The sequence below is a fragment of the Chenopodium album genome, chromosome 6 (genome assembly GCF_948465745.1).
Source record: "Chenopodium album chromosome 6, dcCheAlbu1.1, whole genome shotgun sequence".
NCBI classification, from domain to species: domain Eukaryota; kingdom Viridiplantae; phylum Streptophyta; class Magnoliopsida; order Caryophyllales; family Amaranthaceae; genus Chenopodium; species Chenopodium album.
Window position 1 is genome coordinate 13,691,511 of NC_137839.1, and position 144,179 is coordinate 13,835,689.

Here is a 144,179-nt window from a genome sequence, read left to right on the forward strand (position 1 = left end):
GGCTCGTCCGCCTCGACACATGTTCCACGAGGCGTTGCTAAGCGATCGGGCGAGTGGATCATCTCGGGGTAATCCCTGGTGGTCCTATGTCTATTTGGAGCAGAGCTACGAGGAGGACTTGTTGCCTCTGCTGGCGCCGGCTCCTGTCCTGTCAGACGAGGCAGCGGTATGCTTCACTTTATTTCTTTTTATTTTTCACTAGGTAGCCCCTAAGTGAATTCTAATCATTCGGATCTATTCTTATTAGGCTGGGCCTAGGGAGTTTGTCCCCCCGAGGATGTTCATTCGTTACCAAGGCATGTACGGGCCGATCAAGGAGATGATTCTTCCAGCTGCTGAGGAGGTGCGTTTCGTGGAGCGCTCTATTCCTCGTCACCAGACTCGGGTGAGCATATTCATATTTTTGCTTTTGTATTCGTCTTTGTACCATTACTGACTTTGTTCCTTTGACAGTTTTCTCGCGAGGTGGTGACAGCTATGGCGAGGTGCATAGACGCTTTTCGCAGCCAGCTCGTGAGGTTGCGGAACCGAGCTACCTGTCGTAGCAACGATGTTGAGGAGGTATTTCTTTTGTATTTCTTTTGTATTTCTTTTCGTTATACCCTTTACTTGATATTTGACTTGATTTATTTTTGCAGGCACGGCCTATTCCTTCTCCACGCACTCGGTCGAGGCCCGAGCCTAGGAGAGAGACGACTAGGTCCGACTCGAGGCGTCGCCACACTTCTTCTAGCGGTCGGGGTGGCCGATCTGAGGCTGCTCCTACGGAGGACTCAGCTTCCTCTCCCGAGGAGGTTCTTGCCGGGCCGACTGACCGAGGAGGGACGGCAGCGGCTCCTTCGATGGGTGGTGGGACGTACGAGGTGGCTCATCGTCGCAGCAGCCTTTGCAGCTCCAACCGTTGTCGATTGGGTATCAGGGTGAGTCGGGTTGGACTGGCCCTAAGCTGAGGTTTCCGTCGACTGACGGGTCAGGAGGTGGTGAGGGGCACACTCCCCGGACTACGGCGTTCTTCGATATGATGGGCGTACCTTCTCATCTACGACCTCCAGCACCATAGCTTGTACCTGTACTTATTTATTATTTTTTACTTTGTAGGACTTTGTCCATTTGTATTATATGACTCATGTATTAGACACTTTGTATATATGCAAACTTTTATTATTATGCTCATTTTATTCTTGCATTTTATTTTTTATTTTACGTGCATGTGAGTGTGTGCAAAAAAATTTGTGACTTAATTTTTGCGCAAAAATTTCCGTCATTTTTATTAAAAATGGAGGGTTTCCGACTTTCTCCCCAAAAGAAAAAAAATGAAAAATAATTTCGACTAAAAATAAGCCTAAAATTAATTAAGCTCAATTTAATCAAAGGGAAATGCAAAAATGAAATATAGCGGGGTTTGATATGCAAAATCAAAGTCGAATCGGAGTTAGAAAAACGCGGTTTATGTTGCGCGTGGCTATCGCTGGCTAAAACGCGTTGTCGCCACGCGTTTTCTTTGTCGCCACGCGACAAGCTTGTCGTCTGGCGACAAACTTAATTTTCCGAATTCTTTCAGGATTCGAATTCTGGCGAAAATTTGTTTATAAATAGCCCCCGAATCTGGCGTTTTCTGTATAATTCGAACAGATTAAAAATTAATCAAATTAACAATTAATCATGTCTTTAGTTAAGAAAAGCTTTTGTGATTTCACACGTGAGTGGTAGGGATGGCAATGGGTCGGGTCTAGGTCGGGTCCACTAAGACCTAGACCCAGACCCGGAATTTTGGAGGTGGACCTAGATCCGACCCAGATCCACTAGGTCTAAAAAAACCAGACCCAGACCCAGATCCATCGGGTCTAGCGGGTCTTGGGTCTAAAATGGGTCCAAAACGGGTCTAACTATGATTTTTATTAATTTTTTTTATAATCTTGTATATATATTTTAAATTTATAATTATACTACTACTTCAAAATAATAAAAGACGCATCAAAAAAATGTATTCATATTTTTGACACATAAATAATTTATTCATTAAAAAGTAAAGACAATGCAAGAAAAAAAAAATCATACTATGCAAAAACTTAATTTCTTGGTTGCTTGATGTTTTATTTGCTCACTTTCACTAAAATCTATCTTCTCAACCTCTAATTACGTAGTAAGATAAGTGATTTTTTTAATAATATTATAACTAATATATATTTATTATTTATAAAAAAAAAAATTAAAAATGGGTCCATGGGTCGGATCTAGGTCGGGTCTGGGTCTACAAATTTTGGACCCAGACCCAGACCCGACCCATTAAAATTAGACCCAGATCAGACCCAAACCCATCGGGTCTAAAATTTAAGGACCCAAACCCTAAAATATGGGTCGGGTCCAACCGGGTCTGGGTCGGGTCCAGGACCCATTGCCATCTCTAGTGAGTGGTGTCGTTCTTTAACTGCTAAAGAGAGAAAAGAACTTGACTTCTTTCATATGGGGGGTATTTATGGCATAAAGGGGGTAGATCTTGACGTAGACTTTATTCATACCGCCTTAGAATATTGGGATTCTAATACTCATTGTTTTAGATTAGGCCATGATGAAATATGTCCTTTACCGGAAGAATTTGGTGCCATTCTAGGCTTCCCTTCCTTAAATCTTGCGGTAATGCCTAGGGTGAGTGAGTATTATTATAAAGATTATGAGCGTTTTCTTGATCTTAGGGGTAAAGATCTAAAAAACATAGTGCATGGTAATAATATTGACTTAAAAGAATTTGCACGTTTTTACTTTGATAGACCACGCTCCAAATCTTTTCATGTTTGTAGGAGAAGAGCTTTCCTCTTTTGCATGCTTAGCCAATACCTCCTTACTAGTGGTAAAAATAATGAGGGCCAAGCACTTATAATATCCATATTAGAACAAATTGAATCAGGGAGAAATCCAATGACATTAATTGTTGGAGAGACTATGCTAAGTCTTGAAGAATTGAAAAGGAATCCAAAAGCACCCCTTCGAGGCTCTCCAATTTTATTACAGGTAGAAAAATAATATTCTTATTTACAGAAATTAAATAATTATTTTTGTATAGCAATACTAATTATGTGCATTGAATTTGTTTACAGATATGGCTCATGGAGAGACTAGAATTTATTAGTCCTCCTGATAATATTGACAAGTATACTCCCAATTGTTTTGTTCGGCGAAAGAAGAGTTTCTCCTTGAAGATGGGTCGCCGTGAGTGGGGTAAAGTGTTTGTCTCTAGTGACTACTCCATTAAGTGGGTCGTTCCTTGGTGGAAGCTTGAAAAGATGATTGGTTGTAATACTCAACCATTTTGTCGTCTTCCTAGCTTGTCAAGATTGACCTTTTATTATCCCTGTAGAGTAAAGAGACAATATGAAATTGCACAAACCATTCGTACAGGAGATCTTCGTCGTCCTTATGAATTTCCTGTTTCACAAGAAGTTGAACGCTTTGACAAGTATTGGTGTGCTAGACCTTTATGGGAGGTGATTACCCATAAGGTTCCACCTTCTTTGTCCAATAATGTGAAGCAATGGTTAGATGGCAGATCTCAAAAGGACCAAACCAAAGTAGAGAAGACCAATGTGAAGACTCGCCTAGGAGACAAGAAAGTTCCTGCTAAGGAACGCCTAGGTGAAAAAATTGAGTTTAAGACTCCTGTCATGCCTAAGAAGAAGAGCTCTAATAAGGACAAAGGAAAAAGAAAACTGGACTCTACAGAAAAGAAAATTTGGGTAGAGAAGAAACATGGAGTTTTGGCTAAGGGAGAGACCATCTACACTAAAATAAAATGTAGATATTCCAATGGATGTCTCTTAGCAAAGGTAATGGATGAAGAGGAGGACGCAGACAAGAATAGGAAAAGAATCAAGAAAGAAAAGGAAGATTAGAGCATTACTTTCCTTATGGTTTATTAGACATTTGTTAATTTAAATTGTTAAGTTAATTTAAATTTCTTTAAGCTTTATTTCATCAATAATGTAATTTCTTATTTATTAATGCAATTTCAGCTTTTAATTAAATTAACTTTACATTTTATTTATTTAAAGCACTGAAAACAACTTAAAAATATTTTTTCCGAAAAATTTCTTCGAGTACGGAAGTCGAAAAATTTTCAGAATGCACCAAACTTGCCCAGATGCTTGCAGAAAATTGGCGCTGCTCGTTCGAGTCTGTCGCCTGGCGACAAAATTGTCGTCTGGCGACAGAGTCTGTTTTATGGAGACCGACTTGCTTTCTCATGCTTATGCTTTTGTCGATGCTGGAACGCGAAAATTTTAAAATTTAAAGTGGTCGCACCCTTTAAAAGGTTGCCTACGTATCGTTTCCTAAGGAATCAGGCCAAACGCAGCTCTCTTGAGTGTCCTACTCAAGTAATTATGGGTAGTACTTCTTAAGTCGGTCAAGGTTTGTCATATTTGAAAATTTATTGCCATCCATGTCAGTTAATTTAGCCGCGCCTCCTGACAAAATTGTTTTGACAATGTATGGTCCGGACCAATTGGGCCTAAACTTGCCTCTTGGGTCCCAAACATTTTTCCTTAGTGCTTTTAATACCAAGTCTCCAACCTTGATATTTCTAGTCTTGACCTTTTTGTTGAAGTGTCTAGCCATACGAGTTTGATTGCATTGGGTATGATGTAGAGCTTCTAGTCGCTTTTCGTCAAGTACAATTAGCTCTTCATACCGTGCTCTAGTCCATTCAACTTCATCGAGTTTACTTTCTAACGCAATGCGTAGATAAGGTATCTCTAATTCCACAGGTTGTACGACATCCATTCCATAAACTAAGGCGAATGGCGTATTTCCTGTTGATGTTCGAATTGACGTGCGATAACCCTAGAGCGCAAAATGGAGTTTGTCAGGCCAATCCTTGTAATTTTCTGTCATTTTCTCGATGATAGTCTTTAGATTTTGATTAGCTGCCTCAACTGCTCCATTTGCTTGAGGCCTATAAGGGGAGGAATGATGATGTTGAATACCATACTTTTGTAGCAATTCTTCACATTCAGCTTGAAAGTGAGTTCCATTGTCACTTATCACCTCATGTGGGACTCCATATCGACAAATTATGTTCCTTTTGATTAAGAGTGCTACAGGTTTTGCAGTGAGTTTAGCATATGATTGTGCTTCAACCCACTTTGTGAAGTAATCGATTGCAACCAAAATGTATTCGTGACCTCCTGTTCCAGGAGGTGTGATTTTTCCAATTATATCGATTCCCCATGTTAAGAATGGCCATGGTGATGTGTATGTGTAGAGGAGGGACGGAGGAATATGCTGCAAATTTGCATAAATTTGGCATTTAGGGCATCTTTTTACATATTGATGACAGTCCCTGTTCATGGTAGTCCAATAGTATCCTTCTCGCATTATCTTTTGGACTAGCATTTTGCCGTTAACATGTGTTCCACATATTCCTTCATGGACTATTCTCATAGCCCTTTGAGCGTCCTTTTTGCCTACACATAATAGAGCTCGACCTTTAGGTACCCGTTTGTGTAACTCATGTCCTATGAGCACGTATTGGGAAGCCAAAAGTCTCAAGGCTCGTTTTGCTCTTTTGTCAGCCTAAGGAGGGTATTCTCCTTTGGTGACATAATTGAGTATATCGGTATACCACGGTTCTTCTTCTTCTTCTTATTCCTCTTGGACCGCTTCATCGTCTTCTATGGCATGGATATATGCCGGTTTATGCCTTTTCTCTATAGTTAGAGGCATTTGTTCAATTTCCTTAGGAATTCTAACCATTGAGGCTAGTCTTGCCAAGGCGTCGGCAAATTGATTTTCTTCTCTAGGTAGATAGGTGTATTCTACCTTTTCCAGTTGATCGGTGAGAGTTTCCAAGTATGTTTGGTAAGGAGCTAAGCTTTCGCTCCTGACTTTCCATCTTTTGGAGATTCGGTTGATGATCAAAGAGGAATCTCCGAAAATTTGAAGTTTCTCTACATCTAATGCTAGATCCGTTTCGAGGCCTACCACGCATGCTTCATATTCTGCAGCGTTGTTGGTAACGTCGAAGTCTAGCTTTATTGAGATGGGAACGTGTTCCTTTTTAGGTGATACTAATAGGACTCCTACGCCACATCCCTTTTGGTTTGAGGCTCCGTCGAAGTATAGAGTCCAGGTATCATCTTCCGTGACCATCAAGTCTTCATCTGGAAATTCATTATCATGTATTGGTGTCGAATCTTCTATTGGGAAGTCCGCTAGGAAGTCCGAGACCACAGATCCTTTAGCGGCCTTTTGAAGCATGAATCTTATATCAAACTGGGCTAGATTAACTATCCACCTTTAAATGCGTCCATTAAGCGTAGATTTCTCGAATAAGTACTTGAGAGGATCCATTCGTGACACTACAAAGACCGTGTGAACGAGCATGTAGTGTCATAACTTAGTTGTGGCCCACACCAATGCGAGGCACAATTTCTCAAGTGGTGTATAGCGTGTCTCATTTTCGAGCATCTTTTTGCTTAGATAGTAGATGGCGTTTTCCTTTTCTTCTACTTCTTGTGCGAGCATTGCTCCCATTGTTTCTTTGGTGACTGTTAAGTACAACCTTAGAGGGATTCCTGGGAGTGCTGGAGCTAATACGGGAGGATTGGCGAGATAGGCTTTGATCTTCTCAAAGGCTTTTTGACACTCATCGTCCCATATTACTGGCTCATTTTTCTTGAGCTTCTTGAATATTGGTTCACATATTGTGGTTAACTTGGATATGAACCTACTTATGTATTGCAACCGGCCAATAAATCCCCGAATTTGCTTTTCGGTTTTGGGCGGTGGCATTGACATGATTGCTTTGATCTTGGTTGGGTCTATCTCTATCCCTCTAGAGCTTATGACATATCCCAAGAGTTTTTCTGAGGTTACTCCAAAAGCACATTTGGATGGGTTTAACCTCATGTTGTATTTCCTTAGCCTTTCGAAGAATTTTCTTAAGGCCACTTAATGTCCTGGACGGTCTTTGGATTTCACAATCATGTCGTCCACATATACTTCAACTTCCTTGGGCACCATGTCATGGAGTAGGGCAGTCGGTGCTCTTTGGTAAGTAGAACTCGCGTTTTTCAACCTGAATGGCATTACCATGTAACAGTAAGTACCCCAAGGTGTTATGAATGTTGTCTTCTCCATGTCTTCTTCGGTCATGAGAATTTGGTTGTACCCTGCGTATCTATCCATAAATGAGAGAAGTGCGTGATTTGCTGTATTATCTACTAAAATATCGATGTGTGGTAAAGGGAAGTCGTCCTTTGGACTTGCCTTATTTAGATCTCGATAGTCGACACATATTCGAACTCTACCATCCTTTTTCGGAACTGGGACTACATTTGCGACCTAATCGGGGTATTTGGATACCCTGATAAAACCTGCAGTTATTTGTTTTTGTACTTCTTCTTTTATTTTAAGAGCTACATCGGGTTTCATTCGACGTAACTTTTGTTTTACAGGTTTCATTCCTGGGATTAGTGGTATAGTGTGTTGAGCTATTTCTCTATTAATGCCTAGCATATCTTCATATGACCAAGCGAATACATCGATAAATTCTTTAAGTAGATTAATTAAATCGGTTCTTTCATCTTTGTTTAGCTTGAGTCCGATTTTAACTTCTCTTTTAGTGGTTTAGATCTTTTGAGATGTCAACCGTTTCAGTATCCTCAATTATTAGTGTCTTATTTTCAAGTGATTCCATTGCTTTAATAATTTCTTTGTCATTTTCATCATTAGTTAAGCAATGCTCGTCATCTTGAGTTAAAGAAAAACACGAAGAGTTAGGGGAAGAAGACATATTATTGAATTCTGAAATCATTACATCAAATAAAGAGATGTCCGTTGGGACTTGAATACTAACTATCCTAGGAATAGATGTGGAAATAGAAGAATTAGAGGGAGGTGCTACAACTAAAGACTTAGAGGACTCGATAGGGGAAGACTCTAACTCGGACTCTGACTCTGACGATTCTTCAAACATTGGCCCTTGTCCTGTAGTTATAGAGATCTTCTTTCCATTTACAGTAGTCACATTTACTGTCTTGCGCCATCCTCGCACTAAATATTCCACTAGAGTGATGAGCTTTGAAGGATCAAAGTTCTCACTTTGTAGGACCGTTTGAATGAGTGAAGAGTTATCTTCTACATATCTTGGCTCATTCTTTTCTCGCCCAAAGAGGAGTCCCATGACATTAAAGTCAAAGCAAGGGGGTGCTTTCTCCTTATAGCTAAGAGTTGGGATCTCATCTAAAAAGCAACAATCCAAAAATATTTCGAACCCAGGTTGTCTTATGCCATTCACAACGAAAGGTTCCGGAAATTCATAACATGGATAATCCTCTTCCTCTCTTATAAAATTTCCATTCAAGGTAAGAGGGTATTGATCCATTGGCATTACTTTCTTTTGTGTGCGAGCATTCCTACGCGCCTTTGATTTTTCCTGGGCTTGCTTAAGATCTTCGAGAGTTGGTTCGAAACGAAGTCCGAAAGTGTCTAACTTAGGGAGGCCAGGTAGTCCCATATGTTTGGCTATCTCTTTCTTCTTTCCTAGAGTCATTCCAGGGAAGTGTCCTTGTTTTCTCAAGATACCATTGGTTACCATGTTTGAGTGGAGGTCATAGTGAAGAGGGGTCCTTTCATCTTCCTCTATCAAGGAGACCTCTTCATTAAATCCCCACAAATCTTCATCATTCTCATCATGTTCCACATTAATTAATGGATTTTCTATTGTTTTAATTCTCATAGGTGAAGCATCGATTGTAATCGGTATTCCTCCAACTATGGCTTTTACTTGTTGATGGGGAGATGAAGGGACGGCCTTTAGGTCATGAAGCCAAGGGCATCCCAATAGTAGATTGAACGATCCCTTGATGTCTACCCCTTGGAACGTAGAAGCATGTTCGATTGCTCCCGCCGTTATATTCATGGTAATTGTACCTAATGCTTGGCGACGTGAGTTATCGTAGGCTCTTATTCCTTGTGTTGATGGGGATAAATCCTCATCTCTTATTCCTAACATCCTGGCAGTTCTAAGTGGGCAAACATTAATTGTCGATCCATTATCTACAAGAGTCATAGGGACGTTCATTCTCTTGAGATTACTGTGAGGTTAAGAGCTTTGTTATGCTTGTCACCTTCCGGCCGTAGATCCTTGTCAGAAAAAGCGATTAAATTGATGGGACTTGGGAGATCACTCGTAAGGAAGTTAGCCAACCCCTAAGGAGTGGTGTCCGAATCTATCCCTACTTTAGCTAAAGCATCCATGATTGCAACTCTATGCTCTTGGGATGTAGCTAGAAGTTTCCATACGTTCACTTCGACCTTAGTCTTTTTTAATTGTTTGACAACATCGTTGTCCTCTATAATAGGTATGGGAACTTGTTGAATAGTATGTATGGGTTGTGTTGTGATGGGAGGCTGCATTCTCCCGGACCTTAAGAGGACATCTATAGGTGAATCCTCTTCGTCCCAAATGTCACCTACTGGATATATTGCCGAAAGTGGAGTTTCTTCTACATCTTTGAGGTAGATATCCTCATCATCACTGTCCCACACTCCGTTAATTCTAGCTTCGCGCGGGAGTTGGACTAGTTTATTGTCATTAATCAGTCGTTGGACCAATTCTTTAAACTTGAAACAATTTTCTATTGTATATCCTCCTAACTGATGATATGAACAGTAAAACCTATCTCTCCTTTTAAGTGACTCAAATGGTCTCGGTTGAATTTTACCGCAGAGGTGCCTTTCTTTTCTTCCCGGCTGCTGGTGGGACAGGCGCTGGGTCGGCATCCTTGACATTGTCAAGGTCTATTGGTTCCTGGCCGTCTGGGGCCACAGTGTCTCTGACGGCTGAGATATAGCACTCTCGCGCCGTCTTCTGACTCCCATTCAGGGAACCAACAGTGCCGTCATCCCTCTCATACTTGATGAGCATGAGGGACGGGATGATTACTGCTTTGGCTACGTTGAGGGTTGGCCGGCCAAGGATAATGTTGTAGGCGGTCAACTCCTCAACGACCAAGAATCTAACGACAATATGTCGTCCTTGGCCCTTCTCTCCCAGCCGGATGGGTAAGTCAATTCTTCCGGATGGGTAGAACATCCCACCCCCAAAACCAACCAAGGGGTGGGTGACCGGATGCATGCTGCTGACGTTGTATTTAAGCTTTTGCAAGCACCGGAGGCTGATGATGTCTGATGAGCTGCCGGTGTCAATAAGGATTCTTCCAACCAGTTGGTTGGCAACCTTACATTCAATAACAACCGGGTCATCATGCGGACGGCGGATGCTGCCCCTATCCTTCTCAGTGATCAAGACGTCTGGGAAGGAGGTGCTTGCAAACGCCAACTCGTCATCATCCTTGTCCATCTTTCAAAGATGGCTCTTGGTGCCCCGGATGGTAGGGCCACCACAGGAGAACCCGCCTGCTATTGTGTAGACCGGCTCCTTGTCGGTATCCGAGCTACTAGCAGGCTGGGGGTAGTCTTGGAGGACTGACCCTTGTTTTTCTTTTTTTCCCCGGCTGGGGACTTAGAAATGTAGGACTTCAACAGCCCTTTGTCAACCAGACGGTCCAACGCCCGCTGAAGACTGAAGCAGTCGTTGGTATCATGGCCGACCTCCTCATGGAACTGACAGAATTTATTTTTGTTCCGTGACTGGACATAACTCTTCATAGGATTTGGCTTCTCAATGGACAGCCGGTCCTTTACCACCATGAGGATGGAGTTGCAGTCTTTATTAAACTCGTACTTGGGGACGTACGGTTTAAACTCTTTCTTTTTCTTCTGGGACGGCTGGTCAGAATCATTAACCGCCCAAATTTCTTTTCTTTTCTTGCTCTCTTCTTTATTTTTGGCCGGCTGAGCAGACCGGCTGTCTTTCTGTTTGTCGGACTTCTTGGAGTCCGACTGGTTACCAGGCGAGCAGAGGTCGGTAGCTTAAATGTAGCTTTCCGCCTTCCTCAAGGCCGCCTGTAAGGTGAAAGCCTCTTTTCTGACTAGGTCGAACTTAAAGGTCGACCCGTCTCTCAGCCCTTGAAAAAGTCTGTAAAAGCTACCTCATCAGACAGTTCCTGAATCTGAATTCTAATCAGATTGAACCGCCTGACATATGAGCGCAGCCCTTCTCTCTCTCCCGGCTTAACAGTGCTCAAATCAAGGCTTGTTTTCTTCGTAGGGATGTTCATTGAGAAGTTGGAAGCAAACAGGAAGGCGAGCTTCCTGAAACTATCGATGGACCCGGCTGGCAGATTACCAAACCATTGTTGGGCAATGCCCTTCAATGTAGCCGGGAAGCACCGACACCAAGTGGCATCATCCAACCCCTGCAGATACATGAGGTTGGTGTAAGCCATGAGGTGGTCTTCCGGATTGGTGGTACCATCATAGGTACCAACCAATACATTCTTAACCTTGGTCGGCTGGGCCGCCTCGGTTATCTCCCGGGTGAACGCAGAAGGCTGTTCACCCAGGCGCAGCAGACGAAGCTGCCAGTCCAATGGCTGGACATTTGGATATGCCGCCTGACCTCCAAAGAGGGCCGGTTGCATGAAGTGAGGGGGATACTGTCCGTAATCCTGAGTAGGCACATACGGTACAGCTCCAATCATGTGAGGGCCAGAATGGACGCTATTACCGCCTGTTTGGCTCTCATGCAAGGAGGGTGCACTCCCTGTAGAAATGTTGTTGAAGCTGTCTGGAAAGTTCGAAGTTGAAGCCAACTCAGACAGCGATAGGTTTCTCTTCCGGTTGATGATCTCCCGGGCATCAAGAGTTGATTTTTTGCTTCCCACCGGCTGCTGAGTCCGGCGGGTGTTGTTGTTGTTCCTTTTAGGAAGGAGAATTTTTTACCAATCAATGGTCCCGGCTGCCTTCTCCTTTTGATGAGGAGTGGGCTGCCGGTTTCTGACTGACTTCCCTTTCTCTGGAGGAGTCTTCTTCGCCGACTGACCTTTACTTGGGCCAGCCCGGCTTCGGGTGATCAGTTCTTTAATTTCACCCTTGAAACTTGTCATGAATCTCATGAGTTCGTCTCGGGTGACAGGGGCTGATCCAGCGGCCGTTTGGGTTTCCCTTTCCGGCTGCCCAGAGGGTCGGCTTGGACCCGCCTGGGAGGCACCCCGCTCCAGAGTGTCTCTGGGCCGGATGTGCTTGATTCTGAGAAAGTCGTCTTCGGCTGTAAAGGTTTCGACCTGAGGATCTTCATCCTCATGGTCTGTAAAGACTTCTGGGTCTTCGCCCAGACGGTTAGGGGTGGTACAGACTCTTGAACCATCTTCGAGGTACTCTCCCCATAGACGGCGCCAAATGTTTTGGGTGTTTTTGTCCCTCGGGAGAGTTACAACACGAAGTATGATCCGGCCGAGCTGTACCTGCAAAATAACGGAGACTCCGGGTGATTGGAGCTCCGCCTCCGACGGTCAAGTTAGTAACTTGAAAAGGAATAAAGAGGACAGAAATTTAGGTGGGTATCTGCTCGGATTCCAAGCCCAGGTGTTTCTCTGATGTGAAAGAATGAAAGTGTAACAAATGGTAAAACGTGCCCTCAAAAAGAGGGACATCTCCCTATTTATAGGGTCTTTGGGAATTGTGCCCCTGATTAGGTCACTGAACCCTAATCATTGGTGGGCTGCGCCGTTTTGCGGCTTTCTCGGGATTTGGGCCTGAAGGCCGCCTTTTTTCCTTAATTTCTGGAGTGACACGTGTCAAGCAGGGATTGGTCCACTTTGGGCCATCCTGAGGCTGACACGTGTCATCCTCTGATTGGACCACGTGGCGGGGTAAAATTACCCTAAACAGCTTCCAAATTAGAAGATTGCTTCGCCTGAAACGATCCTCCTCCGCTATGATAGTATTCCACGTCCAAAGGAATACTATCGAAGATTGCTTCTCTTGAAACAATCCTCAGTTGTTTATGACAACTCTCTCCACAATCTAGGGAACGCCACCTTGCTGTTTCGATGTTCACTCATCTCTGAACAAAGAGCTTCCTTTTGATATGTTCACGCCTCTCTGAACAAAGAGCTTCTTTTTTAAATGACTCCAATTTCCGCTGTGATAGTCTTCAAAAAGATCACTGCTTTTATCCTTAATGCTCCTATGCCAGTACGTCGGCGCTTTGCTTCTTGTGAACCAGTATGTCGACAATCCTCTTGTATTTGGGAATAGTTGCCAACACAACTCTTGTATGATGTATGACAATCCGATTTAGGGAAAGTTGTCAATGCTTCGTAACAATCTTTCATAAGAACTTTGCTACGATCGACAATCCACATGTTGGAATATAACTCTTGAAAGCAATCCACCTTGGAAATTTGCCAACGCTATGCGACAACCCTTTTGGGAAAATATTGCCACTATTGACAATCCGTGTCTTGGAACATTTGCAAGAAAGAGTCGACCGACAATCCACTTCGGGAAAATTTGCCACTTACTGAAATGAATGACAATCCACGCTTGGAACCTACAACAATCCTTTGGGAAATTTTTCCATAGGGAACTGGGTGTATGACAATCCAATCTCGGAAAACTTGCCAACGAGCCGATGAATGTATGACAATCCGAACTTGGAAAAAACTTGCCAATAAAGAAGGAGCACGACAATCCACGCTTGGAAACTTTGCCAGGGATGACAATCCAATCTTAGAAAAATTGTCGTTGAAGAAGATGCGCGACAATCCATATTTGGAAATATTGTCGTTTAAGAAGAATGTGGGATAATCCATATTTGGAAATATTGTCATTTAAGAAGAATGCGCGACAATCCATATTTGGAAATATTGTCGTTGTTTTTAAACCGATCGTAATGAGCCAGTGTTTTAGGCGCTTAAGCTAAGTGAGACGATCTTTCGTCAGGTCGATCACTTAGACTGTAATCAAACCGACTACTTAATCATGTCAAATCGCTTATAGGGGCTAACTGGCGTACCAAGGAACCCGAAATTGCTGTATGAAGTCGAAATCACCTTTTTGAGAGGCTTCGAGCTCTGTCGTTGCTAAAATATCTCTGCCTATTCTGCTGCACCTGTATTTATTTTGACTATAGAACTTTTCCAATTTCTTCATTTATCTTAGGGTTGACCTAAGGTTTAGCATTGCTTGACTCATCGACTTGACACGACTCAAGGCATAAACTTGACTCACTGTGATTGACTCGAGGTTGACTCAACTCAAAGTGTTTGACACATATGTGTTAGACTCAAATCAAAGTGATATGACACGACATGACTCAATGTGTACATGACTCGTGTGTGCATTGTAATGTGATCGCGCAACTCGAAAATGCAAAAAAGCAAAAAAATTTCGTCATTTTTGTGGAGGGTACCGACTTTCTCCCGAAAAAGAAAGACGCGAAAAAAAAGAATCGAAGTTTTTGAAGGTGCATGTTGAATGAGCTTAGTCAAATATTGTTTGATACTATCTCTCAAGGTGCAAGGATTAATCCACCCTAGGCTATCTCAACTGTTAACTCAATGATGAAAGCATTTGGGTAACTTAGGCACGGAGGCTAAGCATTTCATACTTCGTGATGCAATGATAATTATGATTGATTTTGACGAAGCATGCTTCAGCGTTAAGATGTCATGACAAAGGGTTCCTAAGGAAAATATATTTGGTCATGTATCTGTGCAGTGTGTGAAAGTGACACTTAAGTTAGGCCGCAAGAGCTTAGTGTGTGGAAAGAATATTATTTCAAGAAGAGTCAAATGATGGTGACTCTTAGGCTAGGTAAGCTAATGATATAAGGATGAAGCCCCCAAGTCTAGCTCTAAATGAATAGGGATGAGCATTGGAGATCCCTTGATATGATCATGGTGTAAGTGTGTGAATGTGAATATAAATGCATGTTTATTTCGGCCGCACCTCGATGTGAGGTTGCCTACGTATCCGTTAGGAATCAGGTCGAACGTAGCTCTAGCCGAACCTCGCACAAGTGTGTATACCTCAAAAAGGTCTTTTTAAGGGTTGTAACGTGGTTAAGCTAAAGGTTTAAAGAAGGGGATAAAGGCTCAAGACCCTAGATAAGCCCCTAAGGTGTGCAACTTCGCTTTTGAATCTTTATATTTTTATGCTTGAGTTTTAGCTCCTTTTTAGCTCTCTTTTATCTTTTGCTTTAGCATCTATTTTATTTTTATAAGTGTGGGAAATCCCAATCATGCGGTCTATCACTCACTTGGCATTCATGTTTCTCAGGCACGGTACCGAGCACTCGATAAGAGACGCAATCTGAGACGTGTTCTTATCGAAGATATTTTCATATCAAAGACATTGGAACACTTGCCCTTTTGCACACTTTTATTTATTTTTTTGCTTTTGCTTATTTTTGCTATTTTAATTTTTTTGAATTTGCCCAAGCCCTTTTTTTAGAATTGCATAAGTTGCACACCATCCCATCCCAAGGTTAGGTAGATGTAGGTTGAAAAAAAGAAAGGTCTATCGTTAGACGAGGCTCAAAGTGGTTTACCAAAAAAAAGATGTATAATTGAAGGGTGAAAGGTAATATAATGTGGCTACAAGGGGTGCCTTAAATCATTGGTATACCTTGTGCTTAATTCGACATGGAGTTTTTTTATTTTTTTTTTATTTTTTAATGCAATGAAATGATCACATATAAGAAAAAAAATGCTCATTTTTATTAAAAGAATTATATAATGATCCTACAAAATAAATCTAAGGAGAATAAAAAGGTGCCTATGCTAGACTTATTGGGGAAAATAAAAAAAAAGAAATAGAAAAAAGAGGTCACGAAATCTTGTCGTTGAAGCTCGCCTCTTGTCTCGCGTTGTTTCCTTTATCATCACTCGCTCTTCTTATTATCTGGAGGCATGGGAAGCTTGTTATTATCAATCAAACGTTGGATATCCTCCTTTTGCTTCCAACAGCTCTCAGTAGCATGACCCCTACCTTGGTGGTACTTGCAGTGTTCGTTTGGGATTCCAACTAGGCAATCTCTTCTTAAGTGGGGGATCTTGAATAGGTCCAATGGGAGTAATGAGTCCTTTGGCATGGAGTCGATCGAAGGCAGTATCGTAGCTCATCCCAATGGGGGTGAAGTCTCTCCTTAGTTGCTTCTTAGATCCTTGGTTATCCATGGCTAAAACTTCACTGAGATCAAAGGTACTAACATTGTTACTAGAGTGCGCGTTTTCGAAAGAAGAAGGATTGTCGTTCTTCTTTCCTTTCCAGCCACCGTGGTTACTATTGTTAGTAGCTTTTTGCTTTGCGAGGTCATCTTCGATTTCAATTCCGACGTCATAAACGGCCTTGAAAGTATTCAAGTTGTGTTGATATTTTAAATGCTTCGAATACTTCTCTTGGAGATTCTTGATAAACATCCTCACAGTCTCCTTTTCGGTGGGGACCTCAATCATCTTGGCAGAAGTTTCCCTCCACTTATTAAAGAAAGAAGTAAAGCCTTCATTCTCTTTTTGTCTTAGCATCTCAAGTTGTCTATGATCGGTTTCAACTTGAATATTGCACTTGTATCTATCAATGAAAGCGTTTACTATCGATTCCCAGGTAGAGGTTTTCTCTTTGTCAAGGGAGAAGTACCATTGTTGGCAAACGGTTTCAAGAGATAGTGAGAACAGAGAGGGGAAAACCTTCTTATCAATACCCTTAATACTCATTATGGTTTCAAAAGCTCTTAGATGAAAGTAAGGATTATCCGTTGCCTTGAATTTAGGGATGTCAGTGGCGTTGAAATTATGTGGAAGAAGTTCCTTGTCCAGCGAGACCCCTTGTGAACTCATGCCCTGAAATTTGTAGTCACTAGATAGCTTGCTCAAGCTTTCTTGCATGAGGTTCATTTGTTGTAGGTTCATTTGTTGTTGCTTCACGGGATCATCGATCTTGAGTGTGAGTAGCTTCAGTGTCTCAGTCACGGTAACCAATTGGTTCCTAAGCTCATTGACTTCTTCTTGACTTGCCATTATCCTTTTAGCCTTCCTCTTTTGACGAATCGGTTTATCAAAAAGAGGTTGTCCTTGATTAATCGCCCCTCTCTCCTCGACCAAGTATTGTGGAAAAGGAATTTGGGGATACTTATTGCTAATTATTTGACTCAAGCTTTATTCGACATGCAATGGATGGAGGAAGTGAAGAATAATGGAATAGAATGTGAAGAATAATGATGGAGGTGGAGGAATATGAAGAATTACAAATGGAATGTACCCCCCAACTCAAATGACGGAAAAAGACCGACTCATGCATGAACCTAAGACATGGTCATGGTGACATATACTCAAAGTGTATGCTAATACTAGTGAGTGTAGATGGTACGTTAAGACTCGTGTCATGACCATGTGGCTAGACTATATGACTAGACTCAAGCAAAGACTAAGTTAAGACTTCACGTACATGCATTAAACTGGACAGACTGTGGTATTTTAGTCATAACTTTTTATCTGTGACTCTGATTTGGATGAAACCAACGCCAAATTAAAGATAAAACTCGGGGCTACAGATCCATAGGTTTTACGACTCGTAACTCTTCCTAGAACTCCGGCTATGACCAAAATAAGTTGACGCTTGTGCAGTATACGGGAATAAAAATCCGGGTTGACTTAAAGGGACTATGACTCGATTTTAAGTTTTTTTTTTAGCTCAAATTAATTAATTAATTAATTAAACAAAGTCCTTTAGTCATTAATTAGTTTATTAAGACTTATTTACAAACACAAGTCAAGCCAAACGATTAATTTAGTCACATAATAAGTATGCACAAGTAGGATATGCACAAGTAGTCAAGTAGTCACAACATGATGCAATGAGTTTGCAACCTAACCATGGCTCTAGTTCTCTAAAGTTCGGGATATGGTTTAATCAATAGAGGGTCCATGGTTAATTGTCCGAATGCACCGCGCGGAAGCCTAACCGTGAAGGGTTGGCGCAAGTGGATGGGACACCGCGAGTTTTAGAAAAAACTCGCTTCCATGGTTTGGTGAATTCGACATCTCGGATGTACCCTTTGTTGCACGGAGCGTTCAATCGGGTAGATGGAGCATGAATTCCCAGAGGGTTATGTCCATATGTAGAACACATATGGGTTTCAGAAAAGTGAGAAAAATTTCAATCAGGAAGTAGGATCAAGCAAACAATACGAAAAACAGGTCGAAATTAGAACACATATTTCTGGCTCGGTATTGGGGGAAATTGGCGCCAGCAAACAGAGACTGGCGCCAGCTTTTAACTGTAGCGCCTGGCGCCAATACTGGCGTCTGGCGCTACAGTTAAAATGCTGGCGCCAATGCTCTGGCCCCTGACGCTACTTCCCACATGCCTCAGCAGCTTTCTGTGCTCGATAAAATTTTCCAGTTTCGCGCGGTGTTATTTCAGTCCTAGTTGTGAAAGATATTTCTCAAATTTCCTACGTGTAAAATCCTATGTTTTTAACTCATTACAGATGGTCTTTCCAATGAGATCTTTTTTATGCATATGACAATAATGTTAATCAAAATTACGCACATGAAATACTTAGAACGTTTCGAGTCTCATCCACTCATTCTAAATCATTACCGAAACAAATTCAGGAATTAAAATAGAAATCCTCCCCAGTGGAGTCGCCAAAAACTGTAGGGAATAATTTTCAAGCGTTAAACCCCTAGCTTGAACCCCACTGTGATCATACACTAAAGTACGGTGGCATCCAAAGGGAAAGAAGATAGAGCAAAAGAGTCGCCAACAAGTTTTTTTAGGAACTTGTAAGAACTTGTAAACCGTTCACGAGGTGAAGGTTACACCCCTTAACGATCCAAGAGATCGTCAACTCCATAAGGTCTAGAACCAAATAAGGGTTCGGGTATGAAGGTACAAATCCAACCTAAAAGAGATTGAACCTGCCCTAATAATAGGCTTCTACTTTATTCTGATCGTATTCATGTACGCTTTCTAACTAACGTGCAATCAATAGGATTAACCCTAAACCTGTTTATCTATGTTGGTCGAATATTAATGCACAAACAAATCTATTATTGGCGATCACTTGAATTATAATCACATTAACCCTAAGCAAGATTATTAATTATCTTATTAAGCGTGATTACAAGTACCAATTTCCTTTAAACATGCATTAAAAGGTGTGATCAAGCAATAAAAAATAAATATCAAGCAACATAATAATAAATCATTATAATAATAATTATAATCATAAAAATAATAATAATCATCATTATAAAATTATAATCATAATCAAAACAATAATAATCATAAATAAAATAATCATCATCAAAATAATAATAATAATAATAATATTCATAATCATCATTATAACAATTATAAATTATAATCATATTCATGTTAATATTAAAGCATAATAAAAATAGCAAGATCCTAGGCATGATACTAACAAGATTAATAGCAAACCCTAGCATGTCACTAAGCAATAAAAATCAAATCTTTAACCCTAACATGATACTAACAATCACAAATATTAGGAAGAACATAGGAAGCATATTAACAATCATATTTAATATTAAAATTACCCTAGACATGATACTAGGAATATCATAACAACAATATAAACATGATGTCTACATCATAATATCAATTAAAACCATTAAAGCACTTACTTTGATACCTCGTATCTCTTTCTAATTACAAAATACACACGTTAGTAACTTCAAGGAAAATAATAAACAAACAATTAAATTAAATAATTGAAAGAGAGATTTGGGACCAAACCCTCATAAATTAAACCTTTCACGTCTAGGGCGAAGGCAACTTCGAATATGGCTAGGTGTTTCTAGATCTTGCGAGTGCGGAATTTTGTATGTAAAAGCAAGTTTTGAGAAAGAAGGAGAGAGATATGAAATAATCAAGAGAGAATTAGGGAATTAATGATTACGAATGAAAACTAATTGTTGATCAAAATTGGTGAGAATTGGTGAATGAAAACGGAGTTTTTAATACGTTATTTATAGAGAAATCAGCCAAAAAGATAAAATATCAAAACAGAGCACTTGGCGCACGCAAAACGAGGTTGGCGCACGCAAAGCAGAGCTGGCGCCAGCACCAGCTAATTGGCGCCAGGCGCCAGGCCTGGTTCCAGGCGCCAATGCCTGGAGTCAGGCGCCAGGCTTGTTTTTGACGCGTTTTCGAAAATCAGATAAGTTTGCCGTACTGGAGGATAAAATCGTATCTTTTCCTCGAAAATGCTTTTTGATTTTAATTAAAACTCTGAAAAGTCAACAAAAGTCAATTTATCAATGCTAATTGAATTAGGAATGAAAAGAACCTTCTAGAAGAATCTAGAAGACTAAAACCATTCCTAATTGCATTAGGAATGATAAATCATATTAGGCCCTCCCCAAGATCATTGGGCCGCATATTAAGCTCAAACCGGGCCCAGTTTAGTAAATTGGCCATAACTTCCTCAATATTCATCGGAATTGGGCTTATAATATATCGTTGGAAAGCTCTTGGCAAGCCCCATCCAACTACACTACTATTGAACCCATATCATGGACAAACCAAACTGGATTGGCTGTTTTCTTAAAATAAGTTTTCAAAAACAGAGAGAATAGAAAAGAAATTAAAACTATCCGCAACACTAAACTTTCCACACTTTCACTTCATTCGATTATGATTCGACGTGAAAGGTACTCATCACTGGGTTTGGTTTTGGGGAGACACATTTGGGTGTCTACATAGAACCAGATCTACAAAAGGCAAAAATTATCAGCAAGTGCTAATCAAATCTTAGAGCTAAACTTTAAAGGGAGATAAAGTATACCTCTACGACCCTCCAAAAGCCGGATAGAGCGACGCTCCCCGTGAAGGACCGGTGTCGACACGAGTCTCACAACGCTCGAATGAAGTCAGCATAGGCCAAGCTGACCCAGTCATAAATCCCGATCAAATGTAGATCAAGGACTGCAAGTAGGTAGTAAAGCAGCAATCTACTACCCTTGTCAGGGGAGAACGTCCCTGGCAGTAAGATGAGCACAAAGATGTGCACCCGCTGCTCTCGGGTGGTCGCATCGTCATCAAAAGCCGATGCTAGAGTCGAACGGCGAATCCCCTTCACGCTGAACTGAGTCGACTCCACCTCAGCACGAGCCCGAACAGCAATTGGACCCAACAGATCCTCGACCTTAGGGAAATAGACGCTGATCTCGTTGTCAAACGACAGCGCAACAAAGCTAAACTCCAGTCCCGTAATAAGACTGAAGTCGGTCGGGGTGACCATCATCTCACCCCAAGGAAAGTGGAAAGTATTGGTGGTGTCCCAAAAGAACTCCACCAGAGCACGAACCACGTGATGACCCCCGCTAGAGGCAATCATGGACTCTGAGGTCCCAAAAAGCGCAGTCAGCCCGCAAGACTCCTTGAGAAGTCTCACCTCTCTATCATTGCCGATATACATCTTGTACAGGTCGCCCAAAGTGTCGCAACCTGAACCATGGCAGCACGTCCTACCGACCGTGATCCCACGTCGCACCCTCTCAAAAATGTGGTGGACGGGGGAGAAGTACAGAGTCCGCTCATCCCACTCTGGGAGAGGGCCGAGAGAAGTGGACGGGTCGGCGTCGTCCTCTATGGGCTCGTGCTCCCGTCGAACGTCTCAAGACCGTAAACCCGAACCTCGCTGTCTAGCCATGCTACATTGTGCAAAATTATCATAAATTAAGGTTCTATATTATCTAAGGTTCGCCTAGCCGCATGATACTATGTTCGCAAAAAATAGAGTACGTAGTACTAAAACGGAGCACAAATTCGGATTGAGCAAATACGGCATTTTTCGACCATTCAAACAATTTCTTGCAATACTATAATAATTATTGTGACAAATTGGACAAGAATTGCTAACAAAAACATTAAGAACAAGCCACATTGTCTTCCCGACCTTAAGAGGTTCAACAATGGTAATTTGTTCGTTTCTTCACCAAATTGAGTCAAACAAGTCTCAAATTACTCCCAAGGCAACATATAAACATAATCAAGCAATTTCATGGCGTAAAATTTGACAAACAAAGTGAATTAAGCAAATCAAGTTTCGAATTTTCAAGAAATTCGTGAATAAACATATGCGAAATTCATGGAAACCGGAATGAGTTTGAAGAAAACTTACATAGATCGGGAAAATGGATGGAATAAGCTTTGATTTGCAACAAATTTGAGCGAATTCGGTTGAGAAACGAGCAAGAACGAGTGAATTGAAGTTCTAAGCAAATCCTCGAGCAAAAAAACGAGCAGCAGCAGTGGAAATGAAGAAGAAAGGGGTATTTATGGAAAAACTGACTCTAGCGCCAAGCGACAGGCCTTGGCGCCAGACGTTAAAGCTTAGCTCCTGGCGCTAGTCCTAGCGTCTGGCGCTAGAGCCATATATGCGGCGCTAGCATTATATCAGCGGCGACAGACTGTCCAGCCACTCGGTGCGGTTGTTCCAACTTCTTGCAATATATTTTGGATTCCTTGGTACGCCAGTTAGCCCCTCAAAGAAATTTGACATGATTTAGTAATCGGCTCGATTACAATTACATAAAGTGATCGACCTAATGAATGATCGTCTCACTTAGCTTAAAGCGCCTAAGCATTGGCTCATCGCAAGGCACCAACATACTGTTTCATTCAGCAAAAGGCACCGACATACAGGTTCAAAAAGCAGCAAAGTCACCGACATAAAGGTTCAAAAGCAGCAAAAGCGCCGACGTACAGGCATAGAGGAAGCAAAGTTCAAGCGAGCTTTTCAAGATCGAAAAGCGTGGGTCTTCGGTAATTTTCCTCGGAATATTATCGTAACAAATGAAGATAGCTTCAAGCGAGGATATCTTCGGCAGCGTTCCCTAGCTTGCGAAGAGTTGTCACAAACAACTGAAGGTGATTTCAAGCGAAGTTGTCTTCGATCGTGTTCCCTAGCTTGCGGAAGATGGTCACAAAGTTCTAGAAGGTGGTTTCATGCGAAGCAATCTTCGATGGGTTTTCTCTAGCTTGCAGAAGTCTATCATGGCGGAATTGGAGGCCGTTACAAGCGTAGCAGTCTTCAGGCGGCATTCTCTAGCTTGTAGAAGGTCGTCAAAAATACAGAAATACAGCAATGCAGCAGCAAAACGGTTACCTTCAGAGAAGTGTGCTCGACGGTGCAAGATACACGTTTCTTAACTCTTTTATCTATTTGACTAATGCTAGTTTCCAGGTATTGGCGTTACAAGAGTGATATAGAATTGCAGAATGTTCTGAATCATTCTCCGTCCCTATCGATACTTTGACTTTTGTTTTCAAAACTTGCGTTTCTCCAAACTCGATCAAAGTGGGGGATTCTGTAGACACCCATTTGTGTCTCCCCAAAACCAAACCCAGTGATGAGTACCTTTCACGTCGAATCATAATCGAATGAAGTGAAAGTGTGGAAAGTCTAGTGTTGCGGATAGTTTTAATTTCTTTTCTCTTTGTTTTTGAAAAATTATTTTAAGAAAACAGCCAATCCAGTTTGGTTGGTCCATAGTATGGGTCCAATAATGGTGTAGTTGGATCGCGCCTGAAAAAAGCTTTCCAACGATATATTATAAGCCCAATTCCGATGAGTAATGAGGAAGTTATGGCCAAATTACTAAACTGGGCACGGTTTGAGCCTTATATGCGGCCCAATGATCTAGAGGAGGGCCTAATATGGATTTATCATTCCTAATGCAATTAGGAATGGTTTTAGTTTTCTAGATTCTTCTAGAAGGTTCTTTTCATTCCTAATTCAATTAGCATTGATAAAATTGACTTTTGTTGACTTTTTGGAGTTTTAATCAAAATAAAAGAATGTTTTTAAGGAAAATACGATTTTGCCCTTCTGTACGGCTAAATTCTATCTGAATTTAGAAAACGCGTGAAGAAATTAATTAGCGCCTAACGCCAGACATTAGCGCCTAGCGCTAACTTGTTTTTTCCTCGTCGAAACTCTGATTTGTTTTTTATCTTTGGCTGATTTTCTCTATAAATAGCCTCCTAAAAACTCCGTTTTTCATCACCAATTCTCAAGAATTCTCTAATTCTCTTCTCTCTCTAAGCTAAAGTTCTTTTCTCTCTAATTTTATACACAAAATTCCACATTCACAAGACCGAGAAACACCTAGCCAAGTTCGAAGTTGCCTTCGCCCTAGACGTGAAAGGTTTAAATTTCTTAGGGTTTGGTCCCTAATCTCTATTTCAATTATTTAATTTAATATTTTGTTTTATATTTTCCTTGAAGTTACTAACGCGTGTATTTTGTTATTAGAAAGAGGTACGAGGCATCTAAGTGTGATTTAATGGTTTTTATTGATATTATGATATAGAAATCATGCTTAGGTTGTTATTATGATTCCTAGCGTCATGTTAGGGTATTTTGATCTTCCTAGTATCATGTTTAGGGTAACAACTAAAAAATCATAATATAAAGTATGATTAAAAGTATAATGCCTTTTATGTTCTTTCCTAATATCCATGTTTGTTAGTATCATGTAAGGGCTATATATTTGATCTTTATTGTTTAGTGACATACTAGGGTTTGTTATTAATCTAGTTAGTATCATGCTTAGGATCTTGCTATTAATATTATTATGCTTTAACATGATGATTTTAATTATTATGATTGTTATTTCAATTATGATTATAATTTTATTATCATGATTATGTTGCTTGATGTTTATATATTGTTATTGCTTGATCGCGCCTTTTATGCATGTTTAAAGGGAATTGGTACTTGTAATCACGCTTAATAAGATAATTAATAATCTTGTTTAGGGTTAATTTGATTATAATTCAAGTGATCGCCAATAATAGATTTATTTGTGCATTAATATTTAACCAACATAGATAAACAGGTTTAATTAGGGTAAACCTATTGATTGCATGTTAGTCAGAAAGCGCACATGAATACGATCAGAATAAAGTAGAGGCATAATATTAGGGCAGGTTCAATCTCTTTTAGGTTGGATTTGTACCTTCATGCCCGAACTACCAGTCATGGTTCCATACCTATTGGAGTTGACAATCTCTTGGATCGTTAAGGGGTGTAACCTTCACCTCGTGAACGGTTTACAAGTTCCTAAAACTTGTTGGCGACTCTTTTGCTCTATATTTTTTCCCTTGTACTTTAGTGTATGATCACAGTGGGGTTCAAGTTTGGCGTAATGCTTGAAATATTCCCTACAGCTATCCATTTTGGATACTTGGATACTTTGATGAAACCTGCAGCCAATTGCTTTCTGATTTCTTCCTTGATTTTGAGAGCCACATCCGGTTTCATATGGCGCGGCTTTTGTTTGACTGGCTTCATACCTGGAATGAGTGGTATTGTATGATAAGCTATATCCCTGTCAATTCCTGGCATATCTTGGTATGACCAAGAAAATACATTAACAAATTCATTAAGCAAGTTAATTAGCTCTTTGTGTTCGTCTTGACTTAGTGTTAATCCAATTTTTACTTCTTTGATAGTCGTATCATTGGAAATATTAACTGTTTCTGTATCTTCAATGATTGTTGTTTTATTTTCGTGTTATTCCATTGCTTTTATTATTTCTTTGTCAGTTTTATCATTAGCAAAGCAATATTGATCAAGGTTAGGGGAATGACACGCATCGTAAGCAAAGGTACTCATCTCATTAAATTCATTGGTCATTACACCAAGGAGGGCAAGGCCAGCTGCGAACTCGCCAGAATTATTTGGGATAGAAAGAGGAGACTCAACAAGATACTCATCATTAGACTCTATAGCAGAAAGGGGGTCGGCCTCAGATCCTAAAGACTCGTCTACAGACTTAGACTCATACTCGAACTCGGACCCAGACGACTCAGATTCGTCAAACATAGGACCTTCGCCAGCGGTCACTTCCAACTTCTCTCCACTTGGCGTAGTGATCTTCACCGTCTTGCGCCATCCTTTTGACACATTATCAGCCAGTACGATTAATTCATAGGGGTCAAAATCTTTGCTTGATATGACAGCTTGAATGAGTTCAGAATCATCATTGCAGACAGGCTTGGATTCATTCTTTTCTAGTCCAAAAATAAGATTAATGTTCATATCATCAGAGCTTGGACTAGCTGGTTTCTCAGTTGTGAAGAACTCATCGCCTTCATTGACAAAGTCACAATCAAGGAACATCTTGAAACCTGGCTCACGCTTCCCATGTGGACGAAAGGCTCAGGGAATTCATAGCATGGGAAGTTCCCTTCTTTGATGTACTGGCCATTGAGAGTGAAGGGATATGGGTCCATGGCCATTTCCTTCTTCATGGTTCGAGCATTATTGCGAGCCTTCATTTTCATGAGAGCTTGTTTCACATCTTCTTTTGTTGGCTTGAATCCCAAGCCAAAGGTATCCTTCTTAAGTGCACCAGGATGGCCCTAAAGTTCAGCCATTTTCTTTTTGAGTCTGAGGGTCATTCTAGGGAAATGCCCTTGCTTCTTCATAATGGCATTTACATTGGTGTTTGAATAAGGATCAAAGTCAAGGCGACACTTCTCCTCTTCTTCGATCATGAGAACATCATCCAACAAAAATCCCCAGAGATCTTCATCTTCCTCGTCATGTTCGACATGGACCATGGGAGTATCGATAACTTGAATGCGTATGGGGGAGGCATCAATGGTAATTGGAACCCCTCCAACTATATCTTTCACCTTTTGGTGCAACGAAAATGGGATCACCTTTAGTTCATGAAGCCAAGGACGACCTAACAGAAGATTGAAAGAAGCCTTAATGTCCACCACCTGAAACTTGGTGCGACGTTCAATGGCTCCAGTAGTTATGTTTAGCATGATAGTACCCACGACTTGACGGCGAGTATTATCGTAAGCACGAATCCCTTGAGTAGAGGGAGTCAATTCTTCATTTTTTATGCCCAACTTCTTTGCAGTGCGGAGTGGGCATACATTGATTGCAGAACCATTATTAACCAGGCTCATAGGGACGTTCATCTGTCTTCACACCACAGTGAGGTGTAAGGCCTTGTTATGTTGGTCCCCTTCCAGGGGCAGATCCTTGTCAGAGAAAGAAATCAGATTGCTGGTACTTGGCAATTCAGTATGAGAAAGTTGACCAATCCTTGAGGAGTCATATCATTATCAACTCTTATTCTCACCAGAGCATTCATCACAGCCTTTCGATGCTCGTGAGATGTGGCCAAAAGCTTCCATACATTCATTTCTACCTTGGTCATTTGTAATTGTTTGACCACATTGTTGTTCACAAGGTCGATGGGATCAACTATTGGTTGTGATTGCGATGGAGGTGTAGGTGGACTAGGTTGTTGCAACTGTCCACTTCTAGTGAGAAATTTGACCTCAAGGTCTCCCTAAACATCTTCACTTGTGCCAAGAGACAAACAGGCTATATCTTTGAGATAGACATCTTCATTGTCACTATCCCAAATTCCATTTACTTCTTCATAGTTTGAGACAAATACAACTTCCTACAGAGGTTCATTCATAGGTTGAATGAGTATTGACGGATCAAAGGAGACTTCATCTCCCATGATAGCCAAAGCATCAGAAAGAGGACCTGTTTGAATATTAGGCTTCTTTCCCCCTGGAGGGACAGGAAGTTGATTAGCACCAATCAGGTCTTGGATCGCATCCTTCAACTCCAACACTTCTCAGTAGTATGACCCTTGCCTTGATGAAACTTGCAATGAGCATTGGGGTCATAGCTAGCAGTTCTGTTCTCTGGCCGAGGTTCTGGAAAAGGTCCAATTGGCATAATTAGTCCTTGACTATGAAAGCGGTCAAAAGCAGCATCATAAGTCATTCCCAAAGGCGTGTAAACCCTCCTTTGCCTTTGGAATCTTTGAGGGGAAGCATTAAGAGCTAGCACATCATTGACATTGACATTTTTGTTAGCATTATTGGGCTTGGAAGACGAAGAAGGAGTGTCGTTCTTCTTGTTTTTCCAAGTGTTGTTATTATTGTTTCTACCAGCAGTCTTCATCGGTTCATCTTCGATATTGATTCCAATATCGTACACAGCTTCGAAGGTATTTAAAGGCAGAAACTTCAAGTGTTGCTTATACTTATGAGTTAGATTTGCAATAAACAGGCGAACCATCTCTTTCTCCTTGGGAGGATCCACCAAGAACGCAGCTATTTCTCTCCACCTGCTTAGGTAAGTAGTAAAGCCTTCATTCTCCTTCTGTTTGAGAATAGAGAGTTCACGTTCAGAAGTCTTGGCTTGGATTTTACACTTGTAATGGTTCATAAAGCTTTCAGTAACATCCTCCTAGGTCGCAACATGTTTGGATTCATGAGAGTAGAACCACTGTTGACAGGAATGCTCCAAGGAAAAAGGGAACACAGTAGGGAAGAGTGTCACATCTAATCCCTTAAGAGCCATGGTCGCAGAAAAGGCCTTCAAGTGAAACAGCGGATTATTAGTAAGCTTGAACTTGGGAATGTCAGCAGTGGAAAACTTCTCAGGAAGTTTGTCCCTTAGGGACGAAGAGGTGACAGGTTGCTCCACATAAGTGAATTCTTTAGAGATCTTACTCATTTGTTCTTTGATCTTGTCCATTGCAGCGGCAGTGACATTGTTTTGATTGTCTTGCTCTACCGTGTTGACTCTAGTGGTGAGTGTTTGCATCATGTTGGACAACATCTCAATGGTCTTGTTGATGCTCTCGATATCCTCCTTAGTAGCCATTGGTTGAAAGTAAACCGAAGACGGACTTTGTGGAGATGATTGTGGCGATTTCCTTGTACGCCTCTTTAGTATAAGAGGTTGTTGAGTTATTGACTCGAACCGTAACAATCTACCCCTGCTTCTCGACCAAGTGCTGTGACACCGAAACAAACACACCTTTAATGACCAAAATTAACCTTGACCCATCCAGAAATAAAATTTTTTTGTTTTTTTGAAATTTGCTTTATTTTTTTTATTATTTTTTTTAAAAAAAAAAGGTATGGGAGGATATCATCCGACTTACTCCGAAAAAAAAAATGACAAAAAAAAGACACAAGACCACCCTAAAGTACGGTCATAAAATGGTGCACGACTAATAGAAAAGTGTGTGAACACGACATGTGAGTGATTAAGTGAAGGTTATGGACACGTGTTATGACCGTACAACTAGACAGGACATCAAACCAGACACACGAACCACATAAGCATGCACAAAGACCAAAATAAACTAACTGGACAATTCTTCTGGGCACCGTGTCACGGTGCTGACTGTCGTGACACGATACAGTGCACCGTTAGACGGAACAATGCACCATGTCACGGCATTGCACACCGTGGCGCGGCAGACCTGCCGTGACACGATGCGCAATTCCAGGCCTAAATTTGCATAATTTCCACGTTTTAATCAATTTTAAGTCCGTACTAATTACTATGTGGAAATAAAAACCCTCGGTCATACGTTAAACAAAAAGAGCAAACACATGCGGGTTAGCACCAAATAAACCACATAGCATTTAGTCACGATGATGTAAAAAGAGTTCGCAACCTAAGGTCAAGATCTATGTTCAAATATTGGTCAAGCTTTGTGATATGTCTAGTTTATATAGTGTTTTATCCCCGTCCCTTGGTCGTTATTAGTAGTGTTTTTGGCTCTTTCGGGCCACTGTTATTACTAATTTGTGTGTTCTAGTGTTTTCGTAGTTTTAGTTGTATTTTACAGGAAATTACACTCTTGGAGCATTTTCCCGGGCTTATTGGATCGACTACGGAAGCTAGAAGGACACGACCACTTTTGGAGCCCAGGATTGATGAGAGCAGCTGATTAAGGGCTCGGTAATTGGGATCACGAGGCATTTGGACCAAGTATTCGAGACCCGAGAGGAAATCCGGATTGGGCCGAGAAATCTAGCCCAATCGAAGTCCAAGCCTCGAAGAAGAAGACCGGGCCCGATCGGGCAAGCATATGCCCGATCGGGCGGATGCGCGCAAAGGCACCCTTAAGGAAGAAGCGCGCCCGATCGGGTGAGCGTAGGCTCGATCGGGCGCGGCATGCCAGCAGTGGGCGTTGTAAAAAGGCGGGCCCGATCGGGCGGCCCTTCGCCCGACCAGGCGCGTGTTTTCTTAGTAGCTGATTAGTTTAGTTCTAATTCTTGTTTTTAGGAGAGGTTTAAATACGTTTTGTACGGAATTATTAGTTACCTTCTTTCTTAGACTTTCTCTCTCTACTTCGTATTCTTCTCTCTCTAAAATTCTCTCTGAACTTTTGTTCTAAATACTTCCTTTAATTCCAGATTTATTTTTGGTACAATTTCTTCCCTTTTTAATTTCAGCTATTTTAATTGTTTTCTTGATTATGCTTTTAATTATTTACTTGATTAATTTAGTTATGATGATTAGTGAGTAGTTCCATTCTAGGGTTTATGGGGATCCATAATTAATATGAAGGGATAGTTTGTTATTATTGATTATTGATATTGCATGATAATTTCCTATTGAATTGTTTTAATTCTTTGCAATTAGATTATGAATCGAGCAGATGTAATTTGATTGTGAATGTTTAGCAATATTGAATTGATGAATCGAGCAGATGTTGATTTAATATTAAAGGCTAATTTTAATAGGAACTTAGGTCTAGTAATTGCGAGAGCCTGTTAGATCTATGTTGATTAATAAATTGCGAGAGCCTGTTAATCATGTTATCTGTGCATTGTTAATTATTAATTACTTCGTTCTATCCCGGAATATTAATTATTGGTGAACCTGTGACCCTAGGTTTCCTTATTATTGATTCTTTTCTCCCTAAACTTATTCTTCGTAGTATAGATTTCATACCTAAAAATATTGGTTACTTAGACAATTTAGATTATAATAATTAATTAGAATTAAAAAGACTTGTTTCCATGTGGAGTTCGACCCTACTTCCCTATCTACTGTAGTTAGTGATTTAGGTAATTATTTTTTATTAGGGGATACGACTTTACCCTGTCAAAATTTGGCGCCGTTGCCGGGGAAACGGTTTTATTTTTATTTTCTGATTATATTTTTGTAGTCTAGATTATCCCCCCTTTTGCCTCAGAGAACATTAGTTCTTTGAGGCAAATCTCATATTTGTCTTTAGTTCTTTGTTTATGCCCAGGTGTTCCAGATCAGGTGACATCCCTTTTGATCCTGAGATCGAGCGTTCTTTTCATAGGCAAAGGAGACTCTATAGACAAATTCTGGCGGGTTCTGAGGAGGACAACGATCGAAGAGATCCTCCCCCTGATTCTAGTGACACAGATATTCCTTCAGATTCAGAATCAGAGATGACGGCCCAGAAGAAACTCAGTGATTATTCGCAACCGAAGCTCGCAGATTTCCCGCACCTTACTCCCACTCCGGCTCTAGATGGAGTTCAATTTGAGATCAAGCCCCAATTTATCACTATGATAGAGAGGAAGCAGTTCAATGGAGCTAAGGGTGAAGATCCCAATCTTCACATCGCAGATTTCTGCCAATATTGTAACACCATTAGACAAGCCGGGGTCACGCAAGACCAAATCAGGGAGATTATTTTTCCCTTTTCATTATGTGGCAAAGCAAAATTATGGTTTAATGGTTTGAATAGAACTGCACTTGGTATTACTGACTGGGAAACTCTTGCTTTGAATTTCTATAATAAATATTATCCTGCAAAGAGAACAGCGGTGCTAAGGAGTGCTATTCAGAACTTCGCTCAAGAGGCCGACGAAACATTATATGAGGCTTGGGAGAGGTTCAATGATCTACAGAGAGAGTGCCCCCACCACAATCTAGCACAATGGCAATTGATCCAAGCATTTTATAATGGACTTGGAAATTCTTCTAGATCGGTACTAGATTCGGCAGCTAGTGGGAGGTTTATGAATTTAAATGTGGATGATGCAGGACAGGTTATCGAAGACATGGCAATACACAATTCCCAATATGGGAATCCGAGAGGGTTTGCAAATAAAGGAAAACATAATGTCGATTCTGTATCCTTTCTGCAAGCTCAATTAACATCTATTTGTCAAAACTTAGATAATCTTACTGCTGATCCTAACTCTGTAGCTAATGTTTCTGCTGTTGCTAACCATGAAGCTTTTTGTGAAAATTGTGGAATCGTAGGTCATTGGGAGCAATATTATAGGAGCTCTATGGAACAAGTTAATGCCTTTCAAACCTATAGGAAAAATAACCCCTATTCCAATTCCTACAATGCCGGTTATAAAAATCATCCTTATCTTTCATACCGGAGTACCAATGTACAAAATCCTCCACCTCCACAACAACCACAACAGCAAACACCACCACAGCAAAAATATTATCATCCTAATGCCGGCCAGAAAAGCCAAGCATCACCCTCATCAACTTCCGACCCTGCCATGACGGAAATTAGAGCAATGCTTGCCAATATGCAAAAGCATATGGAGAGTAGGGATGCGCAAATTGATTCTATTCTAGCCCATAATAAAATCATGGACAATCAAATTGCACAACTTTCATCTACCCTACAATCCCGTCAGCAGGGAGCTCTACCATCACAACCTATCCATCCTACAGATCATGCTAATGCAATCACTCTAAGGAGTGGTTCACATTATGATGGACCTCCTATGCCAAAGGAAGATAGACCAGTTCCTGATCTAGATTCCTCTATACCAAACGGTAATCCTGCTAGCCCTGTAGGGCTACAAATAGATACTAACCCTACTAATGTTTCTGTGCAGGGTAAATCGCAGGATAAGGGAAGAGATGTGCAGAGCCCAGTTATCAAGCTTCCATTCCCTAATAGACAACTGAAGAGTAAGCTTGATAAACAATTCGGTAAGTTTTTAGAGGTTGTGAAAAACCTGCAGGTAACAGTTCCTTTCACTGATTTAATCACTCAAGTACCTGCTTATGCTAAATTCATGAAAGACATTCTGACTAGGAAAAGGGCCTTTAATGAAGTAGAAACTGTAGCTTTCACAGAGGAGTGTAGCGCTTATTTGCAAAATAAATCCCCTCCTAAATTAAAGGATCCCGGTAGTTTTTCTATCCCTTGTCACATTGGGAATGTTTTTATTGATAAAGCTCTGTGTGATTTGGGTGCTAGTGTCAGTGTCATGCCATCATCTATCTGCGCTAAATTAAATATGGGAGAATTAAAAATTACTAATATAACTTTGCAAATGGCAGATCGTTCGGTAAAATACCCCTTAGGTATTTTAGAGGACGTACCTGTCAGAGTTGGTAAATTTTTTATTCCTGTTGATTTTGTTGTTTTAGACATGGTAGAGGACACACAAATACCCATTATATTAGGTAGGCCTTTCCTCCATACTGCAGGAGCGATTATTGATGTAAAAAATGGTAAACTAACCCTTTCTGTAGGTGACGATAATGTTACCTTTAATTTAGGGAAGGTTTTGAAAGGGCCTATGTTAGAGGAAAATTGTTGCTACATTGATACAATTGATATAATGGACGATATTTGTGATGATAGCTTGCCTTAGGTTCTTGCGAAGGATCCCTTAGAGGAATTTCTCTACGGGAATTTATCTAGCGACAATGCAAGCGTTTGGGGTAATGAGGTACAGGATATTGAAAAGGCTCTTTCCTTAGAAGAGTTAAGCCCCAAGGAGACAATGAAGGTAGTAAATTTAGTTCAGGAATCAAAACCTGCAGAGGTCAAGAAACCTGAGCTAAAACCTCTCCCTTCTCATTTAAAATATGTTTTTCTTGATGAATAGGAACTACACCCCGTGATCATCAATACTGCACTCACTGGCCTACAATATTCCCAACTTCTAGGGGTCCTCAAAACCCATAAGAAGGCTATAGGGTACAGCATTGATGATCTCAAGGGTATTAGCCCTGATTTTTGCATGCACAGGATTCATCTAGAGGAAAATTACAAGCCCTGCATTCAACCCCAACGAAGATTAAATCCTAACATGCAGGAAGTAGTCAAAAAGGAGGTGATGAAATTACTTGATGCAGGTATTATCTATCTTATTTCTGACTCCAAGTGGGTAAGTCCTGTGCAGGTAGTACCGAAGAAGGGTGGGATGACTGTGATAACAAATGAAAAAAAAGAATTAATTCCCACTAGAACTGTAACAGGGTGGCGTATGTGCATAGACTATCGTAGATTAAATATTGCCACTAAAAAGGATCACTTCCCTCTTCCCTATATAGATCAAATTCTTGAGAGGTTATCCAATCACAAATTCTTTTGCTATTTGGACGGGTATTCGGGATTTTTCCAAATTCCGATTCACCCTGAAGATCAGGAAAAGACTACCTTTACATGCCCTTATGGCACTTTTGCATATCGTAGAATGCCCTTTGGTTTATGTAATGCACCCGCTACCTTTCAACGTTGCATGATGAGTATTTTTTCTGATTTCATAGAGTCTATTATGGAGGTCTTTATGGATGATTTTAGCGTATATGGTTCTTCATTTGATTCATACTTAATTATTCTCGCTAAAATTTTGAAAAGATGTGAAGAGTGCAACTTGGTCCTTAATTGGGAAAAATGTAACTTTATGGTGACAGAGGGAGTAGTCCTTGGCCATATTGTATCTGATAAGGGCATACAAGTAGACAGGGCTAAAATATCAGTGATTGAGCAATTACCTCCCCCAGTCAATGTAAAGGGAGTTAGAAGCTTCTTGGGTCATGCGGGGTTTTATCGCCGCTTTATCAAAGATTTTTCTAAAATTGCTAAACCACTGACACAGCTTTTGCTCAAGGATGTCCCATTTATTTTTACTGACGAGTGTCTTGAGGCTTTTAACAGGATTAAGCAGGCTTTGATATCGGCACCCATCATATGTGCTCCCGATTGGAACCTCCCTTTCGAGATCATGTGTGATGCAAGTGACTTTGCACTAGGAGCCGTGCTCGGACAGAGGAAGGACAAGGTTTTGCATGCTATTTATTATGCTAGAAAAACCTTGGATGAAGCCCAAGTCAACTATGCCACCACAGAAAAGGAGTTTCTTGCTGTTATTTATGCTTTAGAAAAATTTAGATCATATCTAGTTGGTTCTAAAGTTATTGTTTTTACTGATCATGCAGCACTAAAATATTTGATAGCCAAGGCGGAATCAAAGCCAAGGCTACTCCGGTGGGTTCTCTTGCTCCAAGATTTCAACATAGAAATAAAAGATAAAAAGGGAGCAGAGAACGTAGTGGCAGACCACTTGTCACGTATCAGGTATGATGAGGGTAAGGATTCTTTACCTATAGATGATTCTTTCCCTGATGACAACCTGTATGCAGTTGTAGAGCATCACCCTTGGTATGCTGATTTTGCTAATTATATAGTGGGTGGTACTCTACCTCCTGACGTGTCCTACCAACAGAAAAAGAAATTCCTTTATGATGTTAAACATTATTTTTGGGATGATCCTTTTTTGTTTCGTGAGTGTGCAGATGGATTATTTCGCAGGTGTGTTCCTGAATGGGAGGTTCACGGCGTCCTTACCAGTTATCATATTTCACCCTATGGTGGACATCATGGCCCCGCTGAAACGGTGGCTAAGATTAATGAGTCAGGCTTCTTTTGGCCTACTATGTTTAAAGATGCTAACACTTTTGTGCAGGCTTGTGACTCTTGCCAGAGGACTGGCAACATTTCGCGGAGGCATGAGATGCCCCAAACTGGGATTCTCAAAGTTGAAATATTCGATGTTTGCGGTATCGATTATATGGGGTCGTTCCTATCTTCCAATGGGAATTGTTACATACTTGTAGCCGTCGATTATGTGTCCAAGTGGGTAGAAGCCATAGCTTCACCAACAAACGATTCTAAGGTAGTCATCAAGCTCTTCAAGAAGATCATATTTCCCAGGTTTGGTGTTCCACGAGCTATCATTAGTGATGGGGGTACCCACTTCCATGAAAAACAATTGGATAACCTCCTTAAGAAGTATGGCGTATATCACAGAACAGGGCTTAGTTACCACCCTCAAACTAGTGGTCAAGTTGAGGTCTCTAATAGGGAAATCAAGGCGATCCTAGAAAAGGTAGTAGCCAAGTCAAGGAAAGATTGGAGCATGAAGCTTGATGACACACTTTGGGCATACCGAACAGCATTTAAGACACCGATTGGTACTTCACCTTATAGATTGGTTTATGGTAAGGCATGTCATCTTCCCGTAGAATTGGAGTACAAAGCCTTTTGGGCGATCAAAGAGCTTAATATGGATTCTAAGGCCGCGGGTAAGAAGAGACTTCTTCAACTCAATGAGTTGGATGAGTTTAGATTTTCGGCATATGATAGGGCGCGGATCTACAAGGAGAAGACCAAGAAGTTGCATGACAAGAGGATCTTACCAAGAGAGTTTGCACCAGGTGATAAGGTTCTTCTCTTTAATTCTATATTGAAGATTTTCCCATGAAAGTTGAAGTCTAGGTGGTCCGGTCCCTTCACTGTCACAAAGGTGAACAAATTTGGTTCGGTGGAGTTGGTGAATGACAAAGGTGAAGAGTTCAAGGTAAATGGCCAAAGGTTGAAAGTGTATCATGAAGGTGCTACCATTAGAGATGTGGAGGAGACTCTCCTAACTCCACTTCCAACATGAGCTTCAAGGTGGTAAGAAGGTCGTGCGGGACCTAGATAAACCAGCGCTTTGTGGGAGGCAACCCGTATTTCATGCTTTCTAGGCTAGTTTTCCTTTTCCTTATTTTTGTTTTTTTTTTTTAGAGAGGCGAGGAGAGTGATATTTCACCAGTTTTAAGTGTTGTTGTACAGGTATGAATTTAACAGGTATAAAGACTTAGAAAAATTTGACGAAGAAAAGAAATCGGAGAAAAAGGGTCGCTCGGGCCCGATCGGGCGAGGCTCGCCCGATCGGGCGCGCAAGCAACCCAGATTTCAGCCGCAAATTCGCCAGATCTGGCGACGTAGCCCGATCGGGCGCGCAAGCAAGCTTGAAATCAGACCTATTTTCGCCCGATCGAGCGAAGCAGCCCGATCGGGCGCGCAAGAAGGGTTGAATTCAGAGGCATTTTCGCCCGATCGGGCGCTTTTTGTGGAAAATCGAGTGAGAAGGAAAAGATATGTCGAGCGAAACTCGCCCGATCGGGCGACCAAAGGGAGAAAATTCTCTTCGCATTCGCGCCCGATCGGGCGCGCAACTTGAGTTCTGGAAATTCCACCCTTCGCCCGATCGGGCGCGCTATCAGCCCGTCCCCCTTTACCTTCTTTTCTCTTCTTTCTTTCCTCACTTTCTCTTTATTTCATCTTCTTCATTTCACTTTTTCTCTCTAAAACCTCCATTTTCAAACCTTCAACCTACACTTCAATCCAAGATCTCCTCCAATTCTTCCATCCAAACTAAAAAATTCTTACATATTCCATCTCCCCTCATCCTCCTCTACAATCTACACTAATTTTCCCCTATTTTCTCTCAAATTTTCTCAAACCCTAAGAGAGAGAAACCTACAATTTGCCACTATTTTACAAAGAAGATGGCCTCAAAGCGTTCAAGGAACCAAAGGGGTGAAAGTTCGAGGACACCACAACCAACAATCAACCCGGATCTTTAAATTCCGGGATGGGAGGAGGTTGTCATTACCTCGGAGGAGCAACGGGTTAGGATGGTCAACCTCATCGATCGTCAGGTACTCTCTACCTGTTTTATTCATCATCCCACATTAGTTAGGTTAGGCCTAGATAAATATGTGGAAAAATTGTTCAAAGGTATAGGCATGAGTGGTTTTTTTCAAATGTGCCATGATACATATGATTACTTAACATTGGAATTTATCTCAAGTTTTAATGTTATTAAAATGAATGCACTAATTACTCATGTACAATTCCGATTATTAAACAACGATGTGAGACTAACTCTTAAAGAATTTGGAAAGTTGTTTGATTTAAAATCGGATAAACCTATTGAACCCTCTCAAGACCACACCGCCGTGGTCTATAAGAGGATAACTGGGGAGGATTTAGTGAACCTCCAGCATGCCAAAGGGACGTGGATTCAACATCCCGTCCCAAAACTTTGGCAAAGACTTGCCGGCCTCACTATTTTTGGGAGGCATGAACCAGCAAATGTTAGGAGAGATGAATTGGAACTATTGGAATCCTATATAGTTCCTACTGCTGAAAAATTGAACATACCCCATAGGATAGCCAATCACTTCCAAAGGGCGGCCAATGCGGCCGAGGCTAGTAGGTCTAGGGCACCTATTTACTTTGGGGGGTTAGTGACCCACATTGCTAGGAAACACCTAGGTTGGAACCCGGATGGGCATAGGAAAGTTGTGGGATCGAACCTCATGGACCTACCCTATTTAGGGGGTTTGAACTGGGTGCAACCTGTGGGGAGTGATACTTGGTGGATAGTCCACCGACAATCGGGTAGGAGAGACCAAGCCTTTACCTTACCCAACCCCGCCTTGATCAAATTTGAGAGGGGGAAGCCCTCTTATACTTTCGAGATAAATGGTCAAGGTGTGGTTCAACCACCTCACCCCTCACCACAACCCCACCATTCCCCCATTCACCACTCACCACACTACCAACCACCTCCACCCTTCACCTATGGCATGCCCACTTCCTCGGTCGATTACAACGTCGACCCCAATGCCCCATATGACTTTTCGGCTTTTAGGAGCCAATTAGACCGCATCGAGACGGGGCAAGGGAGAGTTGAGGGTATGATGCAAAACCTAGACTCTAGGTTAAGCACCTTAGATGGGCGGGTTGGTCATATAGAGAGGAACCTAGGGAGGGGCCTTTATCCCATGTACGATGATTACGCCCATCGGGGGGCTATTCCTCCCGATTCACTTACTCCCGATTGGTTCCAATACCCCCAAGGAGGGTATTCCCACCCCGGTGCGTATGGTACTTACGTGGACTACTCTTCGGTCCACGGATATGGGGGTGATGCTCCTTTTGGGGGTATGGGTGGGAATGTGGACCCTAACTACTATGCAGGTGGTTCGGGGTATGGAGGTGGTGGCTCTAGCCATGGAGGAGCCGGTTCTAGCCACGGCGGGGGCTTTTCGAGGATGGATGAGGATGAGGAGTAGGCTACACTCCCAAGTCAATGAGGGCATTGTTTGATTTGGCTGGGGGGGTGTTCTTTCCCTTGGTAATTCTCTTCCTTTTCTCTCTTTATTTGCTTTCTAGTATAGTTTTTATTTGCTTTCCTAGTGTAGTTTTTATTGCTTTCTTATATATGAAAAATACAAAAAAATTGAAAAAATAAAAAATTCAAAAATACGTTCCAATGAATTATGAATCATACTTCCCTGTGCCCCATACTTGAGAAAAATTTGTTTTGATTCTTGGTATTTGATGATGAACATTGTGGATTTGTTGGTCATGATTTGAAGTTTGATTGCTTGGATTCCTAAACATGAGTCAATTTTGTCCAACTATTTGTGAATATAGTACTTGACTAGTTGATTTGGTTAGGAAATGTGTGATAGTTCCATAATTCCTGGTATGTCAATGAATTTGAGTATTGATTTGCAACTATGAGTAGTGTTTCATGACTTATTATTATGCACATGAGGAGGACGAAGGCGTTCATTCTTTTAGGTAGCCTTCAGAGTATTAGATACATTTGTTCCCTTCTTGTTACCCATGTTGTTGCTTGTGCCCTTTTATTGTTTATTTAGCCACATTACAAGCCTATATGAGCCCCATTGGTTACTAGTCCCAAGCTTGGCTTGGGGGAGCTAATAGATGGTGAGGTGAGGTGAGGGAGTTGCGGTGTGCATATTACTTGCACAATGTGGGAATAAAAGAAGGTTCTTTGATTTTTGATTGGAAAATATTGATATTGTGTTTCAAAGTTGAATTTTCCAATATGAGTTAAAAAGAAAAAAAAGAGCAAAAGAAAAAATTTATTAATGCTCAAATGTTCTATTTGAAGGTTGTTCAAGGAAAAAGAAAAAAAAAAAGAATGAGTTCAAAGTTTGTTTCAATTCACTCTATTCCATATTATTATATTCTTATGAGTGAAATTGTAAGTGTTGGGATTGTTTATATTGTTTGGAGTATATTTGGTGGATTGTTGTTTGGAGTTGGTTATGTTGGAGATGTGTATGATCATTATTTTTTACCATGGGTTTATTAGGATTTGGCTCCCTTTTTGCATAGCTTTTCTCTCACATAATCCCAAATTTATCCTACCTTTACTCTAGCCTTACATTACAAGCTTAAAAGACCTTCCGACCTTGTGCATAGAAGTTATGTAAATATGAAAGTGTTGTTTATCAATGCAAGTTATGACTTGGCATATTTCGAGTCGACTAGTAGGATGAGCATTCAATGTTTTTATACACACGAGAGTGTGAGTTGGAGGGCATTGTTCACATTAAAGGGATTGGTTGGAGAGCGATCGAGTACATTCTTTATTCGCCACATAAATGAGAGTTGAGTGTGTGAGCACTAGTCTTGAATTTTATATGCTCTTGTGGTTTGCTCTACTTGACAATTGTTGGGGAGGAAGGGTGATTAGATGAATAAGATTGGTTGATGTTGAAGCGTGTTCACTAGATTTGCCTTGAATCGTTGGTTTTTGATTTGATTATTGGGGTGAAGTATGTTTTATGTGTTCATTGATGAGCTCTTTGCTTAGGGACAAGCAAAGGTTTGGCTTGGGGGAGTTTGATATGTCTAGTTTATATAGTGTTTTATCCCCGTCCCTTGGTCGTTATTAGTAGTGTTTTTGGCTCTTTTGGGCCACTTTTATTACTAATTTGTGTGTTCTAGTGTTTTCGTAGTTTTAGTTTTATTTTACAGGAAATTGCACTCTTGGAGCATTAACCCGGGCTTATTGGATCGACTACGGAAGCTAGAAGGACACGACCACTTTTGGAGCCCATAATCGGTGAGAGCCGGTGATTAAGGGCTCGGTAATTGGGATCACGAGGCATTTGGACCAAGTATTCGAGACCCGAGAGGAAATCCGGATTGGGCCGAGAAATCTAGTCCAATCGAAGTCCAAGCCTCGAAGAAGAAGACCGGGCCCGATCGGGTAAGCATATGCCCGATCGGGCGGATGCGCGCAAAGGCACCCTTAAGGAAGAAGCGCGCCCGATCGGGTGAGCGTAGGCTCGATCGGGCGCGACATGCCAGCAGTGGGCGTTGTAAAAAGGCGGGCCCGATCGGGCGGCCCTTCGCCCGATCGGGTGCGTGTTTTCTTAGTAGCTGATTAGTTTAGTTTAGTTCTAATTCTTGTTTTTAGGAGAGGTTTAAATACGTTTTGTACGGAATTATTAGTTACCTTCTTTCTTAGACTTTCTCTCTCTACTTAGTATTTTTCTCTCTCTAAAATTCTCTCTGAACTTTTGTTCTAAATACTTCCTTTAATTCCAGATTTATTTTTGGTACAATTTCTTCCCTTTTTAATTTCAGCTATTTTAATTGTTTTCTTGATTATGCTTTTAATTATTTACTTGATTAATTTAGTTATGATGATTAGTGAGTAGTTCCATTCTAGGGTTTATGGGGATCCATAATTAATATGAAGGGATAGTTTGTTATTATTGATTATTGATATTGCATGATAATTTCCTATTGAATTGTTTTAATTCTTTGCAATTAGATTATGAATCGAGCAGATGTAATTTGATTGTGAATGTTTAGCAATATTGAATTGATGAATCGAGCAGATGTTGATTTAATATTAAAGGCTAATTTTAATAGGAACTTAGGTCTAGTAAATTGCGAGAGCCTGTTAGATCTATGTTGATTAATAAATTGCGATAGCCTGTTAATCATGTTATCTGTGCATTGTTAATTATTAATTACTTCGTTCTATCCCGGAATATTAATTATTGGTGAACCTGTGACCCTAGGTTTCCTTATTATTGATTCTTTTCTCCCTAAACTTATTCTTCGTAGTATAGATTTCATACCTAAAAATATTGGTTACTTAGACAATTTAGATTATAATAATTAATTAGAATTAAAAAGACTTGTTTCCCTGTGGAGTTTGACCCTACTTCCCTATCTACTGTAGTTAGTGATATAGGTAATTATTTTTGATTAGGGGATACGACTTTACCCTGTCACTTTGGGTATCAAAAAGGGTACCATGGTTAAGAGTTTGGACGCGTTAGCAAGGCAGCCTCCCTTTAGGGTGTATGCCAACGGGCGGCTCCGCGAGTTCGTGATGAAATCAAACTCGACTCCATGGTTTGAGTGGATTTAATCACTCGGATGAACCCTTATTTCCATGAGCGTTTTTGGGTTGATAGAGCTTAAATCCCCCGGGGCTAAGACGCATGTAGAACACACAAGTTTTTTCAGAAAAACTGAAGGAAGTTGACTGTAAGAGAGAAAATAAGCCACCGGACTGATTTAAGGCCTGCCATGATACGACAGAGATCACCGTGTCATGATGTTGCACACCGTCAAACGGTTTACTGCACCCTGACACGGCAGATTCTGCCGTGGCGCGGCACTCAGAAAATCCGACTAGTGCCCTGTTTTCCTTCGTACGCAATCAAGTTATTCAATTTTTCCTACGGGATAGACCTAAATGCGACGTTAAAACGTCTATGCTTATGAAAAAATGCCAAATAATCACAGGAATATTTTTCAAGAATCTTTCAAGTCTCATCCACTCATCTTAATTAAATACCGATCACTCAAATCGATAAATAACCAAGAATCCTCCCCAGTGGAGTCGCCAAATTGTAGGCGTCGTTTGAAGTGCGCCTACGTTAAGCATGTTGTGAATATTCTTGGCACTCATAGGAAGTGGGAATTGACATACGATAAGGGACAAGGAAAGTAGGGAGCCGCCAACAAGTTTTTAAGGAACTTGTAAACCGTTCACGGATCATTTAAGGCAACCATGATAAAGGGACAACGATAGGCAACAACGATTGACCCGTGAAGGTTACACCCTATTCATAATCCATGAGATTACTAACTCCATATGGTTCGGAACCACGAAAGGAGGATCGGGGATGATGGTACGAAGTGAGTCATGGAGTCACATTCGCCCGTATTGGACTCTACTCAATTCTTATAGTAAAAAGCATTCCTGTTCTCAAAGGCATACAAACAAAGATTCAATTCGCTCCAAACTATTATTAAGCTAAATTGGTTGAATATTAATGCAACATATAATTCTAAAATATTGTGATCACTTTAATTAATAACAAGATTAAAAAGGAACCTAAACCAGTCATCCAAATTATCTTATTAGGCGTGATTTTCAATTACATATTCCCTTTAAACATGCAATATGGTGATCAATAAAAAATAACAGAATCAACATTAATATTAGAAGCAATTTAACAATAAATCCAACAATATAAAATCGTTAGAAAAATAATAGAAATAAAAGGAACATAATTCTTACTTTGATTCTGTTTGCTTGCAACTATAAAATAATAAACAAGTTAGTAACTTCAAGGAAAATATAATAAAACAATAATCAACTTAAATTAAATTAAATTAAATAGAATTTATTTGGGGCCAAACCCTCAAACAGTTCTACCTTTCACGCCTTGGATTAAGGACAGAACCACGAGTAAAGTATGGAATTCTTGGAGTGCTTGAAGAGGGAATTTTAAAAGAAGAAAGGTAGGCTAGTGTTTAGGCTAGAGCATAGAAGAGAGAAAAGAGAGAATTAATTTATGCCCCGTACATCAGAAATTAAATGAGGGGGTATTTATAGAAAAAAAGAGCTGAGGGAACACACGGAACCCTAAAAAGATAAAAACCCTAAAAAGATAAAAACCCTAAAAAATTGCACCATGACACGGCAGAGGGCACCGTCAGACGGGGCAAATTCCCGTGACACGGTGGACAACTGTGTGACGCGGGAAATATTTAGGGTACGGGGAATAAAACAATACGTGAAAGGTTTACGCGGAAAGGACACGGAATTGCCCCGTGTCACAGCAGAGGCATCGTGTCACGGGGAATCCCACCGTGGCGCGGCACTGTTTCCCGTGACACGGTGGACAACTGCCATGACGCGGGAGCCTACAGTCCGTTTTTCCGTCTAAATTCATTTTTAACCCTAATTTCGTTTAACATTTTTTAGTGCCAATTGATAATTTCGGGCCATTTCTGATTTATTATTATTATTAATTGGGCTAAAATAAATAAATAAATAAATAAATAATAAAATAAAATAAAAGGTTTGGTCCAAAATAATAAAATAAAATAAAAAGGTTTGGGCTGAAATTAAAAATGAACTATGCTTTGACTAAACATCAAGATTGATCTATGGACTATTCAAAAATTGAATTTAATTAAACACGATTTTTTAAGCACTCTCGGGATTAAAAACTTAACCCAACCAATAATGGCGGTGAAAGGTTGTTCATCATCGGGTTTGGTTTTGGGGAGACATTTTTAGGTGTCTACAATAGGTCCCTGTAGTATACATTTTTTTGACTAATTAAAATTAGATGTCAAAATCCTACGTAAGTCAATAATTTGACTAAAAAAAATTAGAGTCGCCACTCTATTTTTGCACGAATAGAGACGGTCTTTTTGTTTATGATCGTTTTCAAATAGAAAACGACATTAATTCCATTAGGTGAGGCACTATATAAGTATGGTCTTAGGAAAATTAGAGATCTAGGTACGGGGTATAAGTTAGGAAGATCGAACATTTGGAACTCCAGTATAACGGTCAGATTTTAGCATATGATAGATCTTTGGAAATATTTACAAGTCTTCTATAACATATCAAAAATTTGGATTCATCCAACGGTTGAATTAAAAGATAATGAATTTTTTTAAATCACTCCAGTTTAGAACGTTCATAGGGAATTGGGTGATAATGGTCAAAATACTTCTAAATTGGCATTCTCCTTTTAATGGTATGTTAAGGACAAACATATAGATGCTCTGTAGAAAATTCACCATTTTTAGGAGTCATTTGATATGTTAAATAAAAAAAAGTATTTTTGGTTGGAAAAAACAGCCTCAAGTCAGTTTAACATTTTAATACCTTGCTTTGTAAAAATCATAAAAAATAGAGTATTCATCCTATGAGAATGTGTGACCCCAATTTACAAAGCTTAAGGAATTTACTTTTTTTTTTGACACAAGGAATCTACTTTCTAGGTAGTCAATTCAAATTTTATTATTAAAAAAGAATGTTAGTCGAAATTAGAGAATGGACAGACCTGTAATAAGAAATTTATGGTATTACTAAGCCTTAATGTATGATTTTTTGTGGGTTGGTTAAAATATATTTTTATAAAATTCCAAGTCTCATACACTCCTAAATACATAATATTACTGTGGAAATTTTATTTCTTAATTTTATTATGAAAAACGATTTTTTTACCTATAAAAAAATGGTCGATTGTGGTATTTTGCTAGAATTCCTTCGTTTATTCTTTAAAGCTTCCTTATGCATTTTGTAAAATTATCATTGCTTCCATTTCATAATGATGATACATACAAGAAAAAAAATCAAACAAACCATGTATACTCACTCTCAAACTTGCTCGCGATCGGTCAAATTCTACTTGGTTTCCAAATTAGAAAACCGACACGCATAATGCCCTAGGAGGTTATGGAACACACAAAAGTAAAAAAAAAGTTAGTAAATGTATGTAAAAATTAATATGAAATCACAAATAAAAAGAAAAAAAATATTACCTTTGACTTTGAGTAGCTATCTTGAGGAGTTAGTAAAAGTAGTGTAAAAAAATGATCGATTTAAATTTTAGGCCAAGTCTTTCTACAATTATTTTTTATATATTTTTTTTTACTGAAAATAAAAATTTTGATTACTTTTTTTTTATATCTAATTATAGTGCTGAAATAATTTAGACTTCTTTTATGAGTTTTTTTTTTAGCTGCTTTCTTCGATTTTTTTTTTCGTCCTTCTTCTCGTGAAGAGTGGGAGGTATATATATAGGAGCAAATGGAAAATAAAATACAAAATACAAAGAATATACTCTTCTACGAAATAAATACGTACGAATACGAGAGTTAGGTAGAATTTGTACCCAAATTTCGTCTTAATGAGGTAAAGGACAAATAGAACTGGCCTACTACTTCATGCAAAACTTAATTACTAATTTAACTGAACAAATGACAATATTATTAATGACTAAAAATAATTAAAAGTACTAATATAATTTTTATACAATTGTTAATTAGTACTACCTTCTTTCGAAGAGTGTATTTACTCTTCGTATTTCAAACTTACCATAGTTAAACAAGACTATTACAAAACCCACTTATCAGAAAAATAACAAGGAGAAAAATGTTGTTTGCCAATGATTGTGGATGGTCATATCACCTTACCGTTTAGGAAGAAACACAGCTCAGTGATACAACGTATTGTCATATCACACTATTTTCTGATTTTCGTTGCTAAATTACAACCATGACTTACCATTTTATTTTTCTGTAGGGATTTGACATATCAAATGAGTGGTAATAGCAGAGGTATCTTTGCTTAGAGCCACTCTTTCATTGTCAAATGTTGTCTTCATTGCAATAACCCGAAAGAGAAATAACATGCATGCTTACACTTGTTATTTCTGAGTGTATGAAACAGAGAAAAGAAGTGAGTCATGACATTATAGCTATAATGGTGTTTTGGTGAGGAAGGAAGAAGATGAAAAATGGAATAGTAGTACGTTATTAACAAAGTAAAATGGTGGGATTTTAACAAGTTGAATTAAAGAAGTTAAACAAAGACAAAAAAAAAAAAAAAAAAAAAAAAAAAAAAAAAAAAAAGAAAAGAAAAGAAAAGAAAAGAAAAGAAATATACAAATTGGGGGAAGTAGCCGTGACTTTTGCATTGGTATTAGATTAGTCTGCATGCATTACATGCATGCTTTGATGTTAATGCATGTTTTTGCATTATCAAAGTGTGCCCATTTGTCTTTGGTGATTTGTTTTTTTTTTTTTTTTTAAGATGATTGAAAATATTAGAATAATAATAATAACAATAGGATACATAAAATCAATATTACTAAACTTTTATCCGGGGTTAGAAAGTGATACTATAGAAACGGTGACGGTTTTAAAATTGTACAGATTAAAGGGTCAATATTTGATACTCTCGACCAGGATATGTCAAACGGAATAATTGTTACATATGTTAGTGGTAACAACATTGTTTTTATTTCATTTTATTTTTAAAAGATACACTTACTACTATTATTAGACTAAACGATTACACGATTGAGATATGATAAAAATGCGGATAAGATTTATCCCCTATAAAAGGGAGATTTCCCTTATCCGAAATCACCCTTTACTCAAAAAAACACAACCCTTGCCTTTTCCTCTTCGGTTTCCATGGCTCCCGGCAACCAAAACCGTCAAGCTCCATCTCCTTTCGACGAGCATTTTCGAGTGCTAAATTTATATCTAGCTTTGATTATGGCGTTAGTGGTACTACTAATGGCGTTAATGATTTTCTTAATCATGAATAAATGACGACTTGAAGTTTCCGGCACGGAGTGTACAAGGTTCGAATTGTGCTACAAATTAACCTCGTGTTTTGTTCGTAAATTAGGGGTACAAATTGTAAGGGTTTTGTATACTCCAAAATTATAAATAAACACTACTTGAATTTGTCTCTTATGTCCAATTTATTGCGGTTGTTGTTTAGTAAAATTAAAGTTGTTATTATAATTGTAGGGAATAATTTCAAGCCTTTAAATCCCACTAGCTTGAACCCCACTGTGATCATACACTAAAGTATGGTGGCGTCCAAAAGGGAAGAAGATAGAGCAAAAGAGTCGCCAACAAGTTTTTTTAGGAACTTGTAAACCGTTCACGAGGTGAAGGTTACACCCCTTAACGATCCAAGAGATCGTCAACTCCATAAGGTCTTGAACCAAATAAGGGTTCGGGGATGAAGGTACAAATCCAGCCTAAAAGAGATTGAACCTGCCCTAATAATAGGCCTCTACTTTATTCTGATCGTATTCATGTGCGCTTTCTAATTAACATGCAATCAATAGGTTAACCCTAAACCTGTTTATCTATGTTGGTTGAATATAATGAACAAATAAATCTATTATTGACGATCACTTGAATTATAATCATATTAACCCTAACAAGATTATTGAATATTTTATTAAGCGTGATTACAAGTACCAAATTCCCTTTAAACATGCATAAAGGCGCGATCAAGCAATAACAATAAAAATCAAACAACATAATAAATAATATCATGAATAAAATAATCATCATCATCATAATAATAATAATAATAATAATAATAATATTCATAATCATCATAAATTATAACAATTATAATCATAATCATGTTCATGTTAATATTAAAGCATAATAATAGCAAGATCCTAGGCATGATACTAACAAGATTAATAACAAACTCTAGCATGTCACTAAGCAATAAAAATCAAATCTTTAACCCTAACATGATACTAACAATCATAAATATTAGGAAGAGCATAAAAGGCATCGCAGGAATCATAATAAGCATATTTGATATTAAAATTACCCTAGACATGATACTAGGAATATCATAATAACAATATAAACATGATTTCTACATCATAACATCAATAAAAACCATTAAAGTACTTACTTTGATGCCTCGTACCTCTTTCTAATAACAAAATACACACGTTAGTAACTTCAAGGAAAATAATAAACAAAACAATTAAATCAAATAATTGAAATAGAGATTAAGAAAGTTTAGACTAGATTTGGGACCAAACCCTCAGAAATTAAAACCTTTCACGTCTAGGGCGAAGGCAACTTCGAATATGGCTAGGTGTTTCTAGATCTTGCGAATGCGGAATTTTGTATGTGAAAACAAGGTTTAGAGAAAGAGAGAGAATCAGAAAATTGAAAGAATTAATGAATGCTAATTAAAACTGATTGTAGATGAATGTAGATGAATGAGGATAATTCGTGAATGTAGATGAATGAGGAGAATTGGTGAATGAAAACGGAGTTTTTAATACGTTATTTATAGAGAAAATCATCCAAAAAGATAAAATAAACAAAACAGAGTCCGACGCACAAAAAACAGAGTTAGCGCAAACCCTGGCTAGCTGGCGCCAGGCACCAACACTAGCGCCAGGCGTCAGGCCTGGTTCCAGACGCCAAAGCCTGGGGTCAGGCGCCAAGCCTCTTTTCAACGCGTTTTCGAAAATCAGATAAGTTTGCCATACTGGAGGATAAAATCATATAATTTCCTCGAAAATGCTATTTGATTTTGATTAAAACTCTGAAAAGTCAAAAGTCAATTTATCAATGCTAATTGAATTAGGAATGAAAAGAACCTTCTAGAAGATTCTAGAAGACTAAAACCATTCCTAATTGCATTAGGAATGATAAATCATATTAGGCCCTCCCCAAGATCATTGGGCCGTATATAAAGCTCAAACCGGGCCCAGTTTGGTAAATTGGCCATAACTTCCTCAATATTCATCGGAATTGGGCCTATAATATATCGTTGGAAAGGTCTTTGCAAGTCCCATCCAACTACACTACTATTGGACCCATATCATGGACCAACCAAACTGGATTGGCTGTTTTCTTAAAATAAGTTTTCAAAAACAGAGAGAAGAGAAAAGAAATTTAAAACTATCCGCAACACTAGACTTTCCACACTTTCGCTCCATTCGATTATGATTCGACGTGAAAGGTACTCATCACTGGGTTTGGTTTTGGGGAGACACAAATGGGTGTCTACACTAATTATGGAATTATACAAAATTTATTAGTTAATTGAAAGTAAAAAAGAAAAGTATGGAAAATAGGGGATCAAAATTTGGTGTCTACAGTCCCATTATCTAGCTAGAACAAGTTGGGATAAGTGTGCCTTCCCTTGGGGTTAGGAGGTTTGAGTAGCATATTCGTAATTTGAGGAATTAGATTATCGCATTCATGGCAAAGTTGGGATGGAGGATCATTAATGATCCCTCTAAGCTTTTGGTTAGAATTTTTAGAACCCGCGATATTTATATATAAAAAAAAAAAAATCATTTCTCAATTGTTTTCCCAATCCCTCGGACTCTCCTCTTTGGAAAGGTATTCTTAAAGAAAAGGACTTACTTTTACAAGGTCTTTCTTATAGACTGGGCAATGGGGAGCAAATTTGTCTTTGATATCATCATTAGGTTGGGGAAAAGCCTAATGATCTGCAATTGACAAACTATTCCAGATTTGATTGCTATTGGAAAGCCAACAAAATTATAAGAAATGGTAGGGGGGACCTTATCTGAATCAAACACATTATTTCTGATTTTCTATGCTCCCAAATTGAGAACATTCCTCTCTCTACTGTTGCTTGTGTTAAGGATTCGATTCGTTAGGGGAAAGAATTAAACGACCAATTTTCGATCAAATCTGCCTATCATATATGCTTCAATTTTCACTCTCACCCTTCTTTTCCTAATGTAAGTTGGAAAAAAATATGGAGTATCAAAGCCCCCTATAATAATAAAATGTTGCTTTGGAATGCTATCCACCAAATCTTACCTATTGCCTTTATTCTTAACTTAAGTATCTCCAATTTCAACCCTAGCCTATTTGTACAAGATGCAATCTCTCTAATGAAAGCCATCTCCATAATTATTGTGATTGCATTAACTCAAAAAATTTGTGCTTTAGAATTTTGCAAGGGAATAAGTTGGATATAGAATCATTTATAACACTTTATACAATATGGATTGGGTTGATTGGATCAACTATAATCTACGTTTGAGTGGTAACTAAAAAACTATTTTTGTAGTAGCGTTGTGGCATATTTGGAGAGTAAGGAACCAGGCTATTTTTCAGCTTTCTTTGCTCCATCCTATTACTCATTTTAACAACTTTATGGTGGACTTGGTTGCGACTTTAAATGCCTTTCAGGGTACAAGAAAAAAAAACCAATGGAACGAGGCAATAAAGCAAAATGGAAGAGGCCAACAAATGGCTTAATAAAGCTAAATGTGGACAGGGCTTGGAGGAGTACTAGAATAGCTGGAGCGGGGGGAGGGGGAGTTATTTGTCCCAAACTGTGCTAGGAATGTCTATGAGAACAACATCATTGATAGCCGCAGCACCTAAATTTGTTCTTGTGCTTGGTGTTCCCTGTCAAAACTTGAATGATAACCTAATTACTTATGTGGATCAGGCTAATTGACAAATATTTGTAAATTAGTCCACTTTTGTGGGCCATGGTCGATTAGGATAAATTTTATAATAATGCAAAGTACAAACTTCAACTGTGAGAAACTACCGACATGACTTTGGACATTTGAGACGGAGGTAAGTAACGTAGTTACCCAAATTTTATTCCTTAAAAATTAGAAAAAAAAATTATCTTACTCCTAAATTCTCATCTAGATCTTCATCGTAACACATACCATATTCTAGAGAAGAAGATGATCCTCTAAGAAAATAAAAATCGGACGGCACATACAGTAACAACCACAACAACTTCAATAAAAACGCATTCGTTTCAATTACCCATTCTCCATGATAACCATTAAAGACACAAGTTAGACAGAACTTACATGGGGATTGCTCGGAGCAACTCAATTACGAGTGTTGTTCGACTTATTTGAATTGCTCAAAGGAATTGAATTTCGAGGCAGTATAACTTATGTGAATTGCTGGGAGGAATTGAATTTTGACTTTTACTTGAGTTCAAATTTGGATATTGCTCGGAGAATATATTTGGGGAATTTCTCCAATTTAGGGTTTGAAAAAGGAAAGTGATTCACGAAATACAAATGGAGGTTACGTTATTGACCAACCCCAACGTTAATTAACATTTCGCCTTGTCATTCAGCCGTTTGAGGAATATCTCGCTATAGTTACACATTTACCCCCAACTAAATAGTTGAAAAGACTAAAATAACCCCTGATTGGATGAGTTTATCTCTTGGCCTGATGAACTTGTATTTCCTCGTAGTTTGGGTATGGAGGACAAACTTGTGTTATTGTTTGGTTAGTAGGATTATGTTTGAACTTGTACTGTTGGATTATTATTAATTAAGCAATGAACTTCCCTCTTCCTTAAAATAGATTGAGGGCCTATTCGCATTGAGTGAATGAGTTGAATTAAACTGAACCGAAATGGAATGAATATTTTATAAAAGAAGGAAATTAGGAGCTGAACTAAACTTAACTGAACTGAACTGAACTTATTAGAGTTGAACTGAACTGAACTGAACTGAACTAAAATGAACTGAGCGGAACTGAACTAAAATGAACTGAACGGAACTGAACTTATTAGAGGTGAAATGAACTGAGTTGAATTGAAAATAATCGTGTGAGAATAGCCCTTAGTGTATACAAAAGTTTTCATTTCAACTACCATTAATTTCAAAAATCGGCTTATGAAATCATATAGTCACTCTAAAACCTGTAACATAAATGACTAATCTTATACTTTACTCCTCTAAAACTTACGATAATGATTTGCAACTTATCTAAATTATAAACGGTCCAAGACAAGTCTAACAGTCTAACACCTCTACTTATCCTGCAACACTCTCTCTTCCCGCCTTCTCTCCCTCCCTATCTCTCTCTCTCTCTCTCCTCCAACCATGGCAGAAAAACTAGCTATACCACTTCTTCCAGCTGCTCCTTTTCCTAATACACCCAACCACCGCCACCTTTCTCTCTCCTCACCACCACCCCCACCATCAGTTCTGCCACAATCACCATCCTCTGCTCCCCTTAAACCCATCATTAAACAACCCCATGACTCAAACTTTGTGAACACCCGTCATCGCAATAGCAGTGCCTTAAACCCATCTCTTCTTCGTCTTCCTAGACGGCATCGCCGCCTCGGTAAACACCGGGACCCTAACAAGGGTAAACCCTGGACTCATCATGGTCTATCCCCTCAAGGTCAGCAAATTTTTCAAATTCTTATCGGTACTGATTTACATTCATCTAATTTAGGCTGTATTTTGAATAGATTGTTTGAAAATCAAGGAATTAGTGAAAATCAGGAAGTGGGTATTCTTGGTTTGGGGTCTGTGAATGCTGACATTTTGGGGATAATTAAGGGTTTAGGGTTTTTGGGTAAGTGTGATTTGGCTTTCAGGGTGTTTAATTGGGTTCGTAGTAGGAATGATTATCAAAATTTGTTAGATGGGCCTGTTGTTGCTGCTATGATTAGTATTCTTGGTAAGGAAGGCCGTGTATCGATTGCGGCTTGCTTGTTTAATGAGCTAGATAAGGATGGTTTTGACATTGATGTTTATGCTTATACTGCAATGGTAAGCACGTATGCTAGTAATGGACGATATAGGGAGGCAGTGACCATTTTTAAAAAAATGGAGGATGTTGGGTGTAAACCTACTTTGGTTACTTATAATGTGATTTTGAATGTTTATGGAAAGATGGGTATGCCTTGGATTACAGTTGCTAAAGTTATAGACAATATGAAGCGTGATGGAATCGCTCCTGATTTGTATACTTATAATACACTTATAAGTTGTTGTCGTCGTGGGTCTTTGTATGAGGAGGCAGCTGAAGTTTTTGAGGAGATGAAGTTAGCTGGTTTTGTGCCTGATAATGTCACTTACAATGTCTTGCTGGATGTTTATGGAAAGTCTCGGCGTCCTGAAGAAGCAATGGGGGTTTTGCGGGAGATGGAGATTCGTGGATATGCACCGAGTGATGTGACTTTTAATTCCTTGATTTCTGCTTATGTGAGGGGTGGTTTATTGGAAGAGGCTATGGTGATTAAAGCTCAGATGGTTAAGAAAGGGATAAAACCTGATGTTTTTACTTACACTACTCTCTTTTCTGGTTTTGAGAAGGCTGGTAAAGATGAATGTGCAATGAAGGTCTTCGAGGAGATGAGAAATGCAGGTTGCAAACCCAATATTTGCACCTTTAACGCCCTAATTAAAATGCATGGTAATCGCAAGAGGTTTTCGGAAATGATGCGGACATTTGAGGACATGAAGAATTGCAATTGTTCCCCTGATATTGTCACTTGGAACTCGCTTTTGGCCGTATTTGGACAGAATGGAATGGATACTGAAGTCTCTAGTCTGTTCAGTGAGATGAAGAAGGCAGATATTATACCAGAGCGGGATACTTTCAACACCTTAATAAGTGCTTACAGTCGATGTGGCTCCTTTAAACAATCGTTGTCTGTTTATAAGATGATGCTGGAAACTGGTGTCATGCCAGATCTTTCAACCTACAATGCTATTTTGGCAGCATTAGCTCGAGGTGGTCTTTGGGAAGAATCTGAAAATGTACTTACTGAAATGAAAAGTGGTCAGTGTAAGCCTAATGAGCTAAGCTACTCTTGTTTGCTTCATGCTTATGCTAATGGAAAGCAAACTAAACGTATGTGCACTCTTGCAGAAGAGGTGTATTCTGGGGAAATTACACTTCATCCTGTGCTACTGAAAACGTTAGTTCTTGTCAATAGCAAAACTGGCCTTTTAGTGGAAACGGAACGTGCTTTTCAGGAGTTGAGGAGGAGAGGCTATTCTATGGATATAACAACTTTGAATTCCCTGTTATCTATATATGGCCGCCGACAGATGGTCAAAAAAGTAAATGAAATTTTGGATTTCATGAAGGAGAGTCAGTTTACTCCTAGCTTGATAACGTATAATTCTCTGATGTACATGTATAGCCGGTCTGGATCGTTTCTTAGAGCAGAAGAAATTCTGAAAGAAATTGCTAGTAATGGACTGCAGCCTGATATCATTTCATATAATACTGTTATATATGCTTATTGCAAAAATGGTCGATTGAGAGATGCTTCTAGAATTTATTCTGAGATGAGGAGCTCTGGGATTATTCCTGATGTAATTACTTACAATATTTTCATTGCATATTATGCTGCAAATGATATGTTTCTGGAGGCCATTGATAAGATTCGCTGTATGATCAACCATAATTGTAGACCTAACTCAAACACATACAATTCCGTAGTCGATTTTTTCTGTAAGTTTAATCGTCCAGATGGGGCTGCTATGTTCGTAAATAACCTTCGCAAACTTGATCCTTATCTTTCAAGGGATGAAGAATTAAGGTTATTGGATCGAATAAGGGGTAGATATTATAAATAAGCTCGTCAACCTTCTGATGTCCTGGTGTTTGAGAGGCTTAAATGTTTGTAAGTTTTGGCGCTAGTCATAAGATCAGTTGGACAAGAGGCTGACTTTTTTCATTGGATTGCAGATAAAAATTTTAGCTTCTGCTGTTCCTAAGGTATCCTCTTCTAGTATATGCTATTTTATACAGGCTTGTTATATTTTTTTTTTAGTGAATCTGAACACTAGTATTTCAGGTGGATGCAAAAGTCAATTTAAGAGACCTTTTGTTACTCTTTCTATGATCTAGAGTGGAATTCTTGGACTGCAGCTCTGCATATGTGCCTTCTAACCTGGTATGTATGTTCATCATCTATTCCCATTTGAAATTCTTGTGCCAATGCTGTTATATGTGAAAAATAATAAAACATAAACATGTAATTCGCTGCAGAACCGTGCACGATGCCAGACTGTGTTGAGCTACTTAAAAGCTTTTACAAGAGAATGTACTTACATAGAACACACGTTATTCTCTCCATATAACACAGCCAATCATTATATCCATTTTTTTCCCACTTTCTACATTATTATGTGAGATTCTTTCAAAGTAATACTGCATGGGTGAGAACCAAAATCTTATCTCAGGTACCCTTAGGCCTTTGCCATATCAAACACAACATCCTAACTTCAGAAAAGGAACCCAACGAAAAACAGGGAATGATGCAAGAGTATCGTTGAAACCTACGGATAGTATGAGGTACGACTATATGATCCATTAGTGGCATTTAAGGCTCCAATCTACTTTTTGGATAGATTCTCTATCTTATAATGTGGCTTAGGTGTTAATAAAAGTGATCCTTGTGTCTTAATTTTACAATTGATGGTTGAAGATGTAAGCATGGAAACAAGGATGAAAAGGAAATGCTTGTACTTGGTCAAAAATGGATAACTTAAATTCAATTAGCCATATCTTCTTAACTACTAGGAATTTTCAAGCAATCCAAATTGGAGATTAAAGTAGAATCCAAGAGCTTTCCAACGACAGGTCATACGCCCAATTTTAATAAGAAAAAAGAAGCTATGAACGTTTGAATTTGAGTTGTTCAGCCAGTTGCTTGGAGCGCCCACTCCTCCAAATGGATTGCCTGCTCCTTTGGTCGTCGGTTCAAGTTTTTGGCATACGCAAGGAGCGGCCGCTCCACCCCCTATTTCGGGCGGATGAAATTATTTCCTTCTTATTTAGCTAGCTTTAATCTTGGCCATTCATTTTGTAATCCAAAGGATGCAATTTAGGAACTCTAGGTTTGTTTGTATTTCCCTATATATAGGGTTAAGCTTGTTGTTTTGAATAATATTTTGCTTAATTTTGAAATCAATGAGATTTTCTCTCTCCTTAACCTTGGTGATTATTCGATATCTTTGTGATTGCTACTTTGTAATCTTTGTGGCTACATCTTAATCCTAGTTTTACTTGGTGTTGGCTTTGCTTAAGAACCCTTATTTTATAGATTTTAGTGGTTTTTGAGATAGGCTTATCTTGTGTTATTGCATTGAAGTTGTTAGTTGATATGTTCCTCTTTCCATGGTTATTTCTTATCAGGGAATAGGTATCAACAAATTTAACTTTTGTCAGTTTCATTGGACCTAAGTTTGTAAAGAAGTTAGCATTGTTTATATAAGCATTCCAATCTACCACGAGCTAAAGCTCCCCTTATTATTAGGCTATGGTAAGCTTGTTTGTAAGGAGAATTAAGGTTTGAAACTAAAGAGATGTAGATGGGAACCAAATTGGATTCATAGAGAAGCACAAAGAGCCTATTATTATTTATACCATAAGGGGATAATAATTTAGGGACACCAAAGGGACAATTAAGGACCCATCCAAGCTATTATTTTCCCCTTGATCTCTTAGGGATGACTCCAAGGCCATAGCTGTGATTGAAATACAATCTTTTATTCAAGGGCAGTTGCATAGATTTGATATGGCGTGCACTGACATGCCCTTACTTGTGATTGATTCACTTATTGACAAAGTTTAGTAATCAAATAGCCATGCAAGTAACAATATTATAAACCCTAAAATAATAAAATAAAGTGATCTACACAGCTTTGATAATCATGCTAACCAAATTTTGATATCGATTCATGGTAGATAAGCTGGTGTCAAATATCTCCCTAACTATTTTGTAAGATTATTTGGCATTTTCTTTTTCTTTTTTGGCATCATAGGCGGATCATCTAGGACCAAAAAATAGTCTATGGTCATTTGTCATGCCAAGAAATTAGACAAGACCCCAATGTGAGTCTAATATGATCAGTGTCAATTTTCAAGGTCCTTGTGGTTGCCTCTTTCCCTAAAGGATGTTAATTAAGGCCAGAATTGCAACTGAGAAATAATATTGTGACCTCAAAGTCACATTGAGCCTTTTGATGAATTAGCAGAGTTTAGTGGTATGAGAGAAAGATCTTTTGGATCTCTAGGGCTCAGTGATGAAGAGCTGGGGAAACAAGCCAGATATTGTGCTACAATGGGGAAATATCTATGGAGCCTAACCTGCTTTGACCTAGACAAGCCAGGCCTGATCAATCAAATGGCAAAGAATATGTGTCACCTCCAGAACTCTCCATACTCTCTGGAATTCTCACTCTTTTGAATTTAATGTCCATATCTTGAACATCTTTCCTCAGACATCACCTTAATTAATCTTCTTTAAATTCGCTAAAGCAAGTATGACTTTGAAGTGAATCCTGTACTCTGTCATTGAAGATGGTAGTGTCAATGAAATTAGTACGATTCATCCTAGCTATCAGGCATTCGCCTATTGAGGTTTAGGAATATTATAGGATTCTGTTGCAGAGGTGATGGGCTTAATGCAATCTCTTTGTTCAATTTAAGAATGCTGATGGGAGTTTCACCAAGGTGGCCACGTCGGCAAGGTTTGAAGTTTGAACAAGTATTTGTCAAAAAATCTGCTAAGCTGTCTCATGATGGATTTTAAGTTCTGAAGTTGATGACAAAAGTTTGCTCGTGGGGAAGTCTATGCTCAGGCTCATTGTCTGTATGCCTACTAAAAATGTCAATATCTTTGTTGAGGATGTGGTTCTCTATATTTCTATTTAAGTTGATACGCATGCTCTTGTCCTGCCTCAGACTTTAATTTGGCAACAGATTTGATATTATCTTACTTTGGCATTTGAGGGGGAACCGATATCTTTGCTTAGTTAAGATTAGAGTCTGGATTTTTTTTCGATTCAAGTGTAGCAAAGGGGGCTTCAAGCAGCATGTTGTGCAGTTTAGTTAGCAAGGAGCATTAAGGTGGCTGATACATGGGGAAAAGAGCTGAGGTCTGTTATATAAACTAATTCTACTAAGATGGATCAAAGAATTAGAGAATCCGGATTCGGAGACTAACTATGATGGCCATGCATTTTAAGGCTTTTTTCCATTGGATTTAATGTTCTTTTCACATATAAATGTTTACCTTATTCACTTTTGAAGACATTTTGCTGCTTCTCTTAGTACTTTTCTTTAATACTGTTTATTAAAACAGCTTTATAATGCCCCCTATTTCTTCATAATGGGAGAAGGATTAACCATTCTTCACTGATGGATGTGTTTCTCTGGTATAATCTGCATTTTAAATCGGTTTTTTCTATTATTTATATTTAAATTATAAGGGATGTCTAATAATAATTTTAAAAATGTTCTAACATGGCTGAATGATAAAGTGTGATTATCTTTCCCTAGTTGTGAATATTCTTTAATTAGGGGAATAAAATGAATTGAACAAGTAATCACATGCTTTGTCTTCACTAATTATTGTGAGTTGACATTCATGTCTTGAAATGAAACGTATACATTGCTTCACTGCTTCTAATTTGCTGGTAACATAAATACCTGAAAATGGAATGTCAAATGGTAGTATAATATTCCTTCCTCTTTATTAATTTAATTACATACCCTGTAAAAAGAAAAAGGGGGATATAAAATGTCATAGATTGGGGAATTTTCAGTCTAAAATTCTCTTTCTACCATTTGGAAATACCTGATGGTTGAATTCTTCAAGATTTTAATTTAGATACAACAACTTTATTCCAAATTATTTGTATCATTTTGATTAGACATGTTTATCTACAAATGCATTACTTTGGCCGTTAATTATTTAATTGTGAATATAGTGTTATGAAGAATTCAAAAGTATCTTACATTCTTACATTCTACTCCTCACCTATTATAATAAATACTTACTAGTATATATTTGTATTAACATAAATATTATGGTCAAAATAGTATATGTGAATAGCGATAAAAGTTATGATGATGCGAATAATTTGGTATGGAATGGGTATTAAAAACACAGGATATTACATACGGACTTTTAATTTGCAGCTATAATCATATCAATAGGGTGTTGTGTAGCTAAATTGTTAGATATGAAGTACGAAGTAATATAACAATGTGCAGCTATGTTACTCGGACTCTTTCATTTACCTACCTCACGTGTCCGTGTCGACACGACTCGTGCCGGACACCGACACTGACACTTGGACAGTTTATTTTTAACTAAAACACAATTTTTTTCAAGAAAATGGGCGAGTCCGATACTTGGACACCCGTGTCTAATTGGACACTTCATCCGAGTCCAAGTAACAGAGATGTGCAGTTCATTTTGTCATTAAATCTCTTGATGAGGGTTTGCCTTCTGTATGATATTCTTTTGCTTGTTAGTTTTAAGTATGAACTGGTTCAAGTAATTTTTCTAATACTTATGACATGAATGCTGACTATTATGAAACAGAGCCGTGAAGGGTTGTATATGGATTTTTTTTATAATTTTGTTTATGATAATACACCTAGTCAACAGCTGCCTCAGGACCCCTGTTTTATATCCCTCTCTTTGCTTTTTTCCCTTCATTGTCTTATTCTCTGTCTCCGTGTTCTCTCATATAATTTCAGGGTTTTCTGCTATTGAATTTGCTCCATGAATTGGTGGTGGCTAGGAGCTATTGGTTCCGCTTTACATGTATGTCGCCTTATTTTCGATCTTTTCAGTGTTTGTTTAAAATTTCAATTCATTTTAGTACATGTTTGCTTTATGTTGCACCTCTAAATCTTTTATTTGTGTTTGTCTGGTCTTTGCAGAGAATAGAGAGTGGAGATATTCCATCAAAATACCATAATGTAGCACTTGTAGTTGGCGTGACTGGCATCTCTGGTAATAGTCTTGCAGATATCCTTCAGCTATCTAGTACACCCGGTGGCCGGTGGAAGGTCTATGGTGTTGGGCGAAGGCGTCAACCTGAATGGCAGTTTCACCACAACCATGTTCAATATATCCAATGTGATATGGTTGATTCTGAAGCTACCCAAGCTAAACTTTCACATCTGAGTGATGTAACTCATGTATTCTACGTTGGATGGGTTACCAAATCCACTGAAGAGGAAACTTACGAAGAGAACGGCAGAATGCTGCGTAATGTTCTTAATGCGGTCATACCTAATGCGCCAAATTTGCAGCATATCTGTCTTCAAACAGGTCAGAAATATGCCCTACCCTCTTTGGACTCATCGGCTGAAATTCAAAATGAACCTCAATTTGTTGAGGAGTTGCCCAGGGAAGATACTACCGATAGTTATTATGCTATGGAGGATATATTGGCTGAGGAGGTGCAGGCAAAGGAGAATCTGACGTGGTCAGTCCATCGACCTGCTGTTATGCATGGGTTTTCTCCTTACAGTACTAGGAACATAATTGGTTCGCTCTGTATTTATGCCACTATATGCAAGCATGAAGGACAACCCTTAAAGTTTCCAGGCAACCAGGCAGCCTGGGATGGTTACTCAGAGGCTGCAGATGCGGATTTAGTGGCTGAGCAGCAAATATGGGCGTCACTTCATCTCGAAGGCAAGAGGCAAGCATTCAACTGTAGCAATGGGGATGTGTTCAAGTGGAAAGATCTGTGGAAGATTTTGGCTGACGAATTTGAATTAGAAACCGTGGAATTTGAAGAAGATTCTACTACTCTTGAAGAAATGATGAGGGAGAAAGGTCCTGTATGGGATCAGATTGTACAAGAGAAGGATCTGCTTCCTACTAGATTCGAGGAGGTTGGGACTTGGTGGTATGTCGATTCTGTCCTCAGATGTCAGACTGTATCAGACGATTATATTAATCGGGGTATGGAGAAAAGCAGGAAGTTCGGATTTGGGGGTTCCAGAAACACTGCAGATTCATTTCGTTTTTGGATCTACATGACAAGAAAGTACAAGATAATTCCTTAATCTGTTAGGTTGTTGCTGCTGCTGCTGCTGCTAATGGTAGCTGAAGCAGATTGTCATTTGAATTCAGTGGAATTGTTTTGATGCGTCAACTATGAATTGGTCTACAAGTTAGGTTGTGCCCTCAACTTAGCCAAAAGCCAGCCATAGACCAGATCATTTATGATAATGGAATCCCACTTTCTTTGATAATCATCAAATCACACGTTAATGGCACATCTTTATTTTATTTTATTTTTTAATCATTTTTATTATTTTTTTGCAATTTAGAGTACAAAGACTAGTCTTCTTTTTGTACCATGTCTCAAGTTTGAACTTTTATGTATCAAAAACCCCTTTGTTAAAGTCAGACCATATAAATTTAGATTTAGGCTATGATCTATAATCTAATTTTATTTTATTTTAGTTTTCGAGTTTGATAAGATCTGGTATGTTGGTATAATCTAATGTGAATTTTAATGGTTTGTTTTGATTTGATATGATTTTTCAAATTTGATTTTAAACTAGTAATAACATCATATGGTAAGAGAATATAATATTTTAGTCATTACATTTATTTTTCTGAAAGTAAAATTATAGTTTTTTTTTTTTTTTTTTTTTTTTGAGGAAGCCTCCATTCATCTTCATGATAAACTTGTTTATCTAATGGCATTTTTGTAAATATATCAACATTTTTTTTCTTCAAGCAACATTATAGTCTTTTTTATATTCTCCGTGGTTCTTTGCAGAGTTAACCTATGATAATTTGCTAATTTAGTAAACAAAACATTATTATAGGCATCACATACTAAGGCTATGGCTGTATGTACGAGTTATGATGGTTTTTGAATCTAGGTATTCAATCACTCACAGTTTTTACATTTTCTTACAATCTGGTTACTCTTTTGTTGGAAGATGTCAAGGAAATACCAACCAAGGTCGTCTCCGACAATTTGGTGGCCCTATCCTAACTATTAAAATTGGACCCTTTAATTTTTAGAGGACTATTTTATAAGGTTAAAAATATTAGGGAAATTCTCTTCGGTAGACCTCTAATAATAAACATTCTCAGTGGTAAAATGCAAAAAAAGTTAATATCCTTGGTAAACTATGTTTTAAAAAGTTAAGTCAATGGTAACCTTAATCAATGTAATTAGGCATTTCCTAACCATGGTTAACCATTCTAAGTAAAAAAAAAGTTGTGATGCCTAAAATACCCCCATTCTAAAATTAATTAAAAAATAAAAAATAAAAATCACCACCCTGCCACCACCATCCTGCCACCATTCCCTCTCCCCCTCCCCCTCCTCTGGTCGCAGCTCCCCTCCCCCAGCCCCTATTCCCTAACTTTCCCATTCCCGCCGGCAACCTTTATCGCCTACCCTGACACCCCAAGTACCCAACCCCAACACCCAACCCCCACCCCGACACCCCAAGTACCCAACCCCTTCGACCACCCTTCCCCATCTTCTCTCCTTTCTCGCACCTCACCACTATTGAAAACGATGAAAAAAATCGAACTAAATTTGTGAATTTCTGGTAATCGAAATCCTAATTCCTCACAATTGAATAAGAAATTATGTGAATTACAAGTAATTGAAATTAATTTGATGTTTGTTGAAGCAAAAGGTGTCGCCAGTGGGGATTTAGGGTTTCGGGAAAGGGTGTGGGTGGGGGCTGGTGGTGTCAAGGGTAGGGGAAAGGGGAGGGGGGATGAAGTCGGCGGTAGGGGAGGAGGCTGTGCGCTGATTGGTTAGGGGGAAAGGGACGCCGGCAGTTTTCAGGCGGTAGGGGAGGGGGGCTGCGTGCAGGGGAGGGATAGAGGTGGTGGTGGCGGGGTGGTGGTTCTTAACCATGGTTAACCATAGTTATGCTTAAAATGCTAATTATCTTGCTAAATGTTACCATTGACTTAACTTTTTAAAACATAGTTTACCAAGGATATTAACTTTTTTTGCATTTTATCACTGAGAATGTTTATTATTAGAGGTCTACCAAAGAGAATTTCCCAAAATATTATTATTATAAAATGTTTTTTTATTTTCAAGTACAGTACTACAATTATGATAGAGCTAAAATATTCATACTATAAGTATAAGTTTAATAGTAATTCAATAAAACATCAAAAAAAAAAAACTTTTTATTTAAAAAGTGTCATCCTTCTAATATTTTTTGAAGCAAAATCTTTAATTATATATTCATAATCAAAGATGAATTTTAGGTTTTACTTTGAAAATGGTAGTCTTTTACAAGGAAGAAGGTGAGTATATAAGGTTATAATTTTTATTTTTTTAAATTATGGGCCCCAGATTTTTAGGGGCCTTGTTTCGTGTGTGAGAAAAAACATGTCTAAAAAGGGTGACACCAACTATTTTTACTTCACTTGATTCGACTTTTCGGCTTGTCCTTTCAGCACTACAGTATTCATAAGGGGTCATCAGCGTGTTTATCGGGCCATTAAATCGCAGGGAAGTTGCTCTACATTCAATTTGCTTCTCCGGCGATTATAAATGTCTAATACAAGTACTTTAGGATTGATTAAAGACTTAACATAGGTCGGACTATGAACCTCCTAAACCTCAAAAGTTCATAACGTCTGTAGATGATTAACATACTATTTGGGTCGTACCAATTGGTTGTTGGTGTAGTAGTGATTGAGACTACACTTGGTAGGGAGGACTCGTGTTCGATCCCCTGCAACAACAATCGGGAGGGGACTGAAACCTAACCACCCAGAATTGATCCCCGAATCCGGATTAGCCCAAAGGGTGAACCCGGTAGAACACCAAAAAAACATACTATTTGGGCCGTTGTTTGAGGACTTTAGATGTTTTACTTGCCTAGTATCCTTATTTGTGGCCCAAACCTTGCAAACAGCTCCAAAGAGGAAGATTTTAGAATCCACATAAAAGTGGATCTACTAAGATTACTTAAATTAGTAACCCAATATCAAGCAATAGAGCCTCAGTTTTGAGCAAGCGTTAGGAATCTTAGCCCTTTTTTAATTTCACCAAATTTATGTAGTTACTCAAAATTCCTAAAGAATGTAATTTTGGAGTGTTGTTTCACTTGTTTGGTTAACCAATAAAAAGTGCAAAGTGGAAGAAATAGAAATTTCTAGGAATTTCAAATTTCCGACTACATAATATGGGAATTCATTTACCCACCTCTCTCTAGGTGACTAAATTTCCTTATTAATGCCAACCAAACAATAGGAATTTGAAGAGGGAAATAATTTCCCATGATTTGCAAATTACCATGGGCCCATTGCAACCAAACAAGCTCTTAGGATGACTTGTTCATTGTCTTGCCCTCCCGGTGTCACTTATAAAATACAGACACATCATCCAACTGTTGTATTTGACTACATTAACATTTTCTAACAACGACATGCAAGAGACACACTTAAATATGTGTCAGACACACGAAAAAAACATTGTCCAGTCTTTTAACACATTCTGACACATGAACACAAAATTTGTCTTACCTTAATGCATTTTATTTATTATTGGATACACCACGTTACACATATACTGTATAAAATTTCTTGTACTACCTCTATTACTAGTATATATTATTTGCAATGATTAGATATTTTTCTTCTCTACTTTATGTCAAATCGTTGCGAATAATATATAACAGAGATAGGATTTACACTTTTTTTGAAGACTTTATACCTCTTTTTTTTGTTTATTCTTTTTACTAACGGATCTCTATCCCTCTCTCATCACTAGCTTATTGATATCCTCCTTACATTGCCTCTTCGCACCAACGATGTATATTGAACATACTACCTCCGTTAAAGGTTATGTGCAACGATGTGACGTAAAGCAGAGAGGAAAAATGTCTAATCGTTACACATAACCTGTAACGGAGGTTGTATATTATTTGCCTATATTTACGTTTTTTTTGGATTTTTTAATACTATTTTTAATGATTTGTAAAGTTAATTATCAGCTATTAAATTTCCTTATTTTATATAATACAGTATAATTTATGTTTATAAGAGCAACTCCAACGGCAAGCTAATTGCCAAATTAGCTTGTCATGCCACCTAGGATTGCAAAGTTATTCTTCCTTCTAGCTAATTTATGCCACAATAGTTAAGCTAATTAGCATTTAGATTTTTCAACTTTATTTTTTAAATAATTAGTTTTTTATTAGAGACAATTAATTTCTAAGCTAATTAGCTTAGCTAAGCTAATTTGCTAGGCATTAGCTTGGCCAAGCTAATTATTAAACTACTCTCCAATGGTTTGGCTATTAGCTTGAAAATTATTAAAATTGCAAGCTAGTTCCTAAAAGCAACCACTGGAGTTGCTCTAATGCATCGTACCCATATCTCTTCTTAATTCTATAGTCTATACTAACTTATATTGTATTCGTTTTGTATTATATACATTCCCGAGCTCGTGCATCCTAAATTCCTAATTGTCACCATCACAACATCTACGCCATGTTGCTAAACACAATTCAGCATCTTGATTTAGACTCTTTCCTCTAAATTAAGTTTGCATCCTTTATCATGGAACAACACACTCTACCCTTTCTTAATCTTCCCTTTCATGGTAATTCTCTTTGAAAAGTACAATATCGATTTTGACTTAATTTGAGCCACCAACTTGTCATAGTCATTGCCGTACCATTTACCATACGATGAAGGCAAGAAAATCAATTAATGATTTGCTACCTTAGTGTCGTTTGATAGAGTGTTATTATTGAAATACACTCGCTATCTTCCTTTTGATGAGCATTGTGCACGAAATTCAAACACTAATGATAATGAAAATTAATCAAAATTTCTTAAGGATGTTATTCAATTAACAAATTATCATTGTCGTTATTTAACCAAACTACATTAAAGAATTGAAATTAAGTTGTAAAGCGAGACAATATAGAGTATCCAACTATAACATATATTGGGATTTTCCTAGTGACCCTCGTAAAGTCGTGATAAGGCCATGGATCAACATGACCCAAGTGCCATGCTTTAGTAAGTTAGTAATAGGAATATTAGGGACGAATCATATATTTTAGTTACTTTGTTGAACCTATAACTCTAGGATCAAGCCTCAAGCTATCAAAAAATGACTCAACCATTGGTGCCATCCAATTGGCTTTGATACTAACCTAAAATCTACCGACATATTATTCGACTTGAATTGGTCTGACCTGAAGTCAACCCAAACTTGATTTTCACTGGCCTAGAATATAACATGACTCATAATAGACTTAACTCTAAATTAAATCAACCTGAATATGTTCAACACAATTAATATAATAACATATGTGATAAGAATAACTATGACTTGTGACCCATTTGTATTTGACTTGTTTTTTATCAACTTGTTACTTTGTATAGACTTATTCTTAACTTGACCTAAAACTATGTGACTAGGTTTCATATGCAACTAGTTTGCTAAAATATCCCCTCATATTATATTATAATCATACGATGTATAATACAATGAAATAGAGTGAAAAATTGTAATTGATTTTACCACCCCTTTTTTTATTTTAAATAATCACACCCCCAAAGTAAAAATAAAAACTAAAAAATAAATAGAAATCACTAGCTCTTAACTAAAAGTTTTTTATTTCGTGTCGAAACTTGGTCTACTAAGATTTTGGGGGTCAGTTTGGTCATTTGGATCCGATTAGGTCAAAACACCCAAGAAAGTATCTAAAATGCCTCATTTTGAGAGTTTTATACAAATTAAGGTAATTTTCAACATGTGAGACATTTCAAATGAAAAAAATTTCAATTATGACCTCACATTGATCCAAAGGACTAGAGTGATCCCTAAAACTTTAATGACCAAGTTTTGGCACGAAAATCAATGTTTTTATTTCTAAAAAAATGAATTTTATTTATTTATTTATTTTTTACAATAAAAAAATGCTTATTTAAAATAAACAAAAAAAAAAGGTGGTAAAATCAATTTTAGGTGAATTAAGAGGTGGTTATTTACGATTTTTTCTAAATAGAATTATTATTACGGGTACAATAATAGATATCTCATAAATCATTCAATAAAACAATACACAATTAAAAATCAAATCCTCAACAATATTTTGTTTTGCAAATCGCTCTTTGTCATTGAATTTGCCACTATATAAGAAGAATTCATAACCTCAGTTAACACAAAATGAATTGAGCAAATATACTTCAAATAGTGAACATAACCAGATATTAATTTAATACTGTAATTAATTTAGTTAGAATGTGAGTACAACCTAAATATAAAAAGTACCTTCAACTAAAATAGACCTAACTCAAAATCAGCTAAATTCAAAAATAATTCAGTCTTACTCGAATTAAATTGATCCAGACATGATTCAACTCAAGTCGATAAAATTAACTTGTTTTGATTCAAGTTATTATGATCGATCAAACCAAATCCAACCCACCCGCTTGATTTGACACCCCTAGTTAAGCCATGGCGTACCCACAAAGAGTTCACGTGTGTACACTTCTTTGAATGGAACCATTGGAACATGTAGTACACAGCTCGTGTTTGAAGACTATACAAGTACCCTATGAAAACTAGTTCCTAACTAATAACCGTATGTTGGGCAGAAAACATCACATAAGTACCAAACATAGACAGACATAACACCTAATTAAATCGGTGCATTATTTACGTGGCTTTGTGATAATGATTTATATTATTATGGGGGCATCTTATTATGATCCATCCACCCGAGCACTGGTCCCACAAGATGGCGCAATTAGATGCCTCAATTACAATTTATTTACCGAAGTTAATTTAATTACTCCCTTTCTTAAAGAAAGCAATCGTTAAATCTATTTTATTTTAGGAGAGATTCTTTCTTTGAAAAAGAAATTGTAATCCTTAAGGCATTCTTTAAATAGAATTTCTACATTAGTACAAGTCGTTGTTAATTTATACCGTACGTAAATAAAATAAAAAATACTCTAGTACTTCTTCTATGGTGTAGAGCTTATATGAGTTTAACAAGTACATGTGATTCTACAAGACTACATGTTATTATGTTAATCTATATGAATGAGTATATTTCAAAAAAAAAAAAAAAAAAAAAATCTATATGAATGAGTATTATTGCTTCAAAGTATATTATCTTATGTAGTCTTGGATAGCATACAATAAGTTTATACAATTAAATTAAGATAAGCTAAGGCAATTTTTCAGACAAAATAAATCAAACTAAGCCGAGCATATTTCCATTTATATCATATCTACTAGCTCCATTTATATTGGGGGTGTTATATACCGCCATCCAAAATGATCAAAACCGCCAACATTTAGTGTGAATTGACAACCATACCCTTAGTACTTCACCACTATCTTCCCTCTTGCCACCAATCACTAACAACTTGACACCACCACCCCAATTGATAACTAACACCACCACCACACTGACCGGCAACGACGACGACCACCACAACCACCCTGACCATCGACCTACCACATCCCCTTCAAAGATGACCCACCACCTTCCCTCTTTGGCGGAAAGGTGGTGGTTTTTTTTTTTGACAACCGTACCAACCGGAGCTCAAAACCGGTTACCGGGCACGATAACCGGTTTTGGGCTTCGGTTACCATGGAATTGGTTAAGGTGCACGGTAACCGGAGCCCAAAACCGGTTACCGTGCGCGGTAACCGAAGCCCAAAACGGTTACCGTGCATGATAACCGGTTTTGGGCTCCGATTATTGTGCACGGTAACCGGTTTTGGGCTTCGGTTACCGCGGTTGCCTGAAATTAAAAAAGATATATTAAACCACCACCTTCCCGCCGGCGAGGGAAGGTGGTGGGTTGTCATAGATGAGGGTATGGTGGGTCGCCGATCAGGGTGGTGGTAGTCATCGCCGATTAGAAGGAGTTGTGGGTCGCCAGAGGGATAAGGGGTGGTGAAGTAATAAGGGTACGATTGTCCATTCACACCGAATGTTGGCGATGATGATCATTTTTGTAGGCAGTGTTTAGCAATTCACTTTATATTACTTGTACAATATGATTTTTGCCACCGATAACATACTTAACTTTTATCATAATTGCTATATATAATCACATTGGATCTTACTATTAGATTAAGCTCAACAAATAGTTTCTAATTACTAAATTTGGACAAATTTTACAAATTGGAATTTGGAAATTCATAATATTAATGGCCAAAGATCAATGTGCATTGAGAAACATGCACATTCAAAGTGGAACAATTAAAAAAAAAAAAAGGAAAGGAAACAATTATAAATATACTTCCTCTGTTCTTTTTTAGTTGATACCTTATGACGTTTACACTATTCACAATGTACACTTTTAACTAGCTTTTATGATTTAATTTATAGTTGTGATAAAAATAGTCAAATGAGATTTTGTTTGAATCATCTCTATATATATTTTATTAATATCCACTTTTTATGATTTTACAATGTCGAAACTTGGAGATATTAATTGTTAAAAAAAGTGAGTTGACAAGCTAAGTGTGATAATAGAATGGTGTTAACTAAATAAAAACGGAGGTCGTATAGGTTAGCACTTAATTTCTTTGTTTCTAAAAGTGTGGCCCTCTCAGGGCCTATTTTGTTCCGCATACGTTAAGCTCAGTGTAATTGAGTTCAGTTCAGTTCCATTTAGTTCAGCTTCAATCAGTTCAGTTCCATTCAGTTCAGCTTCAATCAGTTAGTTCAGTTCTTAATTTCCTTCTTTTATAAACAATTTATTTTAGCTTTAGGCCTTAAGGGGAAAAAAGTCAAAAACACACTCATATTAGAATGTACAATAAATAAAAGATTAAGTCAACTCTAATCACATTTGTTCACTTCATCTTAATTTCAGTTCAGTTCAACTCTAATTAGTTCAGTTCACTTTAGCTCAAATCAGTTCAGTTTAGTTCAGCTCCTAATTTCCTTCTCTCATAAAATATTCATTTCAACTCTAATCAGTTCAGTTCGATTAAGCTCCAATCAGTTCAGTTCAATTTAGCCCAATTTAGTGAATGTGAACAACCCACTATAGCCATAAAAAAGTAACTATAAAAATTACACCCATTACATATAAGCTTCTTTTATAAATTACTGTAAATTTTCACACCCAAAATCCTCAAATATAAAACAACAATATAGTGTAATCATTATTAATTTGTAAAATCGGATCCTATGCACCCAAAATATGGGCATATGCACATACAAAAGTAATAATAGAAGTAATAATCAATTGAAAACCCCAAACACCCTAATAAAAACGATACACATGTTACAAGTATAATTGTTGAGAGTATATTATTGTATAACATTATGTGTGTATGTATAGTATATACGTATGGCTTTAGATTTAAGATGAGACATCCCAACCTGGGCCACCAATACCAGGCCCACTTCTCAAAAATACTTGTTTTGGTTTTGGTTGGTACTCTTTAATTACTACTAGTGCCATGTGATCAAGTGTATTCAGCTGCACTCGAATCTTCCTTACGCTACCCCTCTTCCTTTTCTCTTCTTTCCGTTTCTCATTTCACTATTTATTAGCCTTCTCCTTCTTTACTTCTTCTCCGCCGCTCTCTCTTCACTCTCTCACTCTCTCACTCTCTCACTCTTAACATTACTACTTTACTTTATTACTCTTACTAGTTTTTGATTAACTTTTTTAGAGTTCGGTTCAACACAATGGATCTCAAGGCCACGCTATTGCTTGGCCTCATCTGCATTACCATTGCCGTCGCAACCGGTCAATCACCCGCTACATCACCCACCCAATCACCACCCACCACCACCCAACCACCACCGGCTAACACTCAACCACCTCAAGCTAGCCAACCACCACCCGCCACTCAACCACCTCAAGCTAGCCAGCCTCCCCCAGCCACCCAACCACCTCAAGCTAGCCAGCCTCCTCAAGCTTCCCAACCACCCACCAACGCACCACCACCATCCACCACCCAATCACCCCCACCAGTGGCTCAAGCCCCTCAGCAGTCTCCACCACCAGTGGCTACCCCACCCCCAGCCACCCCACCACCAGTGGCCACCCCACCCCCAGCCACCCCACCTCCAGTGGCTACCCCACCACCGGCTACTCCACCACCAGTGGCTACCCCACCACCAGTAGCCACCCCACCCGCTGTTACACCAGTGGCTGCACCAGCTAAGTCACCGGTTGCCGCTGCACCATCTCCATCGCTTTCTTCTCCTCCATCTCCTCCTTCTGAAGCACCTGGACCTAGTATGGGTGGTGCTCTATCTCCTGGACCTGCTTTGGGTCCTGCCTCATCCGATACCGATGATCAGGTACATTTTCATTTTTTTTTGCTTCATTATCATGTTCGGAGTTAATTATTCACAAGTATAATCACGTAAAATCTTGTTAAATTTGTTTGAACATGTTTTTTCAAAATAGCTAGATTTAATAATTTTTACTAATACATAATTAAAAAAGATATTAATTAAAAATCATAATAAAGTAAGTAAATGGTGCGGACAATAAAAGATCTGAGGGAGGTTGGATGTGGATTATTTAATTTGTATTGTTGTGTAGTGCTGTTAGTATACTGCTGTTTCAGATCTAAGTGTTAGATCTGGTGTTACTTTTGCTTTGTATTTGATCAGATCACTTTGTTGATCTTCGTGTTGTTGCTTATCGTGCTGCATTCTTGTCGGGTATCTTTATTTGTCCTTCCTTGATCCTAACATAAATCACTTGCCTCTATGCTCTACATTATCACATTATTTCGCGTGATTTTGTCGTGCATTGTTATATTAATACTACCTGGGCTTCCAGTTATAACAATTCAGAAAATGAATAGGCAATCTACAGAGTATTACTTATTTTAATCAAAAAATTGTTGAAGGGGGTGATGGGGTTTGCTGAAGTCAAATGTTCACCGACATAATAACATGTAGTCAAGTACGTACTTAAATAGTTAAATCTGAGAGATCAGTACTCTGGGACTAGTTCTGTGTCTTCATTGGTCTTGTAATTAATATTGATACTGAGAAATATGGTTGGGAATGATTATGATTGTCACACCATTTGTTCTTCAAAATCTTATATGAGATGGATTTACAATAATTTAATGAGACATCAGGAATGACTGAGATTAGAAAAGACCCATTCAATTTCTTCATAAATTGAATTAAGCGTCCGATATTATGGTGATGTTTGGTGTATGAAAATTGGCATGGGTTAAAAAATATTGCATCATTAGGGAATAAGATCCATTGCTCCATTAACCATTCTAAAGTTGTGTGACACAGGTTTGATTTGTGGCAATGTAGATGTTGCAACAAAATTTGCCAATTTACTGTCATTCAATGTTTATCCAAAATTTTGCATTAATAGTACAATTATATAATTAGTGCATTAATCATGTTTGTTTCCATAAAACTTAGCCTTTTACTAGAAAAAATGTAAAGCTGGTTGACTGAAATTAATTATGATGCTGGATTGCTGGCCTAGTGTCATTGAACTTTAATTGTACGGATTTTCTAATTTAATTGATATTAATTTACTTTATGACTTTGTTCGCCATTTCAAATCACAAAAACTTAATCTATATGAAGGAGATAATCATAAGAAAACGTTAAGTCTCAAAATTATAAGGAAATTGGATCAGTAGAAGTGATCTAGTTTTTGCTTTTCTTGAATTAGCTTCACGAGTTTGTAAAATGCTGTTGTCTAACAACTTGAGACGCGAAATGAATGTTATTTAGCTTGCTAATTATAGATATACTAAACTATAATTGCTTTAATTAGCAACATAAGATACCTTTTTAATCACCCATATAAATAAACTTTTATCATCTTGTGAAGCATGGTAAAGCCTTTAGTATCGCTTAATTAATAATCCTTCCAGTTGTTAGCTGCTACATTGAAGATCCCTAGATTAAGAGAACTTTGCTTAGCTTTTAAGGGAATCACTAGTGGGCCCACGAAAATCGGATGATTGGTTTAGGTTTGTGATGAATTTACCATGTGCTATTGACATGATTTTGTTGGTACAACATCATCTTATTGCTTTTTTTTTTTTTTTTTTTTTTGCCTAAACATATGCTTGTTTTCTTTTATTATAAGGTCCTACATCTTACTAGCTTGCATGAAAGTGACTTTGGGTTGTTATGTTTTCACTTCATCATTTTCTTGATGTGTAATCTATCCTCTAGTCTTGAGAAACAAATGGTGCATTGCATGGCTGTTGATGAGGATTGATGACTCGATATGAGTAGTGTTTATTGGATCTTTTGATCGAGAGGTGTAGGGTCCGACTTTTTTTATGATATTGACACATTAGTGGTGTAGAAGGATAAAATAGATGGATTATATTCCAAGAAGTAATCATTTCAAATGAAGATTCATTAATTAGATACTATTACTACCAATCTATGACTTGATTATTTGGGTGATTTAGTGAATTTATTGGTTGGTCCATTCCATGTATGATGTACAATAACAGTACTTTGAGAAAATATGTTAGGTAGCAATTATGTGATTAAATAGTAGCTAAATGATAATGAGGGACGGACATAATAGTCTTTGGGCCTATCAGCTGACCTTGGATACTACTTTCTGGCATCGTATCAAAATCAGAGTCAATATTCATGAACATTATGAAATGCAGTTAGTTATGATCTCATTTCAGAATGATTCATTTTGATTGTCTTTGCTTTAAAGGCATATTAATCACCTTTCCTTAATAGCATTAGTACCTACCTAACTTCGCCACTTACAAAACCATTTAGTGGTTACAAATGATTATTTGCGACCAATTTCCATGTCATGCAATTGCCTCTGGCAGTCTCTATTCTCAACTCAGACGTTTCTTGCTGATATATCTGTATGTAATTGCATACATTCATACAAGTATATATGACATTCAATGTAACAAGATACAACTCGTGATTGTTGGAGAAACATACTATCTTTAGTTGGCTGTTGCCTGTAAAAAGAGACAAGGCCCACAATCTAGTGATCATATACAGAAAAGTCAAATGTTTCTTAAATACCATTGTCAACCATATTCATTTTTTGACATTTTTTCTCAATTCATTCATATATTTAATGTGAGTAGTACTCTTTTAATAGTAAATATACTGTTATATGTTCATAAATTGACATCAGATTTTATGAAGTATTGCCATTATTACATATACTCACTAGAAGCTGATGTTAATGGTATGTTTGATACTGTAATGCAGAGTGGAGTAGAAAAGATGTGGTCCGTTTCAAAGTTGATTGGAAGCTTAGTTTCTGGATGTGCTATCCTTGCCTTGCTATTTTAAGAGAATCAGCTGCTTTCGGTTTTTCCCTGGGATATGTTGTCGCGATATTAATTTCATTTATGTAATATTGGATATGTCATTTTGTTCCCGCCCTCTTGTATTTTGGATTTATACATTCGATCAGGTGGATTCATTTTTTTATTTTGTGAGATTTTTGAGGGTTAGTTTATCTTCTTTCTGGGGTGAGACTTATGTTGTATGAGATTGTATTAGTAGTCGATTTAGCTTATTACTTTTAGTAAATACTGCCTCTTCATTCTTGTCTATCCGATTCAACTTGTTTCTTAAATTATACGAATAACCCCCCATTCCCTATGGAAGTAACGCCCCTTGTTCATTATTGGACAAGCTTGTATGATTGATCCTACGACAGAGAAGTGTAAAGCCGAGCAAACACAAGATGGTGAAATTTAATGGTTTAAGATGGCAATCATGGCATAAGTATTTAACAGTCAAATTAGCCAACAAAAGAATAGGATAACACATTAACACACGAAAATTGTTCTAACTGTGATAATTAAATACTTCGTATGGGACAAATCAATTCAACATGCTAGACCAACGTTATGATGCTCAGTTTGTTGGGAAAGAGTAAAAGCTACTACTATGATGTTTAAACAACGTAGGTGCACAACCAACCAACAGAATTATTGCTGCTTCAGGTGAAGAAGCTACCATGCTTATATATATAACTAGTGATAATTAACATAATCTATTGATCTATGAAAGGCTTGAGTTAAACTAGTTTGTATAATTTGGTTTCTACAACATTCGTATACTTATTATAATTATTTATATATTTATATTTTATTTTTTTATTTTTTATTTTTTATTTTTTATGCAAAAGAGACTTTGCGGAGTTGATTTTTTAAATCCACAAGTAGTTTTTCGATATATCATTCAAGACATCACATGGTTCTTGGACTCTTTGGCCCTGTTTGGCAATTCGTTGTTGGTTGTTGGCTGTTTAATTAGATTGGCTTTTGAGTTGACCGTTTGACTAGAGTTGTAGTGTTTGGTAAATTGGCTGTTGGGTGCTAGCTGTTGTTAAACTATGGGCGTATTCGGCAAAATATAGCTGTGAAGGTAGCTGTAGCTGTTAGCTGTGTAGGTAGCTGTTAGCTGTCAACAAGCTGTTAGCTGTGAAGATAAATAATTTAGATATGAGTGTTCGGTAAAGTAGTGGTTGACTAACTGTTACATATAAAAATCAATATTTTATTTTTAAAACTATAGATTAAATTTTCAACAGCTACTTGAAAAGCTACCTCTAATTTCAAAAGCTAATGTTTCTAACTTTTCACAAAAGCTACCTCCACCACTAAAAGCTACCATAACCACTACTTTGCCAAACACTCACATTTTTTGTTGAGTAGTGGTTTGACTTAGTCAAACCACTAAAAGCTACCTAAAAGCTACTCAAAAGCTAACGCCGAACACGCCCTATATCAACACTAATGAATTAATATAATACTTTAATATTAATTAAAATAATAAATTATTGGTAATTATAATTGTAAATTAAGTATTAATTATTTACAATAAGTTAATAATAATTAGTTATAATTTAAATTAATTAATTATTGGTTATAAATTACTAATAATTGTATATTATCCATTTTAATACTAATTATTAAAAAATAATTATTGAATGATAATAATTAATTATTAAATATTAAATACTAATTATTAATAACTAATTATTAAATACTTATAATTTATGTTTCAAAAAATATTAATTATTAATTAGTAATTATTAATTCTTATTAAAAAATATTAATTATTAATTATTAATTATTAATTAATCAAAAGTTAATTATGTCAACAAGCCAAAAGTTGCTCCAACTAGCTTTTGGCTTTAAAGCCAGCTTTTCAACCAGTTAAAAAAGCCACTAACCAAACATGTTTTTTGGCTGTTTGACCAACTTGAAGAAGCCAAAAGCCAGCTGAAAAGCTGGTTTCCAAACACCCCCTTTCTTTTGAACTTCTCAACAATTTACTCCTTCACGAAACTCCATTATTTTTAGGAAAATTTGAAAAATAACACTATCTATTGTAGTAATTGTGTACTATACCACCTCAAGTTTTTTTTTAATTGTATTTTACCACCTAGTTTTATCAAAACACTAAAAACTACCACCACTTTTGTCCAACTCCCTTATATGATGTCACGGTGGGTCCCATTACCAATTGTTCCTCTCTTTTCCCTCGATTCTCACCCAGGGCCGGCTCAATAGCATGAGCTCTTTGAGCAATCGCTAGGGCCCCCACTTTAAGGGGCCCACATCTTTTTTTTTTTTTTTTTTTTTTTTTTATTTTAGAAAAAATTGTTTATAAAAAATATTTTTTTTTAAAAAAATGAAAACAAGTCAAAAACTGAAAATTATACACAATATTCATTTTAAGAGGTACCTCAGGCTTTTTCTCTAATTCAAGCATTTTATTAGCTTCCCAATTTTATAATTATGTTATTAAAACTCTTTACTTAACTTTGGTAATTTTTTTTTCAATAAAGTAAAATTATGATCTATATATTAGAGTAAAGGTTAGGCAAGTTGTTAAAATCATTATTGTTAAAAAGAAAAAAATAGAAAGAAGAGTTAGCAAAATCTTAAATGACTATCATGCATTCGTTATTTTGACAAACTTTTTAACATAAAGTTTATGGTGGAAGCCCCAATTTATCACATTCATAAACAAACAAAAGTATTTGGAGTCAACATGACATTTTCTTATTTATATCAATAACTGTGCTCCCTGTATTTATAAAAAAGTTGTTGATTTAATTTGTTTACAGTTTTACCGATTAACAAACAAAATTTATTTATCAAGATAATATACTTGTATTTTCTCATAATTTTGTTGATATATTATTATTAAATGCGACTCGATTATTTAGGGGCCCTTGTTTAGTTTTTGCTTCGGGCCCCAAAAATTTCCGAGACGGCACTTCTCACCTCTATTCTTCCTTCGTCTTCCTCTTTGACTATTTTAATATCAATTGGTAGATCAATTAGGCCTTTTTTAGGGTTTTTATTCGCTAATTTGTTTTTTAGCCAAACAATGCAAAATCAAGGGTATAATTGGTTAATTAGGATGATTAGTGAAGAAGAAAGGTGGAATTCGTAGGAAAATTGGTTAGTGGGACCCATTATGACATCATATAGGGGAGCCGGGCAATAGTTGTGGTAGTTTTTAGTATTTTTTATGAAAGTAGGTGGTAAAATGCAATAAAAAAAAAAGGAAAATACACTTTATTAATCCCAACTATGGGCGATTTACTTCTAACAATCCCAACTACAATTTATTTTTTAACAATCCCAACTATGGGGTCAATTTTCCTTCAACCGTCCCAATTACAGGTGACCTACTAAACAAGTTTTTTTTTTACTTTTTTTTTAATCGCCATATGTCAACACGTGAATGGTCAGAAATTAAAATTTAAAAAAACATTTAAAACAAAATAACTAAAAATAAAAATTAAAAAAAAATAACCAAAGTTTCGGCCACTCTTAATTTCCCCACCCCCTAACCTTGCCGGAACCCTAACCCGATCCCCTAACCTTGTCAGAAATCGGTCGGCCAACACTCCTTCACCACTGAAATCACCGGTCGACCTCTACTATCTATCTACGACCCCCATAACCACCCAGCTAGCCCTCCTCGACCCCCAAAACCACCTTGAAAATCCCCTTAACCTCTTTGAGCCCGTGAAGAGATTAGATCGAAGTTGGGGTCTGATTGAAGGTTTTTACGAGGTGATGAGAAGAGTAGCTATAACAGGGCAAGATGGTGGCTTGCGGCTGGAGTTGCAAGCTGAGTGCGGCTGTCGTTGCTCTGTTGTTGCTGTGATGAGAAGTCGGTGGATTGGAGATGGCTGGTTACGGGAATTCGTGGCGAAAGTTGTGAGAATTCGTGGTTGGAGTGCGTAAATTCGTGGTGAGAGGTGGAGGTGGCTGGTTGCACGAATCGGTGGCTGGGGTTGCACGAATTGGTGGCTAAAGTTGTGAGAAATGGTGGCTGGAGTTGCACGAACTGGTGGCGAGAGGTAGAGATGGCTGGTGCTTGGTGGTGTAAATTGGTGGCGTGAGGGAGGAGGAATGCTGGTGCTATTTGGTGGCAAGAAGTGTGTGTGGTGAGCAGGGAAGAGCTAGGCGGTGGACTGCAAAGGTGGTGAACGGTGGAGCAGGTGACTGACTGATAGGGGTGAGGAGAGGGTGGCTAAATTTTTTTATTTTTTATTTTTTTATGGGTTTTTTTTGGGAAATTCTCAATGGTACTCTTAAGGTTTTATTTATTCTCAATGGTAAACACTAAAAAAAACAAATTATCAATGGTAATCTTTAATTAGTAAAAATAACTCAGTGGTAACATTAATGACATTAATCCATAATTATTAGCCTAACCCTAGTTAACTAAAGACATAATGACTAATATAACCTTATTAATTAAAAAAAAAAATTGAAAAAACCCCAGCCACCCCAACCACAACCCACAGCCAGCCCCCCTTCCTCTGCCAGCAGCGGCCGCGGGCGGAGAACCCTCTCCCTTGCTTCCCTTGGCGCTGGCGACCCTCTCCCCCCCTTTTCCTGGCGCCGGCGTGGCGAGCCTCTCTTTCCTTCGATTCCCAACCCAACCACCATCTCCAATCCTTCCCCGTATTCCCACTCTCCTTCCCCGATTCCCAACTCACCCAAATCAAACTACACCAATACACCACCAACAAATCCCATCAACCACCGACGGAAATCTCGACATGGCAACCCACCTCCCCCCTTCCTCGATTCTCTCTGATCTCCTACCTCAATTTTTGTTGAAATTTCTAGGGTTTATGGGGGGCAAAATTATATTTCTGATTTGAATTTTTAGTCATTATTTGCTTGATTTAGGGTAATTAAGGGGGTTTTGGGTCGAATTTTGCTCGAAAATGGATTTGACTCAGATTTGCTCGAATATGGGTGGTTATGGCTTAGATTTGCTGGGTTTTCGGTGAAATGCGAGTGCGGTTGAGGAGGTAGAAGAAGGGTTTAGGATATGGCGCCGGTGAAGAAGGGGGATTGGGTGGTTTAAGGGTTTTGACGGCAAGGGGTAGCGAGTTTAGCCTAGCGCCGGCGCCAGGGAGGGTAACTGGGTGGTCGCGGGCGGCACCGGCCGGGATCAAGGAGGAGGGGGTGGCAGGGAAGGAGGGGGTGAGTGGGTGCTGCATATTTTCCAATAGGGGTATTTTAGGCATTATTCCTTTTAAAACATTAACCATGGTTAATAATTTCTTAAAATGCTTAACTAATGTTACCACTGTATTATTTTAATAATTAAAGATTACCATTGATAATTTGTATTTTTAGTGTTTACCATTGAGAATAAATAAAACCTTAAGAGTACCATTGAGAATTTCCCGTTTTTTTTTTCAATATTTTGGACCAATAACGTGTTGACACATGTCATGGTCACCTGTTATAATAGGTTATTGACTCGTCGTTGACCGGTTGGGACTATTGGAGGAAAACTGACCCCATAGTTGGGAATGGTAAAAAATAAACTGTAGTTGGGATTGCTAGAAGTAAATCGCCCATAGTTGGGATTATTAAAGTGTATTTTTCAAAAAAAAAAAAAAAAATTGAGAATTGAGAATTAGAGAGTAAGAAAATTAGAGAATAAGAGAGAAGAGATGAGTTGATGAATTGTGAAAATTTTGGAGGAAAAAGTGAGGTATTTATAGGGAATTTGGGTGGGAAATGGGGTGGGAAACTAGCCGTTTATAGCTGTTGGAAAACGGCCAAAAACGGCTAGTGTCGTGCCGTGCCGTGCCCGGCCGTGCCTGGCGGGCTCGTGTCGTGCCGTGCCGTGCCTGTGTCGTTTTCCAGAAAATTGTTCACGGCACGGCCCACGGCCCACAAGTGGGCCGCCGTGCCGGAGTCGTGCCGGGCCCGTGCCCATGTTTACTTGAGTAGTTTTATTTCTAGGGTTTATGGGGATCTAATAAATATTATGAAGGGGTAAATTTGTGATTGTTGATGATCAATACTTGGTTAATTTCCTATTGATTGATTTAATGCTATGCAATTAGGTTTGGCCAGATTTAATTGTATGAGTTTAGCAATATTAATTCGAGATTCCACGGATGAGAATTGATGTTTAGGCTTAGTTTCAATAGGCGGACTAATTTATAAATGGTTAAGTCGAGATTCGACAGATGAGATTTAATACCGGTAAATTAACTTTGTGATTATAATACGTAGCGAAAGCCCTTTATAATCTGATTAATCAATGCTTGATGATTGCTTATTATGATTTGCCCTGGATTATTGTTTATTAGTGAACCTATGCCCTAGGTATTTTAATATTTAATTTCTCCCTACTTTATTTCCTCCGATCTTATTCTTCATAGTATAGACTTTATTTACAACAAAATTGGTTACCTTGATAATTTAGATTATAATAATTAATTAGGAGTAGAAACACTTGTTTTCCTGTGGATTCGACCCTACTTCCCTATCTAATTTAGTTAGAGGACTTAGGTAATTACTTTTGATTAGGGGATACGACTTTACCCTGTCAATGACTGAGTTAAATTGTTTAGTTATACATTGTGAATTTCGTATGACGTGAACTATTTTATATTGCAAGTATTTTTTGTGCTCTAATTATGCAAGGTGCGCTTAGAGGCAAAGGTATATGATTGGTTTAATGATTAATTTATTACTCATTCATGATTATGCAAGCGGGATGAGTAAAGGAAGAATTTAAGTCTTATAAGACGAGGTTAAGGTTTTGGGGTGCCTTATGCACTCAAGGTGTTTATACACCGAGGTAGTTAAAGGAATAAATAATAAATGTTTCTTTTCACTAATAAATCAAGAATTGAAATTGGAAAGTTGTTTTACTTTATTGAATTGATATTGGATTGATCGTATTGTTTGCATATGAGCCATCACCAAGTCTAAACCTGTAAATCACGTAAAGTGCAAGATGGATGCGCAATAAAACTCTGGATTGGTGCACTTCTGGAGTAATGACAATCAGGGGTTGGGGTACACGGGGTATTAGCCGTGTACTTTTATCGAGGTCGTTTGATCTACGAGTCTCCTATTTCAAATATTTTTTTAAAACTAGGAGTTAGGTGAGATCTCATACTAACTACGGTCACGGAGTCGCGCCCATGGTCGTTGGATGTTATTGATGTTTCCGAAAGGAGGCATGGGGTTTTCCTTTAATGATATTCCAAATGGAGCATGGGTTGGACAACCTTGTCTATTGCGTAATCCAATGAATAAAAATAAAGATTTACCTATTATTAATTAATGGAGTCTTAGTAATATAAATAGTTGAGTCGTGTGTTGAGTTTATAATTTAATGATGCATGATGATTGACTATTAGTAGCATGTTAGGGATTTCTTTTATGTTTTGCAGTTTGTATGTACTCAACTTTGCTAATTGCGTGCTTTGTGTGTCTTTCTTTGGTCATGGCCTTCGCCTTTCAATGACCCTGTGACGATCTAATTTTTACACTTGTAATATTGGGGAGCAGATTAACCACATGTTCTTACACACGCAGCATTCGCATCATGGTTGTGGGATTCTGAGTGGAGAGTTGGTTATTATTCGCAGTTTATTTCTTTTCATAAGTTTGAATCTTATTTAAACTCTGGTTTTATTTATTTACTACTTTTGTTGGGATTTGAATAAGGGCCTTAATGGTTCCAGCTTGTATCATTTAATTTGGTTTTGGTTATTGGTTTTGAAACTTATTTATAACTGAGTTAGTTTTTCCGTTGCTATTTTCTGATAAAGCCTTAACGTTTGAACACGTGGCGGTAGCATGCCAGTAATTCTCTTGAATATTGTTCAGGGTCCTCACAGGTTTAAAGAGAGAATTATTCCCGATCCTATGGTGGTGGTGGTATGGTGGTTGTGAGAGAAGAGAGAGAAGATTGGTGGTGAGGGTGGCTTGAAATAGAGGAGAGAGAAAATAAGGTGGTGGTGGAGTGGTGGTTGTTAAAGAAAACAGAAAAGAGAATGGAGGTGAAGGTGAGGAGAGAGAAAATATGGTGGTGTGGGTGGTGGTTCTGATTGTGAGGGAGGAGAGAGAATGTGTTATAATGTTTTTATTAAGGGTTAATTAAGTTAAGTTAATAACATGTAGTTAATGTGTTAATTGGATTGAAGTAAGGGTTTTTTAGTAAATTTACTCAAAAAAATTTACTATATAAGGAAACTTTAATTTTGTTGCACATAACTTGTAAAATCCTAAAATGGCAATTGTTGCACATAATGCGTAACGGAGGAAGTAATTCTTTCTTCTCATCAACTCTCATCAAGAATTTCTTGATTCTCTCTCTCTCTTTTCTAAGTCTAGCCTTTTACAAACACAATTCCTCATACTTTAGCACTAGACACACCTAGCCTAATTCGAAGTTGCCTTCGCCCTAGACGTGAAAAGTTTTGATTTCTGAGGGTTTGGTTCCAAATCTTTATTTCAATTATTTAATTTAATTGTATGATTTTTCATTTTCCTTGAAGTTACTAACGTGTATATTTTGTTATTAGAAAGAGATACGAGGCATCCAAGTAAGTGCTTTAATTGTTTTATTGATATTTTGATATAGAAATCATGCTGAGGTTATTTTTTTGATTCCTAGTATCATGTTAGGATGTTTTATTGATTCCTAGTATCATGTTAAGGATGTTCCTAGTATCATGTTAGGATTCTTTCTTTAGTATGATATTTAGGGTGATTTGCTTATATCAATTATGATTTCTATGATGCTTCCTATTTTCTTTCCTAATAGCATGTTAGTATCATGTTAGGGTTAAAGCTTGGATTTTTATTGTTTAGTGACATGCTAGGGTTTGTTATTAATCTTGTTAGTATCATGCCTAGGATTTAGCTATTATTATGCTTTAACATGATTATGATTATTTTTATAATTGTTATAATAATTATTATGAATATTATAATTGTCATGATTATTATTATGTTGCTTGATATATATTTATTGTTATTGCTTGATCACACCTTTTATGCATGTTTAAAGGGAATTGGTACTTGTAATCACGCTTAATAAAATAATTAATAATCTTGTTTAGGGTTAATTTGATTATAATTCAAGAGATCGCCAATAATAGTTTTGTTGTGCATTAATATTCAACCAACATAGATTAAACAGGTTTAGGGTAAACCTATTGATTGTATGTTAGTCAGAAAGCGCACATGAATACGATCAGAATAAAGTAGAGACATATTATTAAGGCAGGTTCAATCTCTTTTAGGTTGGATTTGTACCTTCATCCCCGAACTATCAGTCATGGTTCCAGACCTATTGGAGTTGACGATATCCTGGATCGTTAAGGGGTGTAACCTTCACCTCGTGAACGGTTTACAAGTTCCTAAAACTTGTTGGCGACTCTTATGCTCTATCTTCTTTCCCTTTGGACGCCACCGTACTTTAGTGTATGATCACAGTGGCTGGGGTTCAAGTTTGGGATAATGCTTGAAATATTCCCTACAGTTTTTGGCGACTCCACTGGGGAGGATTTCTATTTTAATTCCTGAAATTTATTTCGGCAATGATTTAGAATGAGTGGATGAGACTCGAAAAGTTCTAAGTATTTCATGTGCGGAATTTTGATTAACATTATTGTCATATGCATAAAAAAGATCTCATTGGAAAGAACATTCGTAATGAGCTAAAACATAGGATTTTCACACGTAGGAAATTTGAGGAATATCTTTCACAACTAGGATCGAAATAATACTGCGCGAAACTGGAAAATTTTATTGAGCACATAAAGCTGCTGAGGCATGTAGGAACTAGCGTCAGGGAACAAAGTCTAGCGCCAATTATTTGACTTTAGCGCCAGGCGACAGCTACTGTCGCCAGGCGCTAAAGCCAAATTGTGGCGCTGGCCTCTGTTTGCTGGCGCCAAGTTCTTCCAATACTGAGCCAGAAATATGCGTTCTAATTTTGACCAATTTTTAGCACTGTTTGCTCGATCCTACTTCCTGATTAAGTTTTTCTCACTTTTCTAAAACTCATATGTGTTCTACATATGGACATAACCCCCTGGGAATTCATGCTCCATATACCTGATTGAACGCTCTGAGCAACAAAGGGTACATCTGAGAATGTTGAATTCACCAAACCATGAAAGCGAGTTTTTCTTAACTCGCGGTGTCCTATCCACTCGCGCCAACCCTTCACGGTTAGGCTTCCGCACGGTGCATCCGGACAATTAACCATGGACCCTCTATTGAATAACCCATATCATGAACTTTAGAGAACTAGAGCCATGGTTAGGTTGCAAACTCATTGCATCATATCGTGCCTACTTGACTAATTGTGCATTATTGGTAGTGCATACTCTATGTGTTTTTCCTAACCGTTTGTTTGACTTGTGTTAAGACTAAATAAACTAATTAATGACTAAAGGACTTTGTTTAATTAATTAATTAATTGATTTGAGCTAATAAATATGTCTAAAATCGAGTCATAGTCCCTTTAAGTCAACCCGGATTTTTATTCCCGTATACTGCACAAACGTTAACTTGTTTTGGTCATAGACGGATTTCTAGGAAGAACTACGAGTCTTATACGTATGGATCTGTAGACCCGAGTTTTATCTTTAATTTGACGTTGGTTTCATCCCAATCAGACTCACAGATCAAAAGTTATGACTAAAATACCACAGCCTATCCAGTTTAATGCATATACATGAAGTCTTAATTTAGTTTTTGCTTGAGTCTAGTCACATAGTCTAGCCACATGGTCATGACACGAGTCTTAACATGTCACTTGCACTCACAATAAAGCACCCAATAATATATATGTCACCATGACCATGTCTTAGGTTCATGCATGAGTCGGTTTTTTCGGTCATTTGAGTTGGGGGTACATTCTATTCCTAATTTTTTTTATCTCACCATCTACATTATCTTTCCATTCTCTACATGCTTTCTCCATATCACAACCTTCATTCTTCCATCCATGCATGTTGAATCGAGTTTGAGTCATGTGATTGACAAACAAAAAAATGAGGGTAATATATTTACCTTGGTTATATATATTGTAAAATTTGCTTATATAACGTTTTCATCAAATACATATATGGTAAAATTACATGAATGACAAAGTATATACCAGAAGAAAATAGTGTTTACAAAAAATAACAAAGTTGTACTCGTATTTAGAAATGTTAATATTTTGTTCCTTAATATGGATGATGAAATAAATGAGTTTATATATATATATATATATATATGGATGATGAAATAAATGTGTGTGTGTGTGTGTGTGTGTGTGTGTGTGTGTTTGTGTGTATATATATATATATATATATATATATATATAGTAAGAATATTGTGTGTATGATTTCACAATATTGTATTTTTTTTTTTGGAAAAATAAAGATCATAAATTATATGTCAAAGTACTCTATAGTTCCTATAAAAACCTCTTTTTCATAGCTCTAGTTCATCCAAGTTGAGCTCGCAGCCTTCAAAACATCATGGGTTCAAGAACCAAATTCACCAATGACACTACTAGAAATTTTTTGGAGATTCTTCTCCCACACAAAATCGATGGAAACTCAAAGATAGATTGGGAAAAAATTGTGCGTAATTTGAATGCGCAAACTGGACAAAATTTTGCTGAGAAACCACTGCAAAATCATTTTGCAAATTTGAAAGGAAAATATATAGCTTGGTATGAATTGAAGACTTGGACAGGTCTTGCTTTTGATGCAATGACTGGCTGCCCTCTCATCAAACAAGATGATAGATGGGCCGCGCTTGTTAAGGTATTAAACTTTGTTTCTTGTCATCTATTATTCAAATTATGTTAATGATGTATGGTAGTAATTTTAGTTAATGTAATTATTTTGTTATACAGTAACATAAAGGAAGACCCATACAATTCTTGAAGAGGCCATTAGCTAATGAAGATCTGTTGCATGCTTATCTCCAGGGCACATTTGCAACCAGTAAATTGGCTATCACCCCCTCAATGGCAAAAAATGCATCACTATTTTCTGATTATGAAGATCAAGAACCCACAGGAGACAATGATGATGAGCAAGATGATCATTTAAATTTAAACTTAACCCCCGAGGATAACCATATAAATCTTGAGAAGGAGCCTTCTACAATATCACCTCTTCTAGGAAAGCGTAAGAGTTTGGGGGAAACTAGTAAAATTAATAAAAAGAGGATGAATGACATTGATAAGTGTATGGAGGTTGTGAAATCAACTATTCAGGCTCAGTCATCAAAGGTACAAAGCAATCCAGTACAAGAAAAGTTCAATCTCCTTGCCGCAACTCTTAAAGAGATTCCTCAAATGAAAGATTACACTGATGATTTTTATATCCATGTTTTGGAGTACTTAACTCAAGATCACAATGGGGAATTTTTCATGGCATTTGCTACTAATCATCAGAAATTGCTTTGGTTGAATTCAAGGGGTATACAAATTCATGAAGACTATTATACTCCCCAATTTGATGATAAAATAAATGACATCAATATGAAATACGAAAAACATACCTACATATGAAAAACTTTTTCATATATATGCTTGTACAATGCTACTCCGTACCAAATTACTCGTACAATATAATTATACATCGCTTGCGGTCTTCATTCCCTAATTAATGGTAATAGTGTAGACATATATATATATATATATATATATATATATATATATATATATATATATATATATATATATATATATATATATATATGTGTGTGTGTGTGTGTGTGTGTGTGTGAGTGTGTGTGTCAGTGTGTGAAGTATATAAAAAAAATTTGTATGACAATATTTTGCAATATATGGAAAATTTAATTTACATAAAAAATCCTACTTTAAAAAAATCCTACTTAATTTTGCTGAAATTATTTTTTTCCTGAACTGAAATTATTTTTGCTGAACTTAAATTATTTTCACTGAACTGAAATTATTTTTGCTGAACTGAAATTAATTTTACTGAACTTATTTTTAATGAACTGACATTATTTTTTCTGAACTGAAATTAATTTTACAGCATTGAACTTATTTTTACTGAACTGAAATTATTTTTACTTAATATTATTTTTTAGGATTTTTTTAAAAATAACACCACGTATTTTGAAAAAAATGGATTATAACACCACCTTTTCTTGAATTTGTATTATAACACCACATAAAAATCAAAAAAATTGATTTCACCACCTGCTAACGGATTCCATCCAAGAATCCGTTAGTGGGGCTCACTTTGGACACATGTCACTCATCTATTGGATTAAATAAAATAATTTTTTTTTAAAAAAAAAAATCCTAAAATGCTAAGCCAGCCACCACCGCCGGTGGGTTCCCACCACCGTCACCAAACCTAACCCTCGAAGCTCCGAGACCGTCGCTGAACCACCGTCGTCACCATACCCTGCCCCAAAACCTTCGATACCGTCACGACACCATCGAAACCCCAACCTAAACTAGTCGAAACCCCAGCCCACACCGTCGCCGAACCACCGTCATCCGAAACCTAAACCAACCCAGCCGAAACCTCCTAGCCACATCGCTTCCTCCACGAAAAACCACCCTTGTACTTCCGCTTCATCTTCAAACCGGTCGAAAACCACTTTCGAAGCCCCAGCTGGGTCGATTTTGCGGTGAGGCGACGACATGGGTGGGTTTCGGTGGTTCGTGGTAAGGGTTTGCACGGATTGATTGGTTGGATTTGCGCGGGGGGAGGGGGGCTATGGTGGGTGGGGATGATGGGCGGTGATTTCGCCGGTGAAGGAAGGGTTGCCGGCGTCAGTAGGAGTCTCCGGCGGTGGAGTCGCGGCCGCCGGTGGTGGGCTAGTGGTTAGGTTAGGGTTATAGGGTATTTTTCTTTTTTTTCTTTTTTTTTTAAAAATATTTTTACCTTTATTTTTTAAACCAATGTGTTATTGCCACGTGTCTATCTTGGGTCCCACTAACGGATTTCATCCAAAATTCAGTTAGAAGGTGGTGAAATCCAATTTTTGGATTTTTTTGTGGTGTTATAATCAAAGTTTGAGATTATGTGGTGTTATAATCCATTTTTTGTAAAATTTGTGGTGTTATTTTCAAAAAAATCCTATTTTTTAAGGTGATCAGAATAGGGCCTAAATCAAGTTATACTCGTAAATTTTAGAAAAATTTGTTTTAAAAAAACCTTTTAAAAGCATCATTTTGCGAAAAAAAACCTTTTTAAAGCTTTTATGTTAAAAAAACCACCACGATCATTTTTTTTTTTTTGAGAGAGGAAACCTACTTCCTTAATTACACTCTAACTGGCCTTTTGGCCCGTTCGATGAACGGGTTCTTATCTAGGTTATTTCATATGTAGGTATGTTTATCAATAGTTGAAACTTTTGATATGAAATACGAAGTAATTGTTTCATTGCTAAGACTTAAAAGGAAAAAAAAGGAATGAGGATAGAACTGTGGAAAAAGATAAAGGAATTTAGATAAGTATATATACATGAAGATTGTAGGATATGAAATGACATATTAGTTTAAGTTATATTTTAAGTCTATTAGTTGAAAAGACAGTTTTTATATAATTCAATTCATATGTTTATGTCATGTATATTAATTGGTTCAACTTTATTTTATTATGATGGAATGTGTCATATGTGGTAGTGAGTGACTTGTGATGACATGTATCATATGAAAAATTATGGTTTGTGTTTTTAAATACTAAAGTATAAAGTATAGATTAACTCAATTAGACTCTAATTTCTTCTCATTTTTCTAACTAACCTCTAACCCACCAAATTACTAAGGGCTTGTTTAGTATCATTTTTGGTTTTTAGTTTCCTGTTTTTTTTTTAAAACTAAAAACCAAAAACAGGGAACAAGAAAAAGGTGTTTCCACTTTTTTGTTGTCAGTTTTCAAAATTATTATGATTTTAATAAGTTTAAATAATTTTTTTATTAATTATGTGACACATATCATATACTTTTATACAACAAAAAACCAAAAAACAGAAAACCACAACAATTCCAAACGAACCCTAAATAATTAGATTAAATTTATATAGATTAAAAACCACCACCCCCTCCCTTTCCTCCTCCCCTTAAACCTCCTTCCTCCTCCCTTTCCACTACAAGAAAAATCTCTTTTCATAGAGATTGTACATTCGCTACAATATGCAAGTATGTTTGTGAAATAATTAAGGATGTCGTATCATTTTTACAATCGCCATGGTTTTCCCATATAAAATCGATACGGAAAACATAATAATACATATCAACACTATTTTTACACATTTATAATTTTGAGAAATCGTAACATTTACAATCGCCACTAAATCCTAAAAATCGATACGAAAAGCCTTTTCAACACTAGATATATAAATATTGTTTGACAAAGAATACATAAAATATGTCATAGCTTATTGGTGAAACATTTAACATAAGAGTTTGAGGTTGCATGTTCGAATCTTGTGAAGATCATACACATGTTTTTATTTTAAGAAAATGAGTTAAACATTTATAGCGATTGTAATCGCTACAATAATCACCACGATTGGATGTAGTTTTTCGCAATTACAATCGATACTAAAGGTTAAAATAATCGCTACGAAAAAGTTATTTTCTTGTAGTGTTCGCCCTCCCCTTCCTCCTTGGCCCTCCTTGGCAGCAATCCCCTCCCCTATCGGACCCGCTACCCAGATCCCCCACCTCTAGCGACCTTCTCCACCGCCGGACGACCCTTCCATTCCCTCTAATCACCGCCGGCGACAAACCACCTTCTTGATTTTGAAAAACCCTAAAAGGTGTTTTAGAAGCAAATTTCAATTGATTTGAACTTGATTTGAGCATGTTTAAGTATATAAGGGCCAGAAATTCGAAGGGAGGTAGTGGTCGCCCACGGGGATAAGGGGAAAGGGAGGATCAACAGGCAGTGGAGGCAGGTCGCCAAAGGTGGAGGGATCTGGCGGCGGGTCCAGTTGGTGAGGGGGTTGTTTCCAAGGGAGGAAGAAGAGGAAGGGTGGTTGGTTGGTGGTTGAGGAAATGAGTTTCCTCTCACAAAAAAAAAATGAACGTGGTGGCTTTTTTTTAACCAAAAAACTTTTTATTATTATTATTATTATTATTATTATTATTATTATTATTATTATTATTATTATTATTATTATTATTATTATTTTCACAAAATGGTGTTTTAAAAAGATTTTTTCCGACAAATTTTCCTAAATTTTATGATATAGAACTTGAAATTTTAAGCTCAACAAAGCTTGTGACTCGGCTTGAATTTGATGAATGTCTAAATCATCTTATGACCTAGCTTGAGCATCTCATAGCTCAGCTCGATCAATTGTCAATTTGTCACCTCTTTGGCCCGTTGGTGCGGTTTACAACTTTTACATTAGTGAATAGATGATTCATTGATTCGTCTTCTGCTCTAAAGTGTCTAAACCAAAAAGGCAAAAACAATCAAACACTATACCAAGAGCGTCAACTGCTAAGTGCCAGCAGAAAGCGCTAAATTACCCCCATTAAAATTCGAAATTTCGTTGCAGTAATACATTCAAAATTGTTGCAATCTTCAACTGCAATCTCCAAATTCCTAATTTCTCAATATTTTGCGAATTTCTCACTCCACTAAGTCGCAACAATTTACGCTGCTGATAATCAAATGGATTGCAAAACCTTACACCAAAGGTTTGATTTCCTTATCTATATTCATCTTCTGAATTTTTTTTTTCTTTCAATTGATTTTTGTCTTAATTCACTTTAATTTGCCTTTAATTTTATATTTGGCTAGTATAGTTGATTTTGCTAATTTTTATTTTCATCTAATTTCAATTTCATAATTTTATTTTTCCAGACTAATGCATTATTTTCCACATCAAAATAAGTCCAATTCCCAAAAATTTGACTAAATATGTTTTCCAGCTTGAAAATTATGTTCAATCTTTGCAACTTTAAAGAAAATGGTTGCTTTTATATTTGTTGTTGTTGTTGTTAATGTGTGAAACCTTAATATGTTAGTTTCTTAATTATGTTGTTATTTTGATAACAGGTATATTGACGCTTGTAAGAGGCATGGAATCATACCATACAAAAGCATAAACTCATCACTCTTTATGGTATAGCTCTTTTGCTCTACTGATTATGAATTTATCCTACTTTGTGTGCGAATTTCGCTTTTCACAAACGTGAATGAGCTCTCTTTAGCTCATTTTAACGCTATTGACGTTTTAATTCCGCAAATTTGCTGTAAAACTCGGTAACCTATCCAACAACTATCTATTTCATATGTAGTATGTATGTAGTATGAGTATCATATTGTTTGAGCCACAATGTTGTAATTGGAGATTGAGTTCTTTATTTTGCCTTTTTCCATATAAAAATACTTCATCCCTTAATGTTTTTTGTTTTTGTTTTCGGAGTTGAACAAATATGTGGAGATAATAATGTGTCTAAAATAAATCATATAAGCTAAGTACACTAGATTAACACTAAGCTACGGTTAAGAAATTAATAGTGCATCATGAAGAAATCTTTATCAAGCAAGGTTTTTAAAACTTCTATCTCTATATAACTAGTGCTAAGCTAAGATCAATAAATAAGATAATATTTGACATAAATGTATGGTTTCCTAAGTTTGTGTGCCCTCTCAAAAGTAAGTTGAGTGCCCTGGTCTTTGATATAAGTTGAAGCGAATTGGTTGGAGTGCCCGATTAATAGGCACTCGTAATTCCGTGACTTGCCTCTTGGTGCTTGGAGACGGAGTGCTTTCTTGTGTTTTTTTTTTTCCTCTACTGTGCTTTCAATGCCCCCCCCCCCCTCCCGCGACTTATTTGTAATCCTCTATCTACTTTCTTGCAGGGTAGTATGAAGAGTTTCCAAAATGAGACATGTATTCTCGAGTTTTCCTTGGACCATCTGAAGGATTGTGATTTTCTTCCTCTTTATGAGCTGTTCATGGACATTGATGACTCTCTCATTTATGAGGTTGATATCTATAACAAAACCTTATGTTGCATGAATGGAGGTTATCTATTGTCTCTATTGCGTGCATTGAACAAGAAGCTTCGTGCTGTTCGATTGAATGATTCGTCACTTGAAAGGGGTTTCTTAAGGTATGTGGTAGCTTGCAAGTCATGTGACGCTGGTTCTGTCTGTATTCGCAATGATTTATCTTCAGTTTGACATTGATTTTTGGATTTTTTTTATTCAATAATTACTTATTATAAGCTCCGGTGCCCCATAGAAAACCTATAAGGATACTAAAAGTTGATAACTTAGAGGAATTTTGGAGCATTAGCAGGATTGCATCAATAACTTATATTACTGGAAGTTGAGTTGTTAAAGGATTTCAAGGATGGATATGATTGATTCTTACCAAAAGCTTTTACACCTAGTAAGTCCACCTTGCCCCTATCTTTACAATGATTGTACCACCTTTGTTGTATTATTCCAAAAAATCTTAAGGCAAAGCTAAATGGTTTTTTATGGGTACTTACCTTCTAGACTGAATGGAACAAACATTATTCCAAGGATGTGTTGAATAGTTTTAATTGTTCTAACCTCTGAGGTTATTTGATTGTGTAGTTCAGGAAGAAATTTTTTAGGAAAAATGTCAGGGCTTACAGAATGATTTTCTTCATGTGCAAAGTTTTTGTCCTTAACAACACCAATGATACCTTATTTTGCAATTTAATTACATGTTGTAAATAAAGAGAGATCTTCAGGTTGCTTTGCATTAGACTAAATGTGCTGCTATGCAGCAATTTTCAGGTTGATTGAATTTTCTTAAGTATTTTTTAATTAGACAATGTAGTTTATTAACAGCTGAAACGTTAAGCGATAAAGGACAAGCTGTTCTTCAACCAGGAATCTTAATTATAGATTACACCAGTCACTATAAACCTTCCCAATCGTATAGCTTTTATATGCCCCAGCCATCTTGGCCCATAAAGTTGTGCCAATTTTTGTTTTCCTAAACCATCATTTTGGTCATTAGGCTGCAGTAGAGGGCTTGAAAAACTCTTAATTGTCAAAGCTTGTCGAGGATATCTTTAACATAGATATTGAGCTGTACGTAACTACTTCCTTATGATAAGTGTATAAAAAAGCTCACCTTTGGTGTGCCTAGGCACTAGTCATTTAGAGTAGATCGCTTTTTAAGTTTTTTTAGTTGTTGCCTCTCTTCAAAGGCACAGCAGGACTTTTATGGCATTAATGCTTTAGTGCACCTTGATTATACATTGCTTATATATGTGAGCATCTAGATGGTCTGCAGTGTTCTAATATTTGGATTATATATATATATATATATATACACACACACATATACATATAGTAATATATAAAGAGAAAGGGCTTTTTGGGTGATAAATTTCATTATCCCCAAATTGCCCTTCTTAATTTTCAATATTACCTCTTTTATTCACAATTAAAATAAAAAATTAAAATTATTTTTTATAAAAAAACTATAAGTAACTACCTTATCATAACTGCTCTCACTCATCCTTTTTTTTTTTTTTAAAAAAAAAACCGCTACCTATAATAATTGAAATTGCTTTTAATTTTCTTTTTTTGTTGGGAAACTACTCTTGATTAGATTTTATTTTTTTTGTACTTTTACACAGGAATTGGTTTCAAAGGTTCAAATTTAAGCCAAATTGATAGATTGCGAAGGCTTTAATTTTTTTAAAACAATAAAAAGATATTCCATATATATATATATATATATATATATATATATATATATATATATATATCATCGACTTTTAAATTTACACCAACAAATATTTATCGTTTTTTATAGAATAAAGATGAGAATATAGCCTAATTAATTTTCTATCACACGCATTGTGTGTGTTTCTTACCTTGTAGTAATAATAATAATAATATTTAGATTATCTGATGTTCTTCATCTATTCTGATACTGCTGGCTTTCACATGCAGGGATTTATTGAAAAGGGGGTTGACATGCAAAGAGTTAAACCTGAGATCTTCATACCTCAGGCAACTAAATGTCACAGGAAGTTTTTTGCAACTTCAAACTCTTAACCTTGACTTTAATACTTCCTTAACTAGCTTCCAAGAAAATTGTTTTTCTTGTATGCCAATTTTGAAACACCTCTCAGTGTGTGCAACAAGAGTTTCTAATCTTTGGACAACTGGGGCTGCTTTGTCAAAGCTTCCTTCTCTAACTGAACTTCGTTTTCAGAATTGCTTGTGCTGTAATAATACGGGTCCTTGTCCTAAATCATCCGCTCAAAGAACACAAGATAATAATTGGAATGGATATTATGATGATTTATATGTGAGAGCATCTTCAAGACACAGTCTTCTTCTTAATCAACCTCATTCATACTCAGAAGAGATGCTTCAGGATACATCTGTAATTGAAGATCCAAGTTTTAGTGAAAATTCTCACTGGCCACGAGAACATTTCTCAGAAGATTATGAAGTTGATGCACCAAATGACTATGAAGAGCTTAGTTTTCCCGATTCTTTGTCCAATGCGCTCCACAACTTTGATCTTTTGATCAACAATGCAGTAAGTGACAACTTACACTATATGTGCCAATATGTTGTTTGCCTATATTGGGCTGATGCAAAATTTACCTAATTTAAAGAGCTTGCCAATCTGAAGTACAACAGCAGTTTATGGCAAGAAATTAAAGAGAAATTGGAAGTTTGATTAATATAATTGAGTCAAAAGGTTACAAACAAGGTGACTTTAGGCTACAACTCTGTAATACAAGTGACTTTAGGCTACTACTCTATAGGGCTCAGTTTATAATTTTCTGCTTGCCTTTCTCTACTCTAATCTGTCCTTTTTAACATATCCACCAATCCCAAAAATGCTACCTAGTATGATCTATGATGACTTAATTACTACAATTTATCTTCTTCACCTAAAGCTACTAAAAACGGCTGTCTACCAACCCATTATCAGGTGTGCTTGGCCTCTGCTGTCTTCTTTGTCTGCTGCATGTGCTATAAATAAAGAGTACTGATGGTTTGTTAGGATTCGTCACACATAATCATGGATTAATCATTAAATTATGTTGGCAGAGGTTCTATGATTTTAACCCTTAAAACCTAGAGTTTTGGGCCTGTTTAAGTAATGCATAATGGATTAATTTCTTACAGTGAGGATAATATCTATCTTGTTGACCTATATTGGATGTCTTGATAATGTAGTACATGTGAGCTAAGGCTTCTCTTCTGAAGTTCAATTTGGGTAATAAGAGATTTGTTTCTGACAAAGATAATCGATTGTTGAGAATTGATCCTAGCATATCTATCTTGTGCTTTTGCAAATTTCAAATTTGGTTGCTTCTAGATGCTCTATCTTTTATGACGGTGACATATCTTTAAACAATATCATGTGTAGCAGCCTTAAGTACTTTTTTAAAAGCATCCCATTCTATGAGATATAAATAATTATTGCAACTTAGTTTATAATTAAATTTTAGCACACAATCAAATCAGCAAGCCACAAGTATCCACCCAAATTCTCTTAAGCGTCACTGTCTAACAAAGATTACAAACTGGCATACGAAGCTTTCCGTACTGTTTAATTTTGCAAACTGTAGAAGGCTCTTGTGGGATCTGGAACATCTGCTCATCCATTTAGAGGATGATCAATGGTACATAACTCTCCGAAGGGTCTCTTTCTATCTCTACCATTCTCTCTCTTCAAGATTCTATCATGACCCAATGATGGAAAATGTCTCTCCATGGAGATCCACCCAAGTTAACAAAAAGTTGGAGAGATAGAGCTAGCTGTCCAGAATGAGTCTCTCCATGGAGAGCCACCTATGATACACCCAAAAGCACATTGGTCAGGTAGAGCTAGCTCTCCATGTTCTCTCTTCTTGGAGAGACAATTGGAGAGCTCCTATGAAGTACCCATTGCACATGATCTTAGCATATCCACCTGACCCATTATCCTTTCTATTTATTATATTTTGGAGTCTGAACCTGCCTAAATTTGGGCTGGACTCAGATATTCTTGTTCGATGATTTTTGTTTATTAATGTGGCTGATTAGTTACATTAGCAGTAAGAAATTAAAAGACTTCATTCCGGAAATCTATAAAGAAGTTGAAGTTGTGGATATTAAGGAGTTGGAGCTGTGGATATTATGTGCTTTTTTTTTTTATCCTCTTACTAATTTTGCTTTTCTCCCTTTTGGATCATATCCGTTGCTGTCTGGTTTTAAAATGATATACCTTAACACTGTGAAACAAAGTATACCACCAGCAATCTGGTTTGGTTTATGTCTTGTCGTTGAAGCCTTGAAGGTTTTCTGTAGGAACACTCATTTTGACCCTTACCCTATACAGAGTAGTGAAGTACGTTTGTGGAACTGGGGCTAGTCCTTGTGTGATTCAATAAATAACAGGCCAATTAAAATCTCTTGGATTAATAGTTGTCGCGTTGGAGGGTCTGTTATCTACAACTTGCAATGCAGCCTAGATTATGCAATGGCTGCATTGGCACTGGCAGTCTCGTTTTCTGTTACTATCGTAATTGCTAGGATCTTGTTAAATCTTCTTCTCCATGTGATCTGAAGTTGAGTGTCAACAAATATATGTAATTCATACTTTAGAATTGCAATTTAAAATATATTTTAGAAAAAAATGCTATTGGCATGTTTTCTCCTTATCCTGTTTGAGTGCTGCAAGAATGTAGATATGCTTTCTCTAAAAATTCCCTTGATTCTAGTTGTATTTGCAATATGGAATGATTTGACTTGAGACTAATATGATCATTACAACAGTTTCCTTTGGGGATGCTTTTAACTGATGATGGAGATTTCTCAGCAAGTAGTATTTACAGTAGTCAAGCTCAATCATTAGATGTCTCAAAGAAACGAAAGTACTCGACTCATCATCCTTCCCCAATCTGCTTTGAGAAACATTACAGGGATTACATTATAGCATCACTTCCTCAGCTGCAGGTTCTAGATAATTTTCCTGTAAATGATACTGACAAAGAAAGTGCGAAGTTCAGAATTTTGAAATGTTTTGAGCACTTGCCTTACAGAAGAAAGGAAAAAGAAAGTGTTGTTAGCATCTTAAAAAATCGTGAAACCAATGGTAAACAAAAGACATCCTGTTTGCATGTGAGGTCTCCTCAATATCATTGTAGATCTCTTGGTGCTGCTAGAGTGGGTGCTTCTGCATGGCCTTCGTTGCATCCTCTTTCAACTTCTGGTTGTGTTTTTGGGGATGAAAATAAAAGTTTCCGGCCCAGGCAATTCGAGTACCATCCATCTGATGCTGGCTTAATGGCCTTTGGAACTCTTGACGGTGAAGTTGTTGTTGTGAACCATGAGAATGCTAAGATCTTTAGTTACATACCATCTTTGGGAGCAATGAATAGCGTTTTAGGCCTTTGTTGGCTCAAGAAGTACCCCTCAAAGGTATATAACTTTGGTAATAAACTGCACTATCTTAATTTTTAATAGATGTATTTAATTTTTTTCTTCTAAATCTTTTTATATCATTATTCATCACTTGCACTTGTTTGCTTCACTTCATTTATTCATACTGTTGGTGTTCATTTTGCACTCTCTTCAAGTTTTTTCTGAAAAGTAAACACTCTGTTTCACAGTTAAAGTTTTCATGGAATACTAGATCTTACCCCATGGTATTTTAGTATTTTTCCTTCTTTTCTTCAGGACTATGATAGATATACACCCTGGTATTTTACTATCTGGAATTCTGGATAACACTCACTATAGTGAAGTATGTCTGATCATGCCTATGCAGTTGCTTTATCTAATCTTTGCTTATACCTCATGCTATGATCATTCTTGTAGGGAAAATGCTGATGAAAGTCTGCTCTCTCTCTCTCTCTCTCTCAGAAATCATCCTAGCTTCCAAGAACATACTCCCATTTTTTTTATACGTAAAAAGAAAATATTCTTCAGATAATATATTATACACGCATATTTTACTTATTAGAAGAAATCTTTTATGTGCTCCTGTAAGAAATTACCTGTCTATTGTAATACAATAAACTCCTCTGTCCTATTCTTTGGCTGTGTTACTATGTTATTAAAAGTTGATGCTGCATATTTGTAATAGACTAGGCTAGGGTGAGGGGTACTATTAGTATTAGAATTTTAGTGGTTAAGATTATCTTGAAAAGGAAGTCAGCAAGTTTGTTAGAGGGTGAGAGAGGGAAGGGAGCCAGAATGTGCCCTTGTATAGAGGATTTCAGTAGGAGTGAAATTGTGCAGAAAATTGCTTGGTGTTTATTTTGCTATAAATTTTAGTGGGAATGGCTTGCGACTTAAAGGTCTGGGATTGTAGCCAACATTTATTGATTTAATTACATCAAATTACAATCGAGTGGAATCAACTATCAATTTCCTTAGAATGCCCTGCTTCTTGAATTCCGTTTTCCGATTTTCTCATCTATAACAAAATTATTGCATTAACATTAAGCTATCATGTTATCTTCATATTAGTGCACTATCTTCTGCCGTGCTGTTAATTACATGTTTTTTTTTAACCTTATTTGGTCTCTGTTCTGTTTTTTAATCAGATCATTGCGGGGTCTGATAATGGTTCATTGCGATTGTATGATGTCCAACATTGGCAAGCAGCAGTTACAGGAAGAAATTTCACTGCTAGTGGTTTTGCCTTTGATGACTTTGATCAACTTACTTCTGTTCATGTCAACGCAACTGATGATTTATTTATTGCCAGTGGTTATTCAAAAAATGTTGCCTTGTACGACATCAACACTGGAAAATGCTTGAATATGTTTGGTGATATGCATCAACAACATATTAATGTTGTAAAGTTCTCTAATCATTCTCCATCTGTGTTTGCTACTTCATCCTTTGATCGAGATGTCAAAATGTGGGATCTAAGGCAAGGGCCATCTCAGCCTTGTTTTAAAGCAACAAGCGGTCACGGAAATGTGATGGTCTGTTTTTCGCCAGATGACCTTTATCTTCTTGTATCAGCTGTCGATAATGAGGTAATTCGAAGGGTCCACAACGTCTTGTTATTTTACATGCTACAGCCAAGTTTTCAGTTCTTATGTGATGCTGCACCATCTTTGTTGGCTTTTATTGGTAGGGGTAATGGTGGGGGGAGATTACTTTTGGGCATCTAGTCGCCTTTGCATTATTGACTACTTAAATCACTAAGATTACTAGAAATGATTATTGTCATTTTGCTTCCAATTATTCTTGTTTCTTAGGCTCCCTTTGCTAATTTGTTATAGATAGAATAATAAAATGCTAAGAAACTGATGCCCACTGTCCCAATTTATACTCTGTAGTCTGTACAATACTTGAATATCTCTACAAAAATGCTCCAAACATTTGCTTTGATGAGTTCATGAGTTGATGACATGTGTCTATGCTACATCTTTTAAAGTGAAAACTGATAAACTTCAGCTTGTATCCTTGTATAGTTATTATTTCATAATGCTAATTTGTATGTCCAGGTTAAGCAGCTTTCAGCAATAGATGGAAGGCTCCTGTTGGATTTTGATATAGCTTCAACAGGAAGTTCTCAAAATTATACTCGTTCATATTACTTGAATGGAAGGGACTATATTATAAGTGGGAGCTGTGATGAGAACGTTGTTCGTATTTGCTGCGCTCAAACAGGACGAAGGCTTCGTGATATATCTTTGGAGGTTAGTGTTTCTAAACTAGAAAGCAATACATGTGATATTGTAAACTACTTTGAAATATAGATTAGGACAATCACTTGTCAGTGTTGTGTTACATTTTTTATATATGTTCATTTAAGTTCCACTGCTCTAACAAGTTCAGATAAGGGAAGTTCAGGTGGACAGAACGAAGCTTTAATTTTAAAATCAGCTTAATAGTTATAAATTTGTGGCATTAATATTGTCCAAGTGTAAAAACTACGTCTAATTTTAGTAGTCAAGGAATGTTTGTTTAGTTTTTTTATTTCAATTGGCAGTTAAATTGAATTTAGTCGTAGTTTGATCCTGATTCTTTTGCACTTTATTTATTTATTTATTTATTTTTATATGCGTTGAAATTGAAAACTGTTCAGTGATCTTAATTTAGTAGTTAAAGAATGTTTGTTTAGTGTTTACTGAACACCTTTATAAAGCAATAGGAAGCATTCTAATCTTGCAGAAACAGTGAGTGGCTTCTTTATTTATTTATCTATGTTATTAAAAAGGTTTAATATTCTTAATATTTTTTTACGTTCTTACAGGGTAAGGGATCTGGTGCTTCAATGTTTGTGCAGTCCTTGAGAGGCGATCCTTTTAGAGTAAGTCTTCTATATGAAATGGGCAGAAATTTTGCTTACTTTTCTACAAAAAAAAGTAAATAATTATTCTTTTTAGTGTCTTTTATGTTGAATAAAAATATTTTATTGCTTTGAAGATTGGTATAGTAAAATTATCACATGTTCATGACTAGTATATTTATCTGCAAAATGTGTATCTTCACCATCTTAATGAAAAGGCGTGTTACTACTGCTTAGGGCATGCCTGGATTCAATGTAATAATTAAGAGGATAATATTTAAGGGGGCTAAATTTACCGAGGGAATAATACAGGGGGTAATATTTCATTTTCCATAGTTTGGCAACAATACTGCTGTAATAATTCTGGAAGAAGAGATCAAGAATAAGCAACAACTAGAAGTAGAGGAGAGAGAATCTAGAGATGAGAATAGAAGAAGCTATAAGCAAAAATGGAGATGAAAAAGATGAATAGGAGAGAAGACCAGAGGAGGGAGATGGGAAGGAAGGCAGGGGAGGCACGTGAGAGTAGTAGGTTGGGAAATTTTTTGGGGAGGAAAAAGTTACTCTAGGGGGGGCCTAGGTAACAGTTACCCCCATTTGAGGGGAATTATTTACCTTCTTTATATGTTTCTCCAATGCCAAACCCATTTTTATTTCCAGAAGTATTACTCTTGTATTTTTTCCTCCCCTATTCCTCCCAGGCGACCCCTTAGTAGAATAACGTTTAGTTTTTAGATTGAAGAGTATTATTTTTATTTAATGAATCTGATGTGAGGTTCTTGAGTTGGCACCAAAATCCTGTTTGGATAACAATTTGATTGGGCTGTAGAAGGGGGAGGGGGAAGAATTATAAGATATGTCTTTCATCCTTCTTAAATGAAATCTTTCAAAATTTGAGAAGATTGGGAAGGAAGATTTGCTAGGAATTATTAAGCCTATTCAATTAGCACATGTATTACTGATGTGATGGAGATGGCCAGGAAGCAGGCCACGATGGCTTTATGGAACAACATATGTTATAGTAATATTAGTGTTTTACTTTTTGCAAAAATGCCATAAGCAATTGAACATCATCTCAGAATGATGCAGGTCCATTAGGCATACACACCTTTTTGAGGATCAAGTCCAGCTAGCCACACATTTACAGTTGTAGCCTAATACTTTCACTCTTGTGATTTTGATATTAAAAAATTTCCTTTTGAAGGGAAGTTGTAGCCTTTGGGAATTTACTTATTCCCAAGACAAGAATTGTTGGTTGGTTGATATTTTCATTTTCTTCACTTGTCAGTCTTTATGTCGCCATTAATAAAAAGCATTTCCGTTAGCTACATATCTTATTTAGAAGGCTATTAAGTGGAAGATTTTGTGTATGAAGCGTTAAACTTTGGATACCCTTAGCTCCTCTGTCCTCTGCTACTGTGACAGTGTACAGGTATAATATCGTCATTCTCTTTCATTGTTTCTGTCTGTCTCTCACCCAGTCTTGCTCTCCCCTATTTCGGTTGAAACTCTATGAGCTTACCTCTTCTCAGATGTATCTCTTTCTATTTTCTCTTTACTAAAAAAAAAAAAACACTATGCTCAAAAGGATATTTAGTTGGGCAGTTTTAAAATTAGGAGGATGCATAACTCTCTAATTCCCGTATTGAAGACTAATGGTTTAAACTTGAACTTCTTGTTTTGATTATTATTTCCCTTCTTGGATAAAGTAGGAGGGTTACTGTAGGCCAGTGACAGCCGGTGTAAAACTTTGTCACATTACATGACTTGAGCCACAATGATTGAGAGTATGGGTGGCCTCCTAGGAAGTCTTTGTGTTGGTTCATGTAGCCGACCGGCCCAACCATATGAGGTTAAGGCTTTTAAGCAAGCAAGCATGAAATATGCAAGATTTGATTTTCATCAAAGCTCTGGTAGCTTTTAGTTTATATTCTCGAGAGCTTTTTATTGCCCAAAATATGATGCCATGTAGGTCGAGCATTCACGTTGATGAACCCACGATTATATTTTTAAATATAAAATTATAATGATTAAAAATCATACTAGTATCTTTTGTGAATTTCTTATTATACCCCGGTTCTTTTTACCTTGGTGAACTAGTGACTATAAGAGCTGCTCCGTACAAATTGGGCTTATACTATAGAGATGTAGCAGATTCTAGATAAAATGAACTTGTTGAGTCAAAATTCAGGAGTTCACAAGTTTAGCCACTTTTGGCTTGTATTATCAACATCTCATAAATCTTGTTGCATTGATGTACTTCTGTTGTTTATCAGCTCATTGGTGTACAAAACCAGCTCAACATAGCTGTGTTGGTTTGACTGTAATTCTAATTGCATTCGTGATTGTGTTAGGATTTTAATATGAGCATTTTAGCAGCCTATATGCGCCCAAGCTCGAATTCTGAAATCATCAAGGTAAATTTCTGCATCTTCTCTGCGTATATTTAACATCTTACCACCAACATTTTCCAAACTGCTGTTTTGATTTACAGGTTAACTTGCTGGCATCAAGTGACAGCAGCTCTGATCCCTCGGATGATGAGACTTATCTTCCATCCTTTGGTATGGGAGGCTGATGTATCATGTATGTTTTTCCACTGGCACTTGTAATGTTATCTCTGTTTATAAATTGTAATGTTAAATAGCTGACTTTAAATTAATTAAAGCACCACCTGGTATATCTCCGTACATAATAAAGTGGTCTAAGCACCTGCCTTAACTATATACTGATTGCTTTCAGAAATTCAGGTCATATTTTAACTGTCTGAAACTGCTTTTGTAAGATAACAAAATAAAGAAACTCCACGACCACCCAATTTCACCTCCTCTTCACTCTCCACCTATGAGCCACGAATGTTCTAGTATTGCCACTAAGGCAAATTTGGCATCACGGGGAGTTTTACTCAAATATTACTTGTGATCAATGCTCAATATTATTTATGATCTATGCAAAAGCTCGGATGAAGACCTTAAAAACATCTTTAAGCTTTGTCCAACTGCTCGAGATATATAAAGGGGTAGTATACTGATATCCATGCAGAATTTAATGCTGATCAATCTTAGTGGATGGGCTAAACCACTAAATCCAATTGTTTCACAATTGGATGGAAGGATTAGTGATAGATCTATCTTCTTTGTTGCGACTCTTTGGGAACTATGGTTAGCACGTAAAAATGGTGTGTTTAGAGGAAATGTAACTATGGCTGGGACTGTCCATGGTGTAGTCTCAGTAGGGCTCAGCCAACAAAGTATTTTCTCAAATGGTGTTCAGGATAATCTACATTATTATTTACATCCTCCAGAGGGAGAATAGGATAGTAGTGATTAGGATAATCTACATTGTTTACACCCTCCAGAAAGGAGAATAGGATCATCCATCGGGGTTTCATAGAACTAACCTACAAGATGGGCTTACGGAAGTACGCTAATGATTGTCCTTGTTGACGGCTCTTGGAATGCAGTTACAAAAAGGGCAGGCATGGGATAGTGTCCGAAATTCAGTCTCCATCTTTTTTAGATAATAACACTTTCGGTGGTGGTTCCAACGGGTTAGCAGTTTTGTCTTTACAGACATAGATAAATGCATGTATCAAATGGGTTAAAATGGGATGTTGAGAAACTAATTCAATTAGTAACCATTTTAACGGGCTCGACAAATCTGGTGCTTCTACTTTAGCTATGTCATTCTATGGATATTATTCACATCTAGAGTGTACAACAAGTTCGCTTACTGAGTACTAGGTTTAAGTGGTGCAGTATTCAGTTATTCACAAAGTGGAAAGATAGACGGTCTAATCGCACACTCTAGCAAAAGTTATAGCTTCTAAAATTTTGTGTTGTTTAATTTTCTATAAGCATTTGTCAAAAAAAAAAAAAAAAAAAATGAAAGAAACGTTGAAAACCAAATTTGAGTGATCATAATTAAATTTTACGTCACCATTAAAGCAACTAAGCAACGGGCCAATAATACCGTATGAAGACAAATTATGATAGCAATTTTTATAGTTAGGAGAATTGCCCTGCCTAGCCAAACTCCTCGTTTGCTAACTTGGCTTGGGTTAGTGGATTAGTGTAAGACCCTAAATAATCGTACATGGGCATGATGCGCGGGTGCGCTTGTAAATAGTATTGTTAACTCTATGATGTAGTTAATTGTGTCGTTTGTAAGTTTGTAGTCTTATATATATGGTATGTTATTTAACTAAGTACCTACAGGCTATCTTTGGTTCCATTGGATGGGCCAAATGTCCCATTATTGTGTTACTGTCATTCTAGTGTTCACTAGTATTTGAAGCCTAGAACAAAATAAAGCTCTATAGGGGGTGAGTGCCTCCTATGGCTGGGTGCGGCCATAGGTGTCTCCTTGGCTTGGGCAATGGGGTATGGTGCTAGCATGGTATGGGGCATGCTAGATCTTGGCACGGTTGTCGGCTTGATACTTAGTGCGATTGGATGCGTGACTTAGGTTGGGGCTATGCGGTGCGTAGGCTATGGTGCCATGGCACGCATATGTGCTTGGCTTAAAACTACGGTTTGTGTGTGAAACGACACTATCTTCATAGTACATGTTATGGTACTTGTACTAAGTCATATGGTTGATCATTGTCTGTTGGACATTATTGCGCTATGGTGCGCGCTTGTGCGAAGTGTCGCTTGGGGTTCGATTGTGGTGCGAAGCGACGCGACACTTGGGAAGTGTTGCGATGCTTGGGCGAAGCACTGATAGCGAGCGAAGAGACACGATGCTTGCCAAGCAACGTGATGCTTGCGAAGCAGCACATCGATTGGCGAAGTGGTGTGTTGCTTGGGGTAGCAACGCGATGGTTGCGAAGGGATGCGTTGCTTGAGGAGCGACGTAATGCTTGGCGAAATAGTGTGTTGGTTGAGCATGCACAAGTAACGGTTGTGTGGTCAGACCACTTGGTGCCTATTCATTGATGCGTGTGTTGGGCACACGCCAAGGTAGTTATTCTTGATGGGTCAATGTTGGCCACCAAGGGATGCGTCAGTTGGTGAGATGCCTATGGTGGCATGGCTGACGGTTAACAAGTGTGAGTGCAGGGTTGCTTTTGGTGCGAACAGGTGCGACGCTTCGAGGAGGCGCAATGCGGCTATGCTATGGATAAGGACGGTTAGGCTTATGTGGGTTATGTTTATCCGTTCATTAGTTTAGCCAAATGTAGACGTCGCATGGATGCCACTTGGCATACATGCCTCGTGTCTGTTTGCCCAAGGGAGGGGGTTGTCCTCCCATTTGTCTATAAATAGAGGACCTTGGGGGTTGACCAAGGCATTCATTCGTATTCTTATTCATTCAGTCATAATCTATTCATTATGCAAACACTTGTATCTTTGTCTGATCATCAATAAAATATATGGTTGCCTTTCGGTTTAATATTGGGTGCTTGGTTATATTGTTTAAGTTTAAGTATTGCTTCTGCGTAAAATTCACGAGGGTATTCTAACCTCGTAGGCTTTAAAGTTAGGCTGACTAAGGGAGTTTCTTAGTGCCGCGCAGTGCGAAAAATTACGCTGTGACAATTAGACACGTAGAGAGTGGGGGTGATGAATAAGGAATCCTTACCGTCAAAGTATCTCTAGTGGGGGTTGAACCCTCAATCAAAGTTAGAAGTTTTTAAATGTGATTTTTACTGTATGGCTACGCTTAATTTGGTGTATTATTATAGGCTTTATAGCCATTAACATTAGTCTTTCTTTACAAAGTTTCATATAAACTCCATTACATTTTGTAATTTATCATTCATGTGAACATGTGAGACTTTTGGTTAGTCACTTGTTATCCTTAAAGAACAGATGCAAATTCAACGTAGCTCCTGTAAAAGACATCTTTCATACAGTCCAGAAACTTCTACGTGAATTCTCAACAGTTTTCCGCGTTCATATTCCCCTTTAATTTTAGCTTCTTTTTCACGAGAATTCGTTGAGATTATCATATTTGTATGCAACTTTTGTGTAGTGGCCAACTCATATTTTCAAGTAGAAGTCACTGGAATAGATGTTATTTGCTAGCATGCTCTATTGTTGGATTGACTTTAACTCTACAAGGGGTCATAAAACAAATGGCTTGTTTTGTTTAGTTGTCGGCAATGAATTGTGGTAATGGTGAATCGGTCTTGCTGGGCAAATCGGATTTTTAATTTGAGATATTTAGTATTTTCGGATCGTTTACAATTGGATGTAAAATTTTCAAATACGGATAAATTAAATAGTGCCTCCGATTTTTTTTAATTGTAACTTTGGGGTATTATTTATTTATTTGAGAGAAATAAAATATTTTAAAGTTAAAACTAAAAAAAATCGAAGGTAGTATATAATCTTTAGTCCAAATATTTTAAATGCAATTCAATATGATCCCCTGAAATGGTCAAGTATTTGATCCAAAATATTGAATGAAAAAACTACGTAGTATTTGTTTTCCTAGATTGTATTGGCTCGATTTTTTGAATAAGATTCATATTGCCTTGTTAAAATATTTAAGTGCTGCAAGCCTGCAAGTTCATGAACTAATTTATGTATGTACGTAGGGCCTGTTTTTTTTTAACTTATTTTTAATTCAGTTCAACTTCAATAAGTTCAGTTCAGTTCTTAATTTCCTTCTCTTATAAAATATTAATTTCAGTTCAGTTCAACTCCAATAAGTTTAGTTCAGTTCAGTAAATCAAAATAATCCCGTAGTATATACTAGTATTTACCAAGGATAACAGAATTTGACTGCTTTTTGTCAGTTATAAAATATACAGTGTAGTAAATGTACTTTGCTTTTACTTGGACATTGTTTAAAAATTGACTTAAATGACTCCCGCCACACTAGAAATTAACACCAAGTCATACCAATTGTATTGGTTCAATTTAAATCATTTAGGAGTGCTTATGAGGTTGTTTAGTTGGATTCCATGAGCAACTTAGGGCCTGTTCTCATTGATTGAACTCAACTCAGCTGAACTGAGCTGAGTTGAGCTGACATGAACTGAACTGAATATTTTATAAGAGAAGAAAATTAGGAGCGGAGCTGAACTGAATTTCAACGTATGAGAACAGGCTTAGTAGAGTTTATATTTATTGTATGACAACGTATATACAGGCCATACACTTGGAAGTAGGGGGTAGTAAACTAGTAATGGTATCATGTATCCGACCCTTAAACACCTTCACCTAGTATAATTCAATTCAAACCCCAAATCTATATAAAATATAAAGTATGAGTTTTATTAAGAGAGTCAAGTCAAGTCTTTGTAAAAAAAAAAAAAAAAAAAAGTGAGTCAAGTCTTAATCGATTTCAATTATTTTAAATTGGAGTAAATTATAGAGAGCATAATTATATCCTAGTGTAGATTTATGCGTACCAATGTATGGTTCACTGAATCTGTGTATAAAGCCGAAGAGGAAAAAAAAATGCATACCAATCTACGCATCATAGTTCATAAATTATGGTTGATGAATGTACTAGAAAGCACCTCACGCTTATGAACCTTGGACAAACTCTTCCCTACATACTTTGTATCATATAACAAACTCTTCCCTACTTTTTTTCATGCATTGTCTCGCACTCTATTATCACCCCGTCATTATATAATAAGGTCACTTATATAACTTGAGCTTATAGCCTTTTATCCACACTATTAGCCAAACAAGCTAATTAAACTAGAGTTCACTACCTTTTTTTTTTTTGTTACTTAGTTTCTCACTTAATAATAGAACTTTGAAATTAAGAATTTGTGGAAAATGAGGCTTTTGTATGTGACCTTGCTTCTTATCTCTCTCATTATGGCTTCCTTTTTAGTGGAACCTATCCATGCTCAATCAGGTATGCTTTGTCTTTGTTCTCTACTTACATATTACATATTCTTGCTTCATTGGTGTTTATGTTCGTTATAGATTGGTTTATGATCGTGTTATTATTATTAGAGAGTCAAATCAAAATCCGTAGATAGAGCAATGTCTTCTAGAATGGTAGACGTGTCCGAACTCTAGGGGAATGCTATGTCTTTGTAAAGATTGGAGAGTGTCCCCCTTTTTTTAAGTTCAACCTGCCTCAAATCTTGATTATTAATTTTACATTAATTGTATGAACTTCTACTATTCGTGAACTTATAATCTTTTATTAGCTGGTTGTCTTGTTACTAAATAGTATGAATCATTTCTATTCAAAAAAAAAAAAAAAAAAAAAAGTATTAATCATTCAGCTTCACTCATTATCTCACACTATTCCTTTTTGAGTTAGATTAAATGGATGACTTTACAAGAGAGCTAATTTTAATAAAATTGAAAGATAATATGAAATCAATTGTATGTTACGTAATAAGGTTGTATGTATAACAAATTAAAAGTTGTAGAATCACATGGTCTTGATAGAGCTCTCACATTAAACGTTAAAGTATCATTTAGTTTTGTGTGTGTGATTTCACTTAGCACAAAAGGCTAAAATGGGGTAGAATTTTTTTTTTTTTTTTTTTATTTTTATTTTTTATTTTTAAAAAGTATTAATCAATCAATAACTATATACTAAAAGACACATCAACAATGACACGTCTCAATTTCTAGTGTGTTTTTATTTTATTTTATTTTTTTTAAAGCTTTCATTTAGGAAATTATTACTCGTACATAATAATAAGGAAAAATGTAATCTAATAATCTCACCTTTAGTCGGTCTTCTATAAACAATCCCACCTTTTGAAATTCCAGAAACAATCTCACCTTAGACTCCCATCTTCCATTAACAATCCATTACTGGTTGGATTGTTTTGATAACCGGTTTTCATAGGTTATAACTTATAAGGCACGTGTCAGGTTTTAATAGGTTTAATCTAATTTTTTTTTTTTTTTTTTAAAAAAAAACCAAACTAATAAAAAAAAAAAAACAAGACCCCCAGACCCAGCCACCGTATCCCTTCCCCATCCCGCCACCGCATCCCCTTCCCATCCCCACCCTTGCTTTCCCCGGCAACCCAACCTACCCCTCCAAGGCGCCGGAACCCAACCCTTGAAGCCCGAAATCAGCACCTGCAGCCGCCTAGCTTCCCCAAAAACCCAACCCAATTCGCAGCCCATATCGCACACCAGAACCCCTCTTTCTCCTTCTCCTGCTCTTTCTCTCTTCTCTTTGGCATGTTTCCCTCTCCTCTGAATTCATCAATTCATTCCCTTTCAATTCAATTTTTCAGATGATTGAAATCATAATTTGCGTTTAATTTCAAACCAAAAATCGAATTGGATCGGAGACGATGGGTGACGTTTTTTGGGGTCTGGAGTGGAGTATTTCGTGGCTGGGGTGGAGTATTTCGTGGCTGAGGATTGAGTTTCAGGGGGATGGGTGGGGTTTTTCGTGGCAGTGGATGGAGTTTTCGAGGTGGGGCCGTGGGGGTTGGGTTTTGGGGGTGGTTATTGGATTTTCCGGCGTGGTTGGTGAGTTTCGTGGTGGCTTGGTGGCGGTAAGGAGTGAGTGTTGGGGTGGCCATGGTGGTTGGAATGGTGGCTTGAGAAGGAATATAGTTAAAAATAATAATAATAAAAAATAACCTATTTAACAGGTTGCAGGTCAATGGGATTGTTAGTGGAAGATGAGGGTCAAAGGTGGGATTGTTTCTAGAATTTCAAAATGTGGGATTGTTTATGGAAGACCGACTAAAGGTGGAATTATTAGATTACATTTTTCCTTAATAATAATAATTGTCATAGTTAACGCGCGTATAAAATAAGTAATGATTTTTTGCATTCTAAAAATGAATATGCGACTAAGGTATGTGCTTTGGCAACATATAATTACTTATAAAAATGCAATCTTTGAGGACATTTTATTAAAAATATAATCTTCATTTACTTGACAAGAACTATTGAATTAGGCACAAAAAAAACTTATTTTTATCATCTTTTTCTATTACTTAGTACAAAAGGATAGAACTATATATATATATTTTAGAAAACTTCTTCTACTATATATTTACAATAGGACAAAAGGATTGTAATTAATAACATAATACTAAAACAGACACCAACCTCCAAAACTGTTTTTCTTTATTTTTTTAATTCACTTCCTCACACACACTCACAAAAAACAAAAAACAAACAAAAAAAAAAAAAAAAAAAAAAAAGGGAAGAAGAAAAAAAAAAACATTTTATATAATTGTGAGTGACTTCCTCAATAGTGACTTCCTCAATACTAACTCATATAATTGTAATATTCACTTCCTAAACAAAAATTCACGTATTTTCCGTATCTTTTTTTTTTTTTTTTTTATAAAATATTATTTTATATTTTTACTTTTTGATCCGGAATGTAATTCTAGATATAAATTAAGATTCAAACCCTTTTCAATTTCATTTAAAAATACGAGGATTATTTTTTGGTAGATTGAATAAACATTATATTCGTTATAAAATTTTGTAAAAACCGTGCGTGACACGAGACTTAATCTAGTTCCTATAAAAACTAAGGATAAAAGACACATGAGATCAATGTTAGAAATAACTTTGAATTCTTTTCAATTAAATATAGTGCAAAATTAATAATAAATATTAGAATATGTCGTGCACGGCACGGGACTTAGGGTTTGTTCAGATTTACTTAATTTCAGTTCATTTCAGTTCAGCTCCAATTAGTTCAGTTCAGTTCAGCTCTAATCAGTTCATCAGTTCAGCTCATCTCCCAATTTCCCTCTCTCATAAAATATTCATTTCAACTCAGTTTAGTTTAGTTCAGTTCAATTCAGTTCAACTCAGCTCAGTAAATGTGAACAGACTCTTAACCTAATTTTTAATTATAACAAACAACTCATTTTATCTAGGAAATTTTGTTAATAACTACCAATTATAGCGCGTGTGTTGTAAACAACTACCTATTAAAAATTTCTTTTAAAAGAACTACCACAAAATTGTAAAAAGTTGAAGTAGCACTACCACTCTAATAATTCCAACTAGAATATTCGGCATGTAGGTTCCACTTTTTACTTTTGCCTCATAAAATCACCATTTAAATTGACTAAATTACCCTCCATAAAGGTAAAAAGTGATATAAAGTGATACCCAAATGCCAAAAATTCTATCCAAAATTGTTAGAGTGGTAATGCTACTTAAATTTTTTACAACTTTGTGGTAGTTCTTTTAAAAAACTTTTTAATAGGTAGTTGTTTTCAAAACACGTGCTTTAATTGGTAGTTGTTGACAAAATTTCCTTTTATCTAGCACGCTGTTTGTTTATTTATTTTGATCATTTTTGAAAGTGTCAAATTAATAAACTACTCATGAAATTAGCTTGGCTCTCATGTAATTAATGCAAGTGGTATATATATATATATTTTTTTTTGTGGAATCATTTTAATCAATAAGCTACATTTCCCTTGATTGATCTATATAAACAAAACAAAAAGGATTGGTTTGCAGTCCCTTCTAACAAATTTCTACTAGTATAAAGAACTTTTCAAGACGAGTGTTATATAGTGTTTCTCTTCAATAGTAAAATTATCTATAGTTGTGCAAGAAAGCTAATATCCTTGTTACTCGTAATTATCGTAAAATGATGGATTGAAGCTATGTGTACAAGCAAGTGCAACGCAAGGTGCTCGAAAGCAGGAGTAAAAGATCGGTGTTTGAAGTATTGCAACATATGTTGTATGAAATGCAAGTGTGTTCCTTCTGGCACGTACGGTAACAAGCATGAGTGTCCTTGTTACAGAGACATGAAGAACAACAAGAACAAGCCCAAGTGCCCTTGAATTCAATGGGATTACGAGCCGAGGCTATAATTGTGTTCATGCTTTAACTAGTTGTGTGATGAGTTATATATATGAATATATGATCGATGTTCTGTATGTCTATGTGATGAGTTGTGGCTATGTTGTTTTGGTCACTGAGTAAGATTGTAATTATGTATTCATATATGTTTACTACCAGTTTGATAGTACTAGCTAGTTCTGTACGTCTATGGCATAGTTTTGTTGCCATTGTATTGTTTTTGGACATTACCAAAGATTAATAAATCTGTTCGTTACGGTTTTTTTTTTTTTTTTTTTAAACAAATATTCAAGTAAAACTTAAACTACGTATTAAAATTAGTTTTATTTTGTCTATTTTTGGATTTTAAGATAAAAATAATTATTTATAAAATTGGTTTAATTTGTGAAATACGTAGTATAAAGTTATTAGACATTTACATCTACAAGTGAGCTAAGGAGTCAAGTAATCGAATAATGTTCCAATCCAATTGAATACAAGAGGAACCAGAGCAACAATCGAACAGTCGAAGAATCAAAATTTCCGACGAGCCTTTAATGCAAGTTGTATACCATCTACCCATTTGGCATAATTGTCTCCTTTGAGATGGGTTGGGGTTATGAAGTCACCGGGATGATCTTGAGGTCCAAGCTATGTAGAACCAGGAGGTAGAGTCTATTCCTGGAGGTGGCGGTGGTGGTGGGTCTTTATCGCCAGCTATGGTTTACGGTGAGTTAATTTAATCTCCTAGGCGGCTTATACCATGTAACCAAGAGAAAGAATCCACTTTACAAGACCAAAGGAGGTTTCATCCCAAAATCATATGACAATAGGATGAGGAGTCCCTTAGCCTTATAAAGTGTTTCACTTTCTTTTCTTTTCACAATTCAGGACTCTAACATGTGTTGTTTGAGAAATTTACTCTTTAACACTCCCCCTCACATATAAGATTATATCCCTTTAATCCCGTATCCATGTGATGTTTTATGGGCTAGAGCACCATTCTTTTCGCTCCCCATCACATGAACACATTTAATTTGGTCCGGAGTACTCTAGCCATAGGTCCCAAACCGTAGGCCTAACTCTGAATACCATATGGAGAAGTTTTAGGTGTGAATTAATGGCTTGCCTTTTGATGGCCTTCATTCATTCAAAGAGAAGTATATTTTACAAGATATTCCATCAAAGATATGGAATAAAATCAAGAGATAAACATGGAAAGATTACGAACAATTACATCCAACAATATAACAAACAAGTCTGGGATTTCTCTACCATTGAAAAAACCCTAGCAACCTCGAACGAAAATGAAAAATTACAAGAAGAAAAAGACCAATTCGATAGAAGTAATAAGAAGCCTAAACGGAAAATTACACAATTTATCTCTGGAAATGCTGAAACCGGAGATGAAACAATGATGGACTCTGACCAAATTCCTGGAAATGCAATTCCAATGGAATCTGATATAGGGGTAGGTCAAAGGGGAAATTGAAACTTCCCTTGCTTTAGTGATCTAATCAGGAAGGAGAATGTTCCTCAATCTAGTCTTATCCCAATTAACCTGGAGGATGAGGAAGAGGACTAAATCTCGGATGATGAATCCATTCCAGAGGAGGTGCTGAACGATGAAAGATGCCCTGTAATCAGACTTTCGAAGGAGGAAAAACGAAGACTTCGACAACCATGGAAGACAGCTCTCATCATTAAAATGTTCAACGGAAAAATAGGCTACATGGGAATGATGAGAAGGTTGAGAAAGAAGTGGAACATAAAAAGGTGAATTGACATTGACAGACATAGGCTGCAACTATTACATAGCTCGTTTCTCCAATCAAGCGGACTACAACTATGTCCTCACACAAGGGCCGTGGCTTCTTGATGATAACTATCTCACCATTCGAAAATGGGTTCCAAACTTCGTCCCTGATGAAACTCCGATCAAGGTATTGACTGCATGGGTGAGAATTCCTAATTTACCGGTGGAATACTTTGATGTCAATTTTCGAACAAAATTGGCTCTAAAATTGGGAAGGTGTTGAGGGTCGATAGAACCACAACACAAGCAGAACGTGGTCAATTCACAAGGATTAGTGTTGATATTGACCTGTCGAAACCCCTGTTGTCAAAGTTCTGGCTGAAGGGAAGAATATGGAGAGTCCAATATGAGGGCATTCGCATGGTATGCTTTAAGTGTGGCAAGTTGGGGCATGTGGAGGATGATTGCAAACCAGTTGAGCATGCTGAGAACCAACAAGATGTCAGAATGGATGAGAATCCCCTGTTTAATCAGGCAGCTAAACCAGAGGAAACAGAGAATTTTGGCTCATGGATGTTGGTTAAAAAGCCAGTGAGAAAATATGCTCCGAGACAACCAAAGGTGGCTATAGCACCGGATAAACCAGTTCGCGGTGGTGAGACGGTGGCTGGAAATAAATCAAATTTGGGCGCAAATCAAGGAGACAAAACTGGAAAGATAAGGCAACAAAATATTTCTAGAGAAAATCAAGGAAGTGGTTCCAGATTCTCGATTCTGGGTAACAATGAAAGTGAGGAAACAAGGGAAGAAAATATTGAAACAATTAATCTTGGGGATAACTCACAAGCAAATTATGGAAAAGATAAGAATGGTTTGGAATTAGAAGATTTGGAACAATCCAATTTAAAAATCAAGGAAAGTTTATCTTTGCAAAAGATAACTAGCCAAAAACAAAGCAAATCAAAGCCAAATATGCAAAAAAAAATCTTCTAAATATCAAACAAAAATTCAGACCCATACTGAGCCCCTCCAAGATATTGACCAAAATATTTTGGTGCCAAGTCAGCCTCACCATTCACCTGTTGCCCAAGGCAAAGAAAATTCGATTTTTGCCTTTCAAGCCAACCACCAAGAAGTTTCGAAGGTCACTAATTTGCAAACAGAAGCTGTTTCAAGCCAAACATTAAGTGTTTCACATGTCTCAGCGTCCATCCCCAATACATCTCTCAATCCCACAGGAGAAAACTCTCTGCGTGGGACATCCGATGGAACACCCATACATGGTCACAGTGAACCCCCTGACCCATGTATTGGAGATAAGGATAGAATCATGGATGCCGCCGGTTTCAAATCCACCGGATCTTGTCATGATGATGGGAATTCCCATTAAATTCAAGCACCTCTTGAGGCTAATAAGTGATGCTTATGTATCATCGCTCCCTTCAATTCCTCTTTTAATGGAAGAGTGTCAACCGAACTTAGCTCCGGATTCTTTACCCATCACTTGCTTAGTGTGGAATGTACAAAGGGCAAGAAACCACAACTTTATTTCAGTCTTAAAAGATATGGTTCACACAAATAAACCCAATGTGTTAGTCCTTGTAGAAACACACATGGGAGGAGAACAGGCTCTAAAAATTGCCTCGATAATTGGTTACCAAGGCCATGACCGAGTTGATGCTCTTGGTTTCAGTGGGGGAATTTGGGTCTTTTGGAGACCAGAACTGGTGTCGATCAATACGATTCACAAACATAATCAATACATCACAATGGACGTGTCTCGGGTGGGAGCAATCCCTTAGTACTTTACAGCGGTTTACGCAAGTCCGGACCCCTCCTAAAGACAAGAATTATGGGAGGAGTTAAGGATGTTTGCTTGCAATAATAATAAACCATGGCTTATTGCGGGGGACTTCAATGAGACAAGATTTCCCTCGGAGCGCAATTCCTCTTGCAGAGAATCAACAAGGAGATCTGCCCTTTTTAATTCCTGGATAGATGAACTATATTTTATTGAAGTAGAATACTCGGGAGCAGCGCATACATGGTCCAGAGGAAAATCAGAGCACACAAGGCAGAGTGCACGCCTCGATAGGGCGTTATGTAATGATGAATGGGCTTTACGTTTCGATCAAGAAAAAATGAAACACCTTCCAGCCGTCCAATCGGACCATTGCCCTATATTTATTTCCCCAAATGGCTTTATCCCAATGAACTCATTGCATCGACCATTTCGATTTCAAGCCGCATGGCTAAATCATGAAAATTTTAAGGATTTTGTCCAGGAAAATTGGGATAAAGATTCTATGCTCATGCCTGCATTGTCCAAAATGTCTGATAGCTTGCAAAGCTGGAATAGAGATGTCTTCGGAAACGTGTATAAACAAAAAAGAACATTGTTAGCTCAAATTGGTGGCATACAAAAGAAGCTGGTCGAGAAAATGGATAGAGGTTTAATCAAATTGGAAGCTCGCCTTCAAAGGGAACTGGACGAAGTGCTCGAAAGAGAGAAGCTAATATGGTACCAAAAATCTAGAATAGATTGGCTAAAGAATGGTGATCGTAACAATTAAGTGGTAGCTCTCAAAAATAGTGAGGATAAATGGATGAATGATAAGCTCGAAATCCAAAACCATATTGTCCAATATTTTGCAAATTTATTCTCTGAAGAAGGGGATACTGAATCTTTCAACATGCCTGAAGACGTGTTCCCAGAATTGCTCCCTGAGGACTGGAATGCTTTGGTTCGACCATATGCAAAATTGGAAATCGAGGAAGTAATTAAAGGTATGAGTTCCTTGAAAGCACCGGGTCCAGACGGCTTCCAAGCTTTGTTTTACCAGAAGAATTGGGAGATTGTGAGCGATACGGTGTACAAGACCATCATGCCCATCTTAGAAGGCAAAGGAATCCCGGATAAATTGAATGACACCCTCATCACCTTGATTCCCAAAATCGAACATCCTGAACTTGCAGCCCATTTTAGGCCTATTGGGTTATGTAATGTAGCCTATAAAGTGGTCACAAAAGTCCTAGTAAATCGGTTGAAACCAATTTTACCGCGGCTTATTTCTAATACACAGGAAATTTTTGTTCCTGGGCGACAGATAACTGATAATATCGTTATTGTCCAAGAAGTTATTCATACCATGAGAAGGAAGCAAGGAGCTAAGGGTCTAATGGCTATTAAAATTGATTTTGAAAGGCTTACGACCATTTAAGATGGTCTTTCATTAGGGATACTATGGTCCAAATGAATCTCCCAATTCTAATGATTGAAGTCATCATGGAATGCATTTCAACAGCTTCTCTACAAGTGCTTTGGAATGGTGAACCGTCAAAGAGTTTCAAACCAAGCAGAGGTATTCGGAAAGGAGATCCTCTCTCCCTACTTGTTTGTAATGTGCATGGAGCGATTTTATCAGATCATTGAGGAATCGATAGTCAGCAAGAAATGGAGACCGATCAAAGCAAGTCGAGATGGTCCTAGCTTATCCAACCTATTTTTTGCTGACGACATTATTTTGTTTGCCGAGGCAAGCATGGAGCAAGCTGAGATTATAAAGGGTTGCCTGGAAAGATTTTGTCGCGCGTCTGGCCAAAAGGTCAGTTTCTCGAAATCATGTGTATACTTCTCGGCAAGCATGGATATGGAACAACAAACCTCAATCAGCAGGGCACTCCATATGGAGAGAACGGATGACCTCGGGATGTACCTTGGTATGCCCACCCTCACCAGTCGGGTTACCAAGGAAACTTTCAATCATCTTTGTGAAAAGATTGATAGAAGGTTGGCGGGTTGGAAAACCAAATACCTCTCGTTAGTTGGAAGAATGACCCTCGCTAAGTCCACCTTGTCAACTATGTCTTTGTATTCCATGCAATCAGCAAAGATCCCAAAGTCAACATGTGAATCTATTGACAAAAAGACAAGGAAATTTGTGTGGGGAGGCACGGATGAGAAAAGGGGAGTGCACTTAATTTCCTGGGAGGTTCTCCAACGGCCCAAGGATAAAGGTGGGATCGGGTTATACTCGGCATCTCAGGAAAATGCTGCATTCTTAACCAAATTAGGTTGGAGAATGTTGTCAGAACCGAATGCACTATGGACCCGTGTGCTTAGGGCCAAATACTGCAAAGGAAGATGCGATGTAAATATGTTCGAACCAAAATCAGGTATGTCGAACGTATGGAGTGGTATCACTGAAAATGCTAAGTTCCTTAAGGAAGGAAATAAGGTTGCTATAGTTAATGGTAAGGACACTTTGCTTTGGGACCAACTATGGGCTACTGAGATACCGTTAAGGAGTCTAGCAACACAGGAAATTCCAATAGAATTAGCCAAAGTCACTGTTGAAGAGATGTGGGAAGATGGGATTGGCTGGCGTTGGAACATCTTTTCTCCATATCTTGATCAAAATTCCCTTAAACGAATTCAGAACTATGAGGTTCGAAATGATCCTAGCTTAGGAGATTTGGTTTATTGGAAGAATGGGGACAAGGGAAAATTCTCAATAAGGTCATCTTTGAGCATAATGAAACATGAGACAGATGTTTTGGATGATGCATGCTGGGATACAGTTTGGAATGCACCAGTATAATAAAGAATTCGAGCATTTCTTTGGCTAGCCTGCCATGACAGAATTATGGGAAACCTTAATCGATTCAAACGCAAGCTTACTGATTCTCCTAGATGTTATATCTGTGGAGCTCAAGAGGAAAGCACACTCCATATTTTGCGAGACTGCCCAGCAACCAAGGTCATATGGCGAAAAACAGTAGACTCGAATATAATGAACAGGTTCTGCCAAGGCACTCTTCGAGATTGGCTGGTGGAAAATTTAAAAGAAGACAACCTGGGTGCAGATGTGTCCTGGCCAATGTTCTTCGGAATTACAGTATGGTGGATATGGCGCTGGCCTAATTGTTTCACTTTCAATTGAAGAGAGGAAGTTCCTTTTGATTTTATGGCTTTTCTGCAAGTTCGATATGATGAAGCGAAAAGAGCCATATGGGGGATTTTGGATGAAAATTCATCAAGAAGCAAATACAGAGTTCCTGTCAACATAACTTGGCATGCCCCAAATTATGGGTGGTACGCGCTCAACTGTGATGGATCAGCTAAGGGATCCCCTGGGCTTGCTGGAAGAGGCACAATCATTCGAGATTATGAAGGCAACCATATCACAGCCTTTGCTGCAAACTTTGGATATTGCTCTGCTTTCCGTGCTGAGGTTCTAACCCTGACTAGAGGTCTTGAGCTTGCAAGGAACCTGCAAATTGATAAATTAGAAGTTGTAGACACCCATTTGTGTCTCCCCAAAACCAAACCCGGTGATGAGTGCCTTTCACGTCGAATCATAATCGAATGAAACGAAAGTGTGGAAAGGTCTAGTGTTGCGGAAAGTTTTATTTCTTTTCTCGTCTCCCTGTTTTTGAAAACTTTATTTTAAGAAAACAGCCAATTCAGTTTGGTTGGTCCATGATATGGGTCTAATAGTGGTGTAGTTGGATGGGGCTTGCAAAGACCTTTCCAACGATATATTATAAGCCCAATTCCGATGAATATTGAGGAAGTTATGGCCAATTTACTAAACTGGGCCCGGTTTGAGCTTTAAGTACGGCCCTATGATCTAGGGGAGGGCCTAATATAATTTATCATTCCTAATGTAATTAGGAATGGTTTTAGTCTTCAAGAACATTCTAGAAGGTCTTATCATTCCTAATTCAATTAGGACTCTTCAGAGTTTTAATCAGATCAAATAGCATTTTCGTTTGGAATTATATTATTTTATCTTCCAGTACGGGAAATTTATCAGATTTTCGAAAACGCGTTTAAAATCAGTTTGGCGTCCAACCCCAGGCCTTGGCGCCTGGAACCAGGATTGGCGCCAGGCGCTAGCCATTGGCGCCTGGCGCTAGACACTGGTCCTGGCGCCAACTAGCCAGGGCTGGCGCCAAGGTGTTTTTTCGATCTTCAGACTCTGTTTTGTTAAATTATCTTTTTTGGATGATTTTCTCTATAAATATCGTATCAAAAACTCCGTTTTCATTCATCAACAAGCATCATCGATCATCAACTCTCTTCGTTCACAAATCATTCATCAAATTCTTTTCAAATCTTTTCACCATTCATCTCTCTTTAACATTCATTCTTTAGAATAAATATTCTTTCTTGCTTTCTCATACAAAATTCTGCATTCACAAGATCTAGAAACACCTAGCCATATTCGAAGTTGCCTTCGCCCTAGACGTGAAAGGTTTTAATTTCTGAGGGTTTGGTCCCAAATCTCTATTTCAATTATTTAATTTAATTGTTTTGATTATTATTTTCCTTGAAGTTACTAACGTGTGTATTTTGTAATTAGAAAGAGGTACGAGGCATCCAAGTAAGTACTTTAATGGTTTTAATTGATTTATGATGTAGAAATCATGCTTAGATTGTTATTTTGATTCCTAGTATCATGTCTAGGGTAACTTTGATATCAAGTATGATTAAAAGTACGATGCTTCCTATGTTCTTCCTGATATTTATTTATGATTGTTAGTATCATGTTAGGATTAAAGATTTGATTTTTATTGCTTAGTGACATGCTAGGGTTTGTTATTAATCTTGTTAGTATCATGCCTAGGATCTTGCTATGCTTTAATATGATTATGATTATGATTGATGTTATTATTAATAATGTTGATTATTTATTATGTTGTTTGATATGTACATATTATTATTTATTGTTATTGCTTGATCGCCTTTTATTGAATGTTAAAGGGAATTGGTACTTGCAACCACGCTTAATAAGATAATTAATAATCTTGTTAGGGTTAATTGTGATTATAAATTCAAGTGATCGCCAATAATAGTTTATTTGTGCATTAAATTCAACCAACATAGATTAAACAGGTTTAGGGTTAATCCTATTGATTGTATGTTAATCAGTATGCGCACATGAATACGAGCAGAATAAAGTAGAGGCCTATTATTAGGGCAGGTTCAATCTCTTTTAGGTTGGATTTGTACCATCATCCGCGAACCCTTATTTGGTTCATGACCTTATGGAGTTGACGATCTCTTGGATCGTTAAGGGGTGTAACCTTCACCTCGTGAACGGTTTACAAGTTCCTTAAAAACTTGTTGGCGACTCTTTTGCTCTATCTTCTTCCCTTTTGGACGCCACCGTACTTTAGTGTATGCTCACAGTGGGGTTCAAGCAGTGGGATTTTAAAGGCTTGAAATTATTCTCTACAATTTTTGGCGACTCCACTGGGGAGGATTTCTATTTTAATTCCTGAATTTGTTTCGGCAATGATTTAGAATGAGTGGATGAGACTCGAAAAGTTCTAAGTATTTCATGTGCATAATTTTGATTAACATTGTGTCATATGCATAAAAAGGTTCTCATTGGAAAGACCATCCGTAATGAGTCAAAAACATAAGGATTTTACACGTAGGAAATTTGAGAAATGTCTTTCACAACTAGGACTGAAATAACACCGCGCGAAACTGAATGATTTTATTGAGCACAGAAAGCTGCTGAGGCATGTGGGAAGTAGCGTCAGGGGCCAGAGCTTGGCGCCAAACTTTTAGCCGTAGCGCCAGACGTCATTATTGGCGTCAGGCGCTACAGTTAAAAGTTGGCGCCAGTCTCTGTTTGCTGGCGCCAATTTCCCCCAATACCGAGCCAGAAATATGCGTTCTAATTTCGACCGGTTTTTTGTATTGTTTGCTCGTTCCTGCTTCCTGATTGAATTTTTTCTCACTTTTCTGAAACCCATATGTGTTCTACATATGGACATAACCCTCTGGGAATTCATGCTCTATCTACCTGATTGAACGCTCCTGGCAACAAAGGGTACATCTGAGAGGTTGAATTCACCAAACCATGGAAGTGAGTTTTTTCTAAAAACTCGCGGTGTCCTATCCACACGCGTTAACCCTTCACGGTTAGGCTTCTACGCGGTGCATCTGGACAATTAACCATGGACCCTGTTTGACTAAACCATATCCCGAACTTTAGAGAACTAGAGCCATGGTTAGGTTGCGAACTCATTGCATCATGTTGTGCCTACTTGACTAATTGTGCATTATTTGTTGTGCATATATATCCTATGCTCCTCTTAACCGTTTGTTGATCTGTGTTGAGATTATAATTAATGACTTAAAGAACTTTGCCTAATTAATTAATTGATTAATTAATTTGAGTCAATAAAGTTTTTTCTTCTTTTAATCGGAATTGACCTAGTGTGACTTTAGGCATACCCCAGTTGACTAATAATATCAAAAACAGTCCCAGACCGAGGCTCGAATATTGGTGCCAAAATCTGAGCTGTAGCGCCACTGTATGATGTGTAGCGCCAGACATTTACTAAAAAGTCTGGCGCCAATCACCATATTGTGACGCCAGTCTTGTCGCTTGGCCGACAGTTCGGATTATTTGTCGAGTCATCACCTAATGTCTATTTAGTCAGTTTTCTGTTTAACTCGATTAACTTTGTTATAATTCTTAGTCAAATTAATATTCGAGTTTAGGCACTAAGTCCCATGGTCTTATACAAGAGTCCAAACATGTCACTTACACTCAATACACACACCAATACACATGTTTTGACCATGATTAAGAGAGTCTTGTGTGCGCGCGTTATTTTTCGTCATTTTTTTTAGGGGGGGTAAGTCGGATATTAATCCTCCAATAAATAATAATAATTAAGTTCCCTAAACACATGTACATTATATGCTCACCTAAAAATATGCATACCTTTTTTACTTTTTTTTAAAAAAATAAAAAACCATAAAGTCAAATTGATTCGAGTCAAGTAATTAAAACGCAAATTGGCTTAATTTACAGCGCGTGGTCAAGAAAGGAAGGACGATTAATCAAAGATAACCTCTTCGTACAAGTCCAACTTTTCGACAAACCTATAGCCCGCAAGAGGAAAGCAAGAGTCATAATGGCAACTCAGGAAGAAGTTAACGATCTCAAGAACAAACTGGCTACTGTAACTGAGACACTGAAGCTTCTCGCACTTAAGATCGAGGATCCCGTGAAGCAACAACAAATGGACCTCATGCAAGAAAGCCTAAGCAAGTTGTCCAACGACTACAAGTTTCAAGAACTCACATCCCAAGGGGTCTCGGTGGATAAAGATCTTCTTCCGCAGAAGTTCAGTGCCAACGACATCCCAAAATTTAGGGCAATCGACAACCCCTACTTCCATCTAAGAGCATTTGAAACAATAATGAGTATCAAGGGTATTGATAAGAAAGTCTTCCCTTCTCTGTTCTCGCTATCTCTCGAGACCGTTTGCCAACAATGGTTCTTTTCTCTTGAAAAAGAAAAGACCTCTACCTGGGAGTCCATAGCAAACGCTTTCGTTGATAGGTACAAATGCAACATTCAAGTCGAAACTGACCATAGAGAACTTGAAATTCTCAAACAGAAGGAGAATGAAGGCTTCACATCTTTCTTTAACAAGTGGAGAGAAACCTCAGCTAAAATGATTGAGGTACCAAGTGAAAAAGAGTCCGTGAGACTGTTCATTAAAAACCTCCAAGAAAAATATTCAAAACATCTTAAATATCAAAATAACCTTCATACCTTTAAGGCTGTTTATGATATTGGGATTAATATTGAAGATGACTTGGCTAAATCTAAAGCTGCCAACAATAGCTCCAACAGTGGCTGGAAAGGAAAAAAGAGCGACAATCCTTCTTCTTCCAAAACCGCCCACTCAAATAATGTTAGCACCTTTAACCTAGGAGAAGTCCTCGCCATGAACAACCAAGGACAAATGAAACCATTTAGGAGAAACTTCACTCCTATTGGCATGAGTTATGACACCGCGTTTGATCGATTAAATGCAAAAGGTCTTATAACTCCCATTGGATCGTTTGGAGATCCACCAGTTGAGAAGAGGTCGCCTAACTGGAACACCAATGCACATTGCAAATATCATCAAGGTAGGGGCCATTCTACTGAAAGCTGTTGGAAGCTTAAGGAAGCTATCCAAGACCTAATTGACAGTAACAAGCTGCCGTTGCCCCCTGCTAGTAAAAAGCCGAGTATCGACAATGCACCTCTAGTTCACACTTTGGCTATCTCCGATGAAGAAAGCGAAGTTGACCCCTCATCTCTCATTAAGCCTGTCAAAGCAACCAATGTCGAAGAGGAAGAAGAAGAGATCTTTTTCGATGTCAAAGATAATCTTCCAGAACCAGCAAATGAGGTAGACATACGAGTGATCACACTGTTTATGAGGGAGACATCGCAACTGTTGCGAGAAACTCTCAAAATTATGAACGAACTTCACAAGAAATATGATGAAGAATCTAAAAGAGAGTTCACGCCAGTAAAAACGACTTATGAGGCAAAATATTTTCCCTTACAAGTCACCGAAAGACCCAAGAAGAGAAATAGAGTTTACACTCCAATTGGGATCCCGTATGCACAAATGTTTGAAATGCTCTCAGAGAGTGGCAAGGTCAAACCTCTCGAACCGAGACCATTTGAATCATTAAAAAGGAAAGATAAATATTACTGTCAGTACCATCAGTCAGGAGGACACACCCTAGAAAACTGCTTCAAGTTCAAGGATTTGGTGCAGAAAATGATTGATAAAAAGGAATTAGTCCAAGTTCAACAAGAAGAGGACATAAATGTTAATGGAGTATGGGACAGTGATGATGAAGATGTCTATCTAAAAGACATAGTAGGACCTTCACCTTCTGTATCATACACCACGGACGACATTTGGGCTGAAGAAGATTCATCAATAGACGTCCTCACAAGATCCGGGAGAATGCAACCTCCCGTTTCAACACAACCTATGCCTACTGTACAACAAGTTCCCATACCTATCATCGAAGACAATAACATCGTTAAACAATTCAAGAAGACAAAAGTTGAGATGAACGTATGGAAGCTTCTGGCGACATCTCGAGAACATAGGTTAGCTGTGATGAATGCCTTGGATAAAATCGGGATAGATTCTGACACCACTCCTGAGGGACTAGCTAACTTCCTCACGAGTGACCTCTCTAGTCCGATTAATCTAATCACCTTCTCTGATAAAGATTTACCCCCGGAAGGTGACAAACACTACAAGGCATTAAACCTCACGATAGTCTGCAAAAGGATGAATGTTCCCATGACTCTTGTAGACAATGGATCGGCTATTAATGTCTTCCCACTTAGGACTGCAAGGATGCTTGGCATAAGGGATGAGGATTTAACTCCGTCCACACAAGGAATAAGAGCTTACGATAATACTCGACGTCAAGCTCTTGGCAAAATAACCCTAAATGTGACGGCAGGAGCAATAGAACATGCTACTACTTTTCAAGTGGTGGACATCAAAGCCTCATTCAATCTGTTGTTAGGACGCCCTTGGCTCCACGATCTAAAGGCCGTCCCTTCATCTCTCCACCAACAAGTGAAAGCCATAGTTGGAGGAATCCCCATCACTATTGATGCTTCGCCGATGAGGATCAAATCAATAGAGAATCCAATCATCAACGTGGATCACGACGAAGATGATGAAGACCTATGGGGCTTTGACGAAGAAGTCTCCTTAATCCAAGAGGATGAAAGGACATCTCTTTGCCACAACCCCCATTCCAACATGATTATCAACACCATGCTGAAGAAACAAGGACACTTCCCTGGGATGACCTTAGGAAAGAAGAAGAGGATAGCAAAATCGATAGAGTCACCTGGCCTCCCTAAACTAGATACTTTCGGACTTGGTTTCGAACTGACTCGGAAAGATCTCAAGCGAGCCCAGGACAAATTGAAAGCACGTAGGGACGCTCGCATTCAAAAGAAAGCAATTTCAATGGATCAGTACCCTCTTACGCTTAATGGTGAGTTTATAAAAGAAGGAGAGGACTATCCATGCCATGAATTTCCCGAACCATTTGTTGTAAATGGCATACGACAACCAGGATTCGAGATTTTCTTGGATTGCTACTTCACTGATGAAATCCCAACTCCCGTCCATAAGGAGAAAGCACCCCCATGCTTTGACTTCAACGTCATGGGATTACTGTTTGGGCGAGAAAAGAATGAGCCAGTTTATGAAGAAGATAACTCCTCACTCATTCAAACGGTCCTACAAAGCGAAAACTTCGACCCCTCAAAGCTAATTACTCCAGCTGAAGGATTATTGCAAGGGTGGCGCAAGACTATCAAGGTGACTACTCCGAGTGGAAGGAAGATATCAATCATGACAGGACAAGGGCCGATGTTCGAAGAATCGTCAGAGTCAGAGTCAGAGTCTGAGTCTGAGTCAGAGTCTTTCCCTTTAAGATCTTCTAAATCTTTAGCTATAATACCTCCCCTTCCTATTTCTTCTCCTAGGATAGTTAGTGATCCAGTCCCTGAGGACATATCACTCTTTGATGTAATGATCTCAGAGTATAATAATATCGTTCATTCTCCTTACTTCTCGTGTTCTTCCCTAACCCAAGATGACGAACATTGCTTAGCTAACGATGAAAAAGATAAAGAAATTATTAAAGCAATGGAAACACTTGAAAAGAAAACACCGGTAATTGAAGAGACTGAAACAGTTGACATCTCAAATGATTCAACTTATAAAAGAGAAGTTAAAATCGGACTAACATTGAATAAACGAGAAAGAACCGATTTAATTAACTTGCTTAAAGAATTTATTGATGTATTTGCTTGGTCATATGAAGATATGCCAGGCATTAACAGAGAGATAGCTCAACACACTATACCATTAATTCCAGGAATGAAACCTGTAAAACAAAATTTGCGTCGAATGAAACCCGACGTAGCACTTAAAATAAAAGAAGAAGTTCAAAAACAAATAACTGCAGGTTTCATCAAGGTATCCAAATACCCCGAATGGGTCGCCAACGTCGTCCCAGTTCCAAAGAAAGACGGAAGGGTAAGGATGTGTGTCGACTATCGAGATCTAAATAAGGCAAGTCCAAAGGACGACTTCCCTTTGCCACACATCGATATTCTGGTAGACAACACGACAAATCACGCGCTTCTCTCATTCATGGACGGATACGCAGGGTACAATCAGATTCTCATGGCGGAAGAAGACATGGAGAAAACGACCTTTATCACACCGTGGGGCACTTACTGTTACACGGTAATGCCATTTGGGTTGAAAAACGCAGGTGCTACTTACCAACGTGCAGCAACTGCCTTACTCCATGACATGATGCACAAAGAAGTTGAAGTATATGTCGACGACATGATTGTGAAATCAAAGGACCGTCCAGGCCATCAAGTAGCCTTAAGGAAATTTTTCGAAAGACTAAGAAAATACAATATGAGGTTGAATCCATCAAAATGTGCTTTTGGAGTCACCTCAGGCAAGCTCTTGGGATACATCATAAGCTCTAGAGGAATAGAGATAGATCCAACCAAGATTAAAGCAATCACGTCGATGCCACCGCCCAAGACCGAGAAATAGATTCGAGGATTCATTGGCCGGTTACAATACATAAGTAGGTTCATATCCAAACTAACGACGATATGTGAACAAATTTTCAAAAAACTCAAGAAGAATGTACCAGTAATATGGGATGACGAATGTCAAAAAGCCTTTGACCGGATCAAAGCCTATCTCGCAAATCCTCCCGTATTAGCGCCAGCACTTCCCGGAATACCTCTTAGGTTATATCTGATGGTTACCAAAGAGACAATGGGAGCCATGCTAGCACAAGAGGTAGAAAACAAAGAGAATGCAATCTATTACTTAAGTAAGAAGATGCTCGAATACGAAACACGCTACACACCACTCGAGAAATTGTGCCTCGCTTTGGTGTGGGCCACAACTAAGTTAAGACACTATATGTTGGTGCATACCGTTTTCGTGGTATCTCGATTGGATCCACTCAAATACTTGTTCGAGAAATCAACACTCAATGGACGTATTTCAAGATGGATAGTCAACTTAGCTCAGTTCGATGTACGGTTTATGCCACAAAAAGCTATTAAAGGATCTGTGGTGTCAGACTTTCTGGCAGATTTTCCAATAGAAGACTCGACACCAATACAGGACAATGAATTTCCAGAATGAAGATTTGATGGTCACCGAAGATGATACTTGGACCTTGTATTTCGACGGAGCCTCAAACCAAAAGGGATGTGGTGTCGGAGTGCTACTAGTATCACCTAAAGAAGAACACGTCCCAATCTCAATAAAGCTTGATTTTGACGTTACCAACAATGCTGCTGAATATGAAGCGTGTGTGGTAGGCCTTGAAACAGCTCTGGCATTGGGAGTGAAGAAGTTAAGGATATTTGGAGACTCTTCTCTGATTATCAATCAAATATCTAAAAGGTGGAAAGTAAGGAGCGAAAGCCTAGCCCCTTACCAAACTTATTTAGAAACTCTTACCGACCAGTTAGAGAAGGTAGAATACACATATCTACCTAGAGAAGAAAACCAATTTGCTGATGCCTTGGCAAGACTAGCCTCAATGGTTAGGATTCCCACGGATATCGAGCAAATGCCTCTAAATATCGAAAAAAGGCACAAACCAGCATATATACAGGCTATAGAAGACGACGACCCAGTCCAAGACAAAGATGAAGAACAAGAAGAAGAACCATGGTACACAGACATTCTCAACTATGTCACCAATGGAGAATACCCTCCTCATGCTGACAAAAGAGCAAAACGAGCCTTGAGACTTTTGGCTTCTCAATATGTACTCATAAACAACGAGCTACATAAAAGGGTACCTAAAGGTCGAGCTCTCCTATGCGTAGGGAAGGTGGATGCACAAAGAATAATGAGAATGGTCCACGAAGGAATCTGTGGAACTCATGTAAATGGCAAAATGTTAGTCCAGAAAATAATGCGAGAAGGGTATTATTGGACTACCATGAATAGGGACTGCCATCAATACGTGAAAAGATGTCCTAAGTGTCAAATATATGCCAATTTACAACACGTTCCTCCATCTTTGCTCTACACCTACACATCACCATGGCCATTCTCTACATGGGGAATTGACATAATCGGCAAGATCACTCCCCCAGGGACAGGAGGCCACGAATTTATTCTAGTAGCAATTGATTACTTTACGAAGTGGGTTGAAGCGCAATCATATGCTAAACTTACTGCGAAACATGTAGCACTCTTTATTGAGAGAAATATCATTTGTCGATATGGAGTCCCACATGAAATGATAAGTGACAATGGAACTCACTTTCAAGCCGAATGTGAAGAATTGCTACATAAATATGGTATCCAACATCATCATTCGTCCCCTTATAGACCCCAAGCAAACGGAGCAGTCGAGGCAGCTAATAAGAATTTAAAGACTATCATCGAGAAAATGACAGAAAATTATAAAGATTGGCCTTACAAGCTTCACTTTGCATTGTGGGGTTATCGCACGTCAATCCGTACGTCAACAGGAAATACACCATTTTCTTTGGTATATGGAATGGATGTCGTACAACCTGTCGAACTAGAAATACCATCTCTACGTATTGCGCTAGAGAGTAAACTCGATGAAGTCGAATGGACTAGGGCACGATATGAAGAATTGATCCTACTCGACGAAAAACGACTAGAAGCTCTACATCACACTCAGTGCTATCAAAATCGTATGGCTAGACATTTTAATAAGAAGGTCAAGGCAAGAAATATCAAAATAGGAGATTTGGTATTAAAAGCGCTAAGGAAAAATGTTTTAGATCCAAGGGTAACGTTTAGACCTAATTGGTCTGGCCCCTACATTGTCAAAACAATCCTGTCAGGTGGTGCAGCGAAATTAACTGATATGGATGGCAATGAATTCTCAAACATGACCAATCTTGACCAACTTAAAAAATACTACCCATAATTACTTGAGTAGGACACTCAAGAGAGCTACGTTCGGCCTGATTCCTTAGGAAAGGATACGTAGGCAACCCATTACGGGTGCGGCCACTTTATTATTCGACATCTCCGCGTTCCAGAATCAACTAAAAGTCAACAAAAAGTCGGAAAAATTATTGACGTCACAGAACAGAGTCTGGCGCCAGTCAACAGCCATTAGCGCCAGACGATGGAATTGGCGCCTGGCGCCAGACCTCAATAGCTGGCGCCAATCTGCAATTACTGACGCCAATTCAGTCATAAAATATGGGCGAATTTCGGTGTTTTTCGGAAAATTTTCGACTTCCGTACTCGAAAGATTTCTGGAAAATTATTTTTTTTCGGGTTTTCATTGCTTTAATAAAATAAATTTAAAGTGACAATTTAATTGAAAGCTGAAATTTCATTAATAAAATAAAATTACATTGTTAATGGAATTTAAATAAGGCTGAAATAAATTAACTTTAAATGAAAAATAACAATCTAATAAATCTAAAGCTAAGCAATGTTCTAATCTTTCTTCTCCTTCTTTGCTCTTTTCCAATTCTTTTCTGTTTCCTCCTCTTCATCCATTACTTTCGCTAGTAGGCATCCTTTAGAGGACCTACATTCAATTTTAGAATAGATTGTTTCTCCTTTAGCTAGCACCCCATGCTTCTTTTCCACCCAAACCTTTTTGTCTGTAGCTTTCCTTTTCCCCTTGTCTTTAGTAGTATTTTTCTTCTTAGGCATTGTAGGTGTTTTGAACTCAATTCTTGCACCTAACCGATCTTTGGCCGGTGTCACCCTGTCACCTAGACGATTCTTCACATCGGTTTTACCCTGATCAATTGAAGACTTCTTCAACAACCACTTCTTTACATCATTAGGTAAAGAAGGGGGAACCTTTTGGGTAATCACTTCCCATAAAGGTCTAACGCTCCAGTAAGTGTCAAATTTATCCACTTCTTGAGATACGGGATACTCATAGGGAGGACGAAGATCCCCGGAAGGAATATTTTGAAGCAAGCCATATTGTCTCTTTACTCTGCAGGGATAATAATATGTTACACGAGACAAGCTTGGAAGACGGCAGAAAGGTTGCTTGTTAACACCAACCATCCTTTTTATTTTCCACCATGGGATGACCCACTTGATAGCAAAATCACGTGATTCAAAGACTTTCCTCCACCCATGGCGCCCAATTTTAGGGATGCGCTTCTTTCTTCTCACAAAGCAAGTGGGAGTATAATTTTCAATGTCGTCCGGAGGGCTAATTAATCCTAGCCTCTCCATTAGCCACATCTGTAAAAAAAATAAAATAAAATAAAAAAAAAAAATTCAATGCAAATAAATTAATATTACAATACAAAAATATTTTTTTGATTTCTATAATTAAAAATATTATTTTTCTACCTGTAATAAAATTGGAGAGCCGCGAAGAGGTGCTTTTGGGTCCCTTTTCAATTCATCTAGACTAATCATAGTCTCTCCAACTATCAATGGCATTGGATTTCTCCCTGATTCAATTTGTTCTAGCACAGTGGTTATAATTGATTGACCCTCGTTAATTTTACCACTACTAAGACAATATTGATTAAGCATGCAGAATAAGAACTCCCTTCTTCTATATATGTGAAAAGATTCAGAAAGCGGTTTATCAAAATAATAGCGTGCGAATTCTTTTAAGTTCACTACATTGCCATCTACTATTTTTGATAAATCCCTTTCCTTCAAGTTAAAGAAGCGCTCAAAATCGTTATAGTAATATGCATTTACTCTAGGGATTACTACCAGGTCTATTGCAGGGAAGCCTAAAATAGCACCAAATTCCTCTGGCAAAGGGCTAATTTCATCATACCCTATTCTAAAACAATGTGTGTCAATGTTCCAAAATTCTAAAGCGGTATGTATGAAGTTTATGTCTAAATCTACCCCTTTGATGCCATAAATTCCCCCCAAGTGAAATAAATCCAATTCTTTCTTTCCCTAGCATTAAGAGATCGACACCATTCATGAGAATATTGGGTGAAGGTTTTAGTGGCTAAAGACATGATTATTATTTTTTCTAAAGAGAAGAATATTTTTTTCGATGAAATTATGAGAAGAATCGGCTGAGCAGGGGGCTATTTATGCACAAATTGCGAGGAATTTCAATCTGACTGAAATACGGAGTCAGCGTCAATTGGCGTCACAAACCCGAAATTGGCGTCACCCATCAGCTTTTGGCGCCACACGCTAGGTGTAGCGCCTGGCGCCATGCGCCACAGGCTGGCGCCAGCTGGCGCCAAATCAGCAGAGAGGTCGCGCGTGCTCAGTTGCGTTTTGATATTAAACTGGAGTCGGTTAATGACTTTATGGCCCCGTTTTATGTTTTTCTAAATATTTTTCTATCCTTTTCTTAATTAATTAATTAAATATAGCAATTATTTTTAGTTAATTTTATCTCTTTTTTTGAATTTTATATTAATTTTCAAAAATGTTGTTTTCTCCGTTTTAGTTTTGTTTTTATTTTCTTTTTGGGGGAGAGAGTCGGATAATACCCTCCATCAATAATAAAAATGACGGAATTTTTGCGCAAAATTGTTATCACACTTGCACACACTAACACACACTAACATACACTAACATAATAATAAATAATAACGAATTTACAATAACGTAACATAAAGTACAAAGTGTCTAAATAATAAGTCAAAGGCAAAGTTCTATAAAAAGTCAAAATAAAATACATATACAGAAGCAAACTACGGCGCCGGAGGACGTAGGCCCATCATGCCATAAAACTGCGCCGTCCGAGGAGTCACCTCTCCACCAGCTCCGGCCTCAGCACCAGCTCCAGCCTCCGCAGGAGGAGGGAAACTCAAAACAGGACCGCTCCAGCCAAGGTCAACCTGAGGCTGAGACCGCGGGGGCTGCTGCGATGACGAGCCAACCTTGTACATCCCACCACCTCTGAAAGCCGAGGTAGCCTCTCCTACCGGTGCAGCAGGAGCACCCTCAAAAGAAGACCCTGAGCCCTCAGCAACGTCGGCTCGAGCAGCCTTAGAACGACCACCTCTACCTCCGGACGAAGTGCGACGACGTCTCGAGCTAGACCTTGCTGGATCTCTCCGCCCCTCAAGCCTCGTACGGGTGTGAGAAGCGATCGGCTGACCCTGCAAAAAGAATTAAATCAGAAACAAGATAAAACTGAAGCCAGAATGCAGAAATAATAAGTGCAGAAAAGTTACCTCTCGGACAGCGTCGTCCCGACGACAGGTAGCCGCGTTCCTCATCCGGACGAGCTGGCTCCGAAAGGCATCTATACATCGTGCCATAGCCGAAACCACCTCGCGTGAGAACTGTCAAGAAAATAAGTCAGTGAAAATACATGACAACTGAACACAAGATTCTGAATTAAAACTAGACTTACCCTGGTCTGGTGATGAGGAATCGACCGCTCCACGAAGCGCTCGCCCTCAGGAGCCGGAGAAATCATCTCCTCGATCGGCCCGTACGTCCCCTGGTAGTGGATGGACATACGGGGTGGCACGAACTCAGTGGGACCATCTTGATAAGACGGAAAGAAATCAGCAAGGTGTTACTTGGGGGCTACTCAGCGAAAAATAAAAAGCTAAGGATCTTACCCTCACATCCTCGGCCGGTACAGGGGCTGGAGCCAACAAAGGAAGTAGCTCCTCAGCGTAACTCCGCCCAAGGATCACATGGGACCGCCAGAGGGAACCAGACTCCTCAGCCATGCTCGACAACTCTCTCTCATCAAACGTGTAACGTGGTGGAGGAGCAGGAACAACGAAAGCATCGGAAGAGTGCTGTCTAGCATCTCTCTCTCCTAAGTACACAACCGCTCCATAGGTCCCCAGAAAGTAGCGGCGCTCAGCAGAGTACTGTGCGGCTAATCCAGGGACTGTCCAACCCCCCCATGGTCGGTATACTACCTCAGGTCCCTATAAAAAATACCAATCGGGTAAGAACATGTCCAAAACATCACAGAAGAGCAAGATAAACACTAAAAGTCGTACCAAGATGATCCGACTCCGGACACGTGCAGTAGACAGGTCACCATGGTGGCCGCCCCAAGAGGCGCTCGCCGGATACCCCCTCGGCGATGGTCTCGCCGGCGCAATGGAAGGAAATTACTCGTAGAACCAGATCTACAAGAAAGTAAACGCGTGAGTAAATGCCAACTAACATGTAGGGCTAAACCTTATAGGGAATAATGTTTACCTCTACGACCTTCCAGAAAGCAGACAAAGCAACGTTCGTCCTAAAGGACCGGTGGCGACACGAGTCCCTCAGCGCGCGAACGAAGTTAGTGTAGGCTAAGTTGGCCCAGTCATAAGTCCCGATCCGCTGGAGATCGCGAATAGCAGGGAGGTAGTAAAGCAGTGCCCTACTACCCCTGTCAGGGGAGAATGTCCCTGACAACAACATCAGCACAAAGACGCGCACCCGCTGCTCTCGGGTGGTCGCATCATCATCAAGAGCCGCTGCCAGCGTCGAGCGGCGAATCCCTCTAGCACTGAACTTAGTCGTCTCGACCTCAGCTCGGGCCCGAACAGCGATCGGCCCCAACAGCTCCTCGACCCCTGGAGAAAAGACGTCGATACTGCCGTCGAACGGCAGCGGCACAGAAGAGAACTCCAGTCCTGTGATGAGACTGAAGTCTGTAGGAGTGACCATCATCTCACCCCAGGGAAAATGAAAGGTGTTGGTGGTGTCCCAAAAGAACTCCACCAAAGCGCGTACTACGTGGTGACCCCCGCTGGAGGCGACCATAGCATCAGAAGTCTCGAACAGGGCAACCAGTCCGCAGGACTCCCATAGGAGTCTCGTCTCGCGGTCTCTCGCGATGTGCATCCTATACAAATCGCCTAGACCATCACAGCCAGAGCCGTGATGCCGTGTCCTCCCAGGCTCGGTTCCCCGTCTCACCCTCTCGGAAATGTGGTGGACAGGGGCAAAGAACAAGGTCTGCTCATCCCACTCCGGGAACCGACCAAGCGAAGTGGACGGTGTGGTGTCGTCCTCCACGGGCTCATGCTCCCGTCTAGTGTTTCGGGACCGTGAACTTGAACCTCGTTGTCTAGCCATGCTACATTGTGCAAAATCATCGTAAATTAAGGTTCTATAGTATCTAAGGGTTCGCCTAGCCGCATGATACTATGTTCGCAAAAAACAGAGTACGTAGTACTAAAACAGAGCATAAATTCAAATTGAGCATGACAGCATTTTTTCAAGCAATCAAATAATTTCTTGCAACACTATAGTGATTATTGTGACAAATTGAACAAGAATTGCTAACGAAAACATCAAGAACAAGTCACAATGTTCTTCACGACCTTAAGAGCTCCAACAATGGCGGATTGCTCATTTCTTCACCAAATTGAGTCAAACAAGTCTCAAATTACTCCTAAGGCAATATACAAACATAAACAAGCAATTTCATGGCATAAAACTTGATAAACAAAGCAAATTGAGCATCATAAGTTTCGAATTTTCATGAAATTCGTGAATAAACATGCCAAGAATTCATAAAAACTGGTGTGAGTTTGAGGAAAACTTACATAGATCGGGAATATAGATGAAAAGAGCTTTGATTTGCAACAAACTTGAGCAAATTCGGTTGAGAAACGAGTAAGCAACGATCAATTGAAGTTTTCGGACTTCTCTCGGGCAGTTTCGCGACGAACAGAGCAAGAAAATGAACGAAAACGGGAATTTAAAGAAGATTCCCGTGCTGGCGCCAGCCCCTAGGCATTGGCGTCACATTCTGTGCTTGGCGCCTGACGCCAATGCCAGCGCCTGGCGCTAATGCCGTATGGCTGGCGCTGATTGTTTTTCAGCGACGCCAAAGCAGCCAGCCACCTGTTGGGGTTGTGCTAGCTTTCTGCAAAATATTTTGGGTTCCTTGGTACGCCAGTTAGCCCCTCTAAGCAATTTGACATGATTAGGTAATCGGCTTGATTACGTAAAGTTATCGACCTGATAAAAAGATCGTCTCACTAAGCTTAAAGCGCCTAAGCATTGGTTCAAGAGCAAAAGGCACCGACGTATAGGTTCAAGAGCAAAGGGCACCAACATACAGGTTCAAAGAAAAAGAACGTCGACGTACAGGCATAGCAAGAGCAAAGTTCAGGCAAACTTTTAAAGATCGACGGGCGTGGATCTTCGGTATTTTCCTTTGGGAAATTACCGCATCAAATGAGGATGACTTCAAGAGAAGATGTCTTCGGCATCATTTCCTAGCTTGCGGAAAGTTGTCACAAACAGCTGAAGGTAATTTCGGGCGAAGTTGTCTTCGATCATAGTTCCTGAGGCATGGAAGATGATCATAATGCGGATGAGAATTATTTCAAGGGAAATAATTTTCGATGATATTCCCTTGGACGTGGGATATTATCACAGCGGGGAGGATAGTTTCGGGCGAAGCAATCTTCTAATTTGGAAGCAGTTACAGGCGTAGCAGTTTTCAAGCGGGATGTCGTTCTCTAGCTTGCAGGAGGTCATCAAAACAACAGCAACAGCAACATGTGGTTACTTTCAGAGACGTGTGCTCGACGGTGCAAGATACGCGTTTCTTAACTCTTTTATCTGTTTAACTAACATTGTTTTGCAGGTATCGGCGTTACAAGAGTGATTTAGGATCGCAGAACGTTCTGAGTCATTCTCCGTCCCTATCGTTACTTTGACTTTCGTTTTCGAAACTTGCGTTTCTCCAAACTCAGTCAAAGTGGGGGCTTCTGTAGACACCCATTTGTGTCTCCCCAAAACCAAAACCGGTGATGAGTGCCTTTCACGTCGAATCATAATCGAATGAAACGAAAGTGTGGAAAGGTCTAGTGTTGCGGAAAGTTTTATTTCTTTTCTCGTCTCCCTGTTTTTGAAAACTTTATTTTAAGAAAACAGCCAATTCAGTTTGGTTGGTCCATGATATGGGTCTAATAGTGGTGTAGTTGGATGGGGCTTGCAAAGACCTTTCCAACGATATATTATAAGCCCAATTCCGATGAATATTGAGGAAGTTATGGCCAATTTACTAAACTGGGCCCGGTTTGAGCTTTAAGTACGGCCCTATGATCTAGGGGAGGGCCTAATATAATTTATCATTCCTAATGTAATTAGGAATGGTTTTAGTCTTCAAGAACATTCTAGAAGGTCTTATCATTCCTAATTCAATTAGGACTCTTCAGAGTTTTAATCAGATCAAATAGCATTTTCGTTTGGAATTATATTATTTTATCTTCCAGTACGGGAAATTTATCAGATTTTCGAAAACGCGTTTAAAATCAGTTTGGCGTCCAACCCCAGGCCTTGGCGCCTGGAACCAGGATTGGCGCCAGGCGCTAGCCATTGGCGCCTGGCGCTAGCCACTGGTCCTGGCGCCAACTAGCCAGGGCTGGCGCCAAGGTGTTTTTTCGATCTTCAGACTCTGTTTTGTTAAATTATCTTTTTTGGATGATTTTCTCTATAAATATCGTATCAAAAACTCCGTTTTCATTCATCAACAAGCATCATCGATCATCAACTCTCTTCGTTCACAAATCATTCATCAAATTCTTTTCAAATCTTTTCACCATTCATCTCTCTTTAACATTCATTCTTTAGAATAAATATTCTTTCTTGCTTTCTCATACAAAATTCTGCATTCACAAGATCTAGAAACACCTAGCCATATTCGAAGTTGCCTTCGCCCTAGACGTGAAAGGTTTTAATTTCTGAGGGTTTGGTCCCAAATCTCTATTTCAATTATTTAATTTAATTGTTTTGATTATTATTTTCCTTGAAATTACTAACGTGTGTATTTTGTAATTAGAAAGAGGTACGAGGCATCCAAGTAAGTACTTTAATGGTTTTAATTGATTTATGATGTAGAAATCATGCTTAGATTGTTATTTTGATTCCTAGTATCATGTCTAGGGTAACTTTGATATCAAGTATGATTAAAAGTACGATGCTTCCTATGTTCTTCCTGATATTTATTTATGATTGTTAGTATCATGTTAGGATTAAAGATTTGATTTTTATTGCTTAGTGACATGCTAGGGTTTGTTATTAATCTTGTTAGTATCATGCCTAGGATCTTGCTATGCTTTAATATGATTATGATTATGATTGATGTTATTATTAATAATGTTGATTATTTATTATGTTGTTTGATATGTACATATTATTATTTATTGTTATTGCTTGATCGCCTTTTATTGAATGTTAAAGGGAATTGGTACTTGCAACCACGCTTAATAAGATAATTAATAATCTTGTTAGGGTTAATTGTGATTATAAATTCAAGTGATCGCCAATAATAGTTTATTTGTGCATTAAATTCAACCAACATAGATTAAACAGGTTTAGGGTTAATCCTATTGATTGTATGTTAATCAGTATGCGCACATGAATACGAGCAGAATAAAGTAGAGGCCTATTATTAGGGCAGGTTCAATCTCTTTTAGGTTGGATTTGTACCATCATCCGCGAACCCTTATTTGGTTCATGACCTTATGGAGTTGACGATCTCTTGGATCGTTAAGGGGTGTAACCTTCACCTCGTGAACGGTTTACAAGTTCCTTAAAAACTTGTTGGCGACTCTTTTGCTCTATCTTATTCCCTTTTGGACGACACCGTACTTTAGTGTATGCTCACAGTGGGGTTCAAGCAGTGGGATTTTAAAGGCTTGAAATTATTCCCTACAGAAGTACAATTGGATAAAATTGCTTGTGTGCAGGCTCTACACAGAACAGAAGTACCCTATGGAGAAAAATGTTCATGATATAAGGTATTGCAAAAGACTAATTAAAGCTGATAATTGGGAAATCAAAGTTGTCCATGTATACCGTGAAGGCAATAGGGCGGCGGATTGGTTGGCCAACCGCGGAGCTTCTCAAGACTCTCAACTAGATGTTTTTAATACTATTTCGGTAGAACTTAAGAGTATTTTAGAGGAGGATGTTCGGGGTGTGGCCTTCCCACGCCTTGTACCTCCGTAGGTAGTGTTTTTTGGTTTTTTTTTTCTTGTTTTTTGTTTTTTGCTTGATGTTTTTCCTCTTTTGCCTGGCTTAATGCCTGATTTGAATCAAAAAAAAAAAAACAATATAACAATATAATCCTAAGAAAATCACATAATCATTAAAAGAAAAAAAAATAAGTAATAAAACCAAAAAAATAAAAATTGATTTAACTCCAACTAAGTCAGAGAGAAAATGAGAAGTAAAAGCCAGAAAGTAGAAGAGTAGAACTTTCTAGTGCATATGTGTGGGAGTTTCGCTGGTCTCCGGTGTCAGGGTGGGTCTTAACAAGCAAAGAATCATATGTCGTAGCAGAAGATCACCTCCAATTATACATGGCCGAGGCTTCTTAATTTCTAGGGTTTTGGAGAAATCGAATTGAGGTAAAGATTGAGGTAAACAAGTAAACAAATGAGGATTGACGTACCAGTGTACAATGAGGTACATCCCTCGTCCACATCGCTGGAATATACAACCTTTCTGGAGAGACAGTCTTAGGAGTTGTGGAAGCCGTAAGGAAGATGTTCATCCAATTCACATGAACGCATTTGAATATTTGCAACCGTTGCGATCCTAAACAGGCAAAAGATGATGTTGACTCGAATAAACAATACTAGAGGGGGGTGAATTGTGTTGTAGATGACCTAAGGTAATTTTTGCGGAATAATTAAAGAAACTCAAATAAAAACTTAAAGTGCAAAGAGAGATTTTACGTGGAAAACTTCTTAGCCCTAATCAAGAAGAAAAACCACGACCACAAGGGATTTTAAACTCAACTCTTAATAATAATAGGGACAACAACCTATTACAAATTAAGACTCTAAACTCAAGTTCCTCAACGAACTTAAGTCCCCTTTCAAATTATCCCTCAATCAGTTGATCACTCTAAACACTCTCTTTCTCCTTGCTTCACTCAAAGAAATAAACACTCTTAGATTTTACACAAACTCTAACCCAATACAACTCAAGATTAAACTCTAAATGCTAAGTACAAAGACACTCAAGGACTTAAGGGGATTATAACTCCTTTTGAAAGCTTAAAGATTGTAATGCTCAAGTGTGTTTTTCTCAACTGAAAACTAATTCAATTTATAGAAAAATAGAGGAAGTTAAGTCCTTGCCTCAACCTCCACTAAGCCACAATATCCTTAGAATTAGGACGTGCAAGCTGTTGGAGCTTGAGCAGCAAGTAAAACCAATTTAACAGGAAGTGGTTTTACTGCTTCCTAATTTTTCTCAACTTCTTTGACAAATTAAAAACACACGTTGAAGAATATTTTCCAAAAATTGATTTTCCAAAAAATAAGCCTTAATAAAAATAAGAAATTCTTTTTAACAAAAAGATATTTTTACTAAAAGATATTTTTAAAATAAACAAGCTAAAATATGGAAAATAAAATCTTAATCATATACAATAAAATCCACTTTAATTCTATCATAATCAAGGTACTTAGCATAAATACAATAGTCCTAAAATACAGAAAAATAAATTGAACTTCTTGAAACTCTGAGAAGCTTCGACTCTGGAGCTTCAGTTCCTCACTCAAGGAACTTGACTTCTGATTGTCTTCTTTATCCTTTCATAGTAGACCTAGACCTTGTTCCATGCTCCATTCTTACTTCAGAATTTCATAGCATAAACCTGGCATCAATCATAGCTAAAAATGAAAGTTAAACTAATATAAAATTGCTTAGGTTCCTTGAGTCATCATCAAAACTTAGGGTCAACAATATTCCCCCTTTTTGATGAATGACAAACCGAAAGCAAACTCCAGTATAATAAAGAAGAAACAATTAGAAAAAAAACAACTAAAAAAATTTTGAACTAGAACTTTTATACCTCAAAATACAGATGGATGGAGAGCTAGAGCTTGTCATCAACAATTGAGTTTGCCTTTCTTTTTCCCCTTTTGGCTTTCATCAAATTGATGCACATATATATCTAAACACAGCACCATACTAACATGGTTTGTATCCAAAGCATAGAACAAAGCACATATAGGCAGAAATAGTATGCAAATAGTCTTAAAGCAAGCAAGCAAATATCCACATTACATAAACAAACTGATATTCCTCCAGAACTTCAAAACCAAAGAAAAATACCCTATTTAATGTTTACAGACCAAAAGAAGCAAAAGAAACATAAGTTCAATCCAGACCAAGTTCAAAGAGCAGAAATAGTTATAGCTAAGACACAAAGAAAAGATGATTAGGCTTCAGGGGTAGAGGATTAGTTCTCTTCAGCTGCATCATCATCTGGAACTGCTTCAATCACCATCTCCTCCAGCTTCTTTAGCAATGCGGCCTGCCCTTCAGATAAAATTGATGTACTCTGCTAAAAGGATGAAGTGAGTTCCTTAGAGACCTTCACCAATTCTACCATTGTCTTTTTAAGAGCCTCAAGACGTTGAATCAGGCTTGGATGAGTGTCTGTCATCTGTTTCACAGCCTCTTTGAGAGCTTTCAATTCCAGTGTTGAGCAGAGAGCACTAAATAAAGCAAACCTTGTACCTGTTGGAAAAGATTTTTCAACGGACTTTTGTTCTAGGGCCCCCTGTTCCCCTTAAGCACCTTTTTCTTCACTGAGAACCACATAAGGAACATACTCTGCTTTCTCATTCTTTCTTTTAGGCCTTATGGCCAACCCGAGACTCTTTCTTTTCCCAACACTTGAAACACTCCCCTTTTTCTCCTTCTTTTCAGGCCCCTCATCTTTTTCTTTTTCTTTCTCACTCTCCTCTCCCTCTAGCCACTTATCCAATTCCTCATCCTCATTTTTCTTCAAGCTATCATCCTGCTTAGGTTTTGGAAGAGATTTGAAAAGAAACTGAGTGACACCATCAACAAATTTTAGGCTTCTGGCTTCAAGGTTTTTAGGTTGGACATAATGGCTAGTCTTCAGTTTGATGCTTTCATAGTTGGTCATGGGAATTCCACTTCTTTCGAATAGGGTAATAAGCAAATTGGCATATCTAACCTTCAAATGGTTAGTTATACAGTGAGTGAGGTGTTTAATCATAAGAGATGGAAAATTGATTTGAATTTTGTTTTCAAGACAATTCATAAGCACAACATCTAGGCGATTTGCTTCATTCCTATGTTGAGTTCTTGGAACAATAGCAAGGTGAACAAAGATAAACAGCAGTTTTTGAATAGGTGAGAACAAATTATGATTGGTTCTAACTTTGGAAGCTTTACCCCCAATGGAGTCAACAATCTTTTCAATTGGCACATCATCAACACTCAATTTAGTTTCTCCTTTGAAATACTCACCAAACCCCTCATTAGGAGTCCCAAACACAGCACTCAAATCATCAGCATTAAAACTAATCTTTCGATTTTTAATTTTGCTAGTACACACACCATTCACATTCTTAAAATTAGTACAAAATTCCTTTAGAGGAGCATGAGCAAGCACATTATCATAACATTCACTGAACAACTTAATCAAATTTTGAGCTTCTAGAATATCAAGAAGTTCAGAGTACTTACTCACTTCACACCATTTTTGGTTTATGCAAAAACATGGAATGAATCGTTCAGAACTTGCTTTAAGTCTTTTGACAACAGGTGACTTTGATTTTCCCCCTAAATTTGTTCGCCCATTTCCTCCCAGCCTGGATCAGCATGTTCCTCTTCCTCAAGCTTCCGTTTCTTTGATTCACTTCGAGCAATTGGCTTATTTTGAGCGATTTTTCAGAAATGGTTTTGGCTAAGGATTCTTGCTCTATGTCCATGGGTGAGTCCTTTTGTGGTGAGTTTTGAATTTTTGGAGAAGTTTCCATGGGAATTGGTGAGGAAATGCTAAATATGAGATTGTATTTACGGAGTAAGGTAGTGAGGAACAGTGGTTAGGGTTTAGTGTCATTATATAGGGGTATGAATTTAGAGAGGTAAATTAAGTCGGGGGAATAGTGTAGAAGGTGAGTTGAATGGGGTAGGTGTTGTAGGAAATATTTCAAGCATTACCCCAAACTTGAACCCCACTGTGATCATACACTAAAGCGTGGTGGAGTCCAAAGGGAAGGAAGCTAGAGCAAAAGAGTTAAGGTTACACCCCTTAACGATCCATGAGATCGTCAACTCCAATAGGTCTGGAACCATGACTGGTAGTTCGGGGATGAAGGTACAAATCCAACCTAAAAGATATTGAACCTGCCCTAATAATAGACCTCTACTTTATTCTTCTCGTATTCATGTGCGCTTTATGATTAACATACAATTATTAGATTTAACCCTAAACCTGTTTATCTATGTTGGTTGGATATTAATGCACAAATAAATCTATTATTGGTGATCACTTGAATTATAATCAAATTAACCTAAACAAGATTATTAATTATCTTATTAAGCGTGATTACAAGTACGAATTCTCTTTAAACATTCATAAAAGGCGTGATCAAGCAATAACAATAAATATCAAGCAACATAATAATAATCATAATAATAATAATAATCATAATTGAAATAACAATCATAATAATCATGTTAAAGCATAATGTTAATAGCAAGATCCTAGGCATGATACTAACAAGATTAATAGCAAACCCTAACATGTCACTAAACATCAAAGATCAAATATATAGCCCTAACATGAATATTAGGAAAAGAATAGGAAGCATCGCAGGAAACACAATTGTCATTTTTGATATTAGAAATTATGGTTGTTACCCTAAACATGATACTAGGAAGATCAAAATACCCTAACATGACACTAGGAATCATAATAACATTCTAGACATGATTTCAATATCATAATAACAATGCAAACAATTAAAGCACTTACTTGGATGCTTCGTACCTCTTTCTAATAACAAAATACACACGTTAGTAACTTCAAGGGAAATAATAAAATAAAAAAACGATTAAATTAAATAATTGAAAGAGAGATTTAAAGAAATTTTAGACTAAATTTGGGACCAAACCCTCATAATTAAATCAAACCTTTCACGTCTAGGGCGAAAGCAACTTCGAACTTGGATAGGTGTTTCTAAATCTTGTGAATGCGAAATTTGTTTGTAAAAATCTAGTTTAAAAAAGAGATAGAGATCAAGAGAATATTGATGAGAGTTGGTGAGAGAGAATTAGAGAATTGATGATTGAAAACGGAGGTTTTAGGAGGCTATTTATAGAGAAAATCAGCCGGATATGATAAAAAACGAATCAGAGTTTTGAAAAGAATAAAATACGACCGCAGAGTCAAACAAGCGCGTGTCGCCAAACGCTGAGTGTAGTGCCAAACGCTAAGTTTGGCGCCAGACCCTAGGTCT

The 144,179-nt window shown here is 37.8% G+C and overlaps 4 protein-coding genes and 1 pseudogene across 5 annotated transcripts; all 5 read left to right on the forward strand.

Annotated features, from left to right (window-relative positions):
• The first annotated feature begins 52,299 nt into the window (after positions 1–52,299).
• LOC145635884 (uncharacterized) lies at positions 52,300–60,101 on the forward strand. Of its 2 annotated transcripts, none has more exons than XM_081687254.1 (3): positions 52,300–55,001; positions 55,081–55,179; positions 59,967–60,101. In XM_081687254.1, the coding sequence occupies exon 1, from the start codon at positions 52,358–52,360 to the stop codon at positions 54,857–54,859; it is 2,502 nt and encodes an 833-aa protein (XP_081543380.1). In that variant the 5' UTR covers positions 52,300–52,357; the 3' UTR covers positions 54,860–55,001; positions 55,081–55,179; positions 59,967–60,101. The 2 variants fall into 2 exon arrangements, with proteins under 2 accessions (XP_081543380.1, XP_081543379.1); XM_081687253.1 differs by lacking the exon at positions 59,967–60,101 and adding an exon at positions 55,275–56,362.
• LOC145636704 ((S)-8-oxocitronellyl enol synthase ISY1 pseudogene) lies at positions 58,151–61,106 on the forward strand (annotated as a pseudogene).
• Positions 61,107–70,611: 9,505 nt separating this feature from the next.
• On the forward strand, positions 70,612–74,608 carry LOC145635885 (uncharacterized). The gene is made up of 2 exons (XM_081687255.1): positions 70,612–71,354; positions 74,259–74,608. Exons 1-2 carry the CDS (start codon positions 70,734–70,736, stop codon positions 74,340–74,342), a joined length of 705 nt encoding a protein of 234 aa, XP_081543381.1. The 5' UTR covers positions 70,612–70,733; the 3' UTR covers positions 74,343–74,608.
• Positions 74,609–90,714: 16,106 nt separating this feature from the next.
• On the forward strand, positions 90,715–103,356 carry LOC145634629 (protein DWD HYPERSENSITIVE TO UV-B 1-like). The gene is made up of 10 exons (XM_081686038.1): positions 90,715–91,019; positions 91,381–91,447; positions 92,190–92,443; positions 94,275–94,872; positions 97,107–97,751; positions 98,882–99,322; positions 99,797–99,991; positions 100,549–100,605; positions 102,939–103,001; positions 103,079–103,356. The coding sequence occupies exons 1-10, from the start codon at positions 90,994–90,996 to the stop codon at positions 103,160–103,162; spliced, it is 2,430 nt and encodes an 809-aa protein (XP_081542164.1). The 5' UTR covers positions 90,715–90,993; the 3' UTR covers positions 103,163–103,356.
• Positions 103,357–115,937: 12,581 nt separating this feature from the next.
• Positions 115,938–116,642, forward strand: LOC145636705 (uncharacterized). Its single transcript, XM_081688266.1, has one exon. It carries the CDS (start codon positions 115,938–115,940, stop codon positions 116,640–116,642), a length of 705 nt encoding a protein of 234 aa, XP_081544392.1.
• The last annotated feature ends 27,537 nt before the right edge of the window (positions 116,643–144,179 follow it).

Excerpts from the sequence above, each read along its gene's own strand:
- LOC145635884 (XM_081687254.1), top strand. The coding sequence starts at position 52,358 with ATGGCAGAAAAACTAGCTATACCACTTCTTCCAGCTGCTCCTTTTCCT.
- LOC145635885 (XM_081687255.1), top strand. The coding sequence starts at position 70,734 with ATGGATCTCAAGGCCACGCTATTGCTTGGCCTCATCTGCATTACCATT. Across the intron at positions 71,355-74,258 it reads CATCCGATACCGATGATCAG|AGTGGAGTAGAAAAGATGTG; the intron begins GTACATTTTCAT and ends ACTGTAATGCAG.
- LOC145634629 (XM_081686038.1), top strand. The coding sequence starts at position 90,994 with ATGGATTGCAAAACCTTACACCAAAG. Across the intron at positions 97,752-98,881 it reads TCAAGAAGTACCCCTCAAAG|ATCATTGCGGGGTCTGATAA; the intron begins GTATATAACTTT and ends TTTTTTAATCAG. Across the intron at positions 99,992-100,548 it reads TTCGTGATATATCTTTGGAG|GGTAAGGGATCTGGTGCTTC; the intron begins GTTAGTGTTTCT and ends ACGTTCTTACAG.
- LOC145636705 (XM_081688266.1), top strand. The coding sequence starts at position 115,938 with ATGTTTGCTTGCAATAATAATAAACCATGGCTTATTGCGGGGGACTTC.